The sequence below is a fragment of the Heteronotia binoei genome, chromosome 8, assembly GCF_032191835.1.
Source record: "Heteronotia binoei isolate CCM8104 ecotype False Entrance Well chromosome 8, APGP_CSIRO_Hbin_v1, whole genome shotgun sequence".
Lineage (NCBI taxonomy): Eukaryota > Metazoa > Chordata > Lepidosauria > Squamata > Gekkonidae > Heteronotia > Heteronotia binoei.
In genome coordinates, this window is record NC_083230.1 from 76,063,122 (window position 1) to 76,177,613 (window position 114,492).

General features: G+C 44.3%; 5 protein-coding genes across 9 annotated transcripts; all 5 read left to right on the forward strand.

The window, feature by feature from the left end:
* The first annotated feature begins 11,786 nt into the window (after positions 1-11,786).
* LOC132576278 (histone H1-like) lies at positions 11,787-12,535 on the forward strand. The gene has a single exon (XM_060245284.1). It carries the CDS (start codon positions 11,833-11,835, stop codon positions 12,481-12,483), a length of 651 nt encoding a protein of 216 aa, XP_060101267.1. The 5' UTR covers positions 11,787-11,832; the 3' UTR covers positions 12,484-12,535.
* Positions 12,536-13,576: 1,041 nt separating this feature from the next.
* LOC132576282 (histone H2B 7-like) lies at positions 13,577-14,209 on the forward strand. Its single transcript, XM_060245289.1, has one exon. It carries the CDS (start codon positions 13,785-13,787, stop codon positions 14,163-14,165), a length of 381 nt encoding a protein of 126 aa, XP_060101272.1. The 5' UTR covers positions 13,577-13,784; the 3' UTR covers positions 14,166-14,209.
* Positions 14,210-15,154: 945 nt separating this feature from the next.
* LOC132576283 (histone H3) lies at positions 15,155-15,689 on the forward strand. Its single transcript, XM_060245290.1, has one exon. The coding sequence runs from the start codon at positions 15,211-15,213 to the stop codon at positions 15,619-15,621; it is 411 nt and encodes a 136-aa protein (XP_060101273.1). The 5' UTR covers positions 15,155-15,210; the 3' UTR covers positions 15,622-15,689.
* Positions 15,690-19,868: 4,179 nt separating this feature from the next.
* LOC132576284 (uncharacterized) lies at positions 19,869-93,688 on the forward strand. Of its 5 annotated transcripts, XM_060245295.1 has the most exons (14): positions 19,869-19,987; positions 20,557-20,607; positions 21,428-21,713; positions 60,493-60,644; positions 61,945-62,013; positions 62,589-62,874; positions 63,084-63,235; positions 77,740-77,832; positions 79,158-79,443; positions 81,064-81,218; positions 88,482-88,767; positions 88,985-89,136; positions 90,493-90,542; positions 90,981-91,153. In XM_060245295.1, the coding sequence occupies exons 1-13, from the start codon at positions 19,927-19,929 to the stop codon at positions 90,513-90,515; spliced, it is 2,052 nt and encodes a 683-aa protein (XP_060101278.1). In that variant the 5' UTR covers positions 19,869-19,926; the 3' UTR covers positions 90,516-90,542; positions 90,981-91,153. The 5 variants fall into 5 exon arrangements, with proteins under 5 accessions (XP_060101278.1, XP_060101274.1, XP_060101277.1 ...); XM_060245291.1 differs by lacking the exons at positions 90,493-90,542; positions 90,981-91,153 and adding an exon at positions 93,541-93,688 and having other exon boundaries at positions 19,870-19,987; XM_060245296.1 differs by lacking the exons at positions 19,869-19,987; positions 20,557-20,607; positions 21,428-21,713 and adding exons at positions 55,631-55,788; positions 59,124-59,409.
* A 2,456-nt stretch (positions 93,689-96,144) lies between these two features.
* On the forward strand, positions 96,145-100,126 carry APOLD1 (apolipoprotein L domain containing 1). Its single transcript, XM_060245297.1, has 2 exons — positions 96,145-96,505; positions 99,347-100,126. Exons 1-2 carry the CDS (start codon positions 96,500-96,502, stop codon positions 100,067-100,069), a joined length of 729 nt encoding a protein of 242 aa, XP_060101280.1. The 5' UTR covers positions 96,145-96,499; the 3' UTR covers positions 100,070-100,126.
* Positions 100,127-114,492: the final 14,366 nt, after the last annotated feature.

Below are 114,492 nucleotides of genomic sequence, written 5' to 3' on the forward strand. Positions count from 1 at the left end.
CAAAATAAGGTTACATAAAAGGGGAAATTGTGAAATATATATATGTGAACTGAGGCAGGTATTTGAAAATATAGCAATCTGTGGCTTTAATTTAACTGTGGACAAAGGGCAAATTTTATGCTTGGGAAGATTTTTCTGCATTTTGAATGTGCAGAGAAAGCCAAAAGAAAGATGCAAAGACTTTCAGTCAGGCACTAACAGAATTGCAGGAGGAATGCTCAAAACAGTTTATTGATCCCTGACCTGGATCTCATCGGATCACAGAAGCTAAATAGGGTTGACTGTGGTTAGTGCTTGGATAGGAGACTACCTTGAAGTACCCAGTCGGATGGCAGGGGCAGGCTCTATTCAGCCACCTCTGTGAATATCGTCCAGGGCTCTAGGAGAAGTCAGTCACCAGAGGTTGACATGATGTCCAGGTGCAAACACACACAAATACACAAAGATGCCAAAACTCCCCCCCAACTTATTGAATTTGAATCACCAAATGGCTTAACCTACATTTCTAGAAAGAACTTGAAAGAGCAGGTCCCACACAGAGAAAGGGAGAAAAACCAGTTGCTTTTTTGCTTTAGTTACAACAAAAGAAGCCACTTTGCAAAGGACTGTAGAGAACCATCAGCTAATGATAGTTTTATCTAAGATGCACAGGAATAGCACACAAGCTATAAACAGAGGCAATTTTAAAACTCAAATACATATGATCCTAATGCAGCAGACAAAGGGGAAGTTTGATAGTAATTGACCAAAAAAGCTTTATTTATTGATGATGCTGAATCAGAATCAAATGATGAAGAGAGCTGTGACATAGCCAACTAGGACATTGTAATCCAAAGGAAATCCTAGATCTTCAGAATGAGAACTTCACCAAAGACATTAAGGTAAAGTCATGTGACTTCAATGAGCAATAAGCAAATATGTTGTAGAAGAGCAAAAAGGAGTTAAACTCTCCTTTCAACCCAGAACTGAGAAATGTACTACCAAGCCATTAGAATTAATTTACAGTTATGTCCTTGGACCAGCACATGTGACATCAAATGGTGGACATAGATATCTTAATCTTTCTGGATGGTTTCTCAATGTACTCAGTTTCATATCTGCTGAGGCAAAAGAGAGGAAGTTCGCAAATTCCTCAAGGGATATGTTGCTATGGTTTCTAACAAGTTTGGAAGAAAGCCTCAAATATTACAGACAGATAACGATGATGAATTTATATTAGGAATGGGCACAGAACACTAAAACGATGGTTTGTTTCATTGCATGGTTTGTTGGGTTGCCCAATTTGGTGGTTTGTTCAGTTTGGGAAAACATAGAATGGCTCTCAAGTGGGCTAGAGAAGCCAAATTTGTGGCAAACTCTCCAGTAGACTCTCCTCTATCTGCTCTCCAAGTTTGGTGCAAATTAGATGTTAGGGGGCGGAGCTGCAGCCCCCCAAAGCAGGTGCCCCCAAACAGCTCTCCTAGGAGTATGTCAAGTTGGGAAAAGAAAAGGAAGCCACCCTGCAGCTTCTGGTCATTTTCATCCCCAGGGGAAGCTTGGAAACTGACAGCTCTGCTGTCCCCATCTCCCTGTGCTTCTGTTCAGTTCCCAGTGAAACTGATCAAATGCCTCAGGGGAATGGGGGAAATAGAGCTGCGGCATCTAGTCAGTTCTGCTGGAAACTGACCAGAAGCGCAGTGGGCCACTGCTGCTTCTAATCAGTTTCATAGGGAACTGACCAGAGGCACAGGGGGCTGGGAAGAGTGGAGCTGCCACTTCTTGTCCCTCACTGGAAACTGACCAGAATTGCAGGGGCTGGAGAATCATGCTGGCACCAGGCTGTCTGGAAAAATTAAGCAAACACCAACCAAATGACATGCCAAAAAAAAAGGCTTGTTTGTGTTCATGTTCAATGTGATCAGATGATTTAGTTCAAAATGAACCACTAATCACCCATTTTTAGCATGAGTCATGATTTATGGTTCTTGGACCTTGAACCAGTGTGCAATGATAAAGCATCAGAACAAGGCACACAACCTGAGAGGGCAGATTCTGAGGCAATCATTCCAGAAATTCAGAACAGGAAGAGAAAGCAAATGAGAATGCGAAGATGGGTGGACTGGACAACTCTGTGACAGCTGATGAAAATCCAGGACCACGCCTCTGATGATCATCATGACTGAACAAAGGAATATCAGCTTTGTGCTTTTCCTGCCTCACAAGGTCAGTGTTACCATCTGGACCTTGTACCAGTAAGGAAATAGAACAACCAATGGAAGCCAGTAGGTGGAAGAAGTCAGTGCAAGAGGAGATTGATGTTCCACACAAAAATAAAATGTGAACCTTGATAAAGCTGCCAAGAATCTTACTGGATGCAAATGGGTGTTTTAAGGTCAATCTAAAAGCAGATGGAAACATGGAATGCTACAAAAAGAGCAGTTGCTAAAGCCTTCTCACTAAAACATAGTCAGGAGTCAGGACTTTGATGAAACCTTTGCACCAGCAGTGTCCAAGAAGCTGCACATCAAACATCTAGATGTAAAGCCCTGACTCAGATAGCCCAGACAAGCCTGATCTATCAGATCATGAAAGCTAAGCAGGACTGATCCTTGCAAGTACTTGGATGGGAGACCATCTTAATAATAATATTTTATTTATATCCTGCCCTCCCCGCCGCAGAAGGGTCAGGGCGGCTCACAGCATATAATAAATACATAATTACAATATAAAACATTATATCAGTACAATATAATTCATTAATTACCTTAAAACCATCAAAGTTAAAAACTAACATGTACAGGTGCTATGTTCTAGATGTTCTCCTCTTGTAATTTATGATGGCCGTATGTAGTAGACTAAAATCCACCTTAAGAGAAGGCCAGTTGGAAAAGGGTAGTCTTGCAGGCCCTACAGAATTGAGCAAGATTCCGCAGGGCCCGCACTTCATCTGATAGTTGGTTCCACCAGTGTGGAGCTGCGATTGAAAAGGCCCTTTCTCATACTCTTCAATTTGGCCTCCTTCGGCCTGGAGATTGTCAAAAGATTTTGTGCACCTGATCTCAGCACTCTCTGGGGCAAATATGGGAAGAGATGGTCACTAAGGTAGGCAAGTCCTCAGCCATATAGGGCTTTAAAGGTAATGACCAGCACTTTTTAATGAATCCGGTATACAATTGACAGCCAGTGCAGTTCATGCAGCCCCAGCTGTATGTGCTCCCACTTCGGGAGCCCTAATAACAGCCTGGCTGCCACATTCTGCACTAGCTGCAACTTCTGGTTTCGGCACAAGGGCAGCCCCATGTATAGGACATTACAGTAATCCAATCTCGAGGTGACCGTTGCATGTATTACTGTTGCCAAGTCATCACGGTCTAGGAAGGGAGCCAACTGCCTCGCCTGCCTAAGATGGGAAAAAGTAGATTTAGCCGTGGCTGCTATCTGAGCCTCCATTGATAAAGAAGGCTCCAAGTAGAACCGCCAAGCTCTTGACCTTGCGCGCCACTTTCAATGGCGCACTGTCAAAAACTGGAAGAGGGATTTCCCTTCCCGGACTGCCACAACCTAGGTAAAGGACCTCTGTCTTCGTTGGATTCAGCTTCAACCTACTGAGCCTGAGCCAACCTGCTACGGCTTGCAGCGCCAGGTCCAGATTTTTTGGGATGCAGTAAGGCCCGACCGTCCGCATATTGATGACACCCAAGCCCATACCTCCGGGCAATCTGGACAAGGGGGCGCATGTAGATGTTGAATAACATCCGAGAGAGCACTGCCCCTTGTGGCACCCCACAATCTAGTGAGTGCCTCTGGGACGACTCTCCCCCAATTGCCACCCTTTGTCCTAGACCATCAAGGAAGGAGGAAAGCAATTGTAAGGCCAACCCCCAAATCCCTGTGTCGGCGAGGCGGCGGGTCAGTGATTGATTGTCAACCGTATTGAACGCAGCCGATAGATCCAACAACATCAGCACTGCCACTCCACCTTGATCCAGATGCCTCTGGTGGTCATCCACCAAGGCGACCAGCACTGTCTCCATCCCATGAGCTGGGCAAAAGATGGATGGGTGAGGATCTAAGACATAAGTGTCATCCAGAAAACTCTTCAACTGTGACGCTACTGTCCTCTCAATGATAATGTGCCAATTCGGCCGGATCTGATGTAATCTTTTTCAAGAGGGAGTGGACCACAGCCTCTTTAAGAGGTGTTGGAAAACGTCCCTCTGAGAGGGATCTATTTACGATGTCCCGTATAGGACATCTAAGTTCCCTCTGGCAAGATTTAATTAGCCAGGAGGGACGTGGGTCCAAATCGCAAGTTTTTGGGCATACAGTAGAGAGGATTTCATCAACTTTCCCCCAGCTAAGTAAGTCGAAGTGATCCAGAACTGAACAAGAAGACAGGCACGGAGCCTCGAGCTCTTGTACTGTATCCAATGTGGCGGGAAGGTCGTGGCGGAGCGATGTGATTTTATCTGCTAAAATTTCACAAAAGCCTCACAGTCAATCTCTAATTCCCTAGCATTTGGTCTGCATTGAGGCAGTGTTGTAAGATTTCTAATTATCCTAAACAATTGTGCCGGGTGCGAATTTGCAGACCCAATCTTGGCCGCAAAGTAATTCTTCTTTGTGGCTTTGACTGCCATCTCATAGGACCTCATAAACTCTCTATAAGATGTTCTAGTCGCTTCATCTTGAGTACGCTGCCATTGCCTCTCTAACCGTCTGAGGTCTTATTTCAGCTGTCGCAGCTCCGGGGTATATCATGGAGCCAGCTTAACACGAGGGTGCAGAGGGCATCGAGTGTGATCTCGTTGATGGCCCTGGATAGTCGGTCATGCCAAGACTCAACCAGATCATCAAGGGAATCTCCAGGGAGGTATCTTAGAATACCAGGACTGGGAGGGAAAGGCAGACTATACCAAACCACTTCTCTGAATGTCCTCCATGCCGTAATAGGGGTCACCAGAAGTTGCCATGACTTCCAGGCATGCACACACACATACAAAAATCTAACCCCCCCCAAAAAAATCTTGACATAAAGACAGCATTTCTTCATGAGGAGATTCAGGAAGATCTGTACACGGAGCAGCCAGAGAGTTTTTTTAATCCTAAACAACCAAATTTAGTCTGCAAACTGCAGAAAGGAGCTGTAAGGATTAAAACAGACAGCATGTGCCTGGAATGAAAAATTATAGTGCAAGACTTCAAGTAAGGATTCCTGTCTGTACACTAAACACAAAGGTGGATATTGTACTTTTATTCTCACATAAATTGATGACATTACAGGCAAATGGATTATAACAGCGTGGTAGAATACCCAGCTTGCTGGGGGATGGGGGAGTGTAGATGACTGTCCGCCATGAAAACGTCATGATGCAATGTCACCTCAGAGTTGGAAATGACTGGTGCTTGCACAGGGGATTACCTTTACCTTTAGAGTGCTTGAACAGAGAAGTAGAAATTAAGGAGCTCGATGATGTTTCTTATTACCTGGACATACAAACTGAAAGGGAGGATGATGGTTCATTTCTCCTAAATCCAAGACAGAAAATAATTAAACTCCTACAGACTTTAGGTCTAGCAAATGCAAACATAGTGGCAAAATCATTTGGAAACTGACTTTCTTAAGAACACCTGAAGACAATCAGTGCAGAACTGCCACAGGAAAACTTCTATACCTAAGCACCACTAGCAGACCCGATACTGCAACCAGTGTTGGGATCCTTAGTAGAATGACAAGTGCACCTAGCAAGAAAGAATTGGTTGCAGTAAAAAGGGTGGCTGGATATCTAAAAGGAACTTTAGATTTGAAACTAAAATTGCCATCCACCAATAATCCAAAGTTAGTTGGTTAAATGGATACAGTTTTGGCAGGAGACTGAGACTATAAATCCACAAATGGGCACTTGTTCCTGTATGAAGGTGAACCAATCTCTTGGGCCAATAGAAAGCAAATTGCAATGAGTTTGTCTTCCACAGAGTCTGAATATATAACATCTGCTGAAGAAGAAAAAGAAGAAGAGATCGGATTTATGTATTTATTTGGTTTGACTTATATCCCACCCTTCCCATGAATGGGGTCAGGGTGGGTTACAACATTGGATTAAAATATAAAAAAACTATAACATTGTAACATCTTTATAACACTATAAAGACAGCGTCCAGACTACATTATACTGTTTCTAGGTATCCTGGTATTAATTTATAATTCCTTTCAATCAGGTTGCCGTCCCAGACCAGTAATCATGATAGTTGAAGACAACTAAGAGCAGGAGGGCCCAATGATGTTTGGACATCTGCTGCCTCATCCAAAAGCCGAGTGGAAGAGCTCCATCTTACAGGTCCTGTGGAACTGTAAAAGACTCCTTCACTCAGAGTGTCAGAGTGGTTTACAATCTTCTTTCCCTTCCACTCCCCACAACAGATACTGTGTGAGGTAGGTGGGGCTGAGAGAACTCTTTTGAGAATTGCTCTTGAGAGAACAGCTTTGCTGAGAACTTGTGGCTGGCCCAAGATCACACTCGAGCTGCATGTGAAGTGGAGAATCAAACCAAGGTCTCTCATATTAGAGTCCATGCGCTTAAGCACTACACTAAACTGGCTCTCATGCAGAGAACTGTTGTGGCTAGACTATTTCTAAAGGATTTTGGAGTTGATGAGCAAAAGCCAATTCAACTTAAAGAAGACAACCAGAGCTGCATTAAGATTTCTCAATCAGAATAATTAATAATTATCATATGGCACTGTGTGTAGTATAGCCAGGAGATCCTAAGATTGTCCGGTGGCAAGGCCCATAGCCAGAAAATCCTCAGTGGTGGGGCCCTTGAGGAACTGTTGTGGAAAAGCATCACTACTGATGCTGATGTCACAACATGGCAGGGCCTTCTGCATGCGCTTAGAGGCATGGTTCTTCAGCTGCAGGCTCGGTGGCCACCCCACCCCTCCCAGCCTCCAGCAGGGCAACAAGTGCCCACATTGCTTCTGTAGCCTGCTGGACTCCACCTGGTTGGGCTGTCTCTTGGCAGCCAGCAGCTCTGCCCTCTCACCAGCCAGCCCTTTGTCTACTCAGCTGCTAGGACCACCAAAGCCAGTGCAGAAGAGCAGGAGGCAGGTGGCATGGCCATAGTGGGAGTGATGCTTTTCGGCCTCTCTCGCTTGCTCTCTCCTTGCCTTTCTCTCTCTCTCCCTCCCTCCCTGCCTTGCACTGCTGCTGCTGTGAAGGTTTAAGTGCTCTGGCCGGGCACTGTGGGCTGTGATGGGCCCTGGAGCAGGGCCACCCACTGGACTTCATGGCAGGCTTAGGTGGACTGGCACTGGGGCAGGCCCCACTTGACACTCCCCAATAATTAAAAAAATATTTCTAACAAGGCCCTGTGGGGCCTGGCTGATGTATAATGAGGCCAGGCCCCCCACTGTAGCTATGGGCCTGCTGGCAGCCAGAAGTTCTAGCTCTTTTTAAAGCATTTTGCACCATTATGTGGTGAGCTCAACTTGTTTTTAAGGCAAGAGACATTCAGAAGTGGTTTTCCATTGCCTGCCTCTGTGTAGGGTTGCCAAGTCCAATTCAAGAAATATCAGGGGACTTTGGGGGTGGAGCCAGGAGACATTAGGGGTGGAGCCAAGATCAAGGCTTTGACAAGCATGATTGAACTCCAAAGGGAGTTCTGGCCATCACATTGAAAGGGACAGCACACCTTTTCAATTCCTTCCTTCCATAGGAAATAATGAAGGATAGGGGCACCTTCTTTTGGGGCTCATCGAATTGGACCCCCTGGTCCAATCGTTTTGAAACTTGGGGGATATTTTGGGGAGAGGCACTAGATGCTATACTGAAAATTTGGTGCCTCTACCCCAAATCACAGCCCCCTCCAGAGCCCCAGATACCCATGGATCAATTCTCCATGATTTTCTATGGGAATAAATCTCCATAGGGAATAACAGAGTTCCCAGCAGACATTTCCCTTCCCTCCCCCCCCCCTAAAGCGGGGGGAAGGCCTCCAAACCAGGGGATCCCCTGCCCCCACCTGGGGATTGGCAACCCTACCTCTGTGTCATGCCCCTGGTATTCCCTGAAAGTCACCCATCCAAATAGTAGCTGGGGCCAACCCTGCTTAGCTTCAGAAGATCTGTTGAGATTGGGCTTTCCAAGTCAGGGCCCTCAGTCAGAAAAAATGGCTGCACACACTTACTGTGTGGCTTAATGAGAAAAGCATAATAGAGATGGAATATTATTCATCAGAATAGATGGTGGTCGACATCCTGACTAAACCTCTATCAAAAGACAGATCTGAAAAACTATGGGATAACCTGAATCTTCCTGAATCTTGAGACCTCTTGCATGAGATGTTAAGAAGGGGTGTTGGAGATTGTAGCTCTATATACAAGAGGATCTGGGAGGAAAAGGGTTAAGTTGGCTGATAACAGACGGGCATTCTGGGGTGGCTTGGAGGTGTCCCAAATTCACTTTAGAACAGATCCTAACAGCCTTCTTGATTGTATGAAAAGAGACCCATATATTTCATCCTGGACATCAGTGCTTCTGTCCAAACTCAATCAATTGGGGTTAGCGGTAGATGATTTTTCTACCTCTGATGAGTCATATATCTTCAGATGTATTAAATTGAGACTGTGGGAATCGAAGGAAACGAAATTACGGCCAACTGACCCTTATATTTGCTCTTCATCTTCCTTAGGTCTCTATGCTTCCTGTGGCAAAATGCCCAATTATCTATCAGACTTAACCATTCCAAGTCATCGCAGGGCATTTATGTTGGCTAGACGAAATGCTTTTCCCTCCAAAGTTTTACAAGGGAGATATCAGCGAGTCCCTTTAGCCGACAGACTTTGCTCCTGTGGAGCGAATACTCCTGACTCAAGCCAGCATATATTGCTTGATTGTTCTTTTTACCATAACCTCCGTAAAGATTTATTTGGCAAGCTTTCTTTTCCCCCAGATTTGTCTATTCTGCCACCCTGTTATTATTTATTGAGGGATACTGAGGGGGTGGCTAGTGAGGCTGTGGCAAAATTTCTGGCTGACATCCTTAAATTTAATTCTGACCATGTTTGAATGCATCTGTAAGCTCGGTTTCATTTTGATTTTATCTACAATGTTTAAATTTTTATATTCTGTGTGTTTTTATTTGAATCTATTAAAGGTTTGGTATGGTGTCCCAAATCAGGACAGTCCAAAATGAGCCGCCCCGGAGCCTCCCCACAGTCACCCGCTTGCTGCTCGCCTCTGGTCCGTGTGGCTGCCAGGAACCTCCGCATGGGAAGGCAACCCAGAAGCCGGAGTCCTCTTTGTTCCCCCTCAGGAGGAAGCGCTGATGCACACAAGTGCTCCAGCGCTCTCCTTGGGTCCTTAAAAAACAACAACCAGAAACAGCTTGGGGTGGCTTGGCAGCTCCACACTGCCAAGCCGCCTCACTTGTGCCCTTCCCCTTCCAGACGGCGGGGAGGTGACTATTGGCCGGCTCAAATATTTGCTACCACTTTCAAAGTGGTTGAATTTTGAGCCGGGTGGAGCAGCCGGAAGGATGGGGTGAGTGCTGGCTGGGGACACCCAGCAGATGTTTCTGTGTGGAGGGATTATTTGGGCCGACTTCAGAGGCGTCTCTGAGTTGGCCCAAAGTGCCTGTCTGTAATCAGCCGATAATTCTCTCACTCCCATAGACTTGGCAGCTGGTCTCAGACCCTCATGGGCTAGATATTGAGCCTCTTTGGCTGTTGATTGTCCTCTGTTTCATCTTATATAGGACTTCTCTTCTCTCTCTTACATGGACTTGGAGCTGCAGTTTCTTTTTGAAGTTAATCTGTCTGTCTGCAATAAGTTAAATGTACTTGCATGAATATGCCAAGTGTGCATGCACACAAAAGCTTACATTCTGAATAAAACTTTGTTGGTATTAAAGGTGCTACTGAACTCTAACTTTTGTTCTATGAATATGTCGTGTAAGATGTGCTTCTATTTTTGTAAGTAAATTTCTTTCTCTTGTAACCATTGGAGTCAGGTCATCTTTGTAATTTATTTGAATAGCATTTCCCCCCTTAACCAGGGAATGTGGAGGATTGGGGATACTGCATAAAGCTCTCATGCTTCTAAGTCAAATGATCCCCCCCCCGGACTCTTTTTGTCCCAGAACTCCTTTGCATATTAGGCCTCCCACCCCTGATATAGCCAGTTCTCCAAGAGCTTATAGGGCTCTTCTTACAGGGTAAAGGAGCTCCTGCTACAAAAAGAGCCCTGACCTCCTCCCTCCATTTAACCCAATAAAACTTTCCTTTTGAAAAGTGCTTCACACTGGCTGAATATCAGTATTCACTAGAACATAAACCCATTTAACTCAGTAGAACTTATTCTAAGCAAAAAAGAACCTGAAAGAGAAACTTTTTTTTTTGCAGCAATGTTAGAGGAACTATTTTTATTTATTTATTTTAAACATTTATTACCCATCTTTCTTCTATGCTGAGCTCTCCTTCCTTGGAGGTTTTTAAACAGAGGCTAGATGGCCATCTGACAGCAATGAAGATCCTGTGAATTTAGGGGGAGGTATTTGTGAGTTTCCTGCATTGTGCAAGGTGTTGGACTAGATGACCCTGGAGGTCCCTTCCAACTCTATGATTCAGTGATTTTAAGACAACTGTCTAATTACACTAGTTATGGGATTGGGACAAAAACTTGAAAAGTAAGTGTTTTGATGCTCAGTAGATTTTGAAATAAACTTTAAAAGTAAAGGGTTGTTCTCAGCTAGAATGCATAGAGAGGTGCCAAATGGAGTCTTTTACCTAAGTCCAGATGCCACCTTAACAGAAAGCTTGTTTATTATGCATCCTTTACTTTCAAGAGGTTCACCTGAAGAAGGAATACATTTTCTTCTTAATTATCTTTAAAATGGGATCTTAAATTTGCATAAGCGCTAAGAAATTTGATTCACTACAGGAAAGGGTAGCTAGACGTAAGAGTCAATCAGGTTAGATATTATTCATTAATATAGATGTTGAATCAGGACAGTTGTTAAAAATTGACAATTGTGTAGGATTGTAAATCAAATATGATTTTTTTTTAAATTACTTATTCTTATCAAATTGAACCCCTGCCCTAGCTTTATCTTGAGGGAAGTGCAGGCTGATCTGTGGTGTAGATTTAAATTCTGGATGACACTTGAATTAAATGTTTTGGGGATCCTATACAATTTTTTTATATATCACATTAACCTTCGAATTATGTGTATGTTCTGTACAACATTTTAGTGCAATATTTAACCCCTTTGCTCTGGGGTGGGTGAATTAGTAGGGCTTGGCTACTATGCAATGGTGAATGTACTTTGTAGAAGTTTGTGTTACCTCCGTTTCCTTGAAATCTATTTATTATAAGCAGAGAAATCCAAACCACCCACAATAGGTACTGCAGCAGGCATGACTACCTGAAGATATGATCTGCACAGTTTTCTGGGAATTTTTGACAATTACATGACTTTAATTTACAAAGAAAAACAAAAGTTTCTGTCTGGCGAGGTCTTCTCAGCTCCTGCATTCAAGGCTTAGGAGCCCTTTTAAAATCGTTACGTTTTGTTTTGCCGCTCCAAAACTTAAATGGATGCAAACAGCCCCTTCCTGCACTCCTCGGTTCAAAGAATTGATTACTTGGGCGCAGATATTGTGCAAAATTTACAGTTTATTAACTCGAAAGAAACACAAACTGAGCGGTCGGAAGAGTCCTTTCTGCCTTGCAGCGGGGCGGGTTTTACAGAGGACCAATCACGAGGCAGCTCTTCTCTATAAATAAACAGCGGCTGACCTACTTGAGTTCACTTTTTTCTTCATTGGTGATTTTATTGCGAGATCTCTGCAGTCATGTCTGAAACGGCGCCTGCTGTGGCAGTTGCTGCTGCTGCCCCAGCTCCAGCCTCAAAGGCTCCGGCCAAGAAGGCGAAGAAGACTGGGGCAGCCAAAGCGCGCAAGGCTTCGGGTCCCAGCGTCACTGAGCTGATCACCAAGGCGGTGGCTGCCTCCAAGGAGCGCAAAGGCGTCTCTCTGGCAGCTCTCAAGAAAGCTCTGGCGGCCGGAGGCTACGATGTGGAGAAGAACAACAGCCGCATCAAACTGGGGCTCAAAAGCCTGGTGAGCAAAGGGACTCTAGTGCACACGAAGGGCATTGGCGCGTCTGGCTCCTTCAAACTGGGCAAGAAATCTAGCGAGGGGAAGGAGAAGGCCCCCAAGAAGAAGCCCGCCAAAGCCAAGAAGCCCGTGGCTAAGAAGGCCGCCGGGACAGTGAAGAAGCCCAAGAAGCCTGCGGCAGCTGCCAAGAAGAGCCCCAAGAAGCCCAAAAAGCCCGCAGCTGCCAAGAAGGCGGCCAAGAGCCCCAAGAAGGCAAAGCCTGTCAAGCCCAAGAAAGTGGCGAAAAGCCCTGCCAAAGCGAAGGCGGTGAAGCCCAAGACGGCGAAAGCCAAGACTGCCAAACCCAAGGCGGCAAAGGCGAGGAAGGCGGCGCCCAAGAAGAAGTAAACCTCTGGACAGTGTGTTTTGCAAAAACCCCAAAGGCTCTTTTAAGAGCCACCCACTTAGTCTAAAAAAGAGCTGGCACGCGCCTGGGTCAGAGGAGGCGACCCCTCTTGGAGCTGTCCCCTGACAAGCTTGCGAAAAGCCTGAGGTTAGGTTCTCGGGTGGTTTCACATACCGTACATTGAATTCACAGGGGGAGGGGGTTTGCTTTACCGTGGAAGTAGTAGAAGCCAGAGGTAGCCCCGAAAAGTACAACTCATTTGAATTGCAGTTAATGTATTTTGGGGAGGTAATTTAGGCGAGAGGGAAACTAACCAGTGAGCACGGGAGAGTCTAGTTCTTAAAAGCAGAATTTCAGATTTTTCTGCAGCTGGCAATTTTTTCGATTTTATATGTACTTGGGATTCGAATCAAGTGAAAACAATGGGGGCTCAGCATTCTCCCAGACAGGTGTGTGGGCGCGGGGGGCGCTTCTCTTTTACATCTTACAGGAGATATTTACCATTTCAATCTTAAGTGCTGGATGAGTTTAGTGAGACTCTGGAACATACGCGTGTTTAGGATTGGGTTTCAATTAAAGTTGTTGCGTATAAAGAACCTTCGAGTATAGTATCCAAATCTATTCCTAGTATTAATGCTTCTTGAAAGTCGCTGTCAGAAGAAAACGTATTTTTGGGGCGGAAGTGTGTACGGATGATCATATACTGCTAAGGACTGAAATAAAGAACTTTTACTGCGTGTAGTAGTTTGTCATACTTGAAGTATATTCAGGTAGGTAGCCGTGCTGGTTTGAAGCAATAGAACGAAGTATGAATCCAGCAGCACCTTTTAAGACCAACGAAGTTTTATCCTGCGTCTAAACTTTCGTGTGCATAAACACCGAAAGCTTATACCCAGAATGAAATTTTGTTGGTCTTAACGGTGCCACTGGACTAACTTAAAGCACGTTTACGCGGAAGTCCGGTTTAATTCAGCAATTCTTAGCGCCCATTTTTTTGAGAAGCGGCTCTCGAAATAATTTGTAAAAATGTTTTTGTGAATGAACATCACAGTGTTTATTTACTGGCTTTTGATTTGCCACTAGAGCCAGTACAACTTGTGATTGGCTGAAATAGAAAACATCTCAACCAATCAGCACTTAATATTATGCTGTCCAATCAGAAACGTCAAACGATAGGTTTCTAACTAATTCTTTCTCTTATCCAATAAGAAAAGAGGATTAGAAGCCTCTGATTTGCATAACGTATATATAAAAGGAAGCCGCAGTTCGTGTTCTTATTGTTAATATAGACTTCGTTGCCAAGATGCCGGAACCTGCTAAATCGGTCCCGGTTTCCAAAAAGGGGTCTAAGAAAGCTGTAACGAAGACACATAAAAAAGGTGACAAGAAGCGGAAGAAGGTTAGAAAAGAAAGCTATTCGATTTATGTGTACAAAGTTCTGAAGCAAGTTCACCCGGACACTGGCATTTCCTCAAAGGCGATGAGTATTATGAATTCTTTTGTGAACGATGTTTTCGAGCGTATCGCTGGAGAAGCTACTCGGTTAGCACATTACAACAAGCGTTCGACTATCACCTCCCGAGAGATTCAGACGGCAGTGCGGCTTCTGCTGCCTGGAGAGCTGGCTAAGCACGCTGTGTCTGAAGGCACGAAGGCTGTTACGAAGTACACAAGCTCCAAGTGAGCTGCCGCCCTTGATTTTAACCCAAAGGCTCTTTTAAGAGCCACCTATTTCTTCAACAAAAGGCCTATCACTTTCAAAACAAAGCAACTCCATTAACGCCGCGCATTTCCTATGTAATAAATCGAAAAAGAGGCTTAAGGTGAACTAGTGCTATCCTAAGCAGGTCTAGCCAGTTGGGAGAGCTGGTGTGTTCCCGAAGTAAACACATAAGTTTTTTCGTTCTTAAAAAACTGAGAACTCAGTCATTGAACTATATTCACAAGGCACGTTGATTTTAATTGTGTTTACTTCCACGGTAGGTGCCTTGCAACCCCAAATTAAGCGAGTAAGAAGCCTGCTCTTCCACGGAACGTTCGTTAGAATTTTTAAATTCCCGCCTTGAGAGGTTATTGGCCAGTCAGTCCAAAGTCTTTTACTTAGAAACTAGGACGAGTAAAACAGCCGCACACAACCAGCAGTAGGAAAACGTTTCGGTTATTCTAACATTTTATTTCAGTATTTACACCTACCCAAACTGCGCGAGTGGAAAATGGAATAGCCGTTTTCAGAAAAGTTCATCTAACAACCCACAGCAAAGGAACATGATTTTCAGTTCGAAGAATAAAGTGCATAAATATGTTTAGAAAAACGCTTGTTACTTCATCCTCCGCCCACTACTGAAGAGTTTTTAGTGAGGGGAAGGGGGAATCGTTGCACAGGGAAACGCGTCTGCGGCATCTAACAATTAAAATAATAGCATTTCTGTGAGGAAATATCAACGAAAAGTCAATTCTTGAAATTCAAATGAATATTTAGCAGTTGCATAACGCAAAATGGAGACGAGGGACTGAAACTGCAACGATAAGCAGTACAAGAAAAGCGAGGGTTTTTCAAATTATCCAATAAGAATTTGATTTTACAGATTCGGCCAATCAAATACAAGCTATTAACCAATGGCGAGGCGGCATTTATTTTGTGTCAGCCAATCAAAAGGCAAGGTTGCTATATAAATTTTGACGCGCGCTCACAGTCCTGTTTAGTTTTGTGGTTCTTTTCTGTTGTGAGGATGGCTCGAACGAAGCAAACGGCCCGCAAGTCCACTGGCGGGAAGGCGCCCCGCAAGCAGCTGGCCACCAAAGCCGCCCGCAAGAGCGCCCCGGCCACGGGGGGCGTGAAGAAGCCGCACCGCTACCGGCCGGGCACGGTGGCTCTGCGGGAAATCCGGCGCTACCAGAAGTCGACGGAGCTGCTGATCCGCAAGCTGCCCTTCCAGCGGCTGGTGCGCGAGATCGCGCAGGACTTCAAGACCGACTTGCGCTTCCAGAGCTCCGCCGTGATGGCGCTGCAGGAGGCGAGCGAAGCCTACCTGGTGGGGCTGTTCGAGGACACCAACCTGTGCGCCATTCACGCCAAGAGGGTGACCATCATGCCCAAGGACATCCAGCTGGCCCGCCGCATCCGCGGGGAGAGAGCTTAAGCGCCCTGCAGCGCCAGAAACACCGCCCCCCCCCCCCCAAGACCCTAAAGGCTCTTTTAAGAGCCACTCCAGATTCACGCGGAAAGAGCTGTTCGCTGATCCCTTTGCTTATATATTGTTGGAAAAAAAATTGAATTTCTACAGGTTGTTAAAACTACTTAAGGTACTCGCCATATGCGTAATTTTAAAACATTCCAGGGCTGAGCAGTAAGTACTTCGTACCCTTAGAAGTTGATTCCGCTAAACCGAACTTTGCCTGTCCTAACCAATAGGAAATCACCAGTGACTGCTAGCCAGTAGGATTACTCAAGCGGGCTAGGCTAGTTTGTTGAGGTCTTTTCTGATTGCTCGAGCAGTTTAAAAGATGAAAGCCCGCGCATTTTTTGCAGACTGCGCTACGAGGGCTCTGGGTTTCTATAAGCGTATTGTGAAGCTGATTCGGGCGAGCTCATGCTGAAGTAAATGTTAGCTTTCAGTCTAGTTTGAATAAGCGTATGCTTATCGTGCTGATAGAGGCGGCTGCAGCTTTCCTCAAATGTACTGCGGATTAGGTTCTATGGGGATGGGCTGCTCCGGTGGTGACTCCGCGGTCGACTAACTCGGAAGCTGTGTCGTCGTGTTCCAGGTTACCCAGTCAGGACCATAATTGTTTTGTGAATTCGGAACAACAAATAACATTAGACAGTATTTAGCTTTCGCATGTAGTTTTCACAATTGGGCAGACAAAGATGCACGACTAACAAGAAAGTAGGGGCCCGCGCTTCGGCAGTTGCGCAGGTGGGATGAAAATAGCTCTGCTGCTACCAATGGCATGCTTTCCTTCACTGAAATCTTAAGGCTGGAGGAAACGACTAGGTGTTTGAAGTTGAAGAACTGGGTGGAGTCAGATCAGTGGTTTCAGCCACCTGGTTTTAGAAGTGTAGGGAGGCAGAACACTGGCGCTCCATTTCCTGCTGAGAAAAATGCCATTCATGCTTTCCAAGCAGTTAACCGTTCCTGATGACCCTTTAAAAAAAAAAGTTTCTGTGATTAGCCGTTGTTGCTGGTATGATATAAGTCAGTAAATAAAAGAATGCTGTGCTACAGCCTTTGATCATGGAGCAAAGGGAACATCTCATTTGGGATTTCAGAATGCTATTTGGCATGTAGTTGGATATAATGAGGGGGACGGTGGGAAGGTGTTTCTATTCAAACTAATGTCTGTAAATGCTTGGACCCCAAGTTGGTTAAAAAGCGCACCTGCCATGTCTTTTTTGTGCCTCCAGAATAACATTCTTTGTTTAATCAGATCTTCACCACCTGAGATAATCTTGTCCTGTGTTGCAGGCTGCGACCACAGTGATCTCAGACAGTAAATGCCAGCCTGAGTCAAAGAACAGCATGCCTAATGTACATGAACCTAAGCTATATTCTATAAGGTAAGGCACCCCTCTCCTGGGTTTTTGTGGGCCTTCAGGGGGGGGAAAAAGTGTGTCTTGGGAATTCTGACACAGGGAGGTTGGAATTAACCACAAAATGGCTGCTGTAGGATGTGGAACTAACCACAAAAATGTTAAGGAGTGAGGTAGAGGCATAGTGTTGGAAGGGACTGCCAGGGTCATCTAGTCCAACCCCCTGCACAATGCAGGAAATTCGTAAATACCTCCTCCACACACACCCAGTGACACCTGCTCCAAACCCAGAAAATGGCAAAAAACAAATAACCCTTCCAGGATGCCTGGCCTGGAGAAAAATTGCTGCCTGACCCCGAAGTGACAACCAACATTTTCCTGGATGTGTAAGAAGGGACAATGAGAACTAAGCACTGATGCAACCCATCCTTTCCTCCTCGTGATCTGTCTAAATCCACAGAATCAGCATTGCTGTCAAATGGCCTCTAGCTTCTGTTTAAAAACCTCCAAAGTAGGAGGGGAGCCCACCACCTTTTGAGGAAGCCTGTTCCACTGAGGAACTGCTCTGTCAGGAAGTTCTTCCTAATGTTTAATTAAAAACTCTTGATTTAATTTCAGCCTGTTGGTTCTGGTCCAGTCTTCTGGGGCAACAGAAAACAACTCTGCACCATCCTCTGTGCATAATTCAGATAATAGGTCTTAAACTTTTAAGACAGAAGCTCTATTTAATGAAGTGGTTTTTAAAATTCATGTTATTTATAAATATTTTCTTGCATACCCACAGAATAGTATACATATTGAGCTAGCTAAGAAACCCTCATCTGGCAGTATCTGTCTTCATTTTGCCTCCATGTAATGGAAGAGGAATGCTTGTGTTCTGACTATTCCTGTACCTGCTGAACCCTTCTGTCTTGAGCTGAGTCATTTTTAACCTGAACTGTTACTTGTAACACTTACTGTTGGTGCTTGAATGGCTGGTGAGAACTCTGTGCATGTGCACAGCAAGAGATTCTGGACAGACTTGGATAGGATCTTAAGTAATTTTTGAAAAGTAAACAAAATCTGATGGAGTTAAGTAATTGTCAACTTCCACTTGAATTATAAGATTATGTGTAAATTGGCAATATTTGATTTCAATAAAAGTTCAAATTACCGGTATGTGTTTTAAGCATTTCAGCCATGCAGTCTAATACTGCTCAGCCAGAATTCCACTGTGTTTTTAGAATATCACTGCTGTTTGCACAGGTAAAAAATATATAAAGCCACTGTCTATATTATGCTGTCACAAAACTCAGCCCCTTTCGGCCCTGCCCAGTTTCTATAACCATTTGTCAGATGCCAGGAAAGGTGGTAGCAGGCACCTTGTTGGGGATGATCCTTGGTCTAGGAAGCATTTCATATATGGACATTTTTGTGAAGCCTGATGGGATGAATAGCTTTCACCCTGCAAGTTAGTGTTTAGTCTCTTTAAATTTAGAAATTGATTGCACGACAGTAATATTTAATTTCTTCCTGGAGTTTCTCACTGAAACGGTTTCATTTAGGGTTACTTGAGCACCTGCTGGTTTGGCTCATTTTCTGATCACCAGTCACAGCCAGGGAGCCAATTTTTCTGCTGTTCATGAATAATTTGAGCATGTTTGGCAGGTTGTGTGAAAGGCAGCATATTACACGTGTTTTTGTGAAGCCCAAAAGGAATTTATATTTCCTATAACAGCCATACCTCTTATAGCTGCACATTGCTTTGCTGTCAGTTGTTTTAAAAAGGGAAAGCTAGTCATAAACACTATGGTTTTAAAAAATCTTTGTGTTGACCTAAATCCATATTCCAGTAATACTAATACCTGATCTGTCCATATATGAAATGCTGCCAATCTGTACAGACCAGATATTACTGTTTTGCAGTAAGTGGCTCCTTGGGTATCCATCAGACCTGGTCAGCCTGTTTCTTTACTTTCTCAGGTAGTTAATGAGACTGCTTGGTGTAAACTGTACTGGTCTTTGTCCCCATTTGAAGGAGTAAAGGAGATGTAGTTATATCTTAAGGACTGACTATAGAAAATGGGCTGGTGTATTTATTGCATTTGGGATGGTTGCTAGAAACATGTAGGCAAATGCAGTCATTTGATTTTTGGTAAACAATGGTGTTTATATGTTCATCACATTAGCCCTGTTCACACGTTACAGTGACTGCATGTACTATCTATGTACACTCTACACTTGATTGATCTTTGCATGTGTTTTGAGTAATTCTTATGTGGCATTCCATGCATCTACAGCTGAACGTCTGATACCCCACATTTATCCAGGTACTGGTTCCTAGTTTCATTCTGTGAAATGAATATGTGTTGGCTCTTCTTTACAAATGGATAGGTGCATGAACAGGCACTCACTAACATGTAAACAGGCTCATAACTGCACAGTGATATCCAGAAAATGGATCTGCTACATGGACTGGTCAGGCTGATGGTTGGATGGAAATAGCTGAAGTCTTGGTGAAAATAAATTAGAGAATAAGTTATCTTTACATCTATCAATAAGTATTTCCCTGTTTTGGAAGCATAAAATGGATATCTGTTGTCTATAAAACTGAACAATAGATGTTCTTTTGTAATCTTACTGCCATTAACATGTTCTGGTTGATCCTGTTAAGTTAGTTACAGTGCAGACCCATTAAATCTTTATCTTACCAGATAAAATTCAGTGTCCAAGAACTGCCCCCTGTTCAAAGACTATAAGACAGCGAGGGGTGCGTAGGTGTCTTGGCTTTCAGTGTTTCAAGGAACAGCTTGAGCAGAAAGAGCAAGGAGTTTCTCTGAGACTGATGAATAAGGAAGAGGAAGTTTCTTGGATGCCTCAGCAAAGATGCTAAACAGTCTGTAGCACAATTCCAAAAGTGGGTAAAATAACAAGCATGCTCCCCAACTACACCATTCTTGTTACAGTCAGTCTGCACTGGTTCATAACATATAGACGTAAGTACAGTTCTAATTAGTTTCTTTGCTAAGCAGATCACACCTTGATTCTAAATGGTTTGGTGCATGGGAATGTGTTTGAATCCCACAAGAATTACTTGTATCTGTGTGTAGGGCTGTCATTCTATGTAAAGTTACTTTTGGAGTCAGCCCCATTTACATCAAAGTAAACATTGACTGGACTAGGCTGCAAAGCAGGTTCCAACTGTTTAAACTAGGACTGGGGCACAAGTCTGTTCGCTGCTCAAGTCACAGCCTAGTTAAGTGTTGTTGTTATGTGGGGTTTAAGCTGATTTGTTCTCATTGTAATATGGCTAAAGTTGGTATAAGCATTCTGACATTAATTTGGTGGCTGGGCTACAGGTCTTCAAGATTGTACACTTTTCACATGAAGGATTCTTATTCATACATTTGTTGAGATAAACGGGCACAGAATGTGGGTACTTCACTTGCACAAGTACAATCATGTCAAAGCTATGTGAAGACACCACACATTTTCTGCCATGTTTTAGCTTTTCAGTAACTTCAGTGTGCTTGATGGATTCATAATTTCTTGCTTTCCTTTCTAGGCAGTGCAGGCAATGTTGCCATTGCAGATGCTTCAATAATTCCAGTTGGAGGTAAATGCTGATTGGGATGCATGGATGATTTATTTAGATTTAACCCCCTGCCCCCATATCCCACTGGCCTGAAGTAGTATTAAAAATAATCTTTTGGATCAGAAAGGTGTACGGAGCTGCAGACATGTGAACCCATCATTGTGATGCCTGATGAAAGACAAATCCTGCACATGGTGGTGCACACAATAAGTCTGTTTTTTCTGGGAGGCCAGCTATGCTTCCAGATGGTTTTGTGACAAGGCTGTCTGAGTCATCTGATGGCACTGAAACATAAATTGATTTACAAAAGGATATAGATAACTCTAGTGTGGCAGTTTGCTGGTCACACTGTCATTCAGTTTTGTATTCCTAACCCTATTGCATCATTCATTGGCTATCTTATCCTGTATGATTATATTATTGCTTATGCTATCTATCTGTTCGGTACTTCTAATCCAATTTGCACTGTTTATCAGATGCCCTGTACTGTATATGACATTATTTTCTCTTTTGTTGCTCTGTAATCCACCTTGGGTCTTAGTGAGTAAGATGGGTTGTAAGTGAGTAAATAAAATATATATTTTTTAAATTCCATGGAGCAAGTAGCTGTATTAGCACTGATGGCTGGACCTGTAGCTTCCATATTCAGAGACAATAATCCTTGGAGTACTAGATGCTGGGAGGAGAAATACATGATGGATTGTTCCATCTTGCCCTGCTTTATGTGCAGGAGCATCTAGCTAGCCACTGTCAGAAACAGAATTTTCAATAGCCTTGGGTTGCTATGTGTGTTTTTGTTTTTGCTCTAAATAAATCCCATCCTCTCTCCCTCCTACCCCAGATCCTAATATAGCAGTGGGGAAAATATCCTCCCAGTCGAGCACTTTTGAAACAAAAGGAGAGTCCAGGAAGGCTGTGGATGGGTCTCTGGCAAATAGTTATGCTAATGGAGATTGCACTCTGACGAAGAAGGAGTTTGAACCCTGGTGGATGGTGGATTTGATTTCAGCATTTCAGGTGTCTGCTGTGGTTGTCACTAACAGAGGAGACTGTTGTGAATCGCGCATAAAAGGAGCTGAGATTCTGATTGGGGATTTGCCTGAGAAAGGAGGCACCATGAATCCCAGGTATTTGCCTGATGCCTCCCAACATACACAGATGCACTGCAATAGTAACTTGTTTGTAGTCCAATATTTAGTTCTAGGTTGGGTGTATTTAGAATCCATAGTTTGGGCCTACTGAATGAGATCCACTATTCAAGATTTTTTGTTTTCTCTCCAGTCTATTTTAGACAATTTTGCCAGCAGATAATTTGCTAGGGTTATTCTAGTAGTTCAAGTTCTGGGTAAGCAGCCCATAAATATGCTTCAGGGTCTTACAGCATTTTTATTTACATGGTGAAGATGGTTCAATAAAACTGTGGAGCATTCTCACAAATAGTTTCTCCATATTGTCTTCTACACTTTCTGACTCTTAAAAGTTTATACCTGGAAACTCTTGTTGGTTTCTAAGTGCTACTGCACTCGAATCTAGCTTTTCTACTATAGGCCCTTTGAAACTATTTGGAAAGCATTAGGTCAGGGGTGGCCAACGGTAGCTCTCCAGATGTGTTTCGCCTCTCATCAGGCTCTCAACTCTCATCAGCCCCAGCCAGCATGGCCAATGGCTAGGGCCAATGGGAGTTGTAGGCAAAAAAACATCTGGAGAGATACCGTTGGCCACCCCTGCATTAGGATCTTCTTCGTAGTCTCTGTGCTTCTCACCCATGGGATGAAGCTTCAGTGCCAATTCCCGATTGGTAGTACCCAAGACCGGGATTTTAACGCACCAACGTCCCGTGAGCATGCGCAAAGCCCCCACCACGCATGCTCCCGGGATGGCGTGGAGATCCCGCCAGTTCCTTTTTGACCACCGTATCGGACAGTCATATTTTGGCTTCTCCAGTCAGTATTTAGCTTTTCTGCCCTTACCGGGTACTTTTCTTCATAGTTTATAGTGTTATTAATAGTGTATATATATAAAAAATGGTTATTGTAGATGGGGTTTCTGACCCTTCGGGGTCTCCCCTTTGTTCTCCCTTTTCCTGTTGTTTCTATGGAAAAGTGTTGGGAATTTTTTAAACGCTGTCTCCAGTGCGGGAGTAAAATTCCGCCTCCGGACGGACATTCTCTGCTGTGCTTGGGAGAAGGTCATTGGGTGGAGTCCTTCCACCATTGTTCCAAGTTTTTCAGGCAAACTAGGAAGAGCAGAGTGGCCAGTTTCGGTGGCATTACTGAAGTTGGCCCTGACCCCGCAAATGGAAGTTTCAACGTTGACAGCAACCGCTGGTTCGGCTTCGACACCGACGTCGCCATCGATGCCGAGTCAACAGACTCAACTTTTCCATACTGACCCCCCCCCCCCCGCCAAGCGTGCGGGATAGGTGTCGGTTTCCGATTCCTCCACTCTAGCCAAGACGGCTAAGGGAGGAAGGGAGCGCTCCTTGCAGGAGCCAAAAAAGCAAAAAGAGAAGTGACGGAATGTCAATCGACATACTCCCTCCCTGCCACCAAAGAGGCGCTTGGACCCGACAGCCAAACCACCAAAACGAATTCTGGCTTCCCTGGCACGATCGAAAAGCCCCTCGGGACCGAACGACCCACAGTCAACGTCATGCTCCGGCTCTGAACCCAAGAGCAATCTAACCCAGCTATCGATTTCACCAAAGACGACATCACACTGTACAGACTCCTCCCCATTGGAGGTCAACGCTCCTCGAACGAGGATTACATCGACGCCGATGACCAAACCTGATGAGGGGGAACAGTCCGATTCATTCCGGCGCCCGACTCTGCTACCGAACTGGGACCCTCGTCCATGGTTGTACCCATTTGGGGGTACTAGGCAACCTACCCTTGGTACCCTCCACAAAGCCCCGATTGGGATCAACGTTCAGAGGCTTCTCATTGTTCAAGGGTGTCATATTGTTCAGCTCCGGTCAAACCTTCGACCTCGATGCCGGAATCGCGTCCGAGGACCAGCGCTTCCTGGTCTCGCACGCCAGAACACGCCCCAGAAGCGGAGCATAGTGACTCCTCCTCTGCATCGGTACCGGAGTCAGATGATGAACATCATTCAGAGCCATCTCTGGAGCAGAGAACAGCGGAGGATCTTCCCATCTCTCCCTCAGAGGATCTAAAGTCCTATGGGGAGCTTATCAAAAGACTGGCTCAAACTCTGTCATTGCCCATGGTACAGCCTCAGCTTGTGATTGATGACACGGTGTTTGACATCATTCAACGGGACACATCCACGCCTATAGTGCTACCTGTGACCAAGGTCATACATGGCTCTTATTAAGGAGCCATGGGCAAAGCTGGCTTCAACCCCCATCTCCTCCAGGAGGTTGGACCACATGTATAGGGTTCAAGAGGAAGGGGCTGAGTATTTGTTTTGTCACCCTTGCCCCAACTCAGTCGTTGCATCCTTATCTAAGGCCAAGAAAACCCATTCTGCACCTCCCGATAAGGAGGGTAAGAGACTGGACAACTTTGGCAGACGCTTCTATACAGCAGGTGCCTTAGGTATTAAGATCTCCAATTATTTGGCCTGCATGGCCAGGTACCAGTGCTCCCTGTGGGAGCAGCTCACACCGCTTCTAACCTCCCTGTCAGATGAAAAACAAGCCTCTACAAGGAGGCTATTGAAGGAGGGATTGCTCCTTTCAAAACAGCAACTGACAGTGTCCAAGCATATGGTCGACACTGCAGCCAAAACTTTGACATCAGCAGTAACCTTGAGACGTCACTCCTGGCTTTGCTCTACGGCACTACATTTGGATACGAGGTCTTGGGTTGAGGATCTTCCATTTGAGGGGGAAGGATTTTTTAGTTCTACCACAGACTCCATCAAGACATCCAGAAATCTTGGAGTTCCACCCATGTCTCGTCCCAATCCACCTCGCCCAAATCCTAGGCAATAGTCTAAAAAACCATATCCGCCCAAGTCACCGGAGAGGTCATGGAAACCTTGTACTCCGCAGCAGGACAACAAGAGCCTGTATTCTGGCGGCAAATCAACATTTTCTTCGCCACCCTCACACTCAGCAAAATCTAAAGGTTCTCGGAACCCTAAACAGGGTCTTTGACTTTGGCCTTCATACCATCCACCCTTCCTTCCCCTCCTCAGGCCCCACACGCCTCCACAGTTTTCTACCAGCATCACCGAGGCTTATCACCACCGACAAATGGGTCTTGTCCATCATAGAGGAGGGATATGCGACAGAATTTGTTCAGTTTCCCCTAGGTTCAAAACTAGTGGTCACTCATCCTACACCGGTCCTACTGGAAGAAGTTCAGAACCTCTTGACCAAGCAAGCAATAAAACTGGTTCCAGATCCCCTCAGGGGGCAAGGATTCTATTCAAGGTATTTCGTGGTTCCCAAAAAAGGATGGTGGGCTTCGTCCAATTATGGACTTGAGGGACTTGAACATCTTCATATCCTACCAGAAGTTTTGGATGCTCATATTGCAGAACATCCTATCACTGATCAAGGAAGGGAACTGGATGGCCACGTTGGACTTGAAGGATGCCTATTTCCATATTGGCATCTGGCTGAGCCACAGGGCTTTTCTCAGGTTTGCCATAGGACCAGACCATTACCAATACAAGACTCTCCCATTCGGACTCTCTACAGCACCCAGAGTGTTTACAAAGACTATGGCGGTTGTAGCAGCCCACCTGCGTCTGCAGGGTGTAGTCGTCTTCCCTTATATAGACGATTGGTTGGTCGTGGCCACTTCCAAGCCTCAGCTTATCATTAACCTCAGACTAACCCTCAGTCTCCTTCAGGACTTAGGTCTCCAGGTGAATTTTGCAAAGTCACATCTGACACCTTCAAGAAAGGTGCAATTCATTGGTGCGATTCTGGACACCACGTGGCACTTAGCCATCCTTCCAGAGGGCAGAGCATCAGACATTATTGCTCTGGTCTCGCATCTGCAACTCCAAAAGAGGGGGACATTGCTGCAGTTCCAGCGTCTCCTGGGGTTGATGGCAGCCACCACGAATGTTCTCCGCTTCATGAAGTTTCGCATGAGAACACTACAGCTGTGGTTCCTAAAGTGCTTCAATCCGTTGCTGGACTCTTGGCGAAGGTCCTTGTCCATTACCGCTTTGGTTCTCTGCTCTCTGGACTGGTGGAAGGTGAGAGCCATTCTCTGCCAAGGAGCTCCATTCCAACTTCCGTCCCCCTTGGAGACGATACTAACCGATGCCTCTATGGGGGATGGGAGGCCATCTGGACAAGCTGAATGTTGGTGGCCCATGGACCTGTTCCTTCGCACAGCACCACACCAACTACCTGGAGCTGACTGCTATCAGATTAGCCCTCATTTCCTTCAGGCCCCTGTTGGAAAACAAGACTGTAGCTGTACTGACGGACAATACTACTGCTATGGCCTATGTCAGCAGATGGGGGCACGGTCTCAAGAAAGCTGTGTGCTTTAGCAATGAGCCTGTGGGAAGATTGCAAACATCTTTGTAGTGGCCAAGCATTTGCCTGTTTCATCACAATGTCCCCCATCTCAAATTAACTGCTTGGAGGATGAGCTTCCAGCATTCTCTGGCAGAATTAGACATGTCCTACTGAATAGTAGGAAGCCTTCGACTCGCCGCTCTTACACAAGCAAGTGGGCGAGGTTTACTAACTTTGTCCAGGAGTGGAGTGTGTTAGCCCAGAGTGCTGGACTTGAGCTAGTTTTTGAATTTATTTCATCCCTGGTGGATGCTGGCCTTGACCACTCTTCTATTAGGGTTTATTTGGCTGCGATTTCCTCTCACCACGCCCCGGTGGAAGGGAAGTCTGTGTTCATGCACGGGCACATTAAATATTTCCTGCAGGGTTTACTTCGATTATACCCACCTTCCAGAATGCCTCCCTCTTCCTGAGACCTTCCCTTGGTCTTGGGTAGGCTTACGGGGAAACCGTTTGAGCCCTTAGCCACTTGTCCTTTGCATTTGCTTTCATGGAAGACTGCTCTCCTGGTTGCTGTCACCTCGGCTAGACGAGTGGGTGAACTGGTGGCTTTGCGCTCTGACCCTCCTTATATCACCTTCCATGTTGATAGTGTTTCTTTGGCACCAGATATTGCTTTCCTTCCTAAAGTAGTGTCAAGTTTCCATCTGAACCTAGAGGTCACACTACCGATGTTCTATTCCTCGCCCTCCTCGGCTGAGGAGCAGAGACTGCATTCGCTGGATGTTAAGTGAACTTTACTTTTTTTATCTGTAGCGCACAAAGAGCTTTCGCAGGGACCCTCATTTGTTTGTTTCTTATGCGCCCCCTAATTTGGGCCATAAGATTTCAGCTCAGAGACTTTCTAAATGGATCTCGGAAGCCATCAAACTGTGCTACTTGCTGGCGAAGCGACCTCTGCCAGGTCCCATCCGTGCCCATTCTACTAGGGCACTGGCTACTTCCACTGCATTCCTAAAGGGTGCTTCCTTAGTTGACATCTGTTGAGCAGCTATGTGGGAGTCTCCTCACGCTTTCATGAGACATTACACCCTTGATGTCAGGAGGCATCATACGGCGCAGCTGGGCAACCTGGTCCTTCAGTCTGTTCATTCAGCATGACCATCAGCTCCCACCTCCAGGTAAGCCTGGCTTGGTAATCTCCCATGGGTGTGAAGCACAGAGACCACGAAGAAGATAAACAGGTTGCTTACCTGTAACTGATGATCTTTGAGTGGTCATCTGTGTATTCACATCACCCGCCCTCCTTCCCCTATGCTGTTGGTCATTCTTGTGACTGACTCTGGTCAGAAGGAACTGGCGGGATCTCTGCGCCGTCCCAGGAGCATGCGTGGTGGGGGCTTTGTGCATGCTCACGGGACGTCGGCATGTTAAAATCCCGGTCTTGGGTACTACCGATCGGGGATCGGCGCTGAAGCTTCATCCCATGGGTGTGAATGCACAGATGACCACTCGAAGATCATCAGTTACCGGTAAGCAACCTGTTTTTATCTTGGCATCCGTGTGGGTAGGGTTCACACACCTATGCAGACCATATATGGGCTTTGTTCTACTCTTTGCAACTAACTAATGGCCTTCTTCCTTGGCAGGTGTGCCACAATCAGCAGCATGGATCTTGGGGAAACAATGACCTTTAACTGTGCGGGAATGCAAGGGCAGTATGTGACCATTACTATCCCCGGGAGAAGGGAGTTCCTCTCACTCTGTGAAGTGCAAGTGCTTGGACACCCATGGCTACACATAGGTGAGCAGATGACGTGCATTTAGGATCCCTTGAATTTTATGTGTGTATCTGGAGAACACAGTTATCAGTGTGCAGGGTATACAAGGGCTACGTTGCCTTTCCCAGTGCTGTAAAATCATTAGGCAATGTGTGATATTTAACAGGCTTTGTACACCGCACTTTGGTTGCTTTATACTGGACCTGCTGCTATAAATACATTGTAACTAATATGACAGAAAAATAATATAAATCGTGGGTAGCTTCAGGGGTTGCCACTAATGGTTGCCTCTTGTCGCTTTTAATAAACAGCAGCCTCTAGTTAGTGTGTGGTGCAAGTGAGCAGCTGTTGTCTGGGTTACTCTGAAAGTTTGTTGATCTTGATTGTGACACAGCAGTAATCTAGTTTTAGCTGTAGAATGTACTTGATTTCTTGGAAACCTAGGCTGGAGATGTATATAAATAGCTTTTCAGAAAGCAGAGGCTGTATTGTAAAGCATGCACCCCCCCATCTTTTCATACACATTTTTCAGGTTTCTGTAGTGCTTCAAGCCTGGAAACTATAAAATGAGACTTGAGAAATTCAGCTATTGTTGCCATAACCAGTTGTAAATTAGCCATTTTAGGCGCCTATTGGTAGTGCCCATGCCTATTGGTAGTGCCCATGCTCCTGCCACCAATGATTACATCTAGCATGCTTTCTTTCTCAAAGTCCACAGGAGTTTCAAAACTTTCTAATTTGCAGGAAAGGGGAATGGGTATTGCAAAGAATGCATGCATACCCAGACATTCAAAGATGTAGCTCTTTAGAAGAGGGTGACAAAGAATTCAGAATTCTCCATTCTCCTCACCTGTATGCTTCCATTTGCAGTTTGCTTTTTTCCTTAAAAATATCTTCTCCACTGTCCACATGTCCATGTTTCATGCCTGGGCCAAATGCTTTATGCTGCGCTGTAAAGAGTTTGAAGTCATGTGACCCCTGACCCTCCAAATGATGCACACAGAGCAAATCTCTCTTTAGCCGACTGACAAGTGCATGGCATATTGTGCTTTGAAAAGACATGTCATTTGATGAACTTTGGTTAAACAAAAAAAATTAAAATTGAACAAGGCATGAATGCACAAAGGTCCATGGAGTCAGATCACTGGTCTAGTCATCTAACTCAGGACTGTCTGTTAGTGACTCTTGGGCACAGATCTTTCCCAGTGCTGCAACTGGAGACACTTTGGTTGAAGTTGTGGTTGAAGTTTCCACAAGAAGGCATGAATATGTGCTCCTGCCATGGCTGCGACAGCAATCTGGGTGGGAACAAGTGGATTTTTTTCCTATAAAGACCTGTCCCTACTGCACTTGCTGTTGCTGCTGGCCCCGCATCTCAGTCCTCCCCTTTTCTCCACTGTGCCTGTCAGATGTGACAGCAAGTTTGGCATTTCCCCATAGCCCAGACACCCCCTTTCTGTTCCCTTTTCACTTTTCCTGCCAAGCACTGCTGTAATGCTATTGCATGGTTCAATTGGCAAAGGAAAACCCCCCTGCAATGGGATTGTAAAGGAGGGAAGGAAATGCCATTTGGAAGATGCAGCTCATATCTGCTCACTCCCCACTGTGGCTGTGGGTAGAGTGTTGTGTGCCCCACCCCTGCAGTTTCCCTTCTGAGTTGGACTAAAATAAGTTTACTTTTAATTCAGTTCAAGGGGGAAAATAATTTAAAGCCTTTGTGCTGCCTGTGTGGAGCAAAATGCCAATGTGGAAGCAGCCCCTGTCAGACATGTGCTCTGCTGTGGAACTATGGCTCCTTTGTCTTGACTAAAGTGATGCTGCACTTCCAGGCTCATGTGTGTAGGGGTGGAGGTTATGTTAATATGACTAGAAATCTTCTGGGTTGTCCAGAGGAATTATGTATGTGTGTAAAGTGCTGTCAAGTTGCAACTGGCTTATGTTGACCTCAGCAAGGGTCTTTCAAGCTAAATAAGAAGCAGAGGTGATTTGGCATTGCCTTGCTCTGCAGAGCCTTCCTTGGTGGTCTGCCATCCAAGTGCTGACCCTGCATAGCTTCCGAGGTCTGATAAGATTAGTCTATCATGCTGCCTTCTGTGCCGCAGAGGAATGAAAGAATTATGCAAGAAGTAACAATACATTTCCACATGAAAGTATTAAAAACATGGAGTGTTAGGCCATTCTAGTGGTCACATAGGACCTGTTCACACTGAGAAAAGGATGAGACAAACAAATGAATCATTATAGTATGTGCAGGAGATGAAAGAATGAGCTATGATCCAGAAGATCCCCAGTGGACTTCTTGCCTCTGCCACAGACTCACTAGGTGGCCTCAAACCTGCCACACTTTCTTAGTCTCAGCACCCCATCTCCAATATGGGGATGAATATATTGGTCTTAATGTATGTGAAGTGCTTTGAACATGGGATGTGCTTGCATATACATTAGTATACCAGCAAAATTAGAAATAAGCTTGAAGAGCACTATAAACCAGAAAATTCACCATGGTTAGATCTAGAGTTAGTTTAAGGACTCAAGTCCAATGTCTCATAGTTGTGTAAAGCCTCAACAATAAGTTTGGCCCAGTTTTTCTTTCTGTCATGGTTCGTTTCTCATGGATGGCAAATGTAGTAGTATTTAAGGTTGTGAGAGTGTTAGAAGCCCCCTGGGTCCCACAGAAAGAGTAGGTGATGTTAGTAATTGAGAGAGAATTGTCTTTGTTCCTATAACTTATTCTTGACCTAGATGAATCCATCCACACCAAATTCAATTTTGGTCTTCATTCTTACTCATCTGTTGTGCAATCCTGCCATCTTGTGGCTTTTTTTTGTTATATCCAGTGCTCTGAATTCACACCAAGGAAAGCATGTTAGTTCCTTGAACATTTCCCAACCTACCTGTACCTTTTGCAGAAAAGCAGATTTCCCAAGTCTCATTTTAAACTGCCTTTGCTATATAATGGATGGGTTTATAGTACCTGTTCTATTCTTCATAAATCCAAGGCAAATGTGCACGTCTTTTTTTTTTTTAATGTAGCCTGCCTTACTCTTTAGTGGAGACCCCGAGTGGCTTATCTGCTGTATCCTCACAACAGCCACCCTGTGAGGAAGGTTAGGCTAAGAGAGTGCAATGGATGCTTGGCAAGCTTGCATGGCAAGTGGGGAGTCAAATCCCATCCTCCCAGCATGACTTAGTAGCCACTATGCCATTCTGGCTCTAAAAGAACTAGAAGCAGAAAGATTGATGAAGTGGCATCATGTTTGTTTTTAAGCTGATTGTTTTCCACTTCTGTAGAGTGAGGGTGAAGCCTTGCTCATATTTATGACTTTTTGTAATAGATGAGTCATCCACTCATGTGATCAGTAAATACATGGATTGTCACAGTGGTGCAGGGGCTGTTGAGGGAGAGGGGGAGTTCGGTTGCTCATTGCTAGTGATACTGCAGTGACTGTTCAGTGGCCTCATGTCAGATATGTTACCTCATTCAAAAGAGGAAACACGTTTAGTTGCTTTTTGGTTTGGTCAAAAGATGTCAGTGGAAGGAAGTTTTGCCTATTTCCCCGTTTTTGTGTGCTTTTAAAATATTATTTATTATATTTATGAATTGTCTCATCACCACAGCTGTGGGTCTCTAGGCTATGTACAGTGCCATAAAAACAATAAAACCATAAAATCAAAATCATAACCCATAACACATTAGTTTAAAATCAAGTGGGACAATTTGCAGTTCCCTCCCACTTCCATACTGTGAGTGCCTTGTGGATGTCAGGGAGAGGAATTGGATCAGTCAGAGGGGAGAGAGCAAGGGAGGGGTGCCAGCTGTGATGTAAACCATCACTGCCCTCAACCAAATGTCCAGCAGAACATCTCTGCCTTGCAGGCCTCGTGGAATTGCATAAGATCCTGCAGGGCCCTGATGTTATTTGGCAGAGAGTTCCACCAGGTTGGGGTCAGGACAAAAAAGGCCCTGGCCCTGGTCGAGGACAGCCAAATATCTCTGGGGCTGGGGATCACCAGCAAGTTGTTGTCTGTTGAGCTTAGTGTTCTCCCGGGGGTATATCAGAGGAGGTGGTTTCACAGATACATTGATCTTAGACTGCTCAAGACCTTGAAGGTCAAAACCAAAACACTGAATTTGACTCAGTGTTCCATTGGAAGCCAGTGTAGCTGGTGCAGCTCATATGTGCAGTCTGTGATGTTCCCATTAGGACTTGCGCTGCTGCATTCTAGATCAATTAGAGCTTCTGGGTCAGCCCTAAGGGTGGGCCGGTATAAACCAAGTTACAGTAGTCTAGCTTGGAGGCAACTGTTGCATGGATTACTGTGGCTAGGTCAGGGTGCGGCAGGAAAGGGGCCAGATGCCAAGCTGGGTATAGGTGGAAAAGTTCCAGTCTGGCTGTATGTGTTATCTGGGCCTCCATATTCAGAGAGGCATCCAGAATCATACCCAAAACTCCTGACAGACTGCACCAGTATCAGTGGCTCACCATGAAGAGCAGGTAATCTGGATCCTAAAGCCTCACCAGCCACAGAACCTCCATCTTTGTTGGATTCAGTTTCAACCTGTTCTTTTTAACCATCCCACCATGGCTTCCAAACCCATGGCCAGATTTTGTGGGGCAGCATCTGAGTGGCTGTCCAGTAGCAGATATAGCTGGGTGCCATCAGAATATTGGTTACACCCAAATTTGAAGCTCCATGCCAATTTGAACAACACTTAATCCTGGGTATAAACCTTCATGTGCATGTGCACTTTATCAGTATGCACATGAAAGCTTATATCCAGAATTAAACTTTGTTAGTCTTAAAGGTGCCACTGGACTCAAACTTTGTTCTGTTACTTCAGATCAACATAGTTACCCACCTGAATCTGTTGTTTGACCATGTTTAGGACTAGCGTTCCATAATCTATCACACAAAAAAATTGGTAGTTTAAAAAACCCAAGTATTACTTAACCCATTCAATGGTGCCTATGCTCTGCCATCATTTGAGTGTTGAAATAGAAATAGTCATGATTTTAACCTTATGGCAGTTTCTCAAACTTTTATCTGGGTCCATTCAATGTAGCTTTGGACAATTTTCTAAAAATAAGTATCTTTGAATAGTTTATCCTTATTTTCTGCTATTGTTTGGAGTTGGTTATTCTGGACACATTGGGCTGAATCCTAAGTACCACTAGTGGAATGAAGGCCACAGAGCAGGAGTTCCCCAAATTTCTTCTCTTGTTACAGCCCACTAAACCCTGACATTCTGAAACCCCCAGGAACAGGGCAGAAGCATGGATTTGGGAGTCAGGGGTGTTGGGGCAGTTAGCAGCCATTACCCCCTTCCATTGCTATGGTGTAATCACTGCTACACCCATGGAATGACATCTTAGGCGAGCAGGCTGCAACATTCCTTACATATAGTTGCTTGTATGCTAAGCACAGGGCAGTGTGCAAAGACCCTTGACATTAGAAGAGGAGTAGCTGAGACATGTCAACCCCTTCCTAAGCCACATAACAAAATAGAGCTCTTCCTGATCTCCTTTCTTCACAGTTCGGGTTGGGAAGATGCAGTACTGTGGGAACAGTTCTCTAAATCAAATCTGATTTAGTGTCCTGGGGGTGGGGGATTCAAGTCACTCAGTTTATGGTCGGTGAAAGAGAGAGGCTCCATTGGCCTCAGCAGTCACCATCTCCCAGTAACTTCATTCCTGATGCTCCCAGAATCCTCAGCCCCCACTTCCTGTATCCTGACAGTTTGGTTCTAGGGTTTAAAGCCCCACATGACTTGGGACCAGGGTATTTGAAGGACTGTCTTCTCCTGCATGTTCCTTTCCCCAAATTAAGATCACAGAGAGAAGCTCTCCTGACCTATCAATCAAAGATGCATGTTTGGAGGGCACGAGAGAGGGCCTTCTCAGTGGCAGTCCCACAATTACAGAACAACCTTCAGAGAGAGGTGTGCTTGCTCTAAGGTTCCTAGACCCCTTGCAGGGGTGGGGCATTTCCAGCCATGATTAACTAGCCAGTTGTGGGGGGAGCACCTACCAGCAGTGAAGGGAACCCTAAGCCAGCATTGTTGGCAACATAGCATTGTCACTTTCAGCACACACCAGAAGTGATGATATGTAACTGCTAGTGCAGGACGCTCTAGTATTTTGGGCAAAAACTGTATGGTAAAAATTGACTTCTACCGTAGCATTTTTGCCAAAGTACTAGCGTGTCCCCACATTGCTGGCAATGTGATGATGTCACTTCTGGTGTGTGCTGGAAGTGATGTTGCCAAGTCACAAGCAATGCTGGCCTAGGCTTCTCTGGACTGCAAGTAAGTCCTCATCCCACTGCCTGCGGGTTGCTGTGGGGTACCTGACAGCCCTAATCCTGACCCCCTCAGTTTTGATTTTTAGGAGGTAGCTTTTAAGACAGTTTTATTTAGGACAATGTTTAATTTACTAGCAGTCCTCCTGTGATTGTAAATTTTGGGGGTTTATGTGTTTTATGTATTTTATTTTATGCACTTTATGTATATTGAAAACCACCTTGAACTTCATATGGAAGAAAGGCAGCTAATAAATATTTAAAATAAATACATAAAATATGGGATTTTGAATAATTCACCAGGGTCAGAAGCTCAATAATGTCACTTGTTTCCTTTTTTGCAGTTCATGATGGAGGGCGGAATCCTGTCAGAGACAGTGAAACTGATTTAGGTAAGAGCTTAGCTATTGCACTTTTATTTGCTAAAGCCTCTTCAGCAATACCAGCCTCTTCGTATTTTTTTTTGTTTACAATGCTGTAATTGTGTCATGTAGGTCTTTTAAGGTGCCTTTTCTCTCTAACCAAATTCTGGAAGAACGCTGTGTCAGAGTTGTGCAGGCAAGCACTCATGTTGAAAAAAAATCAGGTTTTGACCATCCAAGGGTACCCTCCACATAACACTCCCTCCTAGTGTAAGAGGTACTTCCTCATCATGAGATCCCATACCCCCATGATATGAATACAGGAAACTTGGGGGTAGTGCCAGTTGTATCTCAGGGTCCCTCTGACTTGATTGATTTTTTGGTTGGGATAATGTACAGCCATCAGTGAACATTCAGTATGGAGAAGTGTGGACATGTATAAGGAATGGGTAAACAGCTGTGGTTTACTGTATTAAACACTAATTTCCTGGAAGGACTCTAAGAATCTTCTGTCTTTTAGGTCTGCAGGGCAGAACACTGAGTTTTCTGAATGAATCAAAGCCTAGCTTCGTTGTAATATCCCCACTGCAACCTTTGAATCTGATGGAATTCACACTCTGCATGAGAGTGGCTACGGAATATCTGGGTGAACGCAAAGTCATTCTCTTTTCCTACCACTCTCCCAATGATGAACTGAGAATTTTGCGTGAATCAAGTGGTCATTTTGGTTTACACATGGGTGGGCGGAGTGTGATGTTTGCACTCCCTGACCTCAGCACTTTTGGGAGTCATTTGTGTGTGACCTGGGAATCCACATTTGGTCTTGCAACCTTTTGGATAAATGGAAAGCGGAGTATCAGGAAGATATATAATGTGGGACACGTTCTTCAGCCAGGGGGTACTGTGATGCTTGGACAGGATCAGAGTGCACAAACCATGGCTGAGAAGCAGAATAGACATTTTGTGGGAGAAATAACAGATCTCTACATGTGGGATTATGTGCTGCAGCCTCAGGACATTGAGAATGTTTTCCAGATGCATGACTTTCCCAGGGGAAACATCTTTGACTGGAAAATCTTATCATACAAGATAAAAGGGAATGTGAGGGTACTGCCTAAGTAAGAACAGCAGAGGGTGGGATATGAGCATTCACAGTCCTGGGAATGTTATTGCCTTTGTGCGGCCAGCAGGCAAGGCTGCTATTTGTTGACCGCTTAAGAAGTTCAAGGCACAGCTGATGAACAACTTGCACTTATTCTGTGATTATTATTCATATTGCACAATGGTATAATAATGAATTAACTGTTAAAAAAAAGAAATAAATGGTTCTGTGATATCCAAATTTGAGCATTCTCCTCCACTCCTGTTTATTTGCATAGTGGTCGGCTGCAAAGGACAAGAAAATCTCCATACTGATTTAATGGCCTAGAAAATTTTGAAAAAGAAAACTTGAGATTTTTCAGGATTCTAACAAGAGTTTGTGGGTTCAGTTTGGGGCAGAGGTTGGCCAGAGGGAACACTGGATAGTTTGATGCAAGAGCGTTAGCCTTCTAAAAAGAGAATATGGGATATTATTCCCAGCCAAACAGTAAGCTTTAAAATCTACTTCAGCATTATCAGTTCTTAATATTACAGATGCTTTATAATGTATTAATGTCATTAATTATTAACGTATGCACTATCAATGTAGATGGTGCACCAGAAGCAAGAAAAGGCAATTGGGTCCTACTGAGCGATGGGGCCTGGCTATCAGTCAGGTTGGGCTCTTTGGGAGTCTACTCCTTACTTATCCAAAGGGGATAATGCTGCTGAAGAAGTGATAGAAACCAGCTTGAGTGATCTCTGTCCTCAGCTGCAGACACCTTCTAATCTTTGTGGTCTCTGTGCTTCACACTCATGGGATATAGTGCCTGTGTCGATCCCCTGAATCAGTACCTAAAAAGCCCAGGATTTTTTCTTGCTCAGCACCAGTGGGCATACGCAGGCGTCCCAGTATGCATGCTCACTGGAGCCAGCGTGAAGATCCCGCCAGTTCCTTTTTGACTGCCGCATTGATAGGATCTTCTTTTGACTACTCCGATCGGTGCCTGGTAATCCTTTGGATTTTCTTCCTGTTATTAGCCCGTTTGTTATTTTCTTAGTTAGTAGTTAAGTGTTATAGTTAATTGTTGTAAAAAAAAAAGACTTTATGTTGGACTTTTGCCCCTTGGGGCTTTTTCCCCCATCCCCTCAGAAATCTTTCTGTGTGGGTTCCGGTGCCTATGGAAAGGCGTTGGGGGGTTTTCAAACGTTGCCTCAAGTGTGGTAGCAAGATTGCACCTCCTGACGGTCACTCCCTCTGCTTGTTGTGTCTGGGCGAGGGACACCAAGTTGATTCGTGCCCGCATTGCTCGAGTTTCTCGAAGCAAACCCACAAAAACCAGGCAGCAAGACTATTGGCGGCACTTGTAGAATCGGCTCTTTGTCCACCGAAAATGGCAATGGGCCCGTCGGTATTGATGGAGGAAGCTACCTAGGCCCCGACAGTTACATCAGTCGATCCATCGTCGCCGATGCAGACTAACGTGCCGACTGAGAGAGGCCGACCCACAAAACGACCCTCTGAAGGGTTAGTGGTGACTCTGGCCAAGAAACGCCAGGACGATTCGGGGACCCGATCGTCCCTCCTGAAGAAGTCTAAATCGAAGGAGAAGCGGAAGAAGGACAGGCTTTTCCCCACACTCCTTCTCAGGATGCTTTGTTGGAGTCGATGTCAACTCAAGCTGCTCCACCCCGGAAGATTCTGGTGTCTCCATGTCCACGGAGTCTTTCAGTGTCGAGAAGCAGGGGCTCACAGCCGATCCATCTGTCGGGATCTGAACAGGAGATAGACCTGACCCAGTGCACCCATTCGTCAAGATCGGGGTCACGTCGTCGGAACAACAGTGGTTCAGTATCGGAGGTCGAGGCTTCGGCACCGATTGAACCCTTGGCACCACTTCCGCCAACTATGGGATGGAGAGAGCTTGAGCCGGCTACTGTGGGTCGACGTTTCCCGCCACCTCCAATGTGGGATCAAAGTCAGTGGCTGTGTTCCTATGGGTATCCGTACCCATCGCCATACCAGTGGTACCCTCCACGTGACTTTCCAGAATGGGATCAGCGGTTGGAAGCCTTGCATTTCTCGAGGGTTTCGCATCACTCCACGCATTGGTGTCGATTCCTCCCGAGAGACGCAGAGAGTGGTCGGAAGAAGTGCAGGCTCGCCTGTCAGTATTGCTCTGGTCACCTGAATGTGCTTCGACCCTGATACTATCTGAGCACTCGGTGAGAAGAGATTCTTCGTCATCGGACTCTGAGGTCGGTACCGAAGATCCGGACAGGGCAGTGGAACCTTCTCCAGAGTCACATATTGCTGAGGATCTTCCCATATCTCCATTGGAAGATCTGAAGTCTTATGGGGGACCTGGTGAAGCGGATGGCTCACTCTCTCTCCCTCACAGTGGTTCAACCGCAGCCAGTCGTCGATGACACCGTCTTCGACATAATGCAGAGAGACACATCGATGGCTGTGGCCCTTCCAGTGACTAAAGTCATCCTGCAGGCGGTGAAGGAGCCCTGGGCAAACCCGGCATCTACACCAATCTCTAGACGAAGACTGGACCATATGTATTGTGTTCAGGAGGCTGGTGCTGAGTTTTTGTTCTCCCATCCTAAACCGAATTCGGTGATGGTCTCCTCGTCCTCAAAGGCCCGCAAGACTCATTCTTCTCCACCTGACAAAGAGGGCAAGAAAATAGACAATGCGGGCAGATGGTTTTATTCAGCTGGAGCATTGGGAGTGAAGATCTCGAATTATGCTGCATGCATGGCTCGCTACCAATATTCCACCTGGGAGCAGCTCACTCCACTAATGTCTTCCTTGAGTGAAGAAAAACGATCTTTGTTCAAGAAGCTGCAAAAAGAGGGCTTTGCTGTGGTTAAGCAACAATTGGCTTCAGCAAAGCACATGGTGGATGTATCTGCCAAACCCCTCACCTCTGCTGTCTCCTTGCGCCATCACTCTTGGCTACGGTCTACACCAAAAATTCTCCCCTGACCAGCTCTGGAGACCTTGCTCTTCGCAAGCAGAGAGTAGGTCTCCCTATAGGGGAAATAATAAAACCAGGTTTGCTTCAGCATCTGCAATCACGGGCAAATCTAAGGGTGCTCGCCCTCAGAAGCGGGGCCTTTGACTTTTCTGTAGCACACATCGTCGCCCCTTCTCCATCACATATCCGCCTCCATCAGTATTTTCCAGCTTGGGAGTCCATCTCCACAGACAGGTGGACTCTTTTCATCATAGCAGAAGGTTACAAGATAGATTTTGTTCAGGTTCTGACTCAGTCAGTGCTGGTCACCACACCTCCTTCTCCCCCTCTGTTAGAGGAAGTTCGCAGCCTCTTGCAGAAACAAGCCATAGAACTGGTCCTTGCAGAGGATAGGATGGGGGGATTCTATTCTCGTTATTTCCTGGTCCCCAAACGGGATCGGGGATTGAGACCAATAATGGACCTTCAGAATCTGAACAAGTTTATCGTGTACCAGAAATTCAGGATGTCTACATTGCAGACGATTCTTCCCCTCATCAACCAAGGGGACTGGATGGCAAGGATGCTTACTTCCATGTCAGTATTCATCCGGCTTACAGGCGTTTCCTCAGGTTTGCGGTAGGCTCCAACCATTTCCAGTTCAAAGCCCTTCCATTTGGCCTGTGTACTGCACTGCAGGTGTTTACCAAGATGATGAGTGTGGTAGCTGCACATCTTCGGCTGCAAGGCATAGTAGTTTTTCCATATATAGACTGGCTCCTCGTGGCAGATTTGGAAGAGCGTCTATCCAGCCACATTGCAACCACTCTTCGTCTTCTTCACACCTTAGGTCTGCAGGTCAACATGAAGAAGTCCCATCTGACACCATCAAGGACTGTTCAGTTTATCGGGGCTTTGCTGGACACAACACTTCATCGTGCTTTTCTGCCTCAGCAAAGAGCATTGGACATCATTGCTCTCATCCATCTTTTGCAAAGTCAGAAATGGGGCACGGCACAGCAGCTGCAGCGGATGCTGGGGTTGATGGCGGCGACTACCAGTGTGCTTCTGTTCGCGAAACTACATGAGAGGACTTCAACTCTGGTTCCTCAGAAAGTTTCGACCGTTACGGGACTCACCTCGAAAGAGGCTCATGCTTCCAGCATCGATCCTTCAGGCCCTGGAATGGTGGAAATCCAAAGACAACATCTGTCAGGGAGCTCCCTTCCATCTGCCTGTAACAACAGTCACGATCACCACAGATGCATCTTTATGGGGCTGGGGTGTTCATATGGATACTCTGTTTGTGGGGGGCCCATGGCCTCTACAGCTGACTCGGTGCCACATAAATTATCTCGAACTGCTGGCAATTCACTTTGCTCTTTGGTCCTTTCGCCCCTTGGTGGCGGGGAAGGCTGTGGCCCTGTTGACGGACAATACTACAGCCCTCTTCTACGTCAACAGGCAGGGAGGGACAGTTTCCAGACGTCTCTGTGCGTTAGCGATAGAACTGTGGCAGGAGTGCTTGGTGCATGGCATCTATGTGAAGGCAGCACATCTTCCAGGAGTACTTAGTCTCCAGGCGGATTTGTTGAGCAGAGGAGCAGCGTCTCCGCATGAGTGGGAAATGCAATGGCACTTCCTTCAACCTGTGTTCCAGCTCTTGGGGGTACCCTCAGGTGGACGTCTTTGCCACAGCCCTGAATCGGAAGTGTCCTCTGTTCTGCACCAGGGAGGGTCAGATCCAGCGTCCTTGGGAGACGGTCTAATGTTCCCATGGAAGGGTTGGTTTCTGTACCTATTTCCGCCTCTTCCATTGCTGACAAAAGTGGTCAACAAAATAGTGAGGGAAAAGCCGAGGTGCATACTAATCACGCCTTGGTGGCCTCGGCAGAACTGGTTCCCGTTTTTGCTTTGCCTGGCGAAGGGAGTTTTTTATCAATTCCCAGCTGAACTGGACCTTCTTTCGGCTCAGGAGGGGCAGGTGTTTCATCACAACGTACCTCATCTGAAGCTGACGGCGTGGCTCATCGACCCTGTGAATTCTCAAGCAGAGTCCAGCATGTCTTCCTAAATACCAGGAAGTTATCTACCCATGTCTCCTCTCAGGAAATGGAGGAAGTTTTTTCGGTTTTTGGCTGATCCTGCAATCTCACCCCAGCGGGTGGGCCTACCAATGATTTTTGACTTTCTGTTGTCCTTGGTGAATGCTGGACTTTCCTTTTCTTATGTTAAAGTTTATTTATCAGCAATATCATCATACCATGAGCCTGTTGAGGGGCATTCAGTTTTTGCTCACCCTCATTCAAAGCACTTCCTGAAAAGATTGGTCAGATTGCATCCTCCATCTAGATCACCTCCACAGTTGTGGGTTAGTGTTGGACAGGTTGACTCGGCATCCCTTTGAGCCAATGGCAACCTGTTCCCTACAACTTCTATCCTGGAAGACTGCATTTTTGGTGGTAATCACATCGGCACACCGTGTAGGGGAGCTCATGGCGATGCGTTGTGACCACCCTTATTTAGTTTTTCATGAGTCTGGAGTGTCGTTGGCTCCTGATGTTTCGTTTTTACCTAAGGTGGTTTCCCAATTTCACTATAAGTTGCAGGTTTGGTTACCCACATTTTGTCCTACCCCTTCCTTGGATGAGGAACATCGGTGGCATGCTTTAGATGTCAAACATGCACTGCTTTTTTATTTGAATTGTTCTTTTTGGCAGGACCAGCATCTTTTTGTTTCGTATGCTGCTCTGAGGCTGGGTTTAAGAATTTCATCTCAGCGGCATTCAAGGTGGCTTACTGAGACTATTAAACTGTGCTATTTGCTGGCCAAGAAGTCGTTGCCTGGACCCATTCGTGGACACTCTACTAGAGCAATGACGACGTCAGTGGTGTTCCTGAAGGGTGTTTCCTTGACGGATGTTTGTAAGGCCGCCACTTGGTCCTCTCCTCATGCTTTCATAAAGCATTACGCTCTGGATGTGCGTGTCCAGCAGAGGACTCGTATGGGAGCTGTGGTGCTGCAAGCTGTCTCTTCTGGTTGACCGTCTTCCCGCCTCCAGGTATGTCTGGCTTGCTAATCTCCCATGAGTGTGAAGCACAGAGACCAGGAAGAAGATAAACAGGTTGCTTACCTGTAACTGTAGATCTTTGAGTGGTCATCTGTGCATTCACACTACCTGCCCTCCTTCCCCACTGCTGACGGTCTCCCTATGTTAGGGGCTTCCAGCGGTCAAGAAGGAACTGGCAGGATCCTTGCACTGGCTCCGGTGAGTATGCATACTGGGACGCCTGCGTATGCCCACTGGTGCCGAGCGTGAAAAAATCCCGCGCTTTTTAGGTACCGATTCGGGGGATTGACGCAGGTGCTATATCCCATGAGTGTGAATGCACAGATGACCACTTGATCTACAGTTACAGGTAAGCAACCTGTCTTTCCCAGAGGAACAGTCTATAATATCTGCAGAATTCCAGCATTGGAGAGAAATCAGCAGCGATTATGACTATATGCATTAGGACTGCATACCTTTTGTTGCCATGGGAGTCAACTACCACCTATTTACCTGAGTCAGTTATGCTCCAAGCCTAGTAAATCAAATATAATAAATTCAAAATCTTTTCTGTGGAAACAGTTTTTTCCCTTGATTTGCCTAACCTTTGCAATATGCGTAACATACATTGGGGACCAATACTACCTCTAAGCTATGGAGTCTTGTGAACAAAAATTCTACTTTGTGAGCTGCTGGCATTAAAGTTGTGAGCTTCTGCATATATTAGTTTGCTCTGTGTCCATTTTTTCCTGAGCTAAGACAAAAATGTGAGCCAGAGGCTAAAAAACTGTGAGCTAGCTCACACTAACTTAGCTTAGAGGGAACATTGTTGGGGGTCCAACTACATGCTACACTCTTTATGTGTCTGCACCAGTTCCTGTTAAACTTGAAGGTGTACTGGGAGTTCTGTGTTCAAATTTAATTCCCAGGCATGCAGGGGTCTGATTTGGATCAGGACCACAGCATGTTGGGAGAAAGAACTTAATCCTGTGCTGTTTTCGTAATTTTCATAACCTGGGATTGCCTTGGGAAGCTGCTGTTTGCCCTTTGGGGAAACCTGCATGTAGCCAATCAGCATATGTAAGCTCACCCAGTAGAGCAAGTAGCAATTTTCAAAGAGCAGGTAAGCACTTCCAGGCCACATCCACATTTGTTTGCGTAGTATACCATACCTCTGTCCTGCTACTTCGCTGTGGAGAAGCTGCACACGCTTCTCAGGCCCTCTTGGTATTATTTATGTGGTTTTGCCCTGAGGCTGCGACTTTAGATTTATTTAAACATCCACCAGTGTTTTCCCTATTAGTAAGTATTCTGTGTTCTTTTCCCACACATCTTATTTGTTAATTTAGAAAATGTGTTATTTCCTTTACAAGCTGCACACAAGGAAACATACATAGCCCACATCCTTGATTGTTGGTTACATTGTGTACTATGTACAAGGAATAAATTAGCTACCTGATGGACCTCATGATGGCACCTGGGTTTTGGCCACTGTGTGACACAGACTGTTGTACTAGATGGGTCATTGGCCTATTCCAACATGGCTTCTGTTATGTTCTTAAGTTTTACTTAATTATTGATAAATATTAGAATTTCTTGCTCCTGACATTTCAGCTCTTGCTCTTTACTAGAGACTCTGAATGCACTGCTTCTGCTCTTTGGGTTGACTTTCCTACATCCCTTCCAAAAGGCTATTGACAAGGTACCTCATCAAAGACTCCTAAGCGTAGTAGGCATAGAATATTTATTTATTAAAACATATCTTGCCTGTCCTTGTGATTCAAGGTGGCCTGCTATAATAGTTTCAGTTAAAACCAAAATAAAGTTTACGATGAAAGCAAATTACTCTGGTTGATCAAAACTCAGGTGGATTATGAAAGCCTACAAAAGATCTCGCCAAATTAGGTGGGTGAGCAATAGGGATCCCAGTCCCCAGGTGGGAGCAGGGGATTCTCTGATTTTGTGGGCTCCTGCATGCTACTGGCTGGCAGGGGGGATGCCAGGACCCCATGCAATGTCCCCAATGTTATGACATTACATGAAGTGACGTCATCACACTGGGGATGATGTGTGGCGATACTCTGGTTTTGGGCAAAACTATGGTTTGAGCCCAATTTTACCACAGAGTTTGTCCAAAAATCAGAGCATTGCTGCACAATGTCCCTAGCGTAATGTCACTTCCATGTGATGTCATCATGTTGGGGATGTCGCCCTGGCCCCTCATTCCCAAAAAGCTCCCTCCCCTCCACCTCCACCAGCACAAGGCAGGGAATCTGGCAACCCTAGTGAGCAATAACATGGCAAATGAAGTTCAGTGTGGGTAAGTGTAAGACGATGCACAATGGAACAACAACAAAACTCTCACTTTAAATATATGCCACAGGGTTCAAACTGACTGAGATGAAGAAGGAAAGAGATTTCAGCAGTAGTGAATTCGTAAGGAGTTACAAAGAAATGCTAAACGATTTGTTATGGGTGTGGTCACACACAATATAATGCACTTTCAAGGCACTTTTCCAACTGGATTTTGCTGTGTGAGGTGGCAAAATCCACTTTCAAACAGTTTCTGAAGTGGATTGAAATGGCATTATTTAGCATGTGTTACTGCACCCAAGGAGATGTAAAGTAATGCTAAGTAATCTAGTGTCTCTGAGCCTAAGCAGTGTGTATTTCATTTATACCCCCAAAAGCAATCATGTTAAACAAATGACCCAAATATAAAATGGTGGAATTGATTTCATTATTTCACACGGAGTAGTACTACTTGGTGGAACTGCTTGTCCAAAGAAACTAAACAAGCCTGCTCTCATATCATTAACATTTTATTTTGGAGGTTCTTTGGGAGAGCAGGTTAAGTCACATGCCTTCCTGCTGCTGTTTCCTTGTTTGTTTTACTCTGGTTCTGGTTGTACCTCATGCTGTTTGTGAACTTACTTTTTTGCAGAATTAAAAAGGATATTTGTAATTTTTATGCACATTGGTTCACAGGCCTTTGTTAAGCACAGAGAAGGCACATTTAAAAAATCAAATGGGCAGGTAAAAATCAAACGCTTGGGGCTCTTTAGCTTAGAGAAACGCTGACTGCGGGGTGACATGATAGAGGTTTACAAGATTATGCATGGGATGGAGAAAGTAGAGAAAAAAGTACTTTTCTCCCTTTCTCACAATACAAGAACTTGTGGGCATTCGATGAAATTGCTGAGCGGTCGGGTTAAAACGGATAAAAGGAAGTACTTCTTCACCCAAAGGGTGATTAACATGTGGAATTCACTGCCACAGGAGGTGGTGGTGGCTACAAGCATAGCCAGCTTCAAGGGGGTTAGATAAAAATATGGAGCAGAGGTCCATCAGTGGCTATTAGCCACAGTGTGTGTGTGTGTGTGTATATATATATATATATATAAATAATTTTTTTTGTCACTGTGTGACACAGAGTGTTGGACTGGATGGGCCATTGTCCTGATCCAACATGGCTTCTCTTATGTTCTTATGTTCAGGTAGAGAAATAACTGCCACAACAGTTCAAGTACATTGATCTGGTAAATCTGAGATACACCCAGCTAATGCCTTATACTGCAAACCCACACAACTTTTGATGGCACACTGGATTGTATAAAATATACTCCTGCCTGTACTCTTTCCTAAGTCTAATGTTTGCTAAGGCTGTCAACAGATGTAGTGGGGGAGGGAGAGACTTGAAGTGGTATTGTAGAGCCTGTGCTTTGGGGGGCTTTTTTAAGTTTTGTCCTGCCACAGTTTAATCAACTTTGCTTCAGTTCCTGCAGGAGGCTGAGTCTTACATGCATGTTTGTGGTTTGATATCATTCAGGTGAATTTGTGAAGTGGCTCCATTGACAAGTATTGTGTTCAAGGCAATATTAAAGGTTGTCTAGGTCTGTGATGACTTGATCTGTGATGACTTTCACTTATTATTTCAGACTGTAGTCATTGTGCTATGACAGTAGATATGTAAAGTGACCATTAGAGTTGCCAACACTGCAGAAAGGCACATTTACAGAAAGAAGCAAATGCTCCCCACAGGCAGTTCACACCCAGAACACACAGTTCCCTAGAAATCTGTCCAAACCTCTCTTTCTCCCCATAGCTTATACCAAAGGAAGTGACATCCATTGCTCAAAGCTTTGCCCTTAACTGCTCTCTGAATGAGAGTGAAATGGAGCTCTACTGCTGCTGTCCAGAAGAAGTTGTATCAGCAGGGATATAACCTCCTGCTCCAATTCAGAAGTGTGCATACAATTCAAGCTCCCCCCCACCCCGATTCATGGTCATGCTTGCCTACTCTACTTTCACTTATGCCTTCTTGATGGAAATCAAATCATAATACACAGAAAAATGTGGCACCCGGTGTGTCTGGGTTTGTTTCTGTCACAGGAAGGATGAGAAACTATTATGGGTTGTTAATCTGGGTCCTTTATCAACTTAATAAAAGGAGTCCAGTTGCATCCTGGACTGAAAGAATATGAAATACCTTAGCGGGTAAAGATGCTTGTCAGTAGGAAGTCACAGAATTTAACTGATTCAGAGTTAAACTGATATGAATTTAATGAATTATTAAGACACTATAAATAACTACAAAAGCAACTAAATGGATGAGTAGGAAAAGAAAAAAGGTACGGATTCCAAGTTAGAGGAGGAGGAAAAAAGTATTTCCCTCCTCCAGTTTCTCTACATTATACATCATTTAATAAAGTTTTGGCATGATCCCAATCAGCTATCTTTCTGTTAAACCCAAAATGTTTCAAGTACCCACAAACTGCATTTAGAAATGCCACCCCCTTTTGCTCACCAGGAGAGAGGAGAAAAGCTCTGCTATCAGTGGCGCTTGGGAAGTCACTGAAAACAATCAGGCCCCAAAGCATCTGAGCCAATCCTCCTGTTTTATTCTGGGAGGAGACTGGCTGGAAAATCAATGGACCTTTTGCAAGAAGGCTCTCCAGCCTTTGCAGTTCAAGAAAAGAAAGCAGCAGGAGTTCTGGTGACTTTTCCACCTGGCCCATTTTTGCTGTTTCAGTTATATGGAACTGGTTAAGCTGGAACAGGGGAGCTGATGCAGTTCGACTAGTGTTCTGGCAGGAATGTTCCTGTGCAACCGCAGGTAGAAAGAATGCTTGCAACCCCCTGGCACAGTTTTTACAGAACTTCCGGGGAGTGAGATCTGTATACTCCCAGTTTGCACACCCTATTTTCTATGCAAGCTGATCTGCCTTTTCACTAACAATTGCTATCTGTATATAAGTGGAGACTGCGGTTGGGCTTTTGAAACTGGGTGATTGCACACCTTTACCTATTTTATGCAAAACCAACTCCGAATGGAGTTGGGTCATACCAAGCCTGATTAGGGTTGCCAAGTCCAAGTAAAGAAAAATCTGGGGACTTTGGGGGTGGAGCCAGGAGACATTGGGGGTGGAACCAGGAACAAGGATGTGACAAGCATAATTGAACTCCAAGGGAGTTCTGGCCATCACATTTAAAGGAACAGCATGCCTTTTCAAATGCCTTTCTTCCATAGGAAATAATTAAGGATAGGAGCACCATCTTTTGGGGTTCATAGAATTGGACCCTCTGGTCCAATCGTTTTGAAACTTGGGGGGTATTTTGGGGAGAGGCACTAGATGCTATACTAAAAATCTGGTGCCTCTACCTCAAAAAATAGCCCCCCCAGAGCCCCCAATACCCACGGATCAATTCCCTATTCCCTATGGGAATCGTTCTCCATAGGGAATAATAGAGTGCCTAGTAGACATTTCCCTCCCCCCCACGCTTTCTAAAGGGGGGGGAGGGCCTCCATACCAGGGAATCCCCCCTCCCTGCTCCCTCCCTCTCTCACACACACAAATACTTGGTCTTCTTCCAGCAGAACTTTCCTTACTGTGAAAACGAAAGCAAGGCTGCACAGGAAAAGAAAGGGAGGGGCCGTTCTCCATGGAAACTGTTACTGACCCTTTCCCATGAAGCCCTTCCTGTTTCCTGTGCAGCCTTAAAGGGGCACACATTTTAAAAACGGATCAGAAGCTCTACAACAACATGATGCCTACAGGTATGTTCTCTCTCCCCCCCCAACCCCCCTTCCTGCTTCCAGATTTTTTGAGAGCGGGGGAGGAGGCTGCAAATTCGGGGGTCCCCCACCAGGGCGGAGGGGTTGGGAAGCCTAAGCCTGATTATTGACCCATCTGACTTTGTACATAAGAGAGCCCTGCTGGATCAGACCAAAGGTCTATCAAGACCAGCATCCTGCTGTTTATAGTGGCCAAACAGGGAGTCGGGCTGAGGGAAAGTCTTTTTCAAAACCTCCTAGCTGAAATTTTTTTAAATTGATGATGCTGGAGAGAAACCTATAAAGCATGTTCTCTGCCATACTGATCTATAGCCTCTTTCCAGACCATTGCTGTTGGACTATATACCATGTCAAGTGTACCAAGAAATCATCTCCTACAGGGGACAGCAAAGGAGCAAAGCTAGTTAAATCAGGGGTGTCAAACTTGTGGCCGGAGAGCCAAATCAGGCCCCCAAAGGGCTCCTATCAGACCTCTGAGCAGCTGGCTGTCATCTGCTTTCCTTCTCCCACTTTGGCTTCCTTCTGCATCACAGCCTGCTTTGCCAGGATTTTTCATTCACACAGGAACTACAGAGCAAAGCCTGTATTTTCTCCATTGGCTTCTCCCCTGGGAAGGAAGGGGGGGAGGAATAGCTTGCTTTGGTAGACTCAATAGGAATAGCTTGCTTTGGTAGAGCTACAGAGCCAAGCTTCTCTTCCTTCCATTGGCTGAGGCTCCTCCCCCTCTTAGAACCCTGGGGAAGGAAAGAGTCAGAGTTTCCTTTGCCCAGTTCCCTGGATCCAATGGGAGAGATACAAAGAAAGCATCTTTAAGTCCAATGAGTGCTAGTGTTTTAAGCATGTTTTAAGTTTTTTAAAAAATATTTGTGTCCTTTATAAAGTTTTTATCTCTGCTGCATGGCATTCCATTTTATGACACACATGGCCTGACCCAACAAGGTCTCATTTATGTCAGATCCAGCCCTCATAACAAATGAGTTTGACACCCTTAAGTTAAATAGATGTTAGCTGGAGCTGGCTGTAGGCAAGCAGAACTGAGGCAGTCCACAGGAGGCTAGTTGCTATAGTTCTTATTGTATAAAAATCCATACTGAGATTGGACAGTTGAGACAGGCATTCTAACTAGCTGTCTAAAGAGGAGAGATGAAAAATGCATGTTGTCTTCATAGAAGCTGAAGAAAGAGGAAATGAGAGGAGAGGCAGCTGGAAGGCCCTGTGATTAGCAATTTGCATAGCAAAGCGAAAGAAGTAGAACAGACCCGAGGAAAGTACACAGATGGATTTGACCTGTCCACCTTGCTAGTTCTGCTCTCTTCCCCTGCCTCCCATTATTAGTGTGCTAGTCAGGGGTGGCCAATGGTAGCTCTCCAGATGTTTTTTGCCTACAACTCCCATCAGTCCCAGCCATTGGGCATGCTGGCTGGGGCTGATGGGAGCTGTAGGCAAAAAAAAAAATCTGGAGAGCTACCGTTGGTCACCCTGTGCTAGATGCAAAGAGGGATATCGCCTTTCAATCCCAACAGTAGGGATATGGGTGCTACCTTTCTAATCTGCTAAATGCTGTTTCGATTTTTATCCCCAGAATGCCCCTCTCCAGATGACTTCCTTCCCTCTCTCCTATTATTGTCACATTAAAATTTCTATTTGTCTGTTCAGTAATGGAATTTCCTAAGGAAATGCTTTTTGTTGTCTTTAAGTGGACATGTCTCCCAGCACAGTTCTTGATCAACAAAAACCTCTCTGTGCCAACAATTGCATTACACTGGAATCCAGTGTTGCCAGCTGCCTGCTGGGGGTAGGATGAAGATCTTCCAACCCCCACTGCACTCAGCTGGGTGGTGGGAGGAAAATGCCTTTTCCCTGGACCAGTGCTTTTTCTTGGTTAGATCTCTTAATCATGAACAAATAATGTTGTAACTGAACAGCAGCAATCTCCTATTTGTTGGAGATAACTCCCCTTAACTCTGTTATAAAATTTTAAAAAACGGAAATCCAAAAGAGTGAGGCTATAGAGATTCAGAATTTTTTTTTTAGCTATGTAAGATAAAATATTTTCTTGCAGTTTTTTAAAAATGGTCTATCTATAGTATTTTGTCCCCTCCCCTCCACGCAAATAGGAGAAAATGTCTGAGAAGTGTTTGTACTTGTTTACTTTTTCCTTCGTTGAAGTTTTAATTTCTGCCAAGCAAATTTGTGGGGCCAAACAAGAGTGTCAAGTCGGCTGAATTCAATAACGAGTCTTTGGTTGAAACAAAGTTACTAGTTTATTGAAGACAGAACTATAGACCATGGTAGAGATTGAAGGACTGGGGTACATAGACATTAACCAAGCATTTAAGGTATAGATCAAAAGGATTCCTGAGGGAGGGGCATTCTATGCAGTGTATATTCACATCAGGATGTTACTACTTCGTTCACAAGCTGGGGCCTTGGCTCCTTCACACTCCCACAGACACCCTGCCTGAGAAGGCTCCACTATCTTGTTCCCATATCACCATTTCAAAGCAGGCTACACAACAAAGGGACGGTGAGGGGGTGAGGAAAGTTAGCTAGCAGCATTCGGTGTTCAGTGTGGTTTACCCAGAACCCTTTACTTCTGAACCAAAGTTAGGATGATGCAGTTTGACCAAAATACAGCAGACTTGACAAAGAGAAGGAGAAATTAGCTTTAAAAGGGATTCCGGAAAAGAATATCATAAACATAGGACCTTTGCCTATGTATACCGTGTAGATCTTGGTAGTGGTACCCCAAAATAAAGTTACAAAGAGAGTGAGAGATTTTAAACCAAACAAATAATATTATTGTATACAAAATAAAATAAACTGGGCTGTGGAAGAAGCTTTCCCAGCCAGGATCTGCATGTCTCTGGGTCTTGCTTTTCCTGTAGCGTGTTTTCAACCCTGTAGCATGCAGATCCAGGAGCTGGCTCTTCCTGCCACATGGTTTAAACTGCTGTCACAAGTCAGCCAGGCCTCAACAATAGGGAGGACTCCTCAGGAGAAGACGGCTCCTCAGGAGAAGAGCCTTGAGCTAACAGAAGCTGACCAGCAGGAAAATGAGCTGCAGGCTTGTCAGGATTCACAGGGTTTTTTTTTTTTAGTGTTAAAACAATTTTTATTGAATCAATAAAAAAAATACAGCAAGAGCATAGGTACATGCCAGCAAATAAAATACGAAATAATAAAAATTAGTCTATAACTATTATGCAATCAACAAAAAAGCATAGTCAAGAATTCAGGAGGGATTCACAGCCAACAGCTGGTGCAGAACCACCAACACCCCACATCCCAGATTCAGCAGGTGAACTGTAAGGAAATGACCCCTCCTTCCCCAATATCGTAGTCGCCAGCATGGTTGCCAGGGCGCCTGGAGAAGTGAGCTCACACACACCTTTGGCCAGAGGGTGTGAGCAAAACCATCCAGGGACTAAAAGGACTCATGTGTGCAAACAGCCTAAGAGTGCAGGCATTCTAAACCAGTATAGAGTGCTTGCCAATGTGCACGGAAGTTTCCCTGTCACTGCTTGGGCCCGCCATGGTAGGGAAGAAGCTGCGCCGCCACGGAGCTATCCAGGCGACCGTTGTTGAGACGTTGAGCATGGAATCCACTGTGTCTCGCTAACACCACTTGTAGCCATCTTCCTGCCAGGCTGGACTTCATTCCTTCATAGTGAGAAGCTCACGTACACACCCTGAGTCACCCTCAGCCCGCAAGCAACCCATTTGCCCCATGAATGGATTAATAGCTCAACTGTTAGTCCTGATTGCCTAGCAATACCCTAAACAATAACTCTTGCCCAGAAGATGATGAGAAAAGAGGAAGAACATCTCCTGTCTCAACCAAGTCTTTGTCTTACCCGGGTGATACCTAGGCCAGTATTTGATTCCCTATTGTCACCTTCCCAGATAAGCCCACTTAATCCCAAGTACCTAGCCATTTCCATACTGACACCCTTGGAGCCGCCTCAGGCCCTGTCGCAACCTGGAAGTTTCCAGGTTGCCCAGGACGAAGGTGAAGTTCATTGGTCAAAGCAAACACCCAATTAGGTGTCACCAAGGGACTCACCATTGGCTCTGCTAATGTCCAGCCTTCATGGTCATCACAGAGCCTCCCCCTTTCTCCTCCCTCCCAGCCCCTGTAGGGTCTGAGGGAGCCTATTTAACCTCTGACCCAACTCCACTCATGTGTGCATCTAACAGTATCCCAGGTCCGCTGTCTAGATCCATCCCCAATTCTGGCCACAGTTTTGGGTCCATTTCCCCTGTCCTCTTATGTCGCCATTGGAACCTTCCTCGAAGACTACGATGGTAAATATTACCCTGTCTGTTTACCCTTATATGTTCCCCTATCAATCTATCTGTGTTTCTTAGGCCTGTGTGAATGTGTGATTGTATTGTATTTTTATCTTGTGTGGAAGAACTATTATTCTAAATAAATTACAATTGGTTTTTATTAAATTAGAGTCCTTTTTATTGAGCATTTACCCTCTGGATGGTTGAGCCTGGTATAAATTGGTAAAAAGATTCCTAGTGAGCCAGGTGCCCACCTAACTAATTCCCCAACCTCGTTTTGAGGGCATTTGGCCTAACAGAACCTCAATTGGCCGTTCCCAGTCCACCAGTATCACCTACACCCTTAGAGCACTGCAGGAAGGGTGAGAACAGAGTTACAGACAAGACAGCAAAGTGCATGCCTTTTAGTCTGATGCCAGATGTTTGCTGATAACAAAGATGATTACTTCTGAGTTACTGGTTGCAGGCATGACGCTTAAGCATGGGGCTATTAAACCAGACAAGAGAGCCTGTTAGGTGTGGATAGATAATAACAATAGACACTAACTCTGCCTTGTCTGACTCCTGGATCCCTGACCTTGGACTGAATGATTCTGCTTTGCCTGACTTCTGGTTCTGATACTTGGAGCTTGCAAGCCAGTGCAACTGTGTTGCTAAAGAAGCCATTCCAGCCAGGATCTGCATGCCTTGAGGAGTGATCTCCCCATGGCACACAGATCCTGGAGCTGGCTTTTCCTGCAGTGCAGTTTAAACCAGGTTGCTGGAGAAGCCAAGCCAGCCCCAGGATTGTTCTGGCTTTTAAAAAAAAATCTGGCATTTTTCTTCTCGGGTCTATTGGACCCAATTTTTTTTTGTGGGGATTTCTGAAAAATCCCAGTTCCAAATACTATACCAATATAGGGATCTAGAATTTTTCAGAAATGCCAGATATTTTTCAAGTGCAACAGACTCAAACTGAAAAATACTGAATTAAAAAAATTGTACACCCCTAATTAGCACTCACCATTTCTGTTAGCACAAAATCTCCCACCTGAATCCTTCTCCTCAGAACAGAACGGAGCTTGTGTAGATATGAGTCAGGCCTAAAGGCCCATAGGTGATACTACTTTTTATAAGAAAGTGAGTTCTAACTCTTAACCCTTCCTGACCACGGAGAAGGGGAGGGGAATCAGGTGTTCCTTACAGAAACTGCTGTCAACCTTTGTGGGGCAAGATGGGGAAAATACCTTCATTAGGCTATTGTGAGCCAAAGCTACATGGGCACAAATCTGCATGAGTGAGGCAACATAATTAGCATGCTTTAATTAGAATCAAGTGGACCAGATCTACATTGATACAAAAGTTTGGGTGAGTCAGGATGGCTCATGGAACAGAATGAAGCAGAAGTTAATAACTTGAGTGCCATTCTTGATTGAGTAAAAAAAAGGGAAAAGGGGGAACCAGGCATTGGTTAATGTAAAAACAAGTTTCTTAGGCTTGGTTGACACCTCTGGGGTATGCCAGGATATTCCAGTGTTGAAAAGTCTTTATTATTGAGAATGAAATCTTATTGTTATTGAGAACCCTGACCTGGGGGGGATTGCACTTAATCAGTTTGTGATGCCAGCATACCCTTCCTCTCCTGTCCCTGGGGATTTCCAATGTCATGGCTGAACCTTTATGAGACTCCCTAAGTTTTAGATCCTCTTGGTACTTAGGCTGTAAAAGTGGGTGCCTATTAAAACAACTAAGTCCAAAATAAAATGGGGCCTGCACTAACCAAGGGGGTCTCGACTGGAGGAGGGGGTGGGGTTCTCACATTGCTACTAGTCTACAGGTACATAACTTTGGTACAGAACCCAGTTTCTTACTAGGAAAGAGCAGGGAAGATTTTCCTCAGTCACAAACAAAGTACAATTAGGACTGCTGACCTCTTCTGGGACTACAACTGATCACAAGGTAACAGAGATCAGTTCATCTGGAGAAAATGGCTGACTTAGAAAGTGAGATTGTCAAGATAATGGTAACTCTGCTACACTGTTACACCTTACACTGTTGAGAGATTACGACAACTATGGAATCACTGTTAGGAAGGAAGATCCCGCATTTACTGTATATTGTATTTAAACAGCACCATAAATTGTTTTAATTGTATTTTATTTCTTTTAATTGGTAATTGTAGATGTTCCAATTGAACTGACTGTTAGCCGCCCTGAGTCTGCTTGTGGAGAGGGCGGGATAAAAAATCTAAAGTAATAAATAAATAAACAAACTCTGTAGAGTTTTGTAACTTTCCAAGCTAAGGAGCTTGTCCTAAATTTTAACAGCTGGTAGGACATGTATAGGGAGAGGGACAGAGGAATTACATTTTACCTATTTATTTTGAATTCCTTCCTCAATCTGGTGCTGTGCTAACTATATGCTTCTAAACATTTTCTTTTTAATGAATACTTTATAACCCTGGATGCTGGTAGTAGTTCTCTGTACCACCTAGATCTCCACCATCTCAGTCATGCTATTTAAAAAAGGAGCGCTGGGAGAAGACTGGCAGTTGGCAAGTAGGGTTTCCAATCCCCAGTTGGGGGCAGGGGATCCCCCAGTTTGGAGGCCCTCCCCATGCTTCAGGGTCATTAGAAAGGGGGAAAGAGGAAATCTCTGCTAGGTGCTCCATTATTCTCTATGGAGACTGGTTCCGATAGGGTAAAATAGAGAATTGATCTGTGGATACCTGTGGCTCTGGGGGCTGTTTTTTGAGGTAGAGGCACCATATTTTAAGCATAGCATCCAGTGCTTCTCCTCAAATAACCTCCCAAGTTTCAAAAGGATTGGACCAGGGGGTTCTATGAGCCCCAAAAGAAGGTGCCCCATCTTTCATTATTCCAAATGGAGGGAAAGCATTTAAAAGGAGTGTGGTCGCTTTAAATGTGATGGCCAGAACTCCGTTTGGAGTTCAGTCATGCTTGTCACACCCTTGCTCCTGGCTCTACCCCAAAGTCGCCTGGCTCCACCCTCAACGTCCCCAGATATTTCTTGAGTCAGACCTGGCAATCCTATTGGGAAATGGTTATTCCTCCAGGGCCACACAAGGCAGTAAACTGTCCCCATGGTGACCAGGCTTTGGGCAGTGGAAGACCCAGGGGCAAGGCCTCAGAATATGAAGGGAAGCTGGGTATCCTGACCAAGTGGGTAATTCCTGTGGTCAGGTGCAAAAACCTTGGAGGACAGGGTGAAATGGGGCCTGCAGACCAGAACAGACACGTTCTGCCACAAACATGAATATCAGTTTACTAAATCAGTTGACCTGTAAACCAATGCACTGTGGGTCAACTGTAAACCAATGCACTGTGGGTCATCCTGGGTTGTCTATTGACCTGAGGCAATATGAAGTGATAGACTGGGGAGGCCTCAATCTCAGGCCTTTTGCCCCTTTTTTCTATTTCTACACCCTAGGAGTGAAGTTTATTACAATGTGATAACAAGGTTTGCATATATTTAATTTAAGAGGAAAGTCTCTTATTTTTCTTTTTAAGAATGCTTATAATCCTGTTTTCCTATCATTTCATACTCTCACATTGGACTTTTTCCTCATTCTGTTAATGGCAAAAACAAACATTTGTTTTACCTAAGAACTCCAAAGGACAGTTTACGTCCTGATTTCTGATTGGAAGAGATCAAAATTTGAGATTATATAACTTCATCAGTACTCTCCAGCTCTTTTCCTTTCTTCTGCTGAGCCTTAGATGCTATTCACAAGTTCTGCAAAAAGAACATGCCTCATTTAAAGAGAACCCTCACAAACATGAGATGGTGTCTTCCTCTGCTGCTGGCCATCCTGCCTGAACTGCTTGCTGAGAGCGGTAAGTGTGAAAGAGATAAGGATGGTGTAGGCAGGACCCTGCAAGCTGGAGTAGACCCACTAGTATCTTGCAATTGCAGCTGCAGAGGAATGATCTGCTCCTTAAAGAAGATGGTTTGTGGTATGGAGAAGCGAAAGGAAATAAACTGGGCTTCTTGATCTCCAATTTGCTGCATCTCAGGAAGGCTGGGTGACAGCAAATTTTCCAAGCTGGAAGGTCAGAAGAAGAACCCAACAAACAACTGTACTATGAAGAGTTGGTTCCTTATTTAACCCCCCCACCCTTTTCTGGGTATACAGCAAAATATCTCCAGCAAGAGGTTAAATTGTTTGGTGTAGTGGTTAAGTGCACAGACTCTTATCTGGGAGAATGGGGTTTGATTCCCCACTCCTGCACATGCACCTGCTGATGTGACCTTGGGTCAACCACAAGTGCTCTAAAGGCTGTTCCGCTCAAGAGCAGTTCTGTGAAAGCTCTCTCAGCTCCACCTATCTCACAGGGTGTCTGTTGTGGAGAGGGGAAGAGAAAGGAGATTTGTAAACCACTCGAAGACTTCTTTGGGTAATGAAGGGCAGGGTATAAATCCAATCTGTTCTTCTCTTAAACACTGACCCTCCCAGCTGGTCCCTCATCAGGTGGCAGTTGGGTTCTGAAGACTGCAAATAGCCTGTTCCTGCAAACAGACATGAGCATGTTAAGAACAGGCAAACTGTCAGTTAATTGGTTTCCTGACTACCTCTGGCAAACAATTAGCCGAACAGATGTTTAAGCATCCCTTAAGGGTAGCTTTAGATTTAGTCAAGAGATCACACTTTTGGGGACTGTTAATCCTCCAAGTTCATAAGGTAGCTGATTAACATCATTACATTTTTATTATTTTACACTGGGAGATATACTACCAGTATCTGTGAGATTTCTTGAGTAGGACACAACTCAAGATATTGTAGACATGGAAAAGATCCAGTTCTTACTCCTACACTTTCAAAACCTTCTTTACCTTTCTGATTCTGGGAGGAAATCAGAAAAGCCCAGGTCTTCCCCCATTCATCTGAACATGGGTGTTGTCAAAGCTCCCCAGTCCAGCCCAGGCTAAGGACCTTTGGTGGAAGGGCTGCAGCACAACAAAATCACAAAATTTTAGTGAGTGGTTGCCCACACATTAGTCTGGTAGGCTACCATCAGCCCCTTATCCATCCCAGTGGTTTAGAAGCAAAAGAGCAAATTCCTAGCCTTTCTGGGATTTAACCAGAAAGTCAACCCTGCAGAATGAGTTCCCAACAATTATAAGTTACCTGGTAGGCAGTCATTGGATCTAAAACACTGGAATTATATTGAGGTCAGTTGAAGTCAAAATCCACAAGCAAATAAAGAAAATTAGTTTTATTATGGTGCAAGGATATTTTTAAAAGAGCAAGACTGTCAGGGAAAACAAGAAATCTAAGAATTAAAACACTAACACAGTAATACAATGGTTCCAAGTTACCAGATGTTACTCCATCTCTGGCTGAAGGCTCTCAGAATCAAGGTGGCTCTCTCTCCAGATACTAGGGTTGCCAGGTCCAATTCAAGAAATATCTTTGGACTTTGGGAGTGGAGCCAGGAGACATTGGGAGGTGGAGCTAGGAGCAAGGTTGTGACAAGTGTAATTAAACTCCAAAGGGAGTTCTGGCCATCACATTTAAAGGGACTGAACACCTTTTAAATGCCTTCCCTCCATTGGAATTAATGCATAGGGGCACCTTCTTTTGGGACTCATAGAATTGGACCCCCTGGTCCAATCTTTTTGAAAAATGGAGGGTATTTTAAGGAGTGGCACCAGATACTATGCTGTAAATTTGGTGCATCTATCTAAAAAAAACAGCCCCCCCAAGCCCCATATACCCACAGATAAATTCTCCATTATACCCTATGGGAATCAGTCTCCATAGGGAATAATGGAGTGCCCAGCAGATATTCTCCCCCCTTGCTTTCTGATGACCCTGAAGCAGGGGGAGGGCCTCCAAACTGGGGGATCCCCGCCCCCACCTGGGGATTGGCAACCCTGCCAGGGACAGCAAGAGGTCTGGCCCTCTCAAGCAAGCAAGCAGAATGGCTGCCAGGAGCATAACAGCAACTGTATGGTGTGGTAGCACACATTCACCATCAACCACACTCTAAGATGAAAACCTAACTTCTTTATGGGTAAGGGTCCAATGTGATTCCAGGCCTGAAGAACCAATAGAAACTCACAGAGATTATGTAACTGTTACTGGGCAAATGACTAGGGTGACTTGACCAGGATGAAAGGAATCAAAAATACTGCAGGTTATCTTGGTCCCTTTCCCACAGGTGCAACCCATAGACCTTAATTGGTTGGAATGTGTCAATTGGAAACTGGTGCTAGTAGGCACTCACTCCTATGCACATCTGCATGTTATCTAAGAATAACAAGATCCCCTTGCTTTGCTAGCAGTGTCTGTTTCCATCTCTGGGAACTCTAAGCTGTGCTTGAGCCAAAGTTTCTAGGGAACCACTTTCTTCATGGGTGCAACTTATAGAGTGTACTGCTGTGCTTCTAGCACTACTGAGCTGACAAGCCACCCACCATATTGTGCTGCTTTTTGCCAGTGGGAGCAAGGCTAGCCTCACCAAGTAGACTGATAGGGAGAGACTGATGGATTTCCTGAATCAAACTGGAAACAAAGAGGTGTTTGTTGCTCCAGTATTTCTATCCTCAAGCATGTTCTAACAATGTGCATCCCAACCCTGCCCTGAAACACAAAGCTATCAGTAGTAGTAGCCAAGTCAATAGGCATTGGCGCTGGCACAGTCAGTTTTTGAGTGAAATTCAACCCATCATTCTAGAATCCTTGACTATGATTCCACTTGTATCCCTGTAGTTTATCCCAGCTGCAATGTACAGACTTTTAGAAGACCACTCTTTACTCAGCGAGTATCTGTTTTTTATGGATGATCCTATTTATGAATGCATGAAGCTGCCTTATATGGAATCAGACCCTTGGTCCAACAAAGTATTGTCTACTCAGACTGGCAGCAGCTCTCCACGGTCTCAGACCGAGCTCTTTTCTCATCACCTCCTACATTTAATTGGAGACAATGTGGATCGAACGTGGGACTTTCTGCATGCCAGGCAGATGCCCTGCCAGTGAGCCAAGCCCATCTACTTCATTAGTGGAATGAAACCAATGCCTGCAATCAATGCATTTGTTATAAGAGAGAAGTATTCTACATTGTTAAAAAGTCATTCAAACCATATTTGGGAAGGGTTTTCTTTTTTCTTTTTGTTCAGGGCTTAAGCACAGCTATATCGAGAGATAATCCTTTCTTTGTTGCAGACCTCAATGTGGCCATCCACGGAAATGCTTTACAATCCAGCACTTTCAACCCACTGGGAATTGCTAGCAATGCTATTGACGGGATGACCACAAGTGAATTTTCAGCAGGGTCATGTACCCACACAGATACAGAAACCCATCCATGGTGGATAGTGGACTTAAAGTCAGAGTATAGAGTAATTCGTGTAAGCATCACCAATCGGGAAGACTGCTGTGCATATCGGCTAAATGGGGCTGAAATCCGGATTGGGAACTCTCCTGAGGCAGGGGGAACTTTGAATCCCAGGTACTGAAGTGGTTAGATATTTTCCAGGACTATGCAAGATTAGAGTATAAGAAAGACAAAGAAATGGAAACGATCTAGATAGACTCCTAACTGTTTTAGTTCCAAAAACAGGACAATGTTTGTCATAAATGTAGAGATCTTTTAGGTAAAAAATGTGTGTGAGACCCACATAGTTTTCAATTTACATAACCATGCATTTAATCATAGAATTATAGAGTTTATTGTGGAATAATAAATGACACATGAGAATAACAGAAGGAAACACATCCATATACATACTGAAACCATCATGCTCATCTACTCATGCTGGGGTTGGCCAGATTTCTGCATAAGGACCTGAAAAAGGCGACCTCTTTCCTTGTAGCCTCTGAAGAATGTTGGTCCTGGATAAAAGTAGTCTGTAGAAAGTTCATTTGAAGGAAGTCTTTTAATTGAAAGAAAGTCAGTTTGAAGAAAATCTTATGGTATACAAGATTATTCCACATGGGGCAGAGAAAAAAAGCCCTAGAGAAATAGACATGGGATATCTAGTTGGAACAGGAGACATGGTTGGGACACCAGGTAGAATCCTCCATCTTGCTTCATATTCCATGAGCCTATTTAGGGTTTCAAGGTATGTGTCTGTCTTAGAGAATGTCTCCTATTCAACTGAATTCAACCGTATTAACCTAGGTTACCAAATTATACCAGCCCCTGACCTGCTCCTGAACTGGTTTGTTTCGTCTTCCAGCATAACCTGACAAACTTTTCTGCTTTTGGCCACCTGGTCTTCCATCTTTTCAACTGGCATATCCCCCCTTTTAAATTTTTTTTGCACTTGATTTGTCCCTCTTGCTGTTTATTCATACTCATTATCTTCCAGGGATTTTAGTCCATTTATTATCACATCATTTGTAATCTCCCAGGAATTTCAGCCTTTCAACTTTCTCATTATTTCATACTTCACGCATGCTTTCTTCTGTTACAATATCTCCAATACACACATTGAATAAATTTCAAACTGTATATCAATATATTGATTAAATAAAAATAATTAATTAACATGTAGTTACCAGTTACATGCTCATGTGGTTTCTTTTCAAGATGTACTGTGATTGAATCCTTGGGTCCTGGGGAAACCCAGCATTTTTACTGTGAAAATATGCAAGGAAAGTATGTTACTGTTAACCAACCAAATGGAGGAACGCTCACACTTTGTGAAGTCCAAGTGTTTGGCCAGAAGGTAACTTCCACCAGTAAGTAACATATTTCCTAGATGGCTTCTGTTCTGTTTCAGTCAGAGAGAGACTGGCAGATGAGACAGAGAGAGGGGGAGCAAGTCAGGCCCGTAGCCACAGTGGGGCCCGGGGGGGCATGACCCCTCCACCCAGCCCCCACTTCCACCTGTGTGGCCTCTCCTTTCCCCACTGCTCTCCCTGCGGCCCCATTTTTGCCGCCGTTGCCGCTCTCCCCACCCCATTCCTGCCTCCCCCGCTCTCCCCGTAGCCCCGTTTTTGCTGCCGCTGCTCTCCCTGGGCTCTTTCCTGTCTCCCAAGCCCTCCCCGCAGCCCTGTTTTTGCTGCCACTGCTCTCCCCTGCCTCACAAGCTCTCTCTGCAGCCCCGTTTTCACTGCTGCCGCTCTCCCCGAGGTCTTCTTCCCACCCCCAAGAGCATGAGAGAGAGAGACTAGGGCCCGGAGGCTGGCTGCTGGAAGAAGCAGCCAAGACTCCACGCGCCCCCCCCCCCCCCCAATTTTATGTCCTGGGCGCCCCTCCCCCCCAAAAAAAATTCTGGCTATAGGGATGGAGCAAGTATTTTCAACATCACAGACTTAATCTGAGTTAGTAGTCATTCCGTTACTGCACAGCATCATGGGAAATATAGTGTTGTAAGAGGGCAGAGGCTTAGCTTATGCAAACTCATGACATATATAATAAGAAAGTCTTCCCAAAGCAAGTGAAATAGGCCTAAGATTGATAGAAACTAGTGATTCTCAGGTTTACCTACTCAGTTTGAACTGCAGTGTTTTAAATAGTTTCTTCTGTACCATGGTACCTGCTTGGTGTAAAGACTGCCTGACTATTCTATTTGGTGACATCTTTCTTAGGCATGTATCTACTGAATCACTTTCTCCTCTTAGTGTCCCTCCCATGTCTCACTATCTGGGAAACTGAAGCCAGGTGCCAGACTAACAATCAGATTAGAAAGTTTCTGGCAGATTCAGAGCATTTACTATATTTACAAACAGGACCTGGCTTGAGTCAGATCTTGATTAGAAAATTCTGACTGCTTATCCCTAGTAAACAGTTTTTAAAAGCTTTGCATGATAAAACCTAATATGCAAAATAGGGCACACTTTTGAAATGAATATTTTATTCATAGTAGTACTGAGCCCTTCCCAGGGGACTGCAAAGTATCTATTATAGTTTGTTGTCAGTTGTTTCAACACTGTCCCCAAGTTTGTACCTATTGTAAACTATTCCTAATGATGTGCATCACCTTCTGAGGGAGTCTTAGCCAAGTCTTTTTGTTTCTTTTTATAACTTCCATGTCAGCTGAGCCCAGACCAGAAGAGACTCAGTCTTCCAGACTACTGGCAAGTGGAGAGCAAGTGGAGACCTCTGGTAACCAACCCATTATATCCTAATGAACATGAGAAAATACCACGTGTGTAGTCCTCTTGATAAATAAACATAATAGTGAAATTATGGGAACTTCATTCACACATCTCCCAAGTTCAGTTAGGCCCAAAGAGTATAGTTGGAGACCATTACATTTTTATTATCCACTTTACTCAGGAACATATGAAACATATGAAATTGGATAATATTGAGTCAAAACATTAGTCTCTCTAGCCTGACACTCTCTTTGCTGACAGACAGCAGCTCCCCCATCTCAAGTTAGCGAACAACTTTCTCAATCAGCCCTGTTACATGAGGCCCTTCAACTGAGTGTGCTAGAGGTTCTGAACCTGGAATTCTTTGCCCTTGAAGCATGTGGTCTGTCCCTAACATGGCCTCACTCCTTTAAAGATCAAAGTCAGAGTCTACCACCAGTGTATCTGCAATGTATTGCTAATTATACATTCAAATAATTAATTCAGATCTACTGTGTGAGCTTTCTTTGTAGTGTGAATATGCTTTAGTTTTTGGTGGCTTAAACACAAAGGGAGTGTTTGTGTGTGTGTTGTTTTTCATAGAACCCAATGTTGCTCTTGAAGGAAAGGCATTCCAGTCCAGCACCTACAACTCACTTGGAGAGGCAGAGAATGCTGCGGATGGATCTTCCTCTGCTAACTATATGAATGGGCACTGCACCCATACACAGCTTGAAATTAATCCCTGGTGGACAGTGGACTTGGGAGCAAAGTTCCGAGTGCACAAAGTCAGTGTCCTCAACCGAGAGGACTGCTGTGCAGATCGGATCAATGGGGCGGAAATCCTAATTGGGAACTCACCAGAAAAAGGAGGAATTACGAACCCTAGGTACTGCAACAACATAATTTTTGGAGGTGGGGGGGGTGTCATAGGGTGACTGTACAGAACAAGGGAAATAAAATGAAGCAGCAAGATTCCTAACAGTTTAATGTGTGACATTTTTCAAATTAATAATTTGCCATGGTCTGAGAAGAAGAAAAAAATCTTTCCTTTTGTGCTTCATAACTAATACTAATAGGATTTTGTTTCTGTTCAAGGTGTGCTACAATCAACTCTCTGGGTCCAGGAGAAACAGCCATTTTTGACTGCAGAGAAGCCCAGGGGCAGTATGTAACTGTTACTATCCCAGGCATACAATATCTTACACTCTGTGAAGTCCAAGTGTTTGGTGTGAAGCAAAATACCTCTGGTGAGTAAAAGATTTCCCAGTCATCTAATGTTGCGTGCATAGTTAGCTTTTGCTGGAATGCCTTGCCAGAAGTTTTTGTAATCTATAGGTATCGTTTCTTCTCTGGCACAGATTGTTTTAATTTAATACGTTTGCCCCCCAAGGTCGGAATAAAGAGTCAGACACAATGCATTGGAATAAAATTGGGCCACTTTATTAACTAACAGCATAAACAGCAAGGGTACCCCACCAGCGGCCTGGTCAGGGCTAGGGGTCACCGCGACCGCTCCCCTGCCATTAACGGGCAAGAGACCCAGCCCCCCAGCCAGAGCTGAGCAACTCAGCTCCCTCCAGGCAGGCCCAGCAAGGAGGCACGCACCAGAGGGCCCCAAACCCAGACGCACGTCTCGCCAGAAAGGCACCCTCTAGCCGAGCCTCCTGGACAGTCTGCAATCTCCAAACCCGGGTCTCCAAACCCCAGGTTGTTCATGCCAGACCCCAAATTCCCCAAAAGGGGGATGCTTCGCAGTCCTCCCCTAGCCGCATAGTGTCCTAAACCCCAAAAACCTGCCACTACTAAGGCCAAGTCTCTACTTAGGGCTTAGCGCCCACCGGGAGGCCCAAGGCCACCCGCAACCCTTGCTGCAAATCTCTCAGAAAAAGCATATTACCCTTTTCCGAGATATGGACCCCATCCCCTCTGTAGAGGCCAGGACATTTACCAAAATATCCGGATGGGGCAAATAGTGGCCCAACGCCCTTTCTAGCAGTTTTTTAAGTTCCTTGTTGGCCTTGTATCTAGCCCTTTCTATAACTGCGGGGTCCAAAGCACAACGCCATACCAGGCGGGGCAGCATGGCTGACCACACTACGATGGTCCCCGGCCATCGCTCCCAATGTGCTGGAAATCATCACGGGCTTGCCATACCAAGGCCTTGCCCTTCAACAACCCCAGATCATTACCTCCCAGGTGAACAATTAAGATCTGAGGAGGAGGACCCGCTCTATGATTGAACCAAAATGGTAGCAAGCCCGGCCACTGAAGGCCCCGGAGCCCCTGCCATTTGATAACGGCATGCTGGCTGAGTCCCAGCTGAGAGCCGACCGCAGTTCTCCGTCCCTGAAGAGCGGCCCAAAACACGTGTCTATGGCCGCAGATGAGAACTCGGCTCCGGCTCCTCTGGCCAGGAACAGCAGCATCTAAAGAGAAAAAACAGTTAACACAAACAGAACCAATAGCATTCCAACAACCAAAGTTACTCACGGCCTGCGAAAAGGTCGTACATAGCCTTATAGGTCGATGAATGCCACCGATCCAGCCTCCGAATAGAAGTAGCAGGATACCCCATGTCCACTGCTGTAGAGGCCGCCCCAGTCCAAAGGAGTGGGTCCCAAAACTGCACCCCTGACAACCCCAGCTCACAAAAAGCCCGAGCCGTCACCACTCAAGACTGGTGTCTCGTCAACAGCTCGCTCACCCTAAGAGCCCCCAAAGAAGGCTAACAAGGACGCAGCATGGAACAAACATGCTTCAAAGGCGAAGCACACACGTCCAAGAACCTCATCAAAACACGTAGAATCGGAGGAGAAAGGGGACTCCACGTATCAACCCTGGGACCGGCCTTTCTAGACCACCCCTCCCACATCTTTTGCAGACCAAAGTCCGCCGTGTCTTCCCTATAACCCTAGTGCCTTGCTGGCAAAAGCCAACGCAGACAGGCGCCCCCTAATGGATTGCACTGCCAACCCCTTACCTCTCAGCAAAACACAGTAATGGAGTAATTCCTCCACCGTAAGGGGCCACACCCTGCGGTACCCTACCTCAGCCCTAAAGTCTTCAAACTGCCGCACAGCCCATTCGAAAGACTTCCGTGTGCTAGGCGCAATGGCTAGACCTATCGCTCTGCAGGCCTCGGCTCTCCAATCAGCCATAGCTCCTGGGGCATTGGCACTGGTCTGCCTCTGGGGCCAGCTGATGAAATCTCTCCATCTGTTGCTACCCCATTACTAACCCCAGGAACATGCTTGGCTAAAAACAGAATATTAAGCCACAAACAACGCAGAGTGAAGGCCCTCACCAATCTCATAACCTACCCAGATTTGGATGAGAGGGAATTAATGACGTGGACCACTGCCATATTATCACACCAAAATGAACGGTGTGATTGGCCATATCCTTCCCCCACAGCCAAACTGCAACTAAGATGGGAAAGAACTCGAGAAACGTGAGATCCCGGTTCACCCCCACCCTTGCCCACAAATCAGGCCAGCTAGCCGCGCACCAATGTCCACGGAGCTCAGCCTCAATTCCTCCCCCCAAAAGGAGACTCCATTAAAAGACTCCAAAAATTCCTGCCAAACCCTCGAATCATCCCTCATGCTGCAAGTAACCCTAGCCCTATGCTGAGGCAAGCTTAATCCTGCCAAAGCATCACAAAGCCTCCTAAGAAAAGCCCTTCCGGGAACGACCACTTTAATCCTTCCCTCAGCCAGCCCCTTGGCCATCTTATCCCTCACAACCTATTCCAAACCCCAAACAAACTTAAAGGTTACCTGATGTAAATGGAACTCAAGGACCCTGGAAAGGGATCTGAAACCAACTTTAAAACCCTCTAACAAATACCAACTATCAAGCCTTCGAGGGTACCTTGCCAGCCGCTGCTCAAGAGGTCCCACCCATATCGGGCTGGGTCCCTTTCTTAGCCGGAAAGGCTCCTCCACCTCCTCCAGGCTACTTTGCACTCCTACGCCCCCGAGCTTTAGGACAGTCATCAAAAGAGTGGGATCCCCTACACATGGGCATTCGTGCTTAAGCTGGCATGCTTTCCTATTACATACCCCAGGGGCTCCTAATTCCCAACAGAGCAAGCGGGGACATCATCTGCAGCCAAAGCTGCTGATGGATCCGATCCCATTGAAAAGACGGATACAGTCCACCTATTCCCCCTTTAAAGTTTCTCGCTGGTGGCAGAAAGCAGACGATCCCCAAGCGGTAAAGCAACCTCCCCAAAGGGCAAGGCTGCAAAAGGCACCATCGCATAAGGAGAAGGTGCCCCCTAACTGGTCCCGCCAAGTTCATATGCCCTCCGCCTGATCCCCGACAAGGTATGCATACCTGTCCATGCCCAATTTAGCGGTACACCCCGGAAGAAGCAGGCACCACCGTATTCACTCCTGAAGCACTCTGCCCAGCTGCCAAAGCAGGCCCCCATACACACCATGGCCAAACCTGCCCTGGCCCCACCTGTAAGTTATCACAACACCTACTTCCAAGGCCAGCAGGAACCACTGGCAAACAAACACCGGACGTCCCAGCTGTATCCACCGCACCAGCATCAGGACCACTGAGACCGGCATCCCTGCCAGGCATGACTCTACCATACCTGTCCTCAAGAATAGACAGCCTGGTGAGAATGTTAACTTGCCTTGCCTTCCTGGATTGCCTCATCCCTTCCCCCCCACTTGGAGAAGGGACACCTGACACTTGCTCAAGCACCCTCAGCCTGTGCAGTATACTAGGTTCTACTGCTGCTCCATCCTCATCCCCCGATGATGACGGGGATGGTGGCCTCCTAGCAGGCACTCTAGACGGTATGGGTGCAGGCTTCTGCCATTAGGCTTGCCTGCGCCCATACCCCCAGCCATATTGCCACAGAATTGTCTGAGCAAACAATCACCTCCGAAATAAAACATATGAACATATGACGCTGCCTTATACTGAATAAGACCCTCGGTATGCCAAAGACATCTCCTCCGACCTGCAGTGGCTCTCCAGGGTCTCAAGCTAAGTTTTTAACACCTATTTGCCTGGACCCTTTAAGTAGGAGATGCCGGGGATTGAACCTGGGACCTTCTGCTTACCAAGCAGATGCTCTACCACTGAGCAACCCTTCCTCCCCAAGATGGAGAGCTGAGTCAGCCTGGAGCCGGCTACCTAAACCCAGCTTCCGCCAGGATCGAACTCAGGTCGTGTGCAGAGGGCTCCGACCGCAGTACTACAACTTTACCACTCTGCGCCACGGGGCTCTAATCCAGTCCTAAAATGGCCACCGCACCCTACAAGAAATGAGACTTAAGATGGCCGCTCCACTCTCTCACCAAGTAAGCAAAATGGCTGCACTCCTTTCCCCACGGAAGACACACAAAATGGCTGCCACTAGCCTCTTAAATGCCCTATCTCACTCCAAGAAAGGGCATAAAATGGCCACCTAGCAACAGTACTAAAATGGCCACCAAATAGGCTTCCCAATCCCCAGGTCCCAGCAGGGGATCCCCTGGTTTTACAGGCTTCCCCCCTCCCCCAGCCAGCTGGCCGGCGGGGGAAGCTCCACCCCCACAGTCATTATGCACCTCCAGGAACGATTCTCATAGGGAATGATGGGGAATTGATCTGCGGGTGTCAGGGGCTCTGGGGGGGCTGTTTTTTGAGGTAGAGGTGCCAAATTTTCTGTATAGCATCTAGTGCCTCTCCCCAAAATACCTCCCAAGTTTCAAAAGGATTGGACCAGGGGGTCCAATTCTATGAGCCCCAAAAGAAGGTGCCCCTATCCTTCATTATTTTCTATGGAAGGAAGGCATTCTAAAAGGTGTGCTGTCCCTTTAAATGCAATGGCCAGAACTCCCTTGGAGTTCAATTATGCTTGTCACACCCTTGCTCCTGGCTCCACCCCCAAAGTCCCCAGATATTTCTTGAATTGGACTTGGCAACCCTACCACCAAAGGTCCCCTCCAACCTGCCAAGGCAAACTACTCCCTTAAAAAACTGGGGTGGGGGGGAGGCAGACCATAGCCTCCCTAGCAACAGTACTATCTTCTCCCTAGCAACAGTACTAAATGGCCACCAAAGGTCCCCTCCAACCCGCCAAAGCAAACTACTCCCTTAAAAAACTGGGGGGGGGGAGGCAGACCATAGCCTCAAAATGACCACTTCAGGATCGCAGGCTAAGGTCTTTCATGCCTAACTGCCTGCACCCCTTATAGTTGGAGATGCTAGATATGACCACTGAGCCCCTGTCCCTCCTGGCCGTCAGGATAGCAGGCTGAGGTTTTTCACGCCTATCTGCCTGCACCCTTTATAGCTGGAGATTGACCACAGAGCCCACATCCCTCCAGGCTGTCCTCTTCCCAAAAAATAAAAAGGGGGGGGGGAGGCAGACCACCCGACCTCTCAAGAACCCCCCCCCCCCGTTCAGAGACCCTTGTAGCCAGACAGCTCACTCAAACACCAATGACCCCCTCACAGAAAGGCTGACCACCCCCAGCCCAACGCAGCTCAAACTCCTGGAGACTCAGCCAGACGCCGCTGCCAAAACGCCGCCTAAGACGATCCTCAGCCAAAGGAATGGCCGCCGATGCAGCGACAGGCTCCCGACCGTCCGATAGGAAGAACCTGCAACGAAGCTTCCCCAAAGCTGCTGTAACGAAGCTGTTACATGCAATAACTGACCACATCCGATCAACGACGGAGAGAACTGAGGGGAACGTGGAGGCTAGCCGTTAAAGCGGCTAGCCCCGCCCCTCACATTGCGCGCCCAAACGGGCGACTTCTGACTTCTCCCTCCCAGGGAGGCAAACAGCGCAGAAGCAGCCTAGCAGCTACGCTGCAGGCTGCAAGCTTCTGATTCTCTATAGTTTAGATATTTATCATTACAATATGTATCATTACCTCACCATGGCATTTGATCTATATTTATTCCTTGGTTTATAGGAGATCTGAAGATTGCTAATAGGACAGAGACCTCACTTTGTTTTCAAGATTGCACAAGTAACCCAGGGTGGAAGGGCAAACATTCTACGCCATTGGGGGGACCTGCAAGTGGCAGTCATTTTATGTTACAAATAAAGTACTTCTTTTAGCGAAAGCGTTGCTTTGAGAATCAAAAGTGAAAGACAAATAATAGGAATACATTTGTATTCTTTATTCACAAAATGAATATGGAGGCTTATTCACACTGTTGTGCTTACCTAGTTATCTAAACATCCAGATTCTCTATTTTAATATATTAGAGGATTGTGCTGGCCAAGACAATGCTTTGGCCTCTGTCTGTGTCATACAGTTAATAGAGTGACTTTGCCCTTAGATAGCAATAGCTATTTCTTGGTTTATATTATCCAACTTTGTTACCAGATGGTCATAATACAAGCCACCAATGCATTGGGCATAAATTCTAAGGATCTGATGCAAGAAAAGCTTTCAGATTATTCAGGCACATCATGTGTGGAAATGTGAAGGGCTGTACAGTGTTCTGTTGCATCACTGATGACCCCTACTCTCTCTTCTCCCTCCCTTCTCAAAGGAGGAGGGGAGGAGTCCTTAGCCAATGGAGGGGAGGCTTAGCTTTGTATCTCTCCTGCAGGTCTTTTGCAACCTCAAGAAATAATGAGAAAGGCTGGGTTGCAATTTACACAGGGCAGAACCTGTGGACTCCCTCCCCCCTTTTTCCTACTGAGGAATCACCCTAGAAAACAAATTTGAGAGCTGGAAAGTGCATTATGTTCCGTTCACTGGCTATTAAACCCTGAACCAACAATCTTCAGCTGCCCATCCCAGGAGGCAAAGACAACGATGGGCACCTTGGCAGCTGATTGGAGGGGCCAATCAGGTAGAACAGGGGTTTGATTGTGGGGGCCTGGAACCCCGCCCCCCCGCTACAGGCCTGCTGGTGAATGGAATCCGTGGGTATCACCAGAGAGGACAATAGTGCAAGCCATGCTGTGCCAAACAGGTATAAATAATGTAGAAAGGGATGTCAGCTGATGGGAAGGTAGTTCTGAGCCCTTCCCCTGCCCACACCACTGCCTCCAAACTTGCGTTTCCCTTTCTCTTGGTGCAGCTGACTTCCTATCTGATGTAGGTTTACCTGTGCTCTTGGAGTCTGGCTGGGAGAAAAGCAATTGGAGGAATGGAGTTTTGATGGAAAAAGCATGAGCAGTGGCAACATTTAGTATCCTTCTCCCACCTGTCCTTCTACATGAAGCAGTTCTTATGTCCATTGGACAGCAAGCCATATTCTGCTGCTGTCACACCTAGTTGAACAATGCAGTCCTAAACAGGATGATTTCAGTAAATCCATGGACTTCAAAGGGTGTGGCTCTGCTCAGAACTTCACCTGGAAGAAGTGGTAAAGATTGGGATGGGCATGTTTTCCATACAATGATGACGAGGGTGGCTGCAATGTGGTCATGAGTCTACAACCCAAAACTCCCATTGCTTCATGTTTAAAAGACTTTTATTTTCAAGTGAAAAAAAGGAAAGGGAAAGTGGGTATAGAAAAGTAAAAAAAAATCTGTTTAGAAAAATAGAATACATTCTGCATACTACTATATCCTCAAATACAAGAGAATTCCATCATATTCTTATTATTAGACATTTAGCTTCTTATCACATTAGTCATATGAAATTATGTTGTAAATTCCCCTTTAAATTATCAGTTTAATTTATGTTTAGTTCATATTCCAATCAAATAATCTGAAGGGTATTCACCACCATTCATCATTAAAGCAGTTTAAGTATCTAACTATACATATAACTTCTCCCAGTATTTTCTTGCTTCCTCTTTGGATTTCCCAGCAAGATAAATAGTCCATCTCTGCTGCTTCCAATACTCCCAATCAGCTCCTGCTTCGTAGGTAACTCTTGAAGCTTCCATTTCTGGGCAAACAAAATCCTAGCTGCAGTATTAATATGTGCCATCAAATGTCTTATTTCTTTTGTATAGTCATTAGGATATATAGCCAACAAAAACAGTTCTGGTTTAAACTGGATCTGCATCTTCAAAATCTTTTGTAATAGTTCATGAACCATCTTCCTGTACTCTTTCACCTTCTCACAAGTCCACCACATATGATAAAATGACCCCACCTGTTTTGTACATTTCCAACATTTGTTAGTCATATTAGAATACATTCTAGAAAGTTTTTGAGGAATTACATACCATCTATAAAACACCTAATTGAACAATGCAATCCTAAACAGGATGATTTCAAAGGACATTGATTTGGTTAGTTTAATTTTTGAATTCCATAAAGTCTCCCATTCATCTAATATAATATTACGCCCTATATTCTTTGCCTATTGTACCATACAATCTCATCTTGCATCCTCTGTAGTAGATAAGAGTAGATTTTTGAAATTAATTTTTCTTGGGGCCTAAAAATATTTCGTATTGATCCTTGTTAAACCCTATTGCCTTGTTTTTTACATATCTGGACTCTGCGTTCTGAGCTCATGTTCTGAACTCATGTTAATGTTCTTACTTTCTAGTTCTTCCTTAATTTAGTTGATTATCTTGTTTCAATAAGTCCTCATACTTATAACATTGATTTGGGTTCATAAGATTTGGTGGTGTGAAGCTACAACAGGGGATACCCATCTTGGAATACTTTTATAAATTTTTGGTTTTAACCATGCCCATGTATGGTAAAGAGATTTTCACAACCAGTGGTTTTAGAAATAAGAGTGGCCTTCTAATCTTTGATACCACAAATATGCATGCCAGCCTTGAGTAAGTTCATGCCCTCCAAAAGGAGCTGTCTTCTATCTTGTAGCAAAGTCCAATCTCTCAGCCAGGTCAGCACCAAGGCCCTATAGTACAGTTGCCAGTTTGGCAGGCCTAGACCTGCTCTTTTTTTACAGTCTAATACTTTGAGTTTAATCCTTGGTTTTTTCTTCTGCCAAATATATGCCGAAATCATCTTATTAAATTCTTGAAAGAAGGTATTAGTTAAAAGCACTGGGATGGTTTGAAATAAGAATAACAATCTTGGCAATACATTCATTTTGATCGAAGCTATTCTTCCCATTAAAGATATGTTCAAATCTCGCCATTTTTCCAAATCTCATTGGATTTCTTTAAGCAGTTTATCATAGTTATCTGTCTTTAGGGTACTAAACTTTCTTTAAGCAGTTTATCATAGTTATCTGTCTTTAGGGTACTACACTTGTTTGACATATAAATACCTAAGTATTTCACTTTCTTCTCGTAGAAAAATTTGGACTTTTCTTGAAAGGATTAGATTTGTTCTATTGTCATATTCTTAGTCAAAAATTTTGTCTTTCCATAGTTTATCTTCAATCCTGTCCAGTAACCAAATTGGCTAATCTTATTTGTTAAGTAATCAATTGAATTGAGTGGTTGTTCTAATATGAAGACCAAATCATCTGCAAATGCCCTCAATTTGTATTGCTCACCTTTGACCAGTGCACCTTTCATATTAGAATCTTCTCTTATCTGTTTATTCAAAATCTCCAAACATAAATAAACAAAAGTGGTGGCAATGGGCATCCTTGTCTTGTACCCTTCTGGATAGCAATTGGTTCTGATAATTCACCATTCACCATCACCTTGGCACTTTGAGATGAATATATTGATTGTATCATTTTCAAAAAGTTCTCACCACATTCCATGCCTCTCAATTGTTGTATCATTAATTGCCACTGAACATTGTCAAAGGTTTAAGAACATAAGAGAAGCCATGTTGGATCAGGCCAACGGCCCATCAAGTCCAACACTCTGTGTCACACAGTGGCAAAAATTTTTATATACACACATACACTGTGGCTAATAGCCACTGATGGACCTGTGCTCCATATTTTTATCTAAACCCCTCTTGAAGGTGGCTATACTTGTGGCCGCCACCACCTCCTGTGGCAGTGAATTCCATATGTTAATCACCCTTTGGGTGAAGAAGTACTTCCTTTTATCCGTTTTAACCTTTCTGCTCAGCAATTTCATCGAATGCCCACGAGTTCTTGTATTGTGAGAAAGGGAGAAAAGTACTTCTTTCTCTACTTTCTCCATCCCATGCATTATCTTGTAAACCTCTATCATGTCACCCCGCAGTCGACGTTTCTCCAAGCTAAAGAGTCCCAAGCGTTTCAACCTTTCTTCATAGGGAAAGTGCTCCAGCCCTTTAATCATTCTAGTTGCCCTTCTCTGGACTTTCTCCAATGCTATAAGATGTTTTCTCTGCATCTAAGCAAATTAAGGCTAGCTGTTTCTCTGGATGACTTTCATAATACTCCAGTATATTACATATAGTCGTGACATTATCTTTCAAATATCTTCCTGGCAGAAATCCTGCTTGATCCCGATGTATAATAGTCAACAAAATCTTCTTCAAATGCTGTGACAGGATAGAAGCGAAAATCTTGTAATCCACGTTCAAGAAAGAGATTGGTCTAAAATTCTTTACATCTTTAAAGTCTGCACCTTCCTTTGGGATTAGAGATATTGTGGCTTCTTGCCATGTCGGTGGGGTTTCGGCTTCCCTCTGAATAGTTTCTATCAGGTGTTTAAATGGGACCGATAAACAATCTTCAAAAGCTTTATAAAATTCTGCTTGTAAGCCATCTGGCCCAGGTGATTTACCATTTTTTTGAGAAGCTATTGCCTCACATACTTCTCTTATCATTATTGGTTCATTTAAAATTTTTTGTTGATCATCTGTACGTTTATTAAGATTGTTCTGTTTAAGATAATCTTCTAGACCTTCCTTTGCCACTTTTTTATCTTCACATAGCTTTTTGTAAAATTGTTCCATAATTTGAAGTATCTCCTGTTTATGAAATTTCTCTGTATTGTTTTCATCTCTCAAAGATGTTATAATTCTCTTCGTATTTTCTTTTTTCAGTCTATACGCCAGCCATCTCCCAGGTTTATTGGCATGTTCAAAATAATTTTGTTTTGCATATTTCAATTTTCTCTCTACTTCTTCCACTAATAATAGATTAAATTGATGTATCTTTTTAATTTTGTCTTGAAATTCTTGTTTTGTCGGTTGTAGTTTTAGGTTTTTATCAGCTTGTTCTGCCTGCTTCCTTAACTTTTGGAAATTCTTAGTCCTTTCCTTCTTTTTCTTGACATTGAATCTAATTGCCAGCCCCCTAAAATATGCTTTAGTTGCATCCCATACTACCTGCAAATTCACCTCCTGAGTTATGTATTGTTTGAAGAAAAAATTCATTTCTTCTTCAGTTTTCTGGAGAAATTTTTTGTCTTTTAGTATTTGTGTATTTAGCCTCCAGTTTTTTCTTCTTTGCATTCCTTTAAGCTTTATAATTACTGGACTATGATCAGATATCACCCGCTTTTGCTAATTCTTTCATCAAACTTGTAGAAAGCCAACACAATATCAAGTCTTGACCAAGACTGATGACTGGATGAATAGTATGTAAAGTCTCTTGATTTTGGGTATCTCGTCCTCCATGCATCTACTAGCTCTAATTCTTCAGCTAGCTTAAGAGAACTTGTTGGCAACTGTGAACCTTTAAATTTAATTTGCCTATGTATCTTCCTGTCCAGTTGTCTATCAAAAACTGCATTAAAATCTCCAAGTATGCAATATTCTGTATAATCTAGAGTCGCTAATTTGAGATGCAGGTCCTTGAAAAAAATTTCATTTGGGGCATAAATATTTACTAACAAGATTTTTCTGCCCTCCACTGTAATTTCCACCAGTAAGGTTCTTCCATCTTCTGATGCAAAGGAAAGCTGTGGATTAAATTTATCTTTTACATATGTTATCATGCCTCTCTTCTTTTTATTCATATCCATTGCAGCAAATAGGTTGCCGAATTTTTTATTCTTTAACAAGTTTTGATTTTTGGCCAGTATATGGGTTTCTTGTAAACAAATATCAGCTTCCAATTTTGCTAGGTATTTAAAGACTTTCCTTCTCTTCAACGGGGAATTAAGTCTATTCACATTAGTAGAGACTATTGATGCCATTATGAATACTTCTTATCACTATCCTTTTTATCTTTTTTAATCTGTAGTCGGGTTTGGTACTTATTTGCCTCACTTGAATCTTCTTCCTCTGAGCTTTCTTCTTGCCCATCCTCCTTCTCTCTTCTTCCTCCCCGAATTTCTCCAGGAAGTTTTCCGCTTTAAAAATTGAGTTAATTCTGTGTCTTTTGTCTTCAAACATGAACAATAAACCTTCTGGCATCAACCACGTATAAGGTACTTCTCTCTCCCTCAGGAAATCTGTCAAGGTATGATAGTCTCTCCTCTTCTGTCTGACAGGCCATGGTACCTCTTTCAGGATTCTCACTGTATTCGCTGCTATTACCACTGGTTTGTCTCTTGTCTGTTTCAGTATGTTGTCTCTGGTTACTCTTCTAGTATGTTTCACGTGAATATCACTGGTTAAAACTTGATGGTACATGCTTAACTTAGTCAATCCCTTCTTCCATCTTTCCCAGAGGCACTTGCAAAATTTCCACAAAAGTCTCACTGATCATTTTCTGCAGATCTTCAGACTTATCTTCTGGAACATTTTGCAATCTCAACATATAGGCTGCTCTGTCCATTTCTAGCTGAAGAAATCTACTGTCATACATTTTTTTGATTATTTTCCAGCTGTTCATCCTTCTGAGTATTACTCTCCACTTGGTCATCTAAGGCTTTCAATGCTTTGTTAGTTTCTGCTGTTTGTTTTCTATTTTCTTGGCGTTCTTGCTTAACTTCAGCCATTTGTTCTCCTATATTGTCTACTTTGTCAGTCAGTCGTGAAATGGCTGTTAATAGAGTGTTTTGCATTTCTTTCATATCTTGCATGTTTGAAGCTGTAAATTTAGTTGGACCACTATGAGGGAGGCTGGGCGATGAAGTTGTACCCCTATTCTCTCTGTTGTCTCTTCTTTTGGGGCCCTCCTTGAACCCTGATGCCATTTCTAATATTAAATTACTCACAGTATTTATTCCCTCTCAAACTTGAAGAAAAAAAACTTTGAAACAGTTTAAAAAGTTTAAATGTTTACATTCATAATTAAATGTTTAAAATAACCAATTTGTTTTGGAACACTACATTCCAGTTTTTATCAACTAACTCAGTACCAAGCAGAAAAGATCAATATTTTAAATAGATATGATTATTTGGGAACAAAACCTTCCCCTTAATTCAACAACCTAGCAAACCCAAACAGTAATTCTCAAAACTATAAACAATATCAGTTATCATAACAATGAGTCAGAGATACCAAAAGCAAGCCTCAGTAGGAAGAGAAATGAAAGTACACTCACATGAACAAAGTTATTGTACACTCTTAAACAGTACAAACAAATCCAGTCCAGTCCTTAAAAAAAAATAGTCCAAATACTCCAAATGCTCCCAAGTCAATATTGCAAATTATAATCCAAACCAAGATGTCCCATTTACATATCTTGTCCCCACAGGTCTTTGTAGTTTTGTAATCCAAAGGAAACACGAGCCCCAAGCTACAAAAATACAGCCACCAGAATGTTAAAAATTTCCAAAGTAAAAAACCTCAACTGTAACCCAACAATTTACTTAAAGCCATCCACATTTCTGTAATCCATCTATAATACATAGGTAAAGGTAAAAATCGAAAATTAATGCAATATAGGATTATATAGGGTTATAGATCCAGTCAGTAATTTTGTAATCCACCAAGAGAAAATAAAATCATCCTCTTTTCAAACTTTACAGGCCCCCTCATTGTTCTTTCTAAAATCAGCAAGGTAGCTCCTTCTTGAAGACCAGTATTCAAGCCAGACACCTCTGGCTCTTTAAACCCATAAAATAAGTCACAGGTAATATCAAAGTTTCTTTCAGGACTTCTCTCCAAACTTCCCACTTTGCCTTTGAAGAAATCCAACACCAAACCAATATACCACAGTCACTTCTTTAGCTATAGTGTCTTAATAGAAGTTTTTCAAAAGCTGAGTTCACTGCCTGCCTCTAGATAATCAGTATCAAAAATCCGTGTGAATCAATCTTTACTGGGACTTGAATCTATTAGAAGTTAACTTTACCCTCTCACATTCTGTTCCAAGACTTACAGCAGGAGGAGGTTTAACACCTCCCCCAGTCCTCCTTATGAGCTTCCTCCAATCCTGCTCCAACCTTCATACTTCCAAACTTTGCTCTTCTAAGTATTTAAAGTAAAAAAGAGAACTTACAGTCATCAACATGCCTTCCAGTTTGCTTTGATCATGCAGAATTTAGATTAGAAAACAGAAAAATGCCGGTGTTCAACCTGAATGCCATTTAAAAATGGCGATTGGGACAACAGGGCTCCGCAGCATCCGCGGGTTCGGGAATCAGCCGCCGCCGATGTCTCGGTCTCAACAGACAAGCCGCTTGCCTGCCAGAATCCCTTCTGGATCCTGGACTTGGGTTCCCTGACCTGGGGAACCCCCCGATTGACCAATTTAAGACCGACTGTCAGGAGCGGATCCGCAGTCGGTCTTAATGATGGGTCGCCAAGACCAGAAGTCTATAACCCAAAACTTCCAAGTCTAGGATCTCTCTGAAAAGAAAAATGACAATTCAACACCCAAGAAGATGGGGGCCCTGACTCAGGAGATGCATTTCATGAGGCAAGAATCTCTGAAGGGATCTTACAGTGCTTTCCTAAACATGTTTGGTTTAGAAATAAGTCTCTCTGGATTCAATGGGATGTACTTCTGGGTAAGAGTTTTTAGAAATGCAAACAAGAACCATTTTGGAATAATCATTAGAACACTATTCATATATTCGCTTCGATTTCTTCCTTACAGTACTTTCCTCAGGCATTGAGCAATGGATAAAGCCGAGAAAACCTTCTAGACTGCCAGGGGAAGTGACAAAAGGAGGATTACTCTACTCAGTCGGTAAACTGGCTCTTGTAATATGGGAGTTCTGAGAAAATAGACCAGGTGGACTGTTTTTCCAGTGATAATGTGAACACGTACAAAGAAGACACTGCCTGCCCATTTACAGAGTTCGGGGCTTTTTTTGTACCAGGAACTCCTTTGCATATTAGGCCTCACCCCCCCTGATGTAGCCAATCCTCCAAGAGCTTACAGGGCTCTTAGTACAGGGCCTACTATGAGCTCCAGGAGGATTGGCTACATTGGGGTGAGTGGCCTAATATGCAAAGGAGTTCCTGCTACAAAAAAAGCCATGACAGAGTTAATGCTGTTGCTTGAATGCTGCTGGCAACAGTATAGTTTTCAAGACAGATAGTTTTATCAGTGACAGAGGTCTGTCAATGTTCTTGGGGTGTAGTGACCCCTCCCATAGAAATGTTTTCTTGCATATCAGGGGCTTGCAATGGGAAAAGTCCTCAGTTGAATCCCCAGGGTTCAGTGGAACTACTTTCTTCATATACTGATTGAATTCCAGTGGGAGTCAAAGACACTAGAAGGATATTACCATCATGCCCTATTCATGGATTTCCTAGAACCTTCTGATCTGAGCTGGATAGCCCAGGCTATCCCAATCTCATCAGATCACAGAAGCTAAGCAGGCACAGCTCTGGTCAGTATTTAGATGGAACACTACCAAAGAAGTCCAGGTTTGCTACACAAAGGCAGGCAATGGGACCTCTGAATGCCTCTTCTAGTCACAAGATTTTGGACTAGATGAACCCACAGTCTAATCCAGCAGGACACTTCTGTTCCGATTATACCTCTTTACAGGGTTGGAGAAACTATTGTAGAGTTCTCATTGTTTACAATATATACATCTTGTTTTTGTATCCTGCCATGATATGATCAGATGATTTTTCAGCTTTCTGTTACATGCCAAGCCATAGCAATGAGAAAAAAAAACAAACTAGTTACCTGCAAAGTAACCACTGCACTACCCCATGGGTGCACAACTCAGTTATTATTTGAGCCATGATGGAGCTAGCCTATGATGTTCCTAAGCTTTGTCCCCTAGCTTCAGTCCAGTCCACATAACTGTATGTGAGTGTGTGTTTAGAACACTTCCTATCAGCTGTTCTCTGGGCATTTTGAACCCCCATGGAGAAATTTATCCATGCATCTTAGGGGCTAGCAATAGGGAAATCTCTCACGAAAGCTTATAATGGGATAAATGTTGCTGGTTTTTAAGGTGCCACTGCTATTTTATTTTGTTACAATAGACTAACATGGCCATCCCTTTGAATCAATAAGATGCTTTTTCTCTCCCACATTATTCTTTCTTGTAGTCTATAATGCAGCCCTTGATGGAAAGGCACTCCAGTCCAGTATCTACAATAAATTAGGAGGCCCTGCAAATGCCATTGATGGCCTTGAATCCTCTAACTATTTACGTGGACAATGCACACACACACAGCTAGAAGACAACCCATGGTGGATGGTGGACTTGAGGGCAGAGTTTAAGGTATCTAGTGTACGGGTCACTAATCGAGGAGACTGCTGTGCAGAACGCTTAGATGGTGCTGAAATCCGAGTTGGGAAGTCAAAAGACCAAGGTGGAATAACAAATCCCAGGTACACTTCGAATAATCCAATAGGTCTCACTCTGCTATATTTAGTTTAAGTTTTACCTAATTTTGAATCCAGTGTCCAGAGTTTCAAATTAACTAATTACTGAACTAAAGAATTCTGATCAAGCCTGGCTCCAAAAGCAGCTCACAGTTGTTCCTATGATTTCTCAGGGTCCCTAGATGGTTGGATGGTGCTTTTTTGGTAGTAGGCCACTCCTTTCCCTTCCAGAGAAATAAGCTGTAAAGTTTTTAATAAAATTTCTGAAGCATCTTTGAAGTTAGATGTGTCTGACAGGTTCCTCTGATCTACCATGCTGACACAGTGGCGATGGCTAGTGCAGATCATGAATCACTGTATCATTGTTGGTGGTCATTAATTGCTCTGGAAAGCAGGCAGTTTCATCCTGAGGTAGGAAGGAAAGGTCCCCTGTGCAAGCAGCAGTTATTTCCGACTGGGGTGACGTTGCTTTCACGTTTTCATGGCAGACTTTTTACGGGGTGGTTTGCCATTGCCTTCCCCAGTCATCTACACTTTCCCCCCAGCAAGCTGGGTACTCATTGTACCGACCTCGGAAGGATGGAAGGCTGAGTCAACCTCGAGCCAGCTACCTGAAAACCCAGCTTCCACTGGGGATCGAACTCAGAGCTTAGGACTGCAGTACTGTAGCTTTAACACTCTGCACCACGGGGTAGACAATAAACCTATTCAGATGCTTAAAAGAGGTGAAGAAGTCCTCTAGTCTAGCTTAGTTTGCTTGCTCAGAGGATTTGAGCATTCCTCTTCAAATGGATAAGTTCTTTTCATTCTCATAGCTAAAAGATCATAATTCTTGCCTCTTCTTTTGTCCACTTCAAGGCCATTTGAAGGTTCCAGAGGAGAAAATCCTCAGGCCAATGCCCAGCACAGCTGCTTCAACTACTAATTATCCACTCAGATTTCAAAGTTTCATGATGAAACAGGCTTCAGAATCAAGACATCCACCCAAATATGATAAAAGTTTGCCTCCATCAGCAAAAACACATTGAAAAGTTCTCTACTAAATCGATCAAGATAAAAGGCGAAAAGGCTTATCTAAAATAAATAAAAATATGGAGCTCTAAGAACAAGCTTCCAACAGGCAGCTTCCATCTTCTGGTTCTGGTGAGAGTCAGCAGATGCAAAGCCCACGTTTTACTAATGTTTTTACTTACTTACTTCATTTATAGCTCATCTTTTTCTACTGGGACTCAAGGTGGATTATTAAATAAAACCCAAAAATTCAATTAGATAACATAAGACATCCAATAAACAATGCAATAGGACTAGAATTACATAATTGGAAAGTAATACAAACATAAAACTGGCTAAGGCATGACAGGCCATAAAGACAGTGGATTACATAGGTAGAAAACAAAAAACAAGGAAGGTGATACATACAATAAACAAATGATAGAAGTGTGGAGCCATCACAGAATTAGGGCACAGATAATGAAGTGGATCCAAATAAATCCCTGACAGTTTGCTTTATAAAAATTGTGATAAGCAAGTCTTCATTCTTTGCTTTATTTTGTGGGTATTAACTTGTCCCTTATAGTATTCTTTAATTCTCAAATACCAATGAACATGTATTGGTTTCTTTTCAAGGTGTGCCACAATCACTACAATGGGTAATGGGGAAACACGTAAATTTGACTGTGAAGGAATGATAGGACAGTATGTGACACTCACCATCCCAAGCGAACAGAAATATCTCTCTGTGTGTGAAGTCCAGGTGTTTGGTGTGAGGGAAGCTCCCCGCAGTAAGTAGAAATGTTCCCCAATTGAATTCAGTGCTGGTACTTAGCTGTCCTTTTTGTAGAAGAAAGCTGTCTAACTATGTATACCTCTCTTAATGAGTTATCAGGAACATGTGACAATTCTTTAAGCAGCAAACAAATTCCAGTCATGAAATTGTGTGTGTAAGTGCTGTCTAGTCACTTCTGACTTATGGCAAACCTATAACTTAATGACATCCAAAATATCCTATTGTTAACAGCCTTACTCAGGTTTTACAAATAGAGGGACATGGTTTCCCTTATTGAGTAAATCCATTTCATGTCAGCTCTTCTTCTTTTCCCGCAGCCTTCAACTCTTCCAAGCATTACTGTCTTTTCCACTGAACCTTGTCTTTTTATAATGTAACCGAAGTACAATGGCCTCAGTTTAATCACTGTAGAGAGAGTTCAGGCTTGATTTGATTTAGAACTAGGGTGACCATAATGTCTGAAGGCCAGCCAGGGACACCTTTGGGGGGGGAAGGTAGGGGTGTGCGCGTGCACCGCCGGAAACAGGAAGTGACGTCACTTCCGGTGACGGCACTTCCGGCGACGTCATGCCACCGCCGGAAACAGGAAGTGACACCACTTCCTGTGACATCATTTCCCCCGCGTCACCTGCCGGAAACAGGAAGTGACATCACTTCCTGTGGCGTCACTTCCCCCAAATGACATCATTTCCCCCAAATGCCACTGCCGGGAACAGGAAGTGACTTCACAGCACTTCCTGTGACGTCCCCAAAAATCCCCCAAATATCACCGCCGGAAACAATTTTGTTCTCAAATCCTGTATATACTTCATCAGTATATGGGATAAGGCACTTTCTCAACTGTGCTGCATAATGCAGCCTATTTATTCTGTCCTGTTTGCTCTGTTGGCTCTATCTGCACCACCTTCATCACTTTCGGGGTGTGGATCCCCCAGTGGGGTGGTCTCCCGACTCCCTCCGCCGGCTGTTTCTGATAGCCCTGTGCCCCCTCTTTCATTTGATATGTGTCCCATGCGGGTGCCACCCTCCCGCCAGGAGATGCCGCAAAATGAGCCCCCTTGAGGCTTATGGCGGCAGGGCTCGGGGGAAGCGAGCTAGACTGCTGTTCTTTTGAGGGGTTATAGAGTGTTTCGAGCCCGTCCCTGTGGCATTGGTCCCATCGTTGTGGGACCCAGGGGGCCGGCGCAGCGGCACGCCGAAGCAGCCTGTCACTAATAACACAGGTTGAGATGCAGGACAGGAACCCGGAAATGACTGACAGGCTGCTTCAGCGTGCCGCTGCGCCGGCCCCCTGGGCCCCACAACGATGGGACTGATGCCACAGGGACGGGCTCGAAACACTCTATGACCCCTCAAAAGAACAGCAGTCTAGCTCGCTTCCCCCGAGCCCTGTCGCCATAAGCCTCAAGGGGGCTCATTTTGCGGCATCTCCCGGTGGGAGGGTGGCATCCGCACGGGACACATATCAAATGAAAGAGGGGGCGCAGGGCTATCAGAAACAGCCGGCGGAGGGAGTCGCGAGACCACCCCACTGGGGGATCCACACCCCGAAAGTGATGAAGGTGGCGCAGATAGAGCCAACAGAGCAAACAGGACAAAATAAATAGGCTGCATTATGCAGCACAGTTGAGAAAGTGCCTTATCCCATATACTGATGAAGTAAATACAGGATCTGAGAACAAAATTGCACCAGAAGACACAAAGCTCCCTTACACTGAATCAGTGCTTGGGTCCACCAAAGTCAGTATTGTCTACTCCAGTCACAAACACAAAGCTCCCTTACACTGAATCAGTGCTTGGGTCCACCAAAGTCAGTATTGTCACATAAGAACATAAGAGAAGCCATGTTGGATCAGGCCAATGGCCCATCCAGTCCAACACTCTGCGTCACATAAGAACATAACAGAAGCCCTGTTGGATCAGGCCAGTGGCCCATCCAGTCCAACACTCTGCGTCACATAAGAACATAAGAGAAGCCCTGTTGGATCAGGCCAGTGGCCCATCCAGTCCAACACTCTGTGTCACATAAGAACATAAGAGAAGCCCTGTTGGATCAGGCCAGTGGCCCATCCAGTCCAACACACTGTGTCACATAACAACATAAGAGAAGCCCTGTTGGATCAGGCCAGTGGCCCATTCAGTCAGGAAGGGAGGAGGGAGGGAGGGAGGGAGGGAAGGAAGGGAGGGAAGGAAGGAAGGGAGGGAGGGAGGGAAGGAAGAAAGGAAGGAAGGGAGGGAGGGAGGGAAGGAAGAAAGGAAGGAAGGGAGGAGGGAGGGAGGGAGGAGGGAGGGAGGGAAGGAAGGTAGAAAGGAAGGAAGGGAGGAGGGAGGGAAGGAAGGGAGGGAAGGGAGGGAAGGAAGGAAGGGAGGGAGGGAAGGGAGGGAGGAGGGAGGGAAGGGAGGGAAGGAAGGAAGGAAGGAGGGAGGGAAGGAGGGAGGGAAGGAAGGAAGGGAGGAGGGAGGGAAGGAAAGGAGGGAGGGAGGAGGGAGGGAAGGAAGAAAGGAAGGAGGGAGGGAAGGAAGGAGGGAAGGAAGGGAGGAGGGAGGGAGGGAGGAGGGAGGGAAGGAAGGAAGAAAGGAAGGAAGGGAGGAGGGAGGAAGGGAAGGAAGGAAGGAAGAAAGGAAGGAAGGAGGGAGGAAGGAGGGAAGGAGGGAGGGAAGGAGGGAGGGGGGAAGGAGGGAGGGAAGGAAAGAAGGAAGGCCAGCCCCCCCCCCGCTTTTGGCTTACCTTGATCCAGGGCGGTGGCGGCCTCTCCTCCGGGCTGCTGGCGGGGCTGGCGGCGGCTGCGGAGGCCGGGAAGGCGGCGGAGAGGCCGGCGCTGGTCTCTGGAGGGCCTCCAGGGACCAGCGCTGGCCTCTCCGCGGCCTCCGCTGGCCTCTGGAGGCCCTCCAGGGACCAGCGGCGGCCTCTCCGCGGGCCTCTGGAGGGCCTCCAGGGACCCGCGGGGGCCTCTCCACTGCCGGCGCTGGCCTCTGGAGGCCTCCAGGGACCAGCGCCGGCCTCTCCGCGGCCTCCGCGGGCCTCTGGAGGGCCTCCAGGGACCAGCGCCGGCCTCTCCGCGGCCTCCGCGGGCCTCTGGAGGCCCTCCAGGGACCCGCGGGGGCCTCTCCACTGCCGGCGCTGGCCTCTGGAGGCCTCCAGGGACCAGCGCCGGCCTCTCCGCGGCCTCTGGAGGCCCTCCAGGGACCCGCGGGGGCCTCTCCACTGCCGGCGCTGGCCTCTGGAGGCCTCCAGGGACCAGCGCCGGCCTCTCCGCGGCCTCCGGAGGGCCTCCAGGGACCCGTGGGGGCCTCTCTGCGGCCTCTGGAGGCCCTCCAGGGACCCGCGGGGGCCTCTCCACTGCCGGCGCTGGCCTCTGGAGGCCTCCAGGGACCAGCGCCGGCTGCTCCGCGGCCTCTCCGCGGCCTCCGCCACCGCCGCCGGGCCCCGCGGGCGGGGAAGGCGGCGAGTGAGGGAGGGAGCGTCCCTGCTCACGCGCAGGGACGCTCCCTCCCTCACTCGCCGCCTTCCCCGCCGGCGCCCGCGGCCCACCGCCTCCGGGGCTGGCTAAACCGGGACCTCTAAATGGTCCCGGTATAGCCAGCCCGGGAGGCGGGAATAGGGGGCCAGAACCGGGACATTCCCGGGCGCCCGGGACGGTCTGGCCACCCTAAACCCACATTTGGTTTTTTGGCACTCTCCTCCTATATTAAGGAGAAAGTTTGGTTTGGCTTTTATGGAATTTCAACACAACTGAAGTCCTCCTAAATTCCCTTGGGAAGTCATTCCAAAGGGGTGGAAACACTGACTGAAAAGTTTTGAAGACAGTCAGAAACAGGATGTACCCTTGAAGGGAGTGGGACAACAAACAAACATTGCTATGTTGAGAGAAGTGCCTTCATAAACTTTACTCTGCTCTGATTAGACCTTGGCTAGAGTATTGTGTTCAGTTTTGGGCACTACAGTTTAAAGATATAGACAAACTGGAATGTGTTCAGAGGACAACAAAGATGGTGAGGGGTCTGGAGACCAAGTCCTGTGAGGAAAGGCTGAAGGTACTGGGCATGTTTAGCCTGGAGAGGAGATGACTGAGAGGTGGTAAGATATAATCACCAAGTATTTGAAGGGCTGTCATATAGAGCAGGGGTCCCCAACCACCGGGTCATGGACTGGTACTGGTCCATGGCAGCAACCGGGCCATGAGTTCTATAATTATTTCATTATATATTACAATGTAATAATATAAATAAAGTGCACAATTGTATAATCCTAAAACCATCACCCTCCCCCTGGTCTGTGGAAAAAAGGTTGGAGACTGCTGATTTAGAGGATGGTGTGTTGTTTCTATGGCTCTAGAAGGTCAGACCAGAACCAATGGGTTGAAATTAAATCAGAAGAGTTTTTGACTAAACATGAGGAAGAACTTCCTGGCAGAGCAGTTCCACAGTGGAATAGGCTTCCTCAGGAGGTGGTGGGCTCTCCTTTGGAGGTTTTGAAACAGAGGCTAGATGGCTATCAGACAGCAATGCTGATCCTGTGAACTTAGGGAGATCATGAATAGGAGGGCAGGAGGGGTTATATCAGTGCTTAGTTCTGGTGGCCCTTTCTTATATGCCCAGGGAAATGCTGTCTGACACTTCGGGGTCAGGCAGCAATTTTTCTCCAGGCCAGATTGGCCAGGAATCCTGGAGGGTATTTTTTTTTTGCCATCTTCTTGGCATGGAGCAGGGGTCATTGGGGTTTGGGGGTTTCTTGCATTGGGCAGGAAATTGGACTATTTGATCATGGAGGTCCTTTCCAACTCTATTAACTGGATCTGGAAACATAGTGGAAAACAATGCAAAGATTGTAAAATGGGACAAATTTACTCCTTGCCCCCAAATTTACTCCTTTAGCCCCCAACAGAAAACAGGCTGCCATATTTGGTACCAACTGTGGTTCCCCATGTGCTTTTAAGGGCAGCTCCACATAGAACATGACTGAGCCTTGGGGGTATTTCAGCATGGATCTGCATGGCCAGCCACAATCTGCAATTAGGGAGAAAGCTTACTGCTAAGTGGAATTGAACAAACACATTGAGAAAAACATGCCTCTCTGATAATAGAGGTGGTCCCAAAAAGTCCCCAAGCTCTTCACAGTATCTATCAGAGGAAGCTGAACCCCAAGTAGGGTGTAGAACTTGCTCTCAAGAGCAGATGCCTTACCAATCAGCATCACTTCAGTCTTGTTGGGATTCAGTTTCTTATCTTTCAGCCACTTCACTATAACAGGTGCTGGTGCAAGACAGAGACAACAGCATCCACAGCCTTATTTAATGAGATATATAGCTGGGTGTCATCCATCTACTGATGACAGCCAACTCCAAAGCTTCAGATTATCTCATGAAGAGGTATATACATACATATTATGGCATGATGGAAAGCAGTGAATTCTGTGGCATTCCCACCATATGCACATGAAAGTTTATACCTTGAATAAAATTTTGTTGATCTTAAAGGAGCCACTGGACTCAGACTTTGCTCTACCACCTTCTGTGTATGCTTAGAAGCAGAGACAATGGACAGTCTTGTCCTCTCAGTAGACAATTTTGAACTATTATAATTTAATATTGAGGAGTGCACTCCCTGGGGCAGTGTATGGGAGCAAACAAGTTCACCAAGTTCAAATGAGAGAACATTTCAGATAGATACGTTTTTCCCCCTGCTGGAGCCCACAGGAGTGGAACTCCACCTGGGTTGGCCAGGGCTCCAGCTGGCCTGACCCACCATGCAGCAGCCACGTGCTCCCAGGTCAGGCGGTGTGGCCTAATATACAAATGAGCTTCTGCTGGGCTTTTTCTGCAAAAAAAAATCTGTATAGATATACTGTGAATATTATTTCAAGTCTATTGGTCACTAGGTTAGAATATACTTGATTTTTCTTTTTTATTCCAAGGCATCAGGGATTGCTATAATAAGACATAATATGTTGAATGGCATAGATTGGTACCTAGTCTGGATAAGAATTTCTCCAAAGTCAGCCCATGCTTCTGACCTGCTTGTTTTAAAAAAACAAATCTCTCTCTTTTTGCTGTCCTCTGCTATGAATGGCTTTATTTAGATCCTTGAATCCCCTCATTTGAGGCAGATTGAGGGTCTATTCACATGACCACTAAACACCTACTGGTCATGGAAGAATGTTATTCTGGGTTGGCTCTGGTGTGTGATGGAATGGTGTGATGCTGTTAAACTCATTGACATTCAGTGGACACCAAGATGAAAACCTGATGCTGTGATCAAGTATCAAAGCTAACAGAGAACGGACTTAGAATGTAGCATTGGACTTCACTTAATTGACATACCATGAGCTGAAGTGAGCATGGCTGACTTCTTCCTGCAGCCATTAAGACCTGAGTGGTCATATGAAGCTGTGAGACCTGGACTACGGTGGCTGTTCTGGCACAGATGCTAGCATGAAAGAACATGCCACTACAATCTGTCCCTCAGGCATTTTAGCTTCTGCCCAAGTTCACAATTCATCATATCTACAACCAATCTATTAGTTCCAATGTATTTAATAAGAGAAAGGCTGTTATGTTCCCTCCTCTATGATATATCTAATGATTAGCAATGTTCCATGGGTGAATCAAAAATCTGCAAGGGCATCAGGACTAAGTTAGAAAATCCCCAGCTTGCAGGGGAAAAAGTTTTTTTCTTTTTTTTTAAAAAAGGAGGAAGCTAGCCTCCCAACCAGAATAAGAGTTGAACAGATGTCATGGGCAGAGGGGAGAATAACTTTGGGTAGCAAGGCATCCAATCATGGAAGGGGGTGGGTCAGGGAACAGGAGTGGTGAAAGGAGGGCCTACAGGGCAGCAAGGTGGAAATACAACTTATAGTCTTCTCACTGAAACTCCATGCAGAATGGTAAGATTAGGATGGGAAAGTAGGAGAGCAGAAAAAGCGAGAGATTTAGGGGAGCAGGGAGAGGATGGTCAAAGGAGAAAACTGCATAGGTTGTGAGGAGGTGTAAGAGCGTAGTGGGGGCAAGGTGATGGGGAGGAAGAAATATCAGCAAGGGGAGGAAAGAGCTTGGAGGGGGAGAAGAAGCAGAGACTAAATGGATGGAAGACGGAAACAGAACTGGAGCAAAAGGGGGTGGAAGCAGAGGCCTGTTTGAGATAGTCAGGGATTTCCCCTCCCTTCCAGGTCTTTTTGGATAAATAGCTGAGAATTCACTTGCTTAGTTTTCTGAATGACTGTTGTTGTTATTTAGTAGTTTAAGAACTTTTTTTCTTGTAGTCCCCAATGTGGCCCTTGGAGGTACAGCGTCCCAGTCTAGCACCTTAAACAAACTTGGAGTTGCAGAGAATGCCATTGATGGGTCTACATCAGTTGATTTCATGCGCAGATCATGCACTCACACAGAATTAGAACGTAACCCATGGTGGACTGTGGACTTGAAGGCAGAGTTTCATGTATCCAGCGTAAGTCTCACCAATCGGGAAGATTGTTGTGCTTTGCGGCTCAACGGTGCTGAAATCCGGATTGGGAATTCTTTGGAGGAAGGAGGCTCTAGAAATCCCAGGTACCTGCTGGTTTGAAGAACTCACATAAATAAGACACAGGGAAGAAAATTGAATGGATAAGAAAATACTCCACTTTGGCTCATAAAAATCATTGTTTGTAGTCTTGCATGCTAGACCCATGCCCTTTCATTCTTTTAAAGTAAATTCAATTGTCGCTGATGATGTTCTTCAAATGACTACTTAATGCTAATAAATATGAACTGGTTTCCTTTCAAGGTGTGCGACAGTCACCTCATTGGGTGCTGGTGAAACCCAGAATTATGAGTGTGAAGGAATGCGAGGACAGTATGTAACAATTACAATTCCTGGAGTTCGTTACCTCACACTATGTGAAGTTCAAGTGTTTGGTGTGAAGGTTGAGTCTTCTGGTAAGTAGAGACCTTTCTCAGTCATCGGTTTCAGTACGAAGCTACTTTTTTGCTGCAGAGGCTTGCCTTTGCACATGATTACTTCTGCAGAGAAGCTTCCCCCTTATTACAACTGATTTCAGTCCCTTCAGAATAACCTTGCTCCAGGGGGAGAGAATGGCTTTGCTGCTGAGAAAAGACAGCTTGCTTAGTCTAATGCTGGAGATGTGGAGTTCACACTGGCTAACAAAAATAGACTTAAAAAAATTTAATAGCCACTGCCAGGGCTTTTTTTGAGCAGGAACACACAGGAATGCAGTTCCAGCTGGCTTGGTGCGAGAGGGTGTGGCCTAATATGTAAATCAGTTCCTGCTGGGCTTTTTCTAAAAAAAAACCCTGTGCCAAACAATGGTGATGTCAGGGGGAGTGGCCTAATATGCAAATGAGTTCCTGTTGTGCTTTTTCTACAAAAAAAGCCCTGGCCACTGCTATATCACGGTATACCTGGTACAACAGCCCAAACCCAAAATAAGCTGAGTATCTGGAGGTGTACTGTAGGGAGGAACAAGTCAACAGTCAGAGCCACGCAGGGACAGTCTTAGTTATGAGCATCTGGGGCAGCTGCCTTTGGTTGAAGACTGGAAGAGCGGAGGCCAAACTAGAGGCATGCCTCTCCCTCCCAGTCCCAAGGCTCATGTGCTCTGTCTGGAGCTCAGCCAGCAGCTTAGCTTGAATGCCACCACCCACACCTGCTTGCCTTGCACAAGATGAGGGTTGCCCTTTTCTTGAGCCTGGCCCAGCTGTGCAGGAGTTGGCAGAGATACTGGGCGCCTGTCCTGGACCTTTCCCCAGGGCCCCAGAATCACTGAGACCACCCCTGGATCCATGGAGGAATCCTCTCCTCAACCAAGCTATCCACCATCATTTTCCTTCCTGTTTTGTTCAGTGCCACTTCCTAACCATTTGCTTGCCTGGATTCCAAGCAGTGAGTGCGCAGTGGGTGGACCTATGAGCTCTACATTTTTGGAGCCAAACAATGGATATATAAAATGGATTTGACAGTGAACAGTTCCAAAATAATTCAACTTGTAGTCAGGAAATATATGTTTGGAACTCACAAACAGCAAAAGCAAGATGGGAGTTTTCTCAATCATCAGGAAGCCGTAGGCTTTAAGGCATGCGTCTGTGCAACACACACACACAGGTTGCTTAATATAAAACAAACTGTTTTAGGGAGTTAACGATGATGACCCTAGAAATGAGGGCTCCTTCAGTTGTTTCCCCCTTATCAGTTGACAAGACTTGTGGCAACAAAAGTTTGACAGTTCCTGTTCTAGATGCACATATATGTAATCTCTATTTTTTTTCTATGCACAGGAGAGGCAACAATCTCATCATGAGAAGAAGGAAGCATAATTGTGAAGTAGGTGGGTGATTCCCCCTCCCCACTCCAAATTTTCATATTTTCTTTCTCTGCTTGCAGAGGTATAACTAGGGCTGCTTCTGAATTCTGCCAGCTTCTGACAGACTATGGGAGAAAAGGGGGATCCTGCTCAGTCAGAAACATTCCCTAAATTTGGGAGAAGGCCTTCTGTAGAATTTATACAATTATCATGTATTAAAATTTAACACACATGAAATCTACTACTTACAGGTAAAATTGTACATTATGCAGCCCATGATGCAGTAGGACTTCATTTGTACCTGTATTTGTACCTTCCCTTTCCAGAGGAAACAAACAAAAGCTATGTTGTTCTGAATCCCATATAGTTTTTCAGTCTTCTAGCATGGTTTTTTAATTAGACCACTTGAGGAATTACCAGCTGATTATGATGTGCTTTTAACTCTTGTTGTTGGCTGTCCAGATAGACTGTTCTGGGACTGAAAGGACAGCTTCCAGAGAGAACAGATTGACCACTGTGTGAGACAAGATGATGGACCATTGGTCTGATCCAGCAGGGCTCTTATGTTAATATTTGGAAATGTTCAGTCAATACATTTGTAAAACCTTGAAACAATAAACATTAATTAGTGTCAATTTATCAGTTCTTTCTTGATACAGAATAATATAGGTGGCCAACACACACCTGTATGAGTTTTTTAAAAAATTATGTAGGGCTGGGGTGGCCAACAGTAGCTCTCCAGATGTTTTTTTGCCTACAACTCCCATCAGCCCCAGCCATTGGCCATGCTGGCTGGGGCTCATGGGAGTTGTAGGCAAAAAAAAAAAACATCTGGAGAGCTTCCGTTGGCCACCCCTGATGTAGGGTTGTCAATTTTATCATTCTCATCATATCCCAAATCTTTAAAAGTCACTCACTCTTGCTAGGAATAGACTGAGATTTCCAGTTTTGTACAAAACTACCCTCATTGCTAGATTGAACACCATCACTTGATTCTTAAAACATTACAATATAATTTAATAGAAACCTCTCAGGTTTAAAAGGGAGCTCGACCTGCATTACCGCTAATGTGGCACTGGATGCCATTTTCCAAAAGGCTTGAACGCTCTGCAGCATTTCTATTACATATGTTGAAAGTCAGCCCTTTCTGCTTGGCACAGCCAACAACCAGGGCTGATTCCAGGTTTTTGTAGGCTGTGGGTGAGGGAGTACAACTGGGTCCCCTTTTCCATTTTGAGTCCCTATTGGGAAGAAAGACAAGGTATAAATGAAGTAAATAAATATCTCAAAAAACCCCTGAGAGCTAGATCAGAAAAAGCTATAGTGACTTGGTCAAGATTACATAATGAGCCTAAATTTAGTCTGCAATGAAGTTATTAAAATCTAGTCTCAAAGGTCCATGTCCAACACTATCATCAAATGGTTCTCACACTAATTACTTTTTAATTCCAGTATAGTGCATGCTGTAGATAGCAGTGCAAAGACTGGTAAATACTGGACAGTGTTTTGTTATGACATGGGAAAAGGATATGATTGCATGGTGTTTTGTTCAGACTTAATGTAAAATTAGATCTCATGGGCCAAACTAGTTCATTAAAAATTAAACAGAAGCAATAGAAAAATGCCTAATTTTTTAGGAGTAAAAGTCCAGAAATCTTCATTCAAAATCCATTCTGCATTTTCACTGCAACTTTTTTTGTGCTGTAATTTATTTCAATTTATTTCAGTGGATCCCATGCAAGTCAGTTGGCATAACTGGCTCCCATTATTCTAGGGTTGCCAGCTCCAGGTTGGGAAATACCTGAGGATTTGGGGGTGGAGCCTGGAGAGGGTGGGGTTTGGGAGGGGAGAGACATCAATAGGGTATAATGCCCTGGAGTACACCTTCCAAAGTGGCCATTTTCTCCAGGTGATCTCTGTCATCTAGAGAGCAGTCATAGCAGTGGGGGGGTCTCCAATCACCACCTGGAGGTTGGTAAAATTATACATTATTTCTAATGGGCAATCCTGTCCTTCATTTTAGTACATCCTGTTAAAGTTGAGGCTCTGAAAGCAGCAGCAAATACATGTCATGTGCTTTGCCCCAAGTGCACAGAAACAAATACTGTTTGAAGACAGCAGACTGCTAGGGAAAGCTGGGAAAGGAAGAGGGAGACAAGGAGGGGTAGAGGGGAGATAGTAAGGAGGTGTCCCCCCATCTTCAGCTGATTCCTCAAGATTCTTTCCTTCACTCATAGAAGCCACCACTTTGAGTGAGCTCACTGGCAGCTCAGTGCTCACCTAAGCCTATGCACAATGCCAGGGATGCCAACAACCGGATTTGCAGTGGTGCCCCATGGCACAGAGTAGTAAGCTGCAGTACTGCAGCCAAAGCTCAGCTCATGACCTGAATTTGATTCTGACGGAAGTCAGATTCAGGTAGCCAGCTCAAGGTTGACTTAGTCTTCCATCCTTCCAAGGTCGGTAAAATGAGCACCCAGCTTTTTGGGGGTTAAGTGTAGAGAACTGAGGAAGGCAATGGCAAACCAACCTGTAAGAAAAAGTCTGCCAAAAAATGTTGTGATGTGTCATTACTCCATGGGTCAGTAATGACTCGGTGCTAGCATAGGTGATTAACTTTACCCTATATAAAGTTGCGCCATTCTCAGCCAATTGATTTCAATAGAAGAAAAAGACCGTAGATTTATACCCTACCCTTCTCTCTGAATCAGAGTTTCAAAGCGGCTTACAATCTCCTTTATCTTCTTTCCCCACAACAGACACCCTGTGAGGTGGGTGGGGCTGAGAGGGCTCTCACAGAAAGCTCCACTTTCAAGGACAACCTTTGTGAGAGCTATGGATGACCCAAGGCCATTCCATCATCTGCAAGTGAGGAATGGGGAATCAAACCTGGTTCTCCCAGATAAGAGTCCACACTGGAATTTAGCCTGGAATTACTCTGCCTATGACTGGATTAATATTCTTTCCCAGTTGCCAATGAGAAATGCCACTAATTGCCATCTTAATTTTCTCTTATTTGTAGGCACAAACCCACAATGGAGCAGATCCTTAGTCATCCAAATAATCCCAAAAAGATACAACTGCAGTGTGAACTGTATCAAATGTAATTGTACTTGTCAGATGTTAATGCAATAAAAATACTAAAATAAATACAACAGTGATATAATTGATGATACAGATGTATTTTTGTATTATTTTAATGATTTTCATTATATTTTAATGATTTATTTGTAGTTTCTATAACCTCTGTCACAGAGATCAGGTTAGCAAAGAGTAAACTTTTACTATTTGCCATATTTATGGAATATAAAAGCAGAAAAGCGTTCATTTTCTTCAACAAAATTGTGACTATACCGAGTACTGAAGAGAGAATGCTACAAACTGCTGTAATCATATGCTACCATAATGCATGTATCTTAAGTTTTGCCAAGTGGCAGAAAAAATTAAAACCAACAAATCTGTATTATTTGGAGATAAACGGTCTCATAAAGTCACAATGGTAATAACAGCATATTTGGAGATCAAACTAAACTTTGAAAACTGCTTCCAGTTAAGGACAATTAAGCAAATAGACTTGGCAACAATAAGACCAAAGGAGGGAGAGGGAAATATCACACCTAGACCAGAGAGAGTGAGGGAATCAAAGGATACCTAGGTTACCTTAATCTGACTGTCAAACACAAAGGAAAAAAAAGGTCATCTCTACTTGTGGGGGCAGGGGGGGTGGGCACAAAGATTATAAATTCCCTGGACTTGAAGGAATCTAGAATCATAAATCTGGGAGGGGCCATACAGGCCTTCTAGTTTAACCCCAAGCTCAATGAAGGATCAGCCTAGAACATCCCTGACCAGTGTTCATCCAGCTGCTGCTTCAAGACTGCCAGTGAGGAGGAGCTTACCACATCTCTAAGTAGCCGGTTCCACTGCTGAACAACTCTTACTATAAAAAAGTTCTTCCTAATATTCAGCCAGCACCTTCCCACCTTTAATTTAAACCCATTGTTGCGAGTCCTTTCCTCTGCTGCCAACAGGAACAGCTCCCTGCCCTTCTCTGCCAGCCCTTCAAATATTTAGAGAGCAATCATCTCTCCCCCCCCACCCACTGCCTCAACCTCCTCTTCTCCAGATTGAACATTCCCAAGTCCCTCATCCCTTCCTCATAGGACTTGGTCTCCAGGTTCCTGATCATCCTCTGCACTCACGCCATTCTGTCCACATCCTTCCTGAAGCAAGGCCTCCAGAACTGCATACACTACTTCAGGTGTTGCCTGACCAATGCAGTGTACAGAGGGACTATGACATCTTGAGAGGGACTATGACATTGTCATAACTCTCTCCCCACCCCTCAGTTGTCTTGTGTTGCACACATCTCTGGACTCATGCAAGCTGGCATGAAGGACTCCCATGGACTCCATTTTGACCATGTGTGGCCACACAATGGGAAGAAACCCAAACCTCAAATGCATGGTAATAGAACTTTTCTGAGGACTAGTACTTCTTAGAATTTCCTTTAATTACATTGGTTAGGTACAAATCTAGCCAGGATGAGCCTATCATAATTGGAGACAGGCTGTTTTGGGCCCTCTTGGAATAGTGAGGGAGATGGAATTATTTTTTAAAAAATAAATATTTTCTTCAAGGTTATTTTGGGGGGATTTGATTGACTGCGATAGGTTCAAGTGGTAGCCAGTGGATGCCTTTCCTTTTACATGTTGCTTGCTCTCTTGCATGCATCATTTGGAGTTCTGCTCCATAAGTATCTCCTGCAGTGCACTGTTTGTCTTCATGGTGCACTACACAGGATGCCTTGTTAACAGTTAATGGGTATAAAGAGAGTTGTTTTAGATAACCTTCACAATGAAATTGATTCCTCATGGTAGTGATGCCCACACAAGTGCACCAGCTGTCCATCTGTAGCAAACCATGGTATCAGAAAAATTTTTTCCTACTGCCAAGTGCTTCCCCAAAACATCAATTTGCAGTGCTGGTGTCATCATTGTTGTTGGGTTTTGTTTTTTGCCATCTTCTGGGCATAGAGCAGGTGTCACTGGGTTGGGGGGATGTATTTGTGAATTCCCTGTGTTGTGCAGGGGGTTGGACTAGATGACTCTGGAGGTACCTTCCAACTCTATGATTCTAACTCACTGAAGATGAATTCACATGGAGGCAGCCAACACAAACTAGGATTTAAAATGGCCACTATCCAGTTGCTTGTTCATCCAAACAATTGTAGCATTCTTGCTCATTGACCACTTGAATTCTTACAATTCAGTTAAGTCACTGGGATACAGTACAATGTTAAGAACACTTTCCTGTGAGTAAGCCCCACCCAGTAGACTTTGATAGAATTCTGAGCAGGGCTAAGGATTGAAGAGAGAGTAACTACAATAGCAGCTTACTCACCTTGAAAATACGAAGGCCTTCTTGTTGCCTCCTGAATGTCTCAGCCAACCAGAGAGCGGAATCTCTATGAAAGTTCTATTTATGAAAGAAACACTAAGAAAATTTGATAGATGGTTGAGATCATGTTTTATTTTTCTTACATTTCTATCAGACTGTAAGGACTCAGTTAACTAGTCCTTTGGCTGGCAGGCTCTGGATTCTCTGAGAAATAATGCATAACATCACCAGTTATTTCAAGAAAGGGAAGGGTTTTGTATCCCCTTTAGGAGATGACAGCATTTGCTTAGTGTCAGGAATAGCATGTGTCTGGTAAATGGGCTTCAGGAAAAGTGAACACACAATGTTCACTTGGAAGTATTGTTTCCTGAATGTGACACATGATGCTCTGTCCCCATGGCCAGTTTCCAGTGTGTCACATCCTTCTGAAAGCCAAGTTGTGAGTGTGGATCAGGAAATGACAAATTCCCGGTATGATGTAAAGCAATCCCGCTGGGGCAATAGGACTGGGGTGGGGGGGAGTATAAATCGGGCTTGTCCAGAAACAGCCTGAGATTTGCTATTGGGAACGTTGATCTGAAATGAAGGTAGGTGGGATTTTTTGCTTGGCCTTTGAAAACTCCAGAGCCTTATCTTGTCACTCCTACTCAGATGGAATATTTTTGTTTCTGATTCATTTAAAAATATTGGCGTTTACTTTAAAAGGATGCTGACTTTTAAGCCACTTCACACTGTGTTTTAAGCTGAAGGTATAGTCAATTCCATACATATAATTTATTAGACAGCTTCATTTTAAACAATTTGTAACAATTTGTTTTGTAACTTCAAAGCTATCAAAAGTCTGAATTAAGAAGTTTTGTAAAGCACAAAGCCTGTTCTCATGAATAATTAATACAGACTTTGTTTTTCCTCCTTTGGAACAAACAATATCTTTTCAGATTCTTGGCAAAGTGAGCCAAGAGGCAAATTGTTATTAAAATTGGGTGCAATCCTAAACAGGTCTGCTCAGAAGTAAGCCCCACATTATTCAGTGGAGCTTGATTCTCAGAAAGTATTCTTAGAATTGCAGCTGAACTGACTGTTAATTGTAATTGAAGAAACATTAGATAAGGCTAGTTTGGCAAATAACTATGAGATACTAAACAAGCTGGACTTGCTAAAAACAACTAGACATTTTACATGCATTTTGCATTTTACATAGTTTTAGTCCTATGCTCTATCCCCTAAATTACATTGACTTTTACTCGAGGAAATTTGAGATAGAAGCTGTGCAACCTTCTCGTTATGCTGTTGTATGTGAAATGGGTTACCAACTTGAACTACTCTGTGTTCTTCTCCTCTTGTATGGCAAGCTCTTGAACCTTCTCTTCATGTGGCATGCTAACAGTGTAGTGCAAGCACAGAGGGACTGTCAAACATGACTGTGTGATATTAGATGAGAACCGAAGTAGTCACAGACACTAAATATGGTGGGAGGAGACTTGCTTGATCTGTGAAAAGAGTCTCAGAAGTTCCAAGAAAATGATAGGGAAGCATTTTTCAGAAATAAAGCACACTGAAAAAAAAGGGGGAGGGGGAAGGCAAAATAACATTCAGGCAGTCAATGTAAGTACTTGAATATTATTTTCCTCTCTATATAAAGAAGAATAATTTATGGGAAGATACTACTCTATAAATATGAAGAGGAAGTTTGTTTGTTTTCATTAAAAATAGCAATCTGAAAATATTTCCTGCTCCACCCTGATATATACAGGCCAGCTCAGTGACATAGTTGCAAAAGGGGGCTGGTGAGACCTGGGATCCAGCCAGTTCTTAAGGTTCTTTGCTGTTGTGGAAATACAATGGTGTTATACCATAGTCAAAGAATGCAGAAACACAACTCAGTGAAAATAAATAAATAATGTTTTGAGACTAGGAGGGAGGGCACAGAACTGCTGAACTGAAAGGAAACTTTTCAGGCATCAAGTCACTTTTGTCCCTACATACTACTCCTGTTGTATGAGTGAACATAAGGCAGAATGTACCTGGAAAATCTCCTGCACAAGTCCCACTGAAATTAATTCCCTGGAGGGGTACATGTCATGACTTAGATCAATCCACTCCCCACTCTGTTGCCCTAAATGGCACTTCAGAGCTGCCATTTCAGACAGCCACCTCATCTCTCCATATTGGAAGGGCTACCTCTGTCTTCAAGCACCATAGCCAAAATTCCTAGGACAAATTTTTTTTGTCTTTCAGAGTTCTGAGAGAGAGCTATGATGGGGAATTGGCATGAGCTCATAGAAATATTGAACTTAGGGGTCTTTGGCTCACTCCTCAGCCCTGACATCACTGAGTGGTCTTATACAGCCATTCTCAGTCGTCTATCTGTGGGGGGGGGGGGGATAAAATGGTCTTCCTCACATGATGATGAATGAAGCAAACACTGAATGCAAAGATAGTGATCACCTCGGCACAACAACTACATGGTACTGATCATACTGTGGAACTGCAGTAAGTCCCACAGGGTGCAGATGTCATTCTGCAGAGAGTTCCACCAGGCTGGCACTAGTGCTAAAAGGCCCTGGCTGTGGTTGAGGACAGCTGGATACTTTTTGGACCAGGGATCACCAGTAAGTTCTTTTCACCTGAGCATAATGCTCTTTGGAAGATGTACCAGGAGAGGTGGTCCCATAGATACACTGGCCCCAGACAATTTAAGGCCTTCAAGGTTAATACCAGAACCTTGAACCTGAGCCAGTATTCAACCTGGAGCCAGTGCAGCTGGCAAACTGCTGGTTGAATATGTGCTGTCAGAGGAGTTCCTGTAAGACCTCATGCCGCTGCATTCTCAACCAGTTGTAATTTCCAGGTCAGTCTCAGGAGTAGTCCTACATAAAGCAAGTTATGGTAGTCTAACCTGGAGGTGACTGATGTATGGATCACTGTGGCTAGATTGGGGTGAGACAGGAAGAGAACTAGCTCCCTTATCTGGCATAACTGAAGAAATGCAGGCCTGTGGTAGAGGACAGCCTGGCTTCCCCCTTTCCTTCTCTCCCTACTGGGGAATGATATTCACCTGTATTGTATGAGCCATTTGTATGCTATTGTTGCATTGTTAGATTGTTTTAATTTGAATTTGTATATTGGAAGTATTGTTCCCCACCCTGAGTCCTGTCACAGATGGGAGGGTGGGTTATAAATCAAATACAATACTACTACTACTACCACCACCACCTCCACCACCACCAACAACAACAAATAGAAAGAGGACACTTATTTGGGAATATCAAAAATTCTGGTCATACCTATGTAGACTCATTAGGATTTACCCAATCTGGCTGCAATAGTGCATAAGGACTTGTTTACCCACCCCACCCCCATAAGCTAGCTCCCAGAATGTATGACTGCTTTTTAAAATGCCTTTCTTTTTTCTGTCTCCTGTCAAGGTAATGGAAGGCAATCTTTCCCCCTACACTCTTGATCCTACAGATCGCTTCCATTATACACTGTTGGACCAGAGAAGCAGGCTCTGTGAGCACATAAAGAGCCTTCGTGAGATCTCCTGCAGAATCAACAAACTGCACAGGTGCTCTCTGATAGCCAACCTCACAGGGTGTTCTTTAAGTGCGGTGGGAGCCATTGCAGCCATTGTGGGACTGTCCTTGAGCCCTGCTACACTAGGAGCATCTCTTTTGGCCTCTGGTGTGGGTTTAGGAGTGGCTGCCACAGGTGGAGCAGTCACTGTGACTTCTGATCTCTTAGTGCTATCCAATTCCCGAGAGGTGAAAAAGGCGAAGGAGATTGCAGCATCCTGCCACTGCCAGATGAGAGAAATAATGAACTGCCTGGAATTCCTACATCGTAGTCAGGGCCCAACGGACCCTACCTTATGGCAGGCTGAGAGCAATGCTTCAGTCTCACTGTACAACTCTGTCTGCTTCCTGGTCTTTTGTGGTTCGCAGGGCTTCCTGGTCCCAGAATACACAGAAGAGGTGACAAAAGTGAGCCACGCTGTTCTCAAGGCAAAAGTTCAGAAGCTGGCAGAAAACCTGGAAGTCTGCGCAAGACTCATGGATGAAGTCTGCAAACTTTTAGAGAATAGGAAAGAATTCTCCTTAAAGAGAAAAACACCAGCACTCTGGGATGTCAGGGGTCAGCATTACCTTTAAGTAGTAAATGCTTCTATGGAGAAAAGCTTGGAAAACAGTGACTAGTGCTAAAAGAAATTATTATAGTATGGTGTTATTTTCTTAACATTAGGGTTGTGTTGAGTCAGCTCCATAACAGTAGCGCTTAGCTATGGCACACAGCAGATAAGAACAATAACTGGGCCAGTCCAATCTAAACTGTGGTTTGGTGCTTACACAGGGCTGTCCAGCAATTCATCAGATTTACCTTGTTGTGTGGAGGTTTTTTTGGAGGGATGCCTCTGAAATTTCTGATTTGATGCCCCAAACCCAGACATTGAAGTGTGGATTGCTTCTGTGTCCACACACATCCACTTCAAGGTTTTTAAAGGTGCCAGTGGACTCCCGTTTTATTTTATGCACTTATAGTTTTTGCAGGAGTACATTGGAATCAATTTCCAGATCTCCAGTTTTAAATGTTCTGCATGTACTTGACTCTCACAGCACTGAGCAAGGTAAAGAGTAGCCATGATGGAACTGTACCCAGCCTAGGAAGGAAATGGCTGCAGATTCCAGAGCCTGTACTTTGCCAAGCTAAATGAGACCAACAATCAGTGATTAAAGGTCAGGCCTTAACATACCTGAATCCTAGTGATGCTCTCAGGGGCAGATGGGAATTGGTGTATCTGGGACATGGAACATTACACAAATCTTTTCTGTGACAAATTATCTATTTATGTTACCTGTCTTTGGTGTGCCCTTCCCACACCACATGCTCAGGAGCTGGTATTTTCATAGATGTGTATGTTGGTATTTATTTGTATAGGGTTATTTTAAATGTTCTGGGAGTTTATTGTTCACAATAATCATACTATTGCCACAAGGTGGGAGCAGTCGCTTCAGATGGACAGACTTCATTTAGCTTGCAGCAGAGTGTATTTTTGAAGTTGTTTTGCTAGTGTTCTCTTTGTCAGAATTTTCAGCTAAAATATCTGGGAAGGGAGAAATGATGGGCTGGCAAAAGCTGCTTCACTGGAGAGAGTAATAGTACTATTCTATTTATACTATAGCTTGGGATCCTTTGCAGAATGGATTTCTTTCCTAAAATTGTTCTATGCCTTTCAGTGTCCTTGTACAAAGAATACACCGCCCCCCCTTCTACTTTATTGATAAATTCAGACACTGTGAGGGATTTATTTGGCATGTAGTAACAGCAAAAGTTTCCGAACAGCTTTAACCAGTCTTCAGAGTAAAAAAAGTCAAGGATAAGCTTCTTCTTGTAGGGTTGCCATTCCCCTGTTGGGTAAGAAAACAACAAAACACTGTGTAAATTACACGCTTCAAATAAATGCTTTACATTCTTTACTCATGCATCACTTATTATGGCTACCATCTAATGCTCTAACCCAATACTGAAACTTAAAGAGTTCATAGTCCTCAAACAAAGGCTCCATTGCAAATAGGATTCAAACTGGATGCTGCAAACAATAGGTACCAAATCCTGCTGTCTTTATATCCCCCTTGCTGGTAGACACAGATGGTACTGTATATCCTTGAATCAATCCTGAGGTAGCAGTCCTCTATTCAACAGGTGCAGCTACACTAGTCCCAGGTTTAATTCGTGTTTAATTTGTCACTTCCACTGGTTGCATATTCTTGAATTAAGAACCTGTGCTAAGGCAACTGCTCACATCAACTTCTTAGTATTTCGTGCAGACTAAGAATGTGAGCAGTTGCCTTAGCACGGGTTCCTGATTCAAGAATATGCGGCCAGTGGAAGTGGAAAATGAAACACGAATTAAACCTGGGACTAGTGTAGCTGCACCTGTTGAATAGAGGACTGCTACCTCAGGATTGATTCAAGGATATACAGTACCATCTGCGTCTACCAGCAAGAGGGATATAAAGACAGCAGGATTTGGTACCTATTGTTTGCAGCATCCAGTTTGGATCCTATTTGCAATACAGCCTTTGTTTGAGGACTGTGGACTCTTTAAGTTTCAGTATTGGGTCAGAGCATTAGATGGTAGCCATAATAAGTGATGCATGAGTAAAGAATGTAAAGCATTTTTTGAAGTAATTTACACAGTGTTTTGTTGTTTTCTTATCAATCTGTACACTGTGGGTTCCATTTTGCCTAATTCCCCAGTTGGGGGCAGGGGATCCCCTGGTTTGGAGACTCTCTCCCTCACTTCAGGGTTATCAGAAAGTGGGGTGGTGGTGGTTTGAATGTTCACTGGACACTCCATTATACCCTATGGAGACTGGTCACCATAGGGTAAAATGGAGAATTGATCCCTGGGTATCTGGGAGGTGTGTGTGTTGAGGTAGATGCACCAAATTTTTAGCATAGCATCTGGTGCTTCTTCTCAACCCCCCCACCAAGTTTTGGGGGTCCAATTCTATCCACCCCAAAAGAAGCTGCTCCCATTCTGCATTATTTCCAATGAAGGGAAGGCATTTAAAAGGAGCATAGTCCCTTTAAATGGGATGGCCAGAATTACCTTTGGAGTTCAATCATGCTTGTCACAACCTTCCTCCTGGCTCCACCCCAAAGTCTCCTGGCTCCACTCTCAAAGTCACCAGATATTTCCTGAGTTGGGCCTGGCAATCCCATTCTTCTGCTCAGACACATTCACTTTTTTTCAGGCCCCATCTATGAGTGTGAGTAGTTTATATGAATCCTTTGCATGCTGGGAAGAAAAGGCAGTTAAGAGAAGTAGATGATGGTTAGGGATTGAGTCATTGGAAATTCGTACAGTCTGTATCTCTAGAGTACACGAGAACCATTTTCTTGCTTTTATTGTGTTTCACAGAAGATCCAGAATCTTACAAAACAACACAGTTGAGAATGGTTTGCAGGTCCTCTGCGTTTATTGTCCTAGGTGTGCTAGTCCCAAACACACGATTTCTGGTAACATTCATAAAAATAACAAGTCAACAAAAAGCAGTCCTGACATTACATCTCTACATATACTATTGAAATTAACTTTCTCATATGTGTTCCTGCAGGCATAATTGGAGTACAATATAGCAATGAAATAGAGGGAAGAAAAGCAAAATGTGGTTCTTTGGCATGTTATGGATACATGTAAATCCACTCTTAGTGAGCACTGAGAAGCAAAAGCCAGTCCTAAAGCATAATGGTGCTAATGGTACACAAGAAGCAGTTTAAAAATGTGTAGATCTAGTTCTCACCCAGGTGGTAAACTTGTGTCTGGGTTGTACCATTTCAGCCTTCAGGAGACTCGCATGATTCAGTGCACCTCCATACAATAATATTCTCATCACACAGAAAACAAGATGTCAAGGAGGTTTCAGGCCTAGCCTTGTCCCTGACAAGCTAGTTTTCCATGTACCAAGAACATTCCCACTGTGAATGCATATTTAAGCATTTGACATGCCCTGCAGTCTCTGAAGTGGTTCAACCCAAACTCCTTTCTGTGGTGAGGCTCTACATTGCTAGCAGTAATGCTAAAATGCAGGGATTACTTGATTTATGTTATGTTCTCGGTATGGCTAATGTCATGTGAAAGAAGAAACCTTAGAATCTTAACAGTGCAACGTAGTGAGTGACAAGAGAACAGATTTAAGGGCATTGGGGCTTGCAGAATTTGGGTGTGGGACAGGGTTGCCAACTCCAGGTTGGGAAATTCCCAGATATTTCAGGGTGGAGCTGGGGGGGAGGGCAGAGCTTGGGGGAAAGGAAATACCTTGGCAGGGTATAAATCCATTACCCCTTTCCAAAGCAGATATTTTCTTGAGGGAAACTGATCTCTGTAGAGATCTCTTTTGGAAGATCTCCAGTCCCCTTCTGAAAGTTGGCCATCCTAAAAGGATGAGCTGCTTATGAACTACACAGAAGATTCAAGCCTTTCCAATGGGGTGGGCAAGATTATCTCCAGGAGGTTTCAAGTTTGCATATACCAAGAAGCAATTTCCAAAGATGACTGTGATGCAATAAAAAGTACAGATTAAATTAATGAATATGAGCTAATTTTGTGTCAGCATCTCTATCAACAAACTTTACTCTGGGCCATGGTCTAGCTCATAACAGACTTGCAAGTTGCAGTGTACTTTGAAGAAAACAGCAATGAAGTTACCGGTATGGAATAATAGTTTTGTTTTCAAATATACAAACTGAGCAGTTACAGAAACAAGCACAGAAGCAGTACTATGTCTGCATTACTCCAAACTCAGTCTGCAGTAACACTGGTGGTAATTATTTCATATTAGCCCCCTCATTTCATGTTTTTGCATGACCAAACAACATGGCTGTAACAATATACATAGTGGGATTTCGCAAAGTAGTAGTTCCAATGTTTTTCTGCTATGTACCTACACAGATTCTGCTCTCCAAACTTTCTGGCATCAAATCCAATTTTTAAAAAACATATATTATTATTATTACTATTTAAGGTATTTATAGAGCACTTCTTCAGAAATCTGCTCCAGGCAACTAAGTAAAAACAAAACAAAAATCATCAATAAAAAACAGCTGTAAGTTGCTGATACCTTCTGAGAAGGGCTGTAAACAGCAAAACAACATGTTAAAAGCAGTAGTAAAAAAACACACCCAGTGATAAAAACCATCACTGTGGAGGCCATTACCAGTTAACAAAGGACTTGTTAAAAGCCTGGTTAAAAAGAAATATTTTGGCTTGATATTAGTAGTCAGATCCCTCTTCAGGCAGAAGGAGCAGTTTAGTGCAGAGAGAAAGGAAAATGCCCTTTATATTAATATCTTCAAAAATAAAGACACTGCTTGACCTGAAATGTCACACAAAATGGATGCCAGAAAGACTGAAATAAGAGACAGACCTAGGAAAATGTTTGTTTTTAGAAGGTGAAGCCAAAACGCAGCTGGGTGGCTAACAACCCTTCTCCACCCTAAGGGGATGCATAATTAAGAACATTTGGTTTCCCAATAAGCTATGATCTAACTCAAACATCGCTTTCTCTCTTGACACATTTGCCCCAGATTTGCACTTCCAGTCTGGTAGTTTTCCCATCCAGGAATCAATGGGTCATCAAAGGAACATTCACACCTTTAGGATACACCTCTGGAATACCCATCAAGGTTCTCCCATAGGGCTGCCAGATCTGTGTTGGAAAATACCTGGCGTCTTTGGGGATGGATCCAGGGGAGGGGAGGGACCTCAGCATGGTACAATGCCATAGAGTCCACCCTTCAAAGCAGTCATTTTCTCCAGGGGAGCTAATCTTTGCCAGGCAGATATCAGCTATAAAAGCAGGAAATCTCCTGGCAACCCTACTCAAATAAACACATTGTGGAGGAATTTATTTTGGGTTGGTCCTCTTTATGATCTTAAACATACTCTTAAACATACTCTTTATGAAATTGGCAACAAGAGTTCTAAGCTTTTCAGCAATATTAAGCATTCATATTTCTCTAAGCAATATAATTGCTCTCAGCAGCTCTAAGCTGTTAATTTTTGGCTGCAGTTATAGAATTTGGCCACTAGAGGTCTCAGTCTTTCAGCACCATGGAGCCTTTATATGAGGGCTAGATGGGGTAACTGCGTGAAAGTTTAGGCTTCCTCTTCATGCAGGAAGTTCCATATATGGTAAATATCCTTATATGGAGAGGAGGAAGAAAGATGGCTGCTAAGTAGGTGAGAGGTTGAAGTAAACTAGGGACAAAGGCAGCCATTGTTTTGAGTTAGTTCTGATTGTTTATTTGGCTGTAAAATTGTTTACATCTGAAGCACAGATGTGATCCAGTAGATCTGATAAAGAGATCGGTTGAAGCCTTTAAAAGTCTTGGGTTTTGAACAGAAGCTGTGGACTGTATCAGAGGCAGGGGACCTCTGTGCCAGTCTAGCCCAGAAATTAACAAGCCTTTGTTGGTTTCAATGTTGATCTGCACTACACTGCCTGTGTCAGATCATGCCAAGCTAATAGACTTAGACTCTGGGCTGACTTCATAGTCAAGCCATGAGTCTAACAACTCTTATATTCGAGATCTCTAAAATAGAATGGGATTTGGGACTTAGATTTTAAGTGGGAAAATGTAGGCCAATAGGTTAAAGTCCCTATTGCTTTTGAGACTTATAGTTTTCATCATGTTCTGTTTATTATATGTTATGCTTTATTGAATTCTGTGTAGCTGTTTTCTGTTTTGTTTTCTATCCATATACTTTAAGCCTTCTAAAGGAGTCTTCTTAAGCCTAAAGGAACTGTAGGATCAACTGTACTAATGTAATCTCTTGTTTTGCCTTTCTAACTATATTTGAAGCCTTCTGTTTAAAGAGAAACTTGGAGTCTAATAAACGGTTTTCTAAACAGTCTAAGAAAGTTTATCTTAGTCTAAGAAAGTTTATCTACGAGGTCTTAAAACATATTAGTATGTATTAGCCTTCTGATAACTGCAGGTTGTTTTGGTAACTGAAAGTTTTGATTATGGTGTTTTATGTTGTTGGGGGTACAACAGAAATCCGCTAACACACATCAAAAGACATTTACACTTCTGGTACACCTCAGAAAGTCTCACCAAACATCTCACACTTCATTACTCTCCAAAAAGCATATCAAAACACTGTTTTGGGGACGCACCTAGACACCAGTCCAGGGTATGTGTGTGTGTGTTCTTGGCCACACCCCCATTTTGTGGGCTCTCTTCTTCCCATGAAACGAAAAGGATCTTCCCATGTGTGAAAAGAATCTAGGGGTATTAATGGACCATACTCTGAACATGAGTCAGAAGTGTGATGTGGTGGCTAAAAAGGCAAATGCAATTTTGGGCTGTATCAACAAGTATAGTGTCCAGATCACGTGAAGTGATGGTATTGCTTTACTCTGCTCTGGTAAGACCTCACCTGGGTATTGTGTTCAGTTTTGAGCACCACATTTTAAGAAGGATATAGACAAACCGGAACTGGTCCAGAGGAGGGTGACGAAGATGGTGAGGGTCTGGAGACTGAGTCCTATGAAGAAAGGTTGAAGGAGCTGAGGATGTTTAGTCTGAAGAGGAGGCAGCTGTAATATGTATAAAATACATGATCACCATCTTCAAGTACTTGAAGGTCTGTCATATAAAGGATGGTGTGGAATTGTTTTCTTTGGCCCCAGAAGGCAGGACCAGAGGGTTGAAATTAAATCAAAAGAGTTTCCAGCTCAACATTAGGAAGAACTTCCTGACAGTTAAAGCGATTCCTCAGTGGAACAGGCTTCCTCGGGAGGTGGTGGGCTTTCCTTCCTTGGAGGTTTTGAAGCAGAGGCTAGATGGCCATCTGACAGCAATGAGGATCCTATGAATTTAGGGGGAGGTATTTGTGAGTTTCCTGCATTGGATGAGATGACCCTGGAGGTCGCTTCCAACTCTATGATTCTATGAAATGCTGGCCATTTTATCTGCTGCCTCGAGACCTCTGCAAGATTGGTAAATATTACCCTCCCTCCACCAAAAAAAGTTTTCCCTTTTTCCTCCCTGATTTCCTCTTAGTTAGCTCTTGTATTTGTTAAAGTGTGTTTCTGTGTGTGCTTAGCACTTTTCAAGGCTTTTTTTTTGAGCAGGAACACACTTTTGGCTAACTTGCCAGCAAGGGGTGTGGCCTAATATGCAAATTAGTCCCTGCTGGACTTTTCTACAGTGGGTTGGACTTTTGTCTAGCAGGGTGACTGATTGGCCCTTGGAGATCTGATCAGCTGTGCAAATGTTTTAAAAGTTGCTTCAGCGGGACTGATTTCATTTATTTATAAGGGTTTGCTAGACATTGATGCTGTTGATTTGTTATCCTATCAAGAAATTTGGCAAAGGAATAGTTCAATTAATTTTCAGGAGGATGTTTGGCAACAAATCTGGTCATCTCCTTCATTTGTTTCAAAATCATTGAATATACAATTACAAACTCAAAAAATTTTGTTTCGGTGGTATTTAACACCTCAGAGATTAAGCCATATGGCGATAAATCAATCCTCCAAATGTTGGAAAAATTGTGGAGAGGTGGGCACATTTATACACTGCTGGTGGTCTTGCCCGAGGGTGCAGTCGTTTTGGGCAGTAATTGTGGCGAAAATCAAGGATATCACGGGCTATAGTTTACCCTTAAGATTGGAACTCATTTTGCTTGACTGTTGGAAAGATTTTTCTATTACTTCTCTCAATAAATCCCTGATATCCCTTTTACTAGCTGCTGCTAAAATGGTGTTAGCCCAATTTTGGAAATCTCCCAATATTCCTCCAGTTAAAACCTGGTATGCTTAAATCTGGGAGGTCTATGCTATGGACAAGATAGCAGATAGTTTATGCAATATAAACAATTCAGAAAGTAACGAATCTCTGATGTACAAGTGGCTTCCATTTCTTAAATTTTCTTTTGGTCCTGTAGATCAGATGCGTACATGTATACCTGGTAGATATTATGACATTATTAATTTGATGTAATTAATATATGGACAGAGTACTTATTTTTTTAATTCAGCTGCCAATTATGTATGTGTGAGTGAATGTATGTATGTTTTGTTTTGTTTGTATTTTGTATATATTTTTATATTTTGTTTTCTGTTGGTATGCTATACTTATACACAAAGAATGATTGCAGATACAGTCATTGATTGCTTTATTTGTATGTTTATTACATTCAATAAAAAAGTTTTTGGACAAAAAAAAAAGTTGCTTCAGCAACAGCTGCCTTTACCTAATAAGCATCTTCATAGTGCTACTCTGTGTGTATGCAAAAAACATTTTAAACAATCTGTTCATTTTTAAAAGGCATCCTGTCCAACAGAGCTTTTGCTTGAAATGCTGAAGAGTTATAAAGTTATATATACATATCTAAATCTGTCCTTGCTATTCCATATGGCAGACAGGAGGTAGCATAGACTTTGGAATCCGTATGGTCAACATGAGGGCTTGGGAGTGGGGTGGGGAGTAGAATACAAATGTTTCTCCTGTACAGTTCTCAAATTCTTGTGCAATACATTGCTCAACCGGAACTACAGGGGAAAAGTGAAATTGCCTGAATTCATATTTTGGCATTAGCGAAAGACCCACTTTAGACATTGCTTAGGCAAAGTGGTTACTGTCAAAATGTGTCTTCTTACATGGAGTGCTTCATAAAGCAACCATCTTATATTCTCAGTCAAGTGTGGCCCAATTTGTGGATATCTCAATCCATGGATTGGCGCCATACTGACTAAAAACATATTCTGCAAAGTTGGTGTTTGCAGAAAAATCTGAAAATGTTAAAAAAAATACTTAGAGTTTAAATCCATCTCCTCTTCCCAATAAAAAAGCATACACTTACTTTGAATCTGCAAAGTGGTAGACTCTGGGAACAACTCCAGGCCTAGTTACTATGAACTCCAGGAGTGTTCTGGGCCCAGCGGTGGACTCTAAGTCCAAGTCCAGAGCAGCTCCCCAACAGTTGGGCTCAAAGGTGGCTGGTGAGGCCTGGAGCTGTGCTAGTGACAGGAGGAGATAAGATCCCCCCACAACAAGTCTCACAGGCCCCTACTTGTAATATGTATAAACACCTTACCAGATGGATCTCCCCCAAGGAGAGCTCCACACCAATACCATGCAGGGGACCACAAGCACTTGCATATCTTATGAGCTCTTCACATATATTATGGCCACCACATAGAGGTTATAAGAATCTATAAAGCAGACTTCATAGGAACTTGTTGGAACCAGGACCAAGGCACTGTATGGAGAACTGCCTGTAGGGAAGCTGAGGAGGTAGACAGTATATAAAAAAGCATGAGAAAGTGGGGAATGATGCTGATAAGGGCTAATAGAGGAGCACCAAATGCATGAGCTTGACATATGTAGACGGTGAAGGCTAGAGGCCAAGATTTCCAGGGGGTTCTTTCTTTAAAGTACTGCCATTCAAACAGTTGCTTCACTGGTAATAGTGCACACTTCATCCTTTTAGAAACCATGTTGGGTCCAGCTAGCTTTTTCATTCAATCTCCCTCAACTCTTCTTCTTACTACAACATAGGCTTGCCAGCTCCGATTCCAGCAGGGGATCGCCCAGTTTTGCAGGCTCCTTTCTGCTGTCAACCAGCAGGCCAGCAGGGGAAAGGCCCTCCCCAACAGCCACCATGTGCCTTTAAATCTAAGCAGGCTTAGAAGAAGCCTTCAAACTGCCTGTGTTTTGAACTGTGTGTGTGCCTTTAAATCTGAGCAAGAGGAAAGATGAGTGGGCAGGGAGAGTAGGCAGAGCCACATGGGTCTTTTTGATGAGTTTGTGAAACATGAGAAAGGAAGAGAAGTGATCAAAGTCCCTTTGTTTGGAGGAAAACTCCACCTCCTAGGCTGCTCTGGTTTTATTTTCCTGTTAGTCTGAAAACATTGGCGGAAATACAGCAGATGGTTACATTCAGCAACTCCCCTGACTAACTGCTCTAGTGAGATCACAAAAGTATGTGCATGCTGTGCCCTAGTGAGATTATGAAAGTATGTGCATGCTGTGTTGATTATGGCTGCTTTGCGAGAGCGTGTGTGTGCTTGTTCACTTCATTTAGTGAAACTGCAGCTGCTACAGGACGAGGAAAAGAACACTGTATTCGGGGGAACTGTACTGCTGTATTTTTATTTATTTATTTCAGGGAATGGGAAAGTCTGGCTCTGCCCCCAAAGTCTCCCAGCTCCACTCCCAAAGTCTCCAGATTTTTCTGAGTTGGATCTGGCAACCCTACTACAATACCATTTATGCATTCAGGCCCCATGATCCCCAATATAACATTCTCTCTTTTGGTGGTAGTCAAAGGGGACCCCCGCCTTCCTTTTTCACCAGCAAGAAAATTGACTGGATCATCAGGGGGTGTTCTTTTGCAACTTTTGCAAATGACCACAGAGCGAGTGGTTATGGAAAAGTAGAAAGGAAGGGAAACACTCCATCAATGCTGTATTTATTGCTCGCAGATGCTAAAAGAGATACTGACTTTGATTATGTAATGGCTGCACTTTTCGAACTCTTTTACTTTAGTGGCCATACGGAAAGTTTAGTTAGATTTCCTGTCACTCTTCCTATTGTTATGCGGGCAGGATACAGCACAGTTGGGCTCCAGCAACTGATGTCTTAAGGCACGTCATCATTTCCACAGTATTTATGCACATAGCCAAGATATTTTTCCACAGAGAAACTGAGAAAGTATTCACCTCAAAGAAACCCTTGAGAGTTCCCTTTGATATCAGAATCACAATGCTAGCCAGTTTAGAATTGAATTGTGACTTGGCTAGATCTTGAATTGCAGAACACCATTCTACCAGTCAAATATCTGATTGTCAACAACAACAAACACTGTCCCCATATACAGTCTAACAGCACAATCACCAGACATAACAATACTACCCATACCATCTCAGATTCATTTACTTGCTCATCTTCCAAAGTTATGTACTCCATCAAGTGTCAACAATGCCTTCTACTCTCTAACATCAGCACAGGGCAATTCCTACATGAAAGAACAAATGAATTAGATCTGATATTAAACACCACAGAACTCAGGAACCAGTGGGAGAACATTTGAATCTTCTAGGACATTCCATTTCTGACCTAAGAGTGGTAGTTCTTCTACAAAGTTCTAACAGAGATTACAATCTGAGATCATGGAACTAGAATTTATTAACAAGTTCAGGACAATGGACCTCCTATGGCTGAACAGGGACACAGGATTCTTATTTCTTTACAGATGCTAATTTTGCGGACTTCCTACCTCTATGCATTCTTGTTTCTCTAATCAAGCTGATTACATTTTTCTTTGTACCTCCACATCCTCTCTCCAACTGGCCCTTCTTAGCAATAGTCACTCCTCCCACTGTCTGGATATAAGGACTGATGTATTTCACAAAATGAGCTTTGACTCATGGGACCTTTACCCTGGAAAAATTTGTTTGTTTGTAAAGTGCTACTGGACTTGAATTTTATTCTGGTACTGGCCAAACTTGCTTAATGTAAGAGCCATATCGAATTTTGTTCAGGGCTGGCCAAACTTGCTTAATGTAAGAGCCATATCGAATAAAGTCTGTTGTTTGAGAGCCGCAAGACATGAACGTCAGGTGTTTGAAAGCCGCAAGACAGGAAGGAAGGAAGGAGGGGGGGAGGAAAGGTAAGGTAAGGTGGAAAGGAAGTAAAGGGAAGAGGGAGAGTGGAAAGGGAGAGAGAGGTGGAAAGAAAGCAACTTTAACTGCCTTCTTCAAGCTGGTCAATGGGGCGGTGGGGGCTTTGAGAACCACAAAATATGTGTGAAAGATCCACATGTGGTTCCTGAGCCTCAGTTTGGCCACCCTGGATTAGCTTAATAATAACATAAATAATAATACAACCATAGTTCCCTCTAAACTGCAACAGGGGGCACTAGCAAAAAATTTAAACAACAGCTCAGGGATTTCAGCTTCTACTCAGAAGGAAAGACTGGAAACAATGGAGGAAGAGGCACCTCCTTCTGAGGCCCATACAATTGGACACCCTGGTCCAATCTTTTTGAAACTTGGAGAAGTGTTTGAGGAGAGCCACTGACAGCTATGCTGCACATTTGGTGCCTCTATCTAAAAACAACAACAACCACCCTCCCCCCCCCCCCCGGGCCCCAGATACCTTCAGATCAATTCTCCATTACAGATCAATTCTTCATCTTCAGATCAATTCTCCATTTGTTAAGGACAAACCCTACTCCTAAGGGAAAATGGACACAAATCTGACATTAGGAATTACAGAACTGAGAAATCTGTGGGAGAACACTTTAACCTTCCAAAGCATTCAATGGGTGACCTCAAGGTAGCTGTTTTACTGCAAAGGAACATCAAGAACAGAATGGAGAGAAATTGCTGAATTACAAATTATTATGAAACATGGAACAAACACTTCTCCAGGACTGAACAGGGATATTGGTTTTTTTCATCTCATTACATATGCTAAACGCACTCTCAGTGAGTATAGCTATACATCCACAGTATTCAAATGTATTTCTCTTTTATAATAGTGAATCAGAATGTTTTATATTGACATACAAATATAAGGGATATTGGCTATTTATCTCATACTTAACCCATTTTCATTTTATGTATTCTTGTTTTCTAATGGCAGACTAGAATGATGTTTATAATGTATAGATTTATGTTGATAAGTAGATTGGATGGACTACAACTAGGATATACATGTCCTTTTGTGCTTTACCTAGATTTGCAGAAACACCATTTGGTAGGGAATTTTATCACCTTTTATGGCTATCCAGACCAAATGGCCAAGCCACACTGTTTTATGTGACCATGTGATCAGTTAGTTTGCCCTCTTAATCAACAAACTGCATGTATTCCAGCCACAATACCTGATTTCCTTGTCTGATGAAGTGTGCTTAGGGAGCACACGAAAGCTTATGTTCTAAATAAAACTTGGTTGGTCTTAAAGGTGCAAATTGACTCCTGCTTTGTTCAACTGCTTCAGACCAACACGGCTGTTCACCTGGATCTATCAACACTGTGGAGCTTAGAGGGAACACTGACTACAACCTATTTCTTGAAGGCATAAGCTTTTATGCTAGTTCCTGGAGGGCAATGGTATGAGATGCCGCTGTCTTTATGCTCTGCTTGTGTCCTTTCTAGAAGCATTCTAGTTGGTTACTGTAGAAAGCAGGATACCAAAACTACACAATGCTAAGAGTTCCACACCTGGAACTACAGACTTAAAAAATGCTGAAGACCTCTTCACAGAGCTGTTTCAGTTCTGGCCAAGAACACAGGGCCAAAAGAATTACCCCTCCCCTCCTGTGCCAAGGTCTGGATCCAAACTGGGCTCCCAAGCATCAGTTTTAAAAGAAAAAAGCTTGGTTGTTCTCAGCACAGAACTCCCTGCATAATATGTCAATCAGAGTCCAGCACTACAACATGTAGGCTCTCAGTTTGTGCATATATAATAGTGCACCAACATTAATAGCACACTACAAATACAGCTATTTACCACATGTGATATCTTAGTACCTGTGTACCGTGACAGCAAGAATGACTTTGCTGGATTCTGCCCATTTTTTCAGTTCTGGACCCCAGTCCCAAAGAGCAAATTCTTGGCTAGCTCTGGGGAGGAAATCCTGTTCTTGTATTCACAGAGATATCTTTACTAGTGAAATGGCCAGATATGTCATCTTGCATCTCAAGCTTATGCATGTGTACCTGAAAGTGTTCTACCATGTTCTGCCAGGCTTCCTCCCACATAAGCGTGCATGGGATTGTAGCCTTATTGGTAAACAGCCGTAAACCAACATAGCATCAGGATGGGCTTACCTTAGGGTTCCCAAAAATGTCTTCAAAGTCTGTTAATTTCTAGCAAACACTACTTTTCACATTTCTGCCTATTCACCAACTCTGGGTTGGGAAATTCCTGGAGATTCAGGGATGGAGATGGCATTTAGAAGGGGAACGAACTCAGAGGAGATAGCTTGCCACACCCTCCGCAGCTGCCATTTTCTCTGGAGAACTGCTCTGTAGTCGGATCAAGTTTA

What these genes read in the sequence shown, in the direction of transcription:
- LOC132576278 (XM_060245284.1), top strand. Translation starts at nt 11,833, where the DNA reads ATGTCTGAAACGGCGCCTGCTGTGGCAGTTGCTGCTGCTGCCCCAGCT.
- LOC132576282 (XM_060245289.1), top strand. Translation starts at nt 13,785, where the DNA reads ATGCCGGAACCTGCTAAATCGGTCCCGGTTTCCAAAAAGGGGTCTAAG.
- LOC132576283 (XM_060245290.1), top strand. Translation starts at nt 15,211, where the DNA reads ATGGCTCGAACGAAGCAAACGGCCCGCAAGTCCACTGGCGGGAAGGCG.
- LOC132576284 (XM_060245291.1), top strand. Translation starts at nt 19,927, where the DNA reads ATGCTCCCCAACTACACCATTCTTGTTACAGTCAGTCTGCACTGGTTC. An exon ending in GGAGGCTCTAGAAATCCCAG is followed by an intron (nt 88,768 to 88,984) that starts GTACCTGCTGGT and finishes TTTCCTTTCAAG; the next exon opens with GTGTGCGACAGTCACCTCAT. An exon ending in TGTGAAGGTTGAGTCTTCTG is followed by an intron (nt 89,137 to 93,540) that starts GTAAGTAGAGAC and finishes TCTTATTTGTAG; the next exon opens with GCACAAACCCACAATGGAGC.